Source organism: Typopeltis vanoorti, chromosome 2 (assembly GCF_054136105.1).
Source record: "Typopeltis vanoorti isolate ZY-2024b chromosome 2, IOZ_Tvanoo_1.0, whole genome shotgun sequence".
In the NCBI taxonomy this organism is placed as follows: domain Eukaryota; kingdom Metazoa; phylum Arthropoda; class Arachnida; order Uropygi; family Thelyphonidae; genus Typopeltis; species Typopeltis vanoorti.
The window spans coordinates 70,561,867-70,684,840 of record NC_143550.1 but is presented as its reverse complement, the minus strand read 5'-3'; the positions used below and the strand labels follow the sequence as shown (position 1 = coordinate 70,684,840).

Genomic DNA, 122,974 nt, shown 5'->3' with positions numbered 1-122,974 from the left:
TAGTGAAGACAACACAGCGGATAATGGGAATGATGCGGACGACAGTGACTTGTAGAAGTAAGGATGTTATGGTTCCTTTGTATAAGGCTTTGATCAGGCCACATATGGATTACTGTGCACAGATCTGGTTTTCAAAAAGATGAAATTGCGTTGGAAAAAGTTCAGAGGCGATTGACTAAGGTGGTATATGGAATGTAGAGTGTGAAGTCAGATTGACAAAATGCAATTTGCAGAAATTGGTGGATAGAAGGAGAAGGGGGGGGATATGATTGAGACATATAAGCTGTTAAGTGGTTATTACTAGATTAACGTCGGGGAGGTTTTGCACAGAATGGGTGAGGATAGCAGGAGAATAAGAGGTCATTCCTGGAAGCTGTATAAGGAGGGCGTGAGCAAGGAAGTGAGGAGCAGGTTTTTTGCATGGAGAGTGGTGAGTGATTGGAATGCTTTGCCCGAGAGTGTGGTGTGTGTGCAGAGACAGTGAATATATTTAAGACACAGTATGATGAACTGTGTGTATAACAGTGGACCTACCACGATGAGTCTTTGACTCCATGGAGGTTTTTATAATAATAATAATAATAATAATAATAATTAATTCTTATCAAAGTGTTATTTTTACTGTATCCATCATTATTAATTTTAAGCTGTCAATGTTTCGTTTTCAAAACGAAACATAAAAACTCACCCGATGAACTGAGCCATTAGTTTCAATTCGTTAAAAATACATTCAGCAATTCTTGGGATATTTCAAGATAAATATTTTAGTTTTGGAGTATTCGAGAAATGCTAATAGCGGTTTGGAAAGTAAAACTTGTATTTTTTTAAACCGTTCATTGTCTTTCGGCAAACATCCGGTCGGTATTCCTGCCTGTGCGTGTAGTGGTCAACGTTAACAAGCGCACAGATGTGTAAGCTATTATTTTAAATCCAACCGCTTGTAAAATAAATATGGCTATTTATTTCATAGCAGGTCACATGAGTTGGAAGGACGATAAAAACCAATAAGGAACAGTATAGAGTGTTGTGTTCTTCTGTGTGTAATATAACAAGATAACCTACTTATCGTGGATTTTAGTCCCCCCCTCCAAAAAAAAAGACAGTATTTCATAAAGATCTAGTTTATTAAAATACTTATTATCTCAAACGCACTCCCCCCCCCCCCCCAAAAAAAACTTCTTGCCTTTTTTTACCATAACTAAATTGCAACATACGAAACATCCTGAAGCAGCGAAATCAACAAGATTTTCCCGCTAAAGCAGCAATTCTACTTTCAGCCATAGAGTGGCGCTGCATTTGCAAATTGCTAAATTACTGCTTAATTCTCAGGTGTAGTGGCACTCACAAAAATATGCATGTTTCTAATACGAGTCTGTAGATCGCGGTAAACCTATATTGAAACAAATTTTGGAACGGATTTGCCATCTAAGAATTCTCCATTATCAAATATTTGGAAGGAACATTTACATTACATCAGTGAATATTGATATATTTCTCAGGACTTAGTGGAAGTTGAAATACCTGCTAGATATGTTTTGTTACTAGAGGTGTACATATGGAATCCTTGTAATCTTCAAGCTCGGGTGTGCGAATATAGTACTATACCTGGTAAACTATATTTGACTGTTTACTGTCCTGTCAAATGCTTATATGTGTAAAACTACTAAATTACACGCTGAACTAGAAACTTGTATTTAATACCGTGTTGGATCGCCTTTAGCCCGAATACAGCACGTATGCGGTTTGGAATAGATTCTACAAGATGTTGAAATTGCATCTATGTCTACACCATACCAAGTGTTCACCAGATAACCCTTTAATTAGCTCAGATTTGACGGAAGAGGACTTTGCTCCCTGATCTGATTTTCTAACATGTTTCAATAGTGTTCAGATCTATGCTTTTGGTGGCCAGGGAAGATGGCAGAAGTCTCTGTCATGCTCGCTGAATCATTGCTGAACAATTCTTGCGCGATGGACAGTAGCATTGTCGTCCATGAAATAACCTTCATCTGATTGATAGCAGGATCGACTTGATCGGCAACGATGTTCAGATATTCCTTGGAGGAGACCTTACCTTCCAGCAATATCAGGGGACCCGTTCCGTACCAACAGAACATGCCCAACATCATGACGCCACCTCCAGAACCTTGAATACACAATGCAAGGTGGATTCATTGCTTCATGGGGCTTTGCCTACCCTCGCTACCGTCGGTACAGAACAAGGTTTCCGTGACTCGTTGTACGAGTCACGACTTTTTTCCACGACTTTTTTTCCACGACTTTTTTCCTGTCTTCCAGTGTCCAGTCACGATGTTCCTGATATCATTGTATACAAACATTTTGATTCCTCATAGAAATCATTCGTTGCCATATAGGTAAGCGACTACTAGTACCGATCCTCTTCAATTCCCTGCGTATAGATCGGTGAGATATGTTTCGGGAACAGCCTTCATTACATGCTTCTGTCGATCGTTGAACACATGAAGTTCTGTTTGTCCACATAAGCCTTCTCAGACGACGGCAATCTCGTTCCTGACAGACTGTCTGAGGACCATAGTTATCTAGCAATGTGGATTATTTTTCCACTGATTAAACACCCGGGACATCTCACCTTCTGAGAAACCAGTCAGCTCTGCTGTTTTCAAAATCGTGGCTCCAGCCAGACGAACTCTAAAATATCATTTATTTCTTTCCCATTGTGATCAACACTATTAACGATTACTGACCAGCAGTATTCTTTAATAGTTGCCTAGAACACATGGTGAAGCATATCACCAATGACAAATTTTGGAACGGATTTGCCATCTAAGAATTCTCCATTATCAAAATATTTGGAAGGAACATTTACATTGGAATATACAGGAACATTTAAATATACAATATCAGTGAATATTGTATATTTCTCAGTGAGACACTTATGTAGATCTGCATAAATGTTCCTAATTCATTTGCCGGTATTAGTGGCTTTGTACATATGAGCATTTGAAATCGGCTAGATCGTTATAAAAACATTTTTGTTTAAAATACTGGTTATGTTGAGAAACCTGAGATAAACACTGTACTCGATTGAACCAAAAACACGTGCCCTGTATTTACAGTACGGATTGTATCGAGGAATGTCACTGGATTACTGAACATAGTTTATCTTAGTGACTAACCAAAACTTTGTTTAGTTCCGTGTCCGCTCACAATAATATTAGTATCAACACAGAGTGTCAGGGAATCCTACATTTTTTGTCTTTGTTTCATACATAATTAAATCACTTGAATTCCATTCAAATACAAAAATTAATTGACCAAAGTTAGAATTATTACATTGTTAAGTACACAGCACATTAGCCTACAATTTCATTAAGATACAGCATTTGAATAGACATTAGTTGTTAAGAATTAAAAAAAAATACGCATTTCAATATTTTCAGTTATTATAATCTTCAAATGGATTGGATTGTCCTGCAGACAGCACTTTGTGCACGCATGTCTTAAGTAATGCTAAATAAGAAGACAATCACCCGGACAAAAGATCATACCTCACTCTTAAATGAAACAATATCACATAACAAAAAACAAAAATTACATCCAATTTGAGTGCTTATTTATTTTATCTTGTTATTTTTGTTATTATAGCAGTTAAGGTTTTTGTCTTCACTGTTGATGTCACCATCTAGTGTCATGTGGTTTATTTTCAGTTGTCTAAGCCACGCTGTGGCTACTATTCTGTGTTTTACCAGTAACAGTCTCAGCACTGAAAGAAGGTTGAGGGTAACACCAGTCTGTCAATTACTAGTATGGATTTAAAAATAAAAATAAAATATAAACTGCTAAAGATAAACGACTTGCACAATCAGCAAAACATATGTGAAACATAAACCTACACAATAAATTTAGCATAGATCTTTTTTTTCATTCTTTCGCTTTTACTCACACTAGATATTCACAACACTTTTGAAGAAGGAACGAATAAAGTTTCGTGTTAGCACCCATATACATTCGCACTTCAGTCCCTGAAATAACTTCAAAAGTATAGATAAGCTTTATTGTTTTGTCTAATCTCTTGAACAAAACGGCATTTCATCCTTATCAGTATGTATAAACCAAATGAAGCTTATCTGGGAGAAGTTTCCTACGCCTCACAGCTGTGGGTGTTCACAATGTTTGTAGCAGCCCACTGTAGGCTGCTGTACAGTGCTCCTTGCAAGTAAAGTGTTCTTTATTGAGGATTTGTAAAACATGGGATGTTGCGGCTGCACGCTATACGTTTCAGTAATTACTGCAGTGTGCTTCACTATTGTGAGTATAATTTAATTTATGTCGTAGGTTATATCACATTTGTGGCAGTTGTTGCACTGACACATATGTTTTAAAATATACTTTGAAGCAACTATTTAAATAATGTGGGTTATGATGATCTCGAAGCAACTGCTTGTTCTTCGAACATAATATATTTTTTTTAATTAGAGTTTCACTCACTAGAGATTATAAATCTGTAGTGCGTTAGTAACAGTGGGTGGAGTATGAATTCTATAGAGACTATGGATTCTTCTGTAAAGGTAAATTTTAGAAAATTTTCAAACCTCCAATAAATATGGAGGCGGTTTCACAGAGAGATGAAATCACCTGCCATCTGAAGACGTCCATGCCTCTAGCAGGATTCGAATCCGTAGCTTATTGTTTGAAAGAGACACCATCTACTCTCCCAACCAGACCAACTTATGATTTAAGTGAAATGTTGTTTATATCCAAATGGCGTCTTGCTTCCAATGGATGCCGGTTTTGTATTCATCTAGAAACGCTTACTGATTACAGATGTTTGATGTCCACTCGAAATCGTTTGAACTCCCCAAAATAGTCACGAATGCTTCAATAGCTAAACAATTTTAGGCATGCACGTGTTTTTGTTGTACGAAAATAGTTCAAGCTAATAATAGTGACCAGTGGTGGCTCGTGGCTTGAAATCGTGGGGATGCCTGCAACTTTCGAAATATACATACACACTGTAAGTACAGTGTATACGTGTTTGGATAAAATATCAAAATTATGATAAAAATTAAAAAAAATTAAACATAAAATAATATTGCTTATTATCGATAAAATTATACAGTTTAGTATAATTCAAAATTACTTAAAAATAAAATCCTTTCTTCTTGTTTTGTTTTGAGCGAAAAGGTCAATAACTTTTTCTTTGATGTTTGTGTGACTGTTGAATCATTTTTTCTCCGTTGAAATCATCGCAAGTGCATTTATCCTATCCTGATTCATAGTGCTCCTCAAAAATGTTTTTATTCTCTTTAATGTTGAAAAACAGCGTTCAGGCTCTGATTTAGTCATAGCAATTGTCAAGAGAATTTTTATCAATACAGTAATTTCACTAAGAACACAATCTAAATTATTTTCTGTTATAAATTTAAACAAGTCAATTAATTTACAATAATCATGCACGTTGGGGTCTACTGTAGAATTACTCGAAGTTCAGTTTCAAGTTTTTCTTTGTTAATCATCGGATATGCTTCAGTGATCAATTTTATTTCTTCTGTAGGCAATTTATTCTTAAAATTAGCTAATTTATCCTTGTTAAATAAGTACCTAAAAAATAAATAAAATAAGTAAGACGGAGTAAACACGATAAGCACTACGAACACTACTACTGGCGCAAACTGCATATAAACAACAGTGGAACTGCGTAACGGACAGTGCCGCATTACGCTAATAGCTCGCATCTCATTATGATGTGCAAATGCTTGCGCGCGTAGCAATATGACACTGTAGTAAACACAGTGCTGCTAGCGTCCTTCGCCCTCCTAAAGTGCTACAAGATGGATTTTTATTATTTTTTATACAAAATAAGAGAATTTTATAGGATTGTTGATGATAAAATTAAATATTACAAGCAAATATAAATAAATTAAAAATATATTTATATATCGAGAAAAATTGGGGTGCTGCTGTTCCACAGTGCCGACATTGCGGAACAGTCGCCCCTGATAGTGACCCCATGACAATTATCCTACCAAATTAATGTTTGGGATTTTTAATATTTCTTTTTTTTTCATTAAAAATAACAAAGAAGGTTAAAAAATCCATTCTGCTTTAGTTTTCGTAAGCATTTTTTTTTCTTTTTAGAAAGACCAGTCATCCTTCAACTACAACGGAAATAAAAGTATTTCCAATTAGATTTAAGAAACTATCACCAAAATGCATAATAATATTCATTTATTTTTATGTGTGACAGTATCAGCATGCATCAAAAGAAATAACGACACATTATTTTATGATTAACTGAAATCTAAATGTTCAACATAAATTTGCAAAGTAGTAATAATCTTATTTCAAATTAATTTATGCAAACATTTCCCCCAAAATAATGCTAAAAGCACTTTTAAACAAAATAGTTCTAATCTAAACAGCATTTTAACCAATATTTATCCACTTTTAATAGTTGCAATTATGGATAACGTCCGTTATTATTCTATTACTGTTATTATCATTAATTAGTTTTATTACTGCTGTTATACGGGATATCAGATAAGCTTAATTTATCAAACCAACTTTCACGTTTACTACACCGACGTAAATAAAGGTTCACAGTTTTTATTTATTTATTCTTTTTAGGTCGTATAAAAGAATTGTTATGGTGTGGCATGAAATGGTTATTGCAAGTGGAAAAGTGTCTCGTGGAAATAACTGGTTGAAAATGCCTTTTAGACTGGAATATTCATTTTAATTGATGCCAAAAGAACGAATGTAAAAAAAGAAACACAAATGTTGAATAAATTAAATGAAATAAGTTTATTACTATATAGAATAAAAGACAAAAGGCTATTTTTCTGGCAACCTTAATAACAATAATAATAATATTATTATTATTAATTTTTAGTTCTTAGAGTTTCACGCACTGGCAGATAAACATCAAAGGATTTGTATCCCCTTCATTATAAGTTTATTACTATTTTGGAGTTATACATTAAACGAAAGGCCATTATTGAATACTAAGCTAATCAGGAAGGCATTGGTTCCAACACCTTTCTTGTATAAATCTTGAGTTGTAGAACGGTTCCATTTCTACAACTAGAAAGATCTCTATACGAGCATTTCAACTGAAGGTGAGTTAGCCAGTCATATAGCGAGGTGGTTGAATTCATTTTCTTCATCGAAACTTTGGTTTCTTTCATCTCGCAAACCAGGCAAACCGATCAGAGGACGAGAACAGACTGTTAGCAGAATAACATACTGTCCTCATAGCCTTAGATGCGCCGATACTAATTACAATCTAAAAAACCAATCATCCAATTTTTAATTATATTTCGCAATGCGTGTTAAAGCTTAATGAACAAAATTTCACACAGATCGATCGTGACAGAAGTTATGATGATAGAGATATAAAAAGGATCTACGTTCTGAATAGACGTTCACACAAACATTAATCTAATCTTAATTAAAATTTTGTGTCTACGATGTCTATATTTTACAACTCTGGCATAAAAAAATGATTCGATCTGAACAATAAACCATAGAATAGCGTCTCTCAATACGTCTTTCATAGTTAATAAAAATATCTTTTAACTTTCATAGCAAGACAAGCTACACTGAGTCAGGAAACTAGTGCAGAAAAGTGGATATCATTAAAGAGCGAGGTGCCAAATATATGAGTTCCTCAGAGGAATTATCTTGGGACTCATTCATGCATTACTACAGCCGGAAGTGCGATCCAACTTTTTTCCCCACTCTTCCAAAGTCCAATGGTATCCTTCGGATACGCAAAGTATAAGCGTAGTCGTCGACGATTCCTCTTGATTAAGAGCCTCCTTCCTAGGTCCATGCGGAAAAGAGTACGTTGTATTGTGGTCTGGGAAAGCACAGTCTTTCATCGCCTGGTTAAATTCCATTGTAATTTCGTAAGTCGCGTTTACGTACATCTGCATAAAGATTTCTAATTCAGTGGCCGGTGTGTACAACATATGGAATTACATATGATAGAACATGTAATGAATTTTATAAGTCCTGAAGTGATGAGATAAGAAATAAATATAAAATGCATTTTATAAAGAATTTAACAAAACTTGAGAGTAAATCAAAAGTAATGATCATTGTAGCTAGAGATTTAAATGTACGAATTGGGAACCAGATAATGCCAGGAATATGCCACGAATTTAACGAACTAGTGCAGAATAAAAACAAAAATATTTTATTATTGATTTGTACAGATAATAAATTCAGAAGAAATAACATTTTCTACCAGAATAAAGAAAACAATAAAATATCATGGAGAAATAACTTTGGAAAAGTATACACAACAGACTAATATAAACAGAGACAACAGAACTGAAGAAATAATTGATAAGGTCAGTACTGGTTTGTTAAGGGGAGTTCTTATTTCGATAATCTCGTTAACTTTATGATAAAGCAATAAGTGTGGTTAATGAGGGAAATGCACACACTGTAATTTCTTTTAGAGTTTGCAAAGGCATTTGATAGGGTACTACATGAGAAACTGATATTTAAGCTGCATCGTATGCGTTTGGATATTAGGTTGGTGGAATCGATTAGCAATTGTCTAATAGATATCAAAGGGTCGTGTATGGAGGGGCAATATCGGGGAAAAGGAGTTACCAATAGAGTTCCACAGGGCCCTGTGCTGTGACCACTACTTTTCAACGTTTATATCAATGATATATCACTGAAATTCAAGGAGATATTCAGTTGTTTGCCGATGACGTGAAACTGGGGAAGGTTATCGAGAGTAATGCTGATGTAGTGGCTCTTCAGGAGGATCTGAATAAGCTGGAAATGTGGGAAGATGCCTGGGGATATCAGTTTAATGTTACTAAATGTAAAGTTTTGAATTTTGGGATCTGCAGATGAGATACTATATACTCTATATGTGGAAGTAGGCTGGTGGAAGTTGAGGAAGCACGGGATCTTGAGGATATGGTAGATTGAAATTTGAAATTTAAGGGGCATGTTTACATAGGTAATTAAGACAATTCAAAGGATTGCCGTAACATTAAGACGAACATTAATTAGCAATGAAATGGTAGTAATTTCATTGTATAAGGTCCTGATCAGGCCACATCTGGACTACTGCACTCAAATCTGGTTACCGTGGTTCAGAGACAATGAAAATACTTTGGAGAAGGTGCAAAGACGGTTGACAAAAATGATTTCAAGACTGTGGAATGTAATAAGAATGCTATAACATTACGAGAACACCAGAGAGATGTTTCAGATAGTGGAAAATAAGGAAGTAAAAAGAACTAGAAGTCATCCTTGGAAACTGCGCAAGGAAGTGGTGAATGAAAGGGTGAGAGATATTTTTTTACCTGAAGATTGGCTGGTGAGTGGAATGCATTGCCCGAGTATGTTGTGAATGCTAAGAGTGTGAATGAGTTTAAGCTTCGGTTGGATAAATATGTTACAGGGAGGAGAGATTTTCCGTAAGTCTGTGGACTTTTGTAATACTCGTATACATATTTCACATTCTAATGTAATATAATGTATGCTTCTTATATAATGTATGTAATTTTAATGGTATAAACCAGTAGTTCTTAACCTTTTTTTTTTCCTGGTGCCCCTTTCACTTATTTGTATGGCCTGTCGCCCCCTGCTCAATTTTACACTCGGCTAATGATTCAATAAAATAATTATAATATATTATTAGCAAACCTATATTACTATAAACATATTTGAACCGATAGTTAGTTAAAAATTAATGACTTTGATACAAATTAATTTTTACTCAAAAAAGATGTAAACTTACTCTATTTAATAAGCCAATCATTAATGACTACCCTGAGCCTGATGTGATCCTGCTAATCTTTCAATATCAGGTTCGATGTTCGACAAACGAAGTCGCAAGTCTCTTCTTTCACTAATTTGCAATCTATTTCGCTGCTTAGCTAACAATTGCAATACGACGCTGAATCCTTTCTCGATCAAGTATGAAGAAGGAAAAGCAATGAGCAGTAATTTTATTTCTTGCCAAAGCCGAGTATACTTGCATTTCTTGTTTGGTCAGAATCTTTCATATCCACGCTGTTGAAATGGTACTTGAGCTTCAAAATCATTTTCAAGTCAATAAATTCTTCATACAAATCTGGATACACAGACGTGGCATCAGAAAGAAATGGATTTATGATTCGATTAGGTATTTTAAGCTCATCAAAGTCTTTGAATCTGATCATAAAGTCTTCGTTCAGTGTTAGAAGATGGGAACAGTAACAATCCAAATCTGTATCTAATATTAAATCATCATCCATTATTTGTAGATTTGGGAACCACAGAAAATCTCGTCTTGCAAAGCTCTGCTTGTAGAATGTCGTGAAAATCATTAAAGTGTCGCAAACAGTCAGTTTCTATTTGAGAGCCATCTAACTTCAGTGTGAAGCAAAAAATTTCTAAATTTTGTCTTTAATTCGCGAAAGTACTCCACATAATTTTTTGCCTTATTTGGATGCTTTGATTTTAAGTGCTCAGTCATTCTTGAAGGCTTCATTCCTTCCTTTGAGAACGTTTTTTCACGTATTAAGCACATTGGTAACCGTCATTATTTATAGCGGGAATAACTCCATATTTTAAATATGAATACTGACAACACTTTCTTTTTTCACTCATTTGTAATAGCCCAAATTAATGATTTTCAGTGTAGAAAATTCTGACCAAAAATGAGCCCAGTTAATTAACTTTCAAAAATTCTAAAAAATAAGTAGCGAATAAATTTGAACAGTATTGCCAGACATACAATATTCTGAACAGTGTTCTCAGACATACAATATTCTGAACAGTGTTCTCAAAGATACAATATAACCAACCAATAACTATACCAGTACAATAGAACCAACCATCATCCCTTACAGGGGTGCAGTTGGTTCCAATGGTTCCCATCTAGCGATGGTAAAAATTTCAAAAATGTAACATACAGATTAATAAGATGAACGGAAAAAAATGTAAGGTTAAACTATTACAAGAAGAAGAAAGCATTGAAGATTATATCAACAAAGAATAAAAGAACATATTAACAGAAATTTGATGAAAACAAGTAACTGAAGCAAACCTAGCAAACGTTTAAAAATAATTATATAAGCAAAGTGGATATTAGATCAATTGGAATTAGATCAACAGCAATTGGAAAATAGTTTAATAAAAATTAGAAATAGAAAAATGTAGACATATAGACAATTGTTCAAAATAGAAGGAAGAGGAATAATATTTCAGCTAACTAAACTATTAAAATATTTTTGAAAGAAACACCACATGAATGGAGAAAAAACATTACAATGGCATTTTATTTTTTAAAAAAAGGAGATAAAACAGATCCAAATAATTATAAATGGATTAGTCTGTTACTACCCACTTTAAAATTCTGTGCAAAAACTAACTTAAAATTATAAATGAATATCTGATATTAAATGACGAACGACAAGGCTGAAAGATCATGCACAGGTGCAATATTTGTAGTGAAAATAAATAAAAAGGCAAAAGAATATAACACTCCAGTTTTTTGTTTTAGAGATCTACATAAAGCATTCGACAGTATAAAATTACAAGATATTTTAAATACAACAGAGAAAAGAAAAATAAAAGTACAGCTTATTGTATAGATAATAAATGCATAATAAGTTCCTGCAATAATGAAGCAAAAGGATTAAATGAAGAATGGAATTAGACAGGCCGGTCTTAAGTCCATTAATGTTCACTAGTTCACTAGCATAACGTGAAAATTGAAAGAAGAAAAATAATATTTCAGTTAACTAAACTATTAAAATATTTTTTAAAGAAACATCAATGAAATAAAAACAGAATTAAATGATAAGAAGTTAAATGGAATAAAAATTGATAATTATATACTTATAATTATATTATTATATATATAATTATATGATAAATATGATCAGCTATGTAGATAACGTAGTATCGGAAGCAGACAGAAGATAATTTACAAGGGAAAACACTCATTTCCAACAAAGTTGCCAAAACTATGATATGCAAATATCAACAGAAAATTTAAAACAATTGTGAATTAGTAGGGAACCAATCAAGTGTGAAGTACAAAAAAAACAGAAAACTAATCGCACTAGTGATGGCTTTTAAATACTTAGGAATTCAGATAAAGTCAAGAGGATCAGCAAAGAAAAAAACACATTAAAATTGAAGGCAAAAAGGAATTTTGGATGTTCAAACAGAACAATATACGGAAAATAATAATTTAAATATTGTAAATAAGACAGGTGTATATATAAAAATATAATAAGGCCCGTTTTAACTTATGCGCCTGAAAGAAGAGTTGAAACTGTTAAGATCAGTTAAACACTACTGCAAAAATGAAAACAGATATAAAAAAAAAGAAGAAAGAAAAAGGAAAGAAAAATGCCAATTACAGTAACTCTAGATTGTATATGCCTTACAAAATGTATTTTTGTCTGCTGACTACGAGTGTGTTCTCTGGCTGTTTTGGGAGAAGAAGATTTCGCTTGTTTGGGAAGGAATATAAAAAAGAAAAAGGAAAAACTTGCTACCTCTCTCTACGAGATTGGTTAACCCAACTTTCAACCCAAAAAGCGGTAATTAAAGTTCTAGAAACCCACTTCTGTGGGCGCCTCCTAACACAAAGTATTAGGAGGTATACCAGAAATAGATTCTGTTATCTATACGATCCTTTCTGCATCAAATACAGTACATGTGTAGTTGGTGAAGCTATAAGCTTCGCCAACTACATTTGGTAAAAATCTTCATCCAAAAGGCTTACATCTGAGAGATGTCGATGGTTTAATGACGTCTCTCTGATTCAAACTGTAGAGTCATCAATGTACACTCTTCACTGTGTACATTGGATTATGTTCTGAGTTAAAAGCACTGCCATTCAACTCCTGGTTAATTGCCGCTCCACAATTTTTCATCTATGAGTTTGCCAGGAGAGACCTGCGTTTACGACGATCATCGCTGAAACGTGGGCTGTAGCCGTAGGTCCGACTGCTGTTGTTCCCACTGTAGTTTTCCAAGAACAACAGCAGTTGTTCTTGGAAAACTACAGCACTCAGGAACAGCACTGACAGTTTCAAGGATACTGCCACCCTTCAGCTGATATCCTACAGTGATGCCTTTTTCGAAGTCGGCAAGATCATTTCCCTTGCACATGTCGATCAGCAACTTCAAATGAACAGTACGTCACTTACCTCCAATATCATGAATAATGGCTTTCTTCGTAATATAAATAGCACCTTACCAGACACAATAGCTATTTTAATATTTTGACTGGAGCGTGTATATAAATACTCCAGTTATGAAAGCTATTCGCATGATTGAGAGCAGAGTCTCTCCATAGCCAATCAACAGACCATGGGTTTGAATTACCCTGTATCATGGATGTTTGTGAATGTCTCAGGTTACAGTATGAATTTCATTGCCTGTAGAAGACTAGCGCTGCTTATTTGAGTTGAAATAACTCATAAAAAGTTCCGTTTAGCGATCTCGTCAACAAGGAACTAAATTATCTAAACTTCATCGCAACCATGATATTAAATGTTCCTCATGGGGTGGGGATTCACATAAAAAAATGAAGTTCTTTGAGCTCTGATTAAGAATCAAATACTAATATTTTATTGTTATTTTTATATGTTACTCTTAAAGATTGTACGATGATAGCGAATTCTGTTTGTGATCTCAGCAAAGTCAATAAACTGCATATGTTAAATCGTTCGGAGTATTTACCTATCTAAGCATATTTCTACGAATCAAAGTATCTACATAGATTTGACATAAATGTCAAATTCTGTAGATACTACTGCGATCGGCGTTATGCTCACAGTCAACAGTATGTGAAATGCATATGTTCACAATAAGGGGAAGAAATTTTTGAATTTCCGCAATAGAGAAATTTTACTGTCTAAAACTGGAAAAAAGATCTAATAAAGTTCTTTCTGTAAAAATGAAACTTTTATTATATCTCTTTAAAAATACAGAGAATATTTTAATGTCCTGTATTAGAATTCTATATATCATCAAGATAAACTATTTAAATCGGTCTTATCATCTGAGCGATAAAAAAAAATGCATAGCTATGTTTCCTACTAATCAGGCTGCTACGAGCTATGAAATCGAGAGTCGTTTTGTATGTATTTTCTGAGGGTGACTAAGTAACATACTTCGATCTTTGTTAATATTTTTTTGAAATATGTTCCTCTTCGTTATATATCTAGATTAGCAATTTAATCTAAACAGAACAGCAAAAATGCCGTACGTGCCTTTGTTTATCTCTAACTGTCATTTGTAACACGGTGCCGAAAGTCGTGGGATTTCTAACAGCAGATAGTGTCACAATAAATATTCCTGGCAGTTTCTCGCATTTAGTCGTGTGCACAATAATATAAAATTTGAACTTTGTTCGCATTTTATCAGAAGACTTTGTCTCTCCCCCCTTTTTTGTTATTTTTTACCGTTCCAAATAACACAGCAAAAGCAACTCGAAAAAATGGAAAAAAAAAGTGGAAACGTATTAGTAAAGCTACCTTGATTTATTACTTTGAACGAAATCACAGTTTAAATCACAGTTTATTTATCTAGCTAGATTCCAGCCAGAGTAGGCAAAGGTGGGAGTTAAAAATTACATAAAAATTTTAAAATGCGGATTGAACTTATCTAATAAAATGACAGCATTCTGCGTATTTAGTGCGGAGAAGCGAAACAAAAATCGAACAAAGATCAATTGCAAGGAACTATATATTTTTCAAAGTAAGTTTAAAAAAGTAAAAAAAAAAAATAATCAACGAACACTTTGGCACAATCGGTTCTATATGTAAGAGTACACTATAGAAGCTATATTACTATATAAAAAGTGGATATGTATGTATTTATTTCAGGTGATTTATAAATTTGTTATAACACTTAAAACGTTTACATTTAATACTAATTAGTTACATTTAATATATAGTTTACTCTATGATTCTACGCATGATATATTATTCTATGATATTAATTATTTAAATATATATGAAATATGAATTAATATGAAAAATATGTTTCACATATTATATATCAACAAATCGATATTTGAGCTAGGATACTGAAACGGCATAGAGCTTGAGCCACCTTTGCTACTAGCTTCTCTGTAGCTACTGCTTCAGAGTGATGCATACAGTGAGATAAATCCTGATGGGGGAGAGTACAAGCTTTTGCTTTCCCTCGTTCGGTTTCAGAATGGATATATTTCGTAATGAGATAGGTTGGAATTATGGAAGAAGCAACTAAGACTAATGAAGATCATAAAACATCAACAACTCTCTTTTGCACACAATAAATGGACCTTCAGATTAAACAACATTAGAAACGAACGTTACAAAGTGCCTTCTTTCTACTGCTACCAATCACACCGGAAATACGATACTATCATCAAATTGTTGATGGGGGGGGTGTAGAGGATGATTATGATAGTAGTACACGAAAAAGTTACATCATTACAGTCCTCCGATCAACAATTTTCCTCCAAATTAATCTATTATCTATCAAGACTCCAATATATTATGAGATCTTATATTCAGGTCTTTTAAAGCACTTTTTACTTTATCAATTCAACTACATCTTGGTCTTCCTCTGGGTCTTTTTCCTTCGAACCTGGCAGAGAACACTTGTTCTGCTAATCTTTCCTCTCCCATTCTGTTTCATTGACAATACCACCTGAGATTAGCTCTGCTAACACATTCCTGAATGCTATCAATGGCGAGTTCTTTCCTAATATCCTCATTTTTGATGTGATACTGCCACTGATGCCATTCGTTCACGTCATAATCTTTCTTAGAGGTCTCATACCAGAGGTCTCCAGTCTTTAATCAAGTGTTTTATTTCTAACCCAGCTCTCAGATAAATAAGTTAAAATAGGTTTGAACACCAACTCTGAATACAGCTAATTTAGTATTTTGACTAATTTCTCTCTTATTCCATATAAATTTATTCAGTTGACTTACTACCATACCAGTTTTATTGATTCTGTTGTCTATTTCCATATTTAATTTACCATCTTCACTAAAAATCGTACCTAAGTAGCTGAAATGTTTTACTTGTTCCACAGGTTCACCATTCAGGATACAGTTGAGGTTTTGAATGTTTCTGCCTATTTTTATTCTTTTTGTCTTGTTATTGCTGATTTTCATACCAATTTTATTACAACAGGTATTCAATTTAGTCAGGGAATCTTACATACTTGTACTAGATTTATCCAGAAGTATAACATCATCTGCATTAAGTAAAGAGCTAAGATTAACAACCTCCAATTCTGATATCAGGTTTAACAGCACTTTGCTTCATAATGTGATCCATATAGATAATGAATAACAGCGGAGATAATGTGCACCCTTGTCAAATCTTATTTTATCTCAAACCATCTTCCTGTACCTCCTTCAAGTCTAACTGCTGTAAGTTAATAATATATACTCTCTTAAACAGAGAGTATATATTATTTGTTATAATGTTCCAAAAATTGGAACATTATAACAAGGTCCAGTTTTGATACTCTCGACACCCCTGGTGTCAGAAGCATCAAAACTGGACCTCTGCAGAGTGGACCAAAGTCGTGTGGTCTGATGAATCGCGTTATCATTTGTACCGAGCTGACGAGAAGGTGCGGAGATGTGGCGTCGGAGGCCATGGCCCAGTCGCGCCAGGTCGGCTCTATTCAAGGAGGCAGTGATTCTATGATCATTTGGGGAAGCCTGCTCATGTAACACAATACCCCTTTAGTGTGTCGGGGGCAGTATTTAAACGTAGCAAGCTAACAGAATGTGATGGCTAGTCACCTACACACTTTCATGGCCTTCGCACATCCTGGTCAATGGTCTGTTTCAGCAGGACAATGCGCCACCCCACTGCGCCGCAGCAGCCACCCAGGCATGGTTCGAGAAACACTCATCTGAGTTTGGGACCATCCAGTGGTCCTCAAGAGTCCCGGATTTAAATCCTATGGAATCTCTCTGGGATGCCATAGAGCGAGACATCCGATCCATGTATCCGGGACCAACGTCCAAGGCAGAGTTATGAACAACAATACAACAGGCATGGTTTGAATTACCTCCAGCAACTCTCAGGCATTTGGTGGAGTCAATGCCTCGGAAAGTACATGCTGTTAGTCGCGCTAGAGGATCGACATGCTATTAGATAAGTATCTCTAATGTTTTGTCCATTGACTCTATACAGGGAACACTGCGGAATAGTCATGTTGCATACGAACACATGCTTTCATCCTCCCTAATATCTCTAGTTTCTCTGATTTTACACTCCCACACTCTTACTAAGCAAAACTTCCTCCAAACATCTAACTCCAAAACTATTTCAATGTAGTCCTTTCGTCCATCAAATTCACTTCATACATCAATAAATTGCACACCATTCCTCCTACACATTTCATTGACTCATCGGCAATCATGGCCCTTCTTCTCAGTTCTGTTCTATCATACCAAGGCAGCAAACTCACAGTCTTTACTTTTTTTTTTGGTCTTCCTTTTCGCTTTCACTAACAATTCTTTCACATCTTCTCTCATTGCATATTTCTCACCTTCATATCATTTGTGCCAACCAATACAATCAACTCGTTTGCTTCATTCTTCTGTATACTTACAATGTCACTAATATCCTTTATCATTGCACTTGAGAATCATGCTTTCTCGATCTCTCGCACTTTCATGCTTTTCCCATTTTCCCACTCTTTGTTTCTTTCATTCTCCGTCGTTCTATATCACACGACAATCCTTTCTCCAGTCGCTCGAGCTCAAGCTTTGTCCTGTATAGGACAAAGCATGAGCTCTGTTCTGTATAGGAGTCCCCGCAAGCGTGCAATTTCTTTCCACACTAGCATCTTATCATCCATGCATATTGTTCACTGCTTTCACTACATTCTCCGCAACACTTTGACAATCCTGCCTTATATCCTTATTATCAGTCACTTCATTCTTTCGCGATTCGCATTTCTTATATTTGACACAAGTTGTTCATTCTTGCTCTCGTACCACAAACCATTCACTCTCAACGAATATATTAAACACACACTATATTGCCCTAAATCCCGTACATCAGTCAACATCGATGTCTTGGTCGCCATTTTTCTCGTATGCTTCGGTGCCATAACGAAAAACACGTTTCGTTCGAAAAACACGTTAATAATAGTTGACTAAACAACAAGGCCAAAAATAAACAAAATACCATCAAATATATATATATATATATATATATATATATATATATATATATATATATATATATATATATATATATATATATATATATAACATCGCTAATATCTAAGAAAAAAATTGTAAAAAAAACGGGACTTTCAAAATTCAGAGAGATAGACATCTGGTACATAACATGCCATTTATCACTATTAGGCGAACAACAACCTATTTGGTTTATTGATGTGACAATACCAGAGGATAGTAGGATAGAAGAAAAAAAATGCATGAAAAAAGTGACCAAATATACAGGTCTGGAGATTGACATTACGTTCTTGTTCCAAAGTCACGACTTTGCAACAAGAATGCAAGTTCTAGTTGTCATAGTAGCAATATCAAGAACATTTATGAAACATCTGAAAACGTTGAGCCCCGCAGATATAACATTATCTCAACTCCAGAAAACGGCACTTTTAGATACATCTAATCTCACATTTTATCACTATATCTTCTCGATTCTTAGGCTTTTGGATAAGGCTGAAATTAGACTCATTTGCCAATCAAAGATTTTATTATACTGTTTCATTTAAATTAAGGGGATATTAAATCCCACATAGTTTTAAAACCGAATAAGAAACTCAAAGATTGGAATCAGAGAGTTTCTTGTCGAATATAGTAAACTATAAAGTATCTAAAGTATCGGCTAACACTTAGCGTGAGCTAATGCAAGTGACCCTAGTATGTAGTACAATACCGGACGACTCGTTGCAAAGGTGGGGAAAGTTCAGATCGCTATTCTTAGGTATTTTCCATAATGTAAAAACACATTTCCTAGGAAATGTATGCTGTTATTACATTACATTATGGAGGGAGATCACTACCCAGACCGGTTTCAGCCTTTTTTGAGGCTTCATCAGTGAGTAGCTAGACCTAATACCAAAGAAAAGAACTTATATACTCTGCGATACGAGTTTCCAAACAGGTGCAACCATTAAGTTACTTAAGTATAAAGAGCTAATAAGCTTCATTTCGGCAATGAAAATTGTTTTCATTGCCGAAATGAAGCTTATTAGCTCTTTATACTTAAGTATACTGTTTCATGTTTCTTTTTACTCTTCAACTATGAATCTGTTAACTGAATATACAAATAATAATAATAATAATAATAATAATAATAATAATAATAACAATAATATAGAAGCATGTGACTTTGCTAGTACATGAATATGTTCCTTTGTTTTTTTCAGTGGGAAGCATTATACGGAATATCTTGGACCTCAGCAGTGATATCAATAATAGTAGTTGGTAGTAACAATACAATTGAGACCACTACAACTGTAACAAGTACAAGTGAGAGCAGTACAATTGTAACAAGTACAAGTGAGAGCAGTATAACTGAAACAAGTACACGTGGGGACAATGCAAATGAGAAGAGTTTTAATTTCTATGAAGCATACCAGGAAGAAAAAATAGAATCTTCTGGTAAGTAAATAATTCGATATTTTATAAATGTAATGCATTTCTGATTTTATGGCGTTACTATAATCGCAAGAGTGAAAACCTCTAATACACTGTTATGATCTGTGAACCAAAGGTTAGGTAAGCCAAGAATTCTCTCTCCTCATAATGTTCTGTGCTCTGTCCAAAGATTCTGCTCTCTCCTAATTATGCCACATCAAGCGTCTAATATTCTCGTAATATGAAAAGCCAAACAGCTATTTTTTTCTGGCGAGGTTGATAAGGCTATTTTTTTTATCTCCTTAACTAATTCTCGTAATATTTTCAGATGCTTATACGGAAGTAGTTTTATAAATATTTATGAGACGGCTTGATTTGGAGCCTTATACGAATAAAGATGGCCTAACGAATGCTTTATCCACTCGTTTGCCAGAGATAAATGCTGGCTTCACCCATATTATAAAATTACAGTAATGGTTTTTATGATTATCAGTTCGTGTTTGTGACCATATTTTCTATTAGAAATGACTGTTTATTCGGAGAATTTCCTTGAGGCGATCGTAACACTGATGCCTTTTGAGTTCGTTCCGTCTTTAGAAGACTGGCGAATTAATGTTGAGCCTAACACTTCAATCGAAAAGTAAAAAACTGCCTTCCTGGAAGATGATAATGTTTAGATATTGCATAGATTTGTCGTTATGATTTAAAACGAAAATAATAAATTAAATAAAGAAATATTTCATAAGAAAAAATTAATCTGAAATCATTGACCACATTTAGATAATCATATTATTTCAAATAGTTCGAGAGATGTAATTCGACAGTTCATTTTAAGACAGGACACGACTTGGACTACTCTCTTTGCCATAGCAAATGCTAATTGAATAGGAAATTGTGAAAAAAAAATTAGCCCAATCTAAATGCGTCAGTATCAGCAATAACAATTTACTTCTTTTGCATATGTATGTTATGTTTTCTCTTCACGTTAACTTTGGCATTTCATATTGGAACATGGCGCTACCAAAGGCTAATCCATGCACATAGTAGAAATCTTACGAGCACTTCCATAATTATTATTTTTGTTCCTTTTTTCCGAACTGATTTCCTATTATGCTACTACTCCGGTGCCCAACAAGTACCAACTTTTCATCTTTATTAGATATCCTCTAAAGCAGGGATTCTCAATCTATGGTACGCGTTCCACTGGTGGTACGTGAGCCACTACCTTACTGATGCATCTAATATCTTGAATTGAATATAGTGGTACGCCACTGGAAAAGGTTGAGAAGTGAAAAAGTACAAAAAATTCTCCTATTTCTTCTGTACCTGTGAAACCACAGGCGCAAATAAGTCTTATTTTTCAATTTCCTATTTTGAAATTTGTCCACACATTACTCTAATTGAAAATGGCTTCCATTAAAGAAATTTATTAGTTCGATGGTTATTGGGCGACAATCATCTACATGACAGGACAGATGGATGACAGCAACTGGTTTGCTAGGAGAAAACTCTTTTAGGTCAAAGTTTAAAAAGACTTTCTTACATGTAAGAAAGTCTTTAAATGAAAAACGTTAAATAACTGTAAAATGTCCAGGTTGGGTCCAAGTTTGAGAAGATTTTTTCGCACAGAAAATAAAATATTATATGATAAAAAGAAAATTAAGTAATTATAAAATGATCATCAAGACTTAAAAGTAGGTCAGAAGATGATATATGTAATTGGCTGTCGCCCAAATGTCCTATTATATAGTTGTTCGCGAACTAAACTGATATTCACATTTAATTGAACTCTACTCTTCTTCTAATAGTTCGACTTCATTTCCTTTGATACTTCATCCTTTCTGATCTTTTCCTTCTTGAGAGAAAACTGAAAACAGACAATTGCGCAAAATTGACTTCTTACTTTCTTCCCGTCAAAATAGTGAGGGACTTGTATAATCGTGCGTTTCTCAGGTGTCCTGATATCTAATTGAAGTGTACCATCTTAAGTCAATATAGAATACAACGTAAAGTCTCAAATAGCCAGTCCATACACGTTCACCCTTAAGGATAGTCTTCTGCCATTAACTTCGTTGGTAAAAAAAAAGCACGCTAAATTTAAAAAAGAAAATCCTCATATTTCAGGGCACATTATGATTTTTATGATGTTAGTAAATAATTCGATATTTTATAAATGTAATGTATTTCTAAAATGATGATCTAGAACTGCGTTCAAAGATCGTCATTTTTGATGATGCTCCTGGACAGTTGTCATCAATTATCTAGCGTGCCCGCACGCACGCACGCACACACGCACGCACACACACGCACACACACACACACACACACACACACACCATTTACCACTGCATTGCCTTAGTTTATATTTGACTATTTCCCTAAATCTCTCTCTCTCTCTCTCGTGTGTGTGTGTGTGTGTGTGTGTGTGTGTGTGTGTGTGTGTGTGTGTGTGTGTGTGTGTGTGTGTGTGTGTGTGTGTGTGTGTGTGTGTGTGTGCGTGCGTGCGTGCGTGCGTGCGTGCGTGCGTATAGAATAATTAGCCTTTTTCTCTGTGAGGCAAAGACTGGCTCCATCCCTAAATGTGAATCTTGTTCAATGAGTTTAAGGTAGTCTGATGAACCATTAACAGTAAATAGCACACAAAATAGCAGAGAAAAATTATAATTGAGGCCATTATAAATAGCATAAATAAATGCAGACGTTACATTTCTACCCTTTTTCATAAGTATTTTGCCCTTACAGTGATATTCTGGATAGCAGTGATACTTCTACTCATAAATGTCATCTGGATCTTTTCAGCCATTTGCCTCAGTAGAGGAAACAAGGTGAGTATTTTTTTTTTACGAAGTGCGAAATTAATTACTTTTGTCTTAAAGTACACAAAGAATGTTATTGTACATAAACGATTACAGATTAATGTGGTTCTTATATCCTTTTTGATTAGGGATCCCAGATACATTGGAAAAAAATACGGGACACTTATGACTGAGGGTGAAAGTTTAGTATGTGCTTTTGTACTTGTACTAGTTCGAGATGCAGATTTATGTCTTTTCGTAGCATTGTGCTGGGTAATGTTTGACTTTCCGCCATGCTCGACACTAAACAAGCCACCACAAACCGTACACTCCACTTTATCTGTCTCACCCAATTTAGTAGATTTTTTTTAATAAAAACGGAAATTGAGTTTTTAAAGCGGTCTGTATAATCACACTTCCTTTTCGGCATTTTAAACGTTCAACAGGGGCCAGAGGAGAATTGAAAAAAACATACATTTTAACAGCAGCCGTAGAGTAATTAATACTCTGCAGCACCAACCTGTTTCTCTCGTAGCAAGCTTCTAAAATGACGTCGGCGAAGTGAACCATTCCGTGCTATTTAAAGCTGAGCCAATATCACGGCACACGCCAAAATGTCAATGTACATGCGCACTGTTCTAACGAACTTATCATTGTTGCAGTGTTGCCATCACTCGCCTTGAGAAAATAACAACGCGTCTACGAGAGCGATGTTTGTAATAGATTTGAGATTGTAACTCATCGATTTTGTTTTTTCAGACTTGAACTGTAAAATACAGGACAAAATGCTGTCCCGAAGAGTTTTCTCGGGACAACGACACGCATTAGCCAAAAACGGGAAGATCCCGTATTTTGCGGGACGTCTGAGATCCCTATTTTTGATAGAGATCTATAGAACTAGACAAAAGATATCATAAAAAGCATTACGCTCCACAAATTTCTCATACTTTCATTGAAGATCTACTGAATCAGCAAAGCAATTGTTGAATCTTACTTATAAATAAATCCATACATTTATTTTAATCAAACCCCCAAAGACAGACAGCCGTCTATATCCAAGACATAAATGAATAAAACGCATTAATAAACATGTTATTAATGTATATAACTTTTTAATATATTGTGTCCAATCCAAATGTGATTAGCGGATACACAAAGTTTATCATCAACTGGTGAAAAACCAGCAACGTGCTTATCGGAGGCTCCTGAACAACCTGTCACTGTTGTTTGGTCACTAGATATGAGCCTTTGACTTCTATTTCTTTCTTTCTCTCTCTCTCTCTCTCTCTCTCTCTCTCTCTCTCTCTCTCTCTCTCTCTCTCTCTCTCTCTCTCTCTCTCATCTTACTACATGAAGTGCAATTCCTTCAGTTTAAAATATAGAACGTCTTCCAGTTGATGGTACAGCAGTAAAGCAATTAGCCGGCTGGTTGTCGCTGCATAGTTACAAAAAGCTCTTGATGATAATTCACCATGGTCGAGAATCCTGCTTCCATTTTTTTCTTCAGAGAGAGAGAGAGAGAGAGAGAAAGAGAGAGAAAGTCTGAGTAGGAATAATATTTAGAAAAGGTGTATTGTCGAGGCTATGTTATGCAAATGACTTGTTTTTGAGTCTATTTAACCACACTTGTGTGCCCCTTGTTGTAACTTTTCTCCTCTAACACCATGAAAGCAACATATAAATAAATATAGTAACTCTAGATCATGAAAAACTTCCCGCTGAAAAAAAAAACGTATTGTATGTTATTGCTATTTAATTATTATCGATCTCAATTGTCTCTTTCGCTCTCGCCTGCACCTGTAGGACTAATACGTGAAAAATATCATTGACATTTGAAAATTTTAAGTGTACATAGATTTCTACAATATTTAGATTCTGATGTTTTTATTGTTTACATTTACTGTTTTGGTAGAGCATTTGCGTACTTTTTTTTATCTATTAGATTATTAAAATGTTCACTGCTTTCGACTTACCAAACTCTAATGTAATACTACCAATGAGCGGATATCAATATTGAACCGGAAATTTGACCCATCATTTTTCCAGAAAGAAACGTAAAAGTGACCATATATTGTGCACCAGAATCGCACTAACATTTTCAGGAGGATCATTTAGGAAAGTACAATATTCTCGTATCTAAATACGCAGAATAATTGTATTAGCAGAAATTTCATGGACGAACTGTGGCCTACAAACCTATGACGACGAACGTCGATTTCACTGACTGTTAACCACCTTACCGGCCGTTATGGATCAAATACGCATCTGCATACGCTTCGTATCCATCATATATTTCATTGTTGTAACAATGGTATTATAATTTTAATAAGCACTTCGCATCCATGATAACGTGAACGTCTATAGACGTCTTGGCCGGTAGCGTGGAAAACAAATAGACTTTAGAGTAAGACCGTGCTCTCTGGAGAAACGATTCTTGCTGTTATTTTCTTCAAATAGAGGAGTATCTTAAGCTGGTTGAAGTGTTTTTCGAGAGAAAAACACTTCAACCAGCTTAAGAACTGCAATCCAAACACATCGAATTTTTGTTAATATGGGATACTTTTTATGGTGTGTAGCAGTGAACTGATGCTGTGACATATTGACTACCAGTGTGATGATGTAATTTAGCACCAAGGAACTATTCAGTTGAACAATGCTGTCCCAAAGCAGATGAAATGGTCAGTGAAAATCCCTGATCTTAATCAATTGTCTATTTATTGGATAAGGTGACGAGAATTGTGATAAATTGCTCATCAAGGTCATTTTTACTGGTTGCATTAAGGGAATGAAGTAATTTTCATTGAAATAGTCATGAACTTCTGGGAAATATGACACTCAGTCCATGTGTTGTATTACTGTCTGGGAAAATCTCCAACGAAAAATTGTGCTTACGCCTTATTAAAATATTTATCTATTCATTTGTTTGTAGTCATTTATATTTGTATTGCAATGCTGTAGACCATTTGGTGCAACACGAGCAGGAACTACAAAGTTTTTGTCCTTCGTTTTGTTGGCAATAATTTGCAACAGTAGCTCTAGTAAACATGATATTCAATGACTCATATTCTTGCCGGAATGATTGGTCGAGTGGTTAGCGTACCCGCTCTCCAACCAACAGGCTGCGAGTTCGAATTCTGCTGTGAACATTTATGATAGTGATTGGTTTTAGATGGGAGATGAAATTTATCGTCGGTGTGAGACGACCGCCCTGTTTGATGGAGAGGTGAATTGGCTTGAAAAAGTTCCATGTTTAGTCTCAGGGTTTTCGGACTTCTTAAGTAGAAATTGAAAAAATACAAAAAATAGATAAAACAGAAAAAATATCCTTAACCTATCCATAGTGCAAAATGTACTATAAATTTGCAAATAACCTTTCGTGAGTGGGAACAACACACACACACACACACGCGCACACACACACACACACACACACACACACACACACACACACACACACACACACACACACACACACACACACACACACACACACACACACACACACACACACACACACACACACACACACACACACACACACACGTATATATTTCCTTATGCAGTTTCTGCATTATTAGATTTTTCTACACTTCACATTGCACGGCTACCAACCGGAAATGGCAATTGAATTAAAGAACGAAACAGAAAAAGTTGTCAAAAATATAATAAAACTTTGTTATCCTTTATAAATTATTCATAAAATACAGATTCTGTGTAAAGCTGTTTTTATATAACTATATAATTTACTGCCACAGAGTATAAATTTTCATTCTCTTTTTTTAGTCGGCCACGTATCTCATGAGTCCATGGATTCTCATCACAATCATTCTTCTTTCGGCAGAAATCTCAGCGTTTATTTACTTCATGGTTAATGGACTTAAAGGAAAAACAAAGGTACAGTTATGTAATTTTGGTCTAGGCATTTTTAATATAGTGTGAAGGCATCATTTTATAAAGTAACATACATTCAATCGACACTTTATTAGAATCGTTTGTTCAATATCAAATAGTCATTCTTTATCTTTCAAAGCGTTTTCACAAAGTCATGAAAGAATTCGATGGAAATATTAGTCCATGATGCTAAGTTCGATCTCTTAATTGCTATGATAAACGTGCACAGTTCAGAGCGTCCTAAATGTTTAATGGACTTCGGATCAATGAATGAGCAGACTAATGATGCAGATCGAAGTGGCATTCGCGCTTCTGAAACAGCTCCTGTGTTAATATGAATCCATTATATATAGCTTAATAGATGACATACTATATCATTGGACTATGCGTGCCATATCGTCTTGTGCTGTAAAGTAAATGTTCCAGATGGTATGATGGCATTCCTTCTATTGTGCTCCAGAATTGACACCATCCTGTACTGTCAATATAAATTTTCATTTTCTACTGGCATTTACCCATCAGCATGGAAGCAGGTCTGTATCCAGCCTGTACCCAAAATGGGAGACAAAAGTTAGCCATCTATCATACCACTGCTCTCACCTTAGCACTTTCGGAAGTGATGGAGAAGGTTATAAAGAACAGATTTCTTCATTACCTGCAGACTCATCAGTTAATTAGCGATCCCCTATGGATTCTGTCATTCTTGTTCTGCAGCTGACCTTCTAGCTAATCTCATCCACCTTTGACTCAGGCCATGGAAAGATTTGGAGAAACTCATTTTATCGCTCTCGATATTTTTAAGGCATTTCATCGTGTATAGCACCGAGACTTCTTGAATAAACTGCCATCTTATGGCTTCCCCGTCTACACTGATTGGATTTCCATCTTCCTCACTAGTCGTTCATTGTGTGTCATAGTGGATGGCTTCGGCTCATTGATTTCCCCTCAATGCTGGAGTGCCTCAGGGTTCTGTGCTCTCATCCACACTCTTCCTTCTTTACATCAATGACCTCCTTTCTTTGACTTCAAATATTATTCACAGCTTCGCCGATGATATGACTCTTCATTCCTCTTCCTCATTCAATAAAGCTTTCCATGTTGCCTAGATTCCTTAAGATCTTCCATAACCAGTGACGTGAACACTGACCTCCTCAACATCCTGAAATGGGATAAAGACAACTTAGTAATTTCAATGCCAAAAAAAATCAACCCTGCCTTATTACCCGGAGGAAAAACTTACCTCTTCCCCCTCTCATTTTTAATAATCCTTCAGTTTCCTTTCAAGATCGATTTTCTTTTCATGGGTTGACTGTTACATCCAATTTATCTTGGCACAAACATATTACTTGCATAGCCTCCTTAGCCTCTAAAAAGTTTGGCTAGCTTTTCCGTTCTAAACGTTATTTCGTTTCCTCTCAACTCCTAACACTTTATAAGTCTCAAATCCCTCCAACTTTGGAGTACTGTTCCCACATTTCGGGTCAAGCACCCAAAGACCTCCCTAAGAATTCTTGATGATATCCAGAAGAGGGCAATCCGCTTAAAAGACGACCCTTCCCTCACAGACTCCCTTCAGTCACTTTATCTTAGGCTCTCTGTTTCATCGCTGTTCTTTTCTTTTGGTACTTTCATGGGCATTGCGCCTCTGAATTGGCTGCTACCATTCCTCCATTTTCTTCTAATAGAAGAACTAAAGACTCCCTGAACCAATACCCATACATGGCTCTATTCTTTTGAACAATCTTCCCATACTGTTTTTCCTACTGATTACAACCCATCCTTTTTAAGAAACATTAACATGCTACATTTACTCCTTAATCACTTGTCCACACATGGCACTGTAGTGTTATAGGTCTTGTGACCTTTAGTGTGGTGGGTTCAATATAATAAATAAATAAATATACAAGTCTGGGATGCCACCTTGCGTGTAGCCAATACATAATGGCTTCATCACAATATATTCACTCTTGTAATGTACCCATAATATGACCATAAACACTCAGTATGAAGGAAAGCACATGCTATGCAAATATTTATGTAAGATATTTATAGTCAGATTCTAGCTCACATCCATCAGAGGATTGATTGATTGCAAGTAAAATCTTCCCTATTCATTACATCAGTTGCACAAACGTGTGGTGTTGTCAATACGGGTCAACAGACTCTTTCCATCAGTGTAATATAACTACAATCTGAATTCACCAAGCCAGATAACCTTATAGTAATCTAGAATTCGTAAACAGAACTAATCTAACGTAAATAGAAATAATCAAAGGTTACTTGATCATCTGAACAGAATATGCATATTAGTTAAACAGCTGTTCGAAGCAAAACGATCATTAGGAAAAAGGGTAGATGAAGACTAGGCGATAGATGAACTGATGCAGGAAGCATTGCCTCTATCGGAAAGGGTTAAGAGTTAAAAGTGAGCAGGAAGTAATCAAGTTAGAAACCAAAATTGCAAAAGAAAAAAAAAGAGAATATATGGTATTTCCTCTAATATGTTATACATTAAAAATTATCAAAATTACAATACATTCACGACCACAAGGTTTTGTATCCAAAATGTAAATATACATACACGCACACAAACATTATTTTTTTAAAAATCAGTATTTAAAATGTATGGTAGACAGCAAAAAATGTGGTAATTAACTGTTATAAAACAATTTGGGATATTTTTATCGAGAGAATGATGTCACAAATAGAAAGAAGTTTAAAATCACTGACATAATTATGTATAACGTACATAAGTAGCAGTATGTGTCTGTAGCAGTATAAAACCGTATGCTGTAGTATAGTATAGTATAGTATAGTTATCCTATTTATTGAAAGTTTATTCCTATAGTTGTAAATTAATCATTTCATTTTAACACTTTTGCATAACAATCACAAATCTGAAATACGTGAATATTTCTTGATTTATCACTTTTTTTTTATTTCGGTATCCTCTTTTTCTTTATGATGATATCTGAAAATTCGGTACTAAAATAAGTTATTAAAATGATAAAGCATGTTCTTATTTTTCGACTTTTACTTTTTTACCCTCTCCTCTAGGATCAACATTTTTTAAAGGACAAATATTTTATATCGGCGATTTTTGTATCGAGAGGAGTTGGAGTTTTTTGGATTGTTAATGTAAGTATCTATTCTATGGATATTCATTAATTCTTAGTGTCAAGATATTTCATTATTGTCTGATGATATAAAATGTCAAAACTAACCAAATATGATACATGTTACTGTTAAATATTCAACTTTTAACTTCTTCAGTATACTATAAGCGGCTGGTTGATTAGAGACCTTCACGTAGTAGTGTATTGAACAACGGGCAAACTTCAGACTTTGCAACAACAGCTCATCAACTCTACGAGGTTTACAAAACGTTCCCTGGGAATCCATCCCCAGAAGTGAATAATGAATTCCAAAAGTATTATCGTACTTGCAAGTGTTCCTGCAAGTATGATGTTAGTGGGTTCCTGCCACAAACATCTTGTTAAGTCCCGCATGGATCCATGAGATGCTTAGATCGTTGTACGGTTTCTATATGGATATTCATTTGAATATTCATATAGAAACAATATCCATATAGAAACACACACGGTTTCTATATGGATATTGATATCGTAATGATACTCTGATAATATGAACGCCCCGAATATTCATAAACATTATAGCTGCTAGATTTTGTTGTGCTGACAGGAACCTGAACGTTGTCCACTGTTAACTGGAGTGCTCGATGCATGATGAGCTCTTTCTCTCTCTCTCTCTCTCTCTCTCTCTCTCTCTCTCTCTCTCTCTCACACACACACACACACACACACACACACAGAGAGAGAGAGAGAGAGAGAGAGAGAGAGAATCCCAATTATATATATATAAGATTGGGACTTACAAAAAACATAACACTACACTCCTGCTACGTAAATCGTACTGTATGTAGTGATCAGTACCAAGATATATTAGCATATACAATTAATCAGTACACGCGCCAACTGCTTACGCTCAATTTTGGCTATCTGAAATAGGGCAGTGGGCGACTTTCAAGATGGGACTCTCGAACCGCCAGTCTGTTGGAGTATGAATCGGGAAGGGACAAAAATAATATTTATTAAAATAAAAATCTCGAACGCCTTTTATTCCCTAAGGAGAATATCTATAATAATAATGATGATGATTTGTAAAGAGTTTATAATAATAATAATAATTATTATTATAATTATTATTATTATTCTATTCTATTATATTATTATTACATCAGAGGGTGCTGTGTACACATACGAACGGTGCATGGTTGTATCGCTGGTCCAGTTTTTTATACTTTAATGTGGTTCAAATTCCTGTTGTTAATTTAAAAGTGCACAAAGTAACTCTACTTGTCACGCTGAAGACAGTGATATATAATTCATCGAAATCGGCCAAATGGGACCTAAATTTTGAGTGTGCTGAAAATTGAGCAGAATTCACCGTGGTCACTAACGAGCATAGAACAAAGGACGTCGCCATCTTTACAGTTGTCCAAGGGAAGAAAGGTGAGTCATGAAGTGCAACAAGTGCCTGAAGGAATTATCATCCGACAGAAGTCATATAACCTGCAGGAAATGCCTTAGGAATCTTCACTTTACATGTTCCGGAATTTTAGAAACAACATGGCAACGCAAATCCAATGCCAAACGAGAGGAATGGAAATGCCTATACTGCAGAGAGAACAAAGAAACGCCGCCACCCATGACGCAACTGATTAGGCCAGAGGCAGAATCAGACAATGAAGTGAACAGACAAAAAAATACCGGTGAGGCTTTTTTGAGTTCTGTAAATTTATTACTAGAAAAAGGTTTAGAAAATATAAAACCCAGCTTAGTAGATCTTGTCCAAGAACTATTTGATAAACAGAATAAACATATAACAAAAAAATTAGCGAATATGAAGAGTTTGTTAAATTTAATAATTCAAAAGTCGAAGAAGTCTTACAAACGGTAAAAGACATTAAAACCAGCATTAACGCATTAACTGACAGGCAGCACAAACTCAATTGCTGGCTTTCACACCAAGAAATATGCTCAACCTAATGATAATTGGCGACATAAACATAAATATTTCAAACGAAAACCAGAACAACACTGTACAATACCTAGACACGCTATCCATGTATAATCTAATACCAACAATAACATCATGTACTAGAGAAGAAATATTCGGAAATACTATCACTGCCTCCTGTCTAGATCATATAAACGTCCGAGCACCACCAGACAGTTACACTGCATCAGTCATAAATTGCAAAGTAGCAGACCATTACTTCACCACTCTAAACCTGCACGCAAAGACAATAACCATGGAATGTCCTACAGAAGAAAAGCGACAGAAAACAATAATAGACGAAGAAATAGTCAACCACGAAATAAGAAAAAAGACTGGGAACACCTGACATCAGATTCACCAGATATCTTATACAACAACATTAAATTCACACTGAAGGAAATATACAAGAAATCTGCAAAGAAAGTCAGAATTCGTTCAAAAACAACACAAAATCCTTGGATAACACAAAACTTAATCCTAGAAATACATAGAAAGGACGCTTTATGGAAAGAATTAAAGCGATATCCAAATAACACAACTTTAAAAACTGAATATAAGATAACAAGGAATCGCCTTACAACACAAATCAGAAATGCAGAAAAGAAGCTACTACAGAGACAAACAAACCTGGCATCTGATAAATGAGATGCTAGATTGTGTTCCCAACACCACCGCCTCCGAAACCATAAAACACAGCTTCATGAAAGACGCAAAACTTATCCAGCAACTACCGAAAATACTACTAGCCACCAATACTTTGCAGAATCCATCCAAGAACTGCACAGAAATATTCCCCAATCACAAAACGTGACCCTCCACTTGGACCACAATCAAAACATACATTATGGTTCCCAACCACAAAAGAAGCAGAACTTCTCTCTGCAATACATCAAATCAAACCAAACAAAGGCCCAGGAATTGATGGTATAAGACTGAAGGATATTAAGCAACATGCAACTAGCTTAAGTCCTAGCCTACTAAAATTGAAAAATAAAATATTTAAAACAAGACAGATACCAAGTATGCTAAAGACCGCCATAATCACACCCATATACAAACATGGAAAAAGAAATATAATCAGCAATTACAGACCAATAGCAACATTACCAATTATCAACGAAATTATGGAGCGGATCATACTGAAGAAACTCACAGAATTCACAGAGACCTTTCATATTATCCCCAAAATACAATATGGTTTTCAGAAAAATAAGGGAACAACATCTCTCTTGGAAGACTTTACAGACGTAATTAATACCACCTCAGACAAAAACAAAATTGTCATGGTAGTCTTTATAGATCTAACTAAAGCATTCGATACACTCACACATCAAACCTTGTTAGAAAAGCTGAGGTATATGTTGGAATAGACGGGACTCTGCACAGGCGGATTAAAAACTACCTTCAAAATAGAAAGCATATGACACGTATCGAGTCAAACCGAAGCAGAGAGCTACCAGAAACCTGTGGAGTACCACAGGAAGCTGTACTCTCCCCAACTCTATTCAACATTTACACACACGATATTTAATCAGCTACCTCTCAAAGGTAACATATTCCAATACGCAGACGATACAGCAATAATATCCATCCATAATAACACAAGTATAGCCCAAACAAATATGCAACATGACATAAATCTGATCACAGACTGGCTCACGAAAAACTCCATGCACATAAACTCAGAAAAACAAAATTAATGATATTCAAAAATCCACTGACTCGACCAGTTGATAACAAATATATAACCATCCAACACCCACTTTCCAACATAAAAAACACACACAGAACAGCAAAACCGCTACAATCACTCAGGTTGAAACAATACGATACCTTGGAATTTACTTCGATGCAGATATGAACTGGAATACCCACATAAACCATCTACACAAAAAACTCCGAACAATAACTGGCAAACTCTACAGGTTAAAAGACATAGTTCCCACATGCCTAAAAACACTAATACACTAAGATACGCTATAACAACATATGCTTTCTGTGCACCCTACAAACTAAATAGATTAATATCGCTACAGTACATGAAATTGATCTTTTGGGAACAAAGAGAAAATAACGACTTTATATACACTGCAATGTCAGAACACAAAATACTGACAGCAAAACATTTATGTCACTATGCAGCTTTGCTAAAACATTATTTCGATGCCAACTACAGGACAGTCAGAAATACATACCGTATAACAAGACCTTAGACAACTAATTATATCACATATAAATACAATGGCCATGTGAAACTTCTACATCCCAGACATGATAAACAAATTACCTTTTGAATACAGAAATCTTACAAACTACAATAGCCTGAAAAGAGCTCTAAGGACATACTATGAACACGCACTCAAAATACCATACAAACTTAATGAAATACAATATATTCGTTCAGGCTTCCAGTTCAGCAATGCATCAAGACATTCCAAGTTGTCGTGTGTGGGTGTGTGGGTGTGTGTATGTGTGCATGTGAGAATTTCTCAATCAACAGCTGCAGTGGAAATCAAGCCAATTAAACACAGATTTGATTTCATAGCTTCCCAACACAGCAAATAAATCAATAAATAATAACTGGTGTCATCCTCAGATAAGCTTCGAGGATGAAAGCTGAGAAAAATACACCCATCTCATCCAAGATAAAAAAAAATAATAAAATAAATAAATAAAATAATAATAATAATAAATGTATCATACGTAATCAAATGCATGAAATGTACATATCACATGTAAACAAATGTACGTAATGTTGTATCATATGTAATGATAAGTATGTAATGTATGTATCATACATCATAAATTATTATAATTATTATTGCGAAAAACATTATTATTATTAATATCAGAATACATGAATGCATCAAATCTAAAGAAATGAATGTAATGTATCATACGTAAACAAATGTAAGTAATGTTGTTTCATATGTAAACAAATGTATGTAATGTTGTGCCCTACATAATCAAAACTATGTAAAGTATGTATCATATGTAATAAATTATTATTATTATTAAAAAAAATTAGAAAACAGTGTAGAAACTATAAAAGCTTGCTTAGTAGATCTTGTGCAAGAACTCTTTAATAAACAGAACGACAAATAACAAAAAAATCTAGTGAATATGAGGATTTGGTCAAAACATAATAATTTAGTAGTGAAAGAAGTTTTGCAAACGGTAAAAGACATTAAAATCTGCATTAACGCACTAACTGATAGGGCACACAATTTGATGAAAGAGACATCCGAACTCCGTCAAGAACTTGATTCCCTAGAACTATAATACGAACGTCTAAGTCAGCAACAATATAAAGAAGATCTTCTTATAAACTATCTTCCTGAAATTGCACCTACGAAAACCCCAGAGACGTAGTTTAAAATTAGGCCATGCAATCGACATCCCTCTACAGCATAACAACATTCAGACCGTAAATCAAATTCCCATGAAGCGAAAAAAACAAGGCTTGCCATGACCCGCACCAGTCATAGTTCGTCTTACAAGAGACAATCTCATAAAAGCCAGCAGACAGAGAAAAAAACAGTTGCCAAGGGCTTGAACGCACAGAAAGACTACACCGATTTTCCTATCGAAGTATTTAACACCATTCAACCAGAATCTGTTGTACCAACAAGAAAAGCAAAAACGGAAAAAAATTACCAATTTTTGTGGATCAGAGATGCCAAGATATTCTTGAAGAAGTCACAAACTTCAAAGCCGATACAAATTAAAAGCTCAGAAGACATAGAAAGACTGCCATGGTGAAAAAAAAGGTCTCCTAATTAGTTCAAAAAGAAGACCACAATAAAAATGAACGTGAACCATCAAGACAGATGCAATAACAGAATATATCGGCAATTTCCAGACCTTTCAGATCATTCATATGACCTCTCAAACATCATCAGCCTACATCCAACACAGCAATCAAATTAATAAAAGATATCTAACCATTGTCATCCTCAAATAAGCTTACTAAAAAGCTTCGAGGATGCAAGCTGAGTCATTACATCTCAACTGAGATCAACAGAAAAATAAATAAATTGAAGTATTTTGTATAGCTGAATAATAAAAAATGTGGTGTAATCACCGAAATATATCTTTTGAACCAATTAGCCACAGAAGTCTACGCCTACATAAATTGAAGTGTTACAGCACTTAAATACATTAAAAGCAAAAATTTCAAAATATATATAACTTATTGTTATACTATAAATACTGTTTAAAATGTATTCTTATTCAACTGCAACTATAAATTACCATCTATAATAACAATTATTATTAGCATGTGAAACAACGTTTTTTAAATCATAATATATAATCATAATTTTAATAATAAAAAATGATTGCATTAAAAATATTATTATTATTATTATCATTATTATTTTTTATTATCATTTTATTATCATCATTTATTATCATTATTATTATTTATCTAATAATTTTCTAATAATTTCCGACTGGTGAATGATATCTGCTATTGCAGCATTTTTGGTACCAGAAACTTTCTGGTACCAAATTCCATTCTACTTTCAACCATAAACTATTGTTAGCTATCGATTTTCTAATATGTGAAAATTTTGTCTTTTTTTTTTTTACTGAATGTGGTTGGTTACGAACCTCTATCGTTTCTTTGTTCAAAATACTGTTCAATTATTTTCTTAAATATTTTTTATTATATATGTTTTTTAAGTAATTTACTTTCATTTAGATAGCACTGATAGTATACGTTAAGAAAAGAATCGGAGAAATGGAACGTGGAAGAAAAAAGAAAGAAGATATTTTTGGAAAGGTAAAAAAAATAATTATCTCAGAAGTTAAGTACAGAGTGCTTTACAACAAAATAAAATGTTTATAAAAATATTTGAACTTTTATTATGTCGTTAAATTTTACAATAAGCATTAAATCTAACAAACTACTTTCGTAGGCAAATACCTAGTTTCTTCTTCGGTGCATGAAACAAAAATAAATAAGTAAATAAAATAACAGTTTAAGGTTCTGATTTCTCAGAATATCGATATAGGCATAAAATCAGAAGGATTTAAATTAGAACGTTGAAGTGATATATTCCAGTATTTAAATTTCCGTGTGAATATATAAATATATTGCCCACTGTATTGACGACATAATAAGAGTTCAGATTTCTTTTTTTCAGAATTATTTTTAAGCAATAGGTATGACAGAGAAAAATACTGTAGAGTATATGTACTGACATATCCAAAGGAGGGGGGAGAGAGTAATAGGAATAATTGTCCTTTCTCTAAACAATCAAAGTATAATGATAATACGAATTTTAAAAATTTGAAATAAATATCACTAAGTGAAAACATGCACTACTTGAAGCGACTACTGAGTTACTGAGTCAATAGTAAACAATACAGACGAGATTTCAACTCATGGAAAAATATGCGTACACTTGAACATTGCTGTGAGTTCCATATTTACAAGACAAGAAGAAGATCAGTACGAGATTGCGTTCACTGGATACGATTAATAATTCGATGAAGAGATTAAAATCGCCCTGTGCATAAGAATAACTCCAGAAGTAATAGCTACCTTTTTATTTGAAGAACTAAATGTATTTTGGTGTTACGTGTAAAGAGGTAATTGTTAATGAGCAATTAAAAAAATAAATAAAACTGCTTCATAATTTTTCCTCACAGTCTTGAATATTATCTCATTAGCTCAGTTGGTAACGATGATGTTCCTCAGTTGGAAAGACTTGAGTTTGAATCCATCTAAAAAGCAAAGGCCGTTTCAGCTGAAGGTGAGTTAGACGGTCCCACAAGGGGATAGAAGAAGAAAAGTCGGCATTTCATCAAACAAATACACACAATTAATAGACTTATTACACTGTCCTCACAGCCTTCACTGTTTTTCTTTCTTGGTAAATCCAAAATAACAACTTAATATTATCGAAATAGGGTGAACCATTGCTGAACTATACATGCGGACAGTGAATGGATCGAGAGAAATACAGAGCAAACAGGTGCTATCTCCTAAAACAGGAATCAGTAAAAATATCTAATAGTTTATTCGCATGACAATAGACAGAGTTCATTGGAACTGGTGAAAATTACTTCCTAAGTAACTAAAGATACGAGACCAATGTACTACGTATGGTAATTACGTGTGACCGGTTTGCCTGTTTCGTGGTTCAAAATCACCTATCATCTCCGGTCGAGAAGGATAGTTCACATTTAGTTGGGAAATTCTTATAAACACTCTTCGTGTCCTAAACGGAAATGAAACCTAGATGTTTCCAACCCAAGAACAAATGCCGTATCATCCTTGCAACTGTGTTACGAAAACGTTGTCATTGGAATCAAACGAAGATGACGCACAGAAGCGAAAATTCAAATTGAAACACCAAGTTTGAAGAAAAATCTTTCCTCCTCCTTATGGCTTACTCCAGAATTAATCCATATTTTTTGTTGTTTGTGTTTCATTCATTGGTTCTGTTTGAACTCGAATACTCTCCTGCACATGCAGCTGTTGAATGATAAATTATTATTATTATTTTTTTAAATGTGACTCTCACTCAAGGAAGGATTTAAACATATATTATATTAGTAATACAAGTGAGTCCGCGCTGTTAGCCTAGTGGCTTTGCGCTTCTCAACCATATGCCTGGGGAAGGAGTGTTCTAGATTCGATTCCCGTCGACGATATGAGGAGCTTAAGGATCTTCATCAGCCATAGCCAAGTTAGCCGGTCTTGGGCGTGGACAGCAGGTTTTTTCCCACCAATTCATCTGGGTTTTTCATCCCGCAAGCAGGCAAACTGGCCCCGTGAACACACACACGGATTGCAGTCATGAACATCGCACTTAGGGGATGCAGCAGAGGAGTGGCTAACCGGCTGCATTAATACGCCAGTAACCCCCTCATTAAGAGGGGGTTACTGGCGTATACTTCCCCTATCCTTCTTACATACTTCCCCTATCCTTCTCAACCGTCCTAGGACGGATGAGAAGGATAGGGGAAGTATGAGTGAGCTAAGGATTTCTTTTTTCTTTTTTTTCTATTTTTATGAAATTGTATAATTTCCTGTTATTTTTATTCATTTTTACCTAGTCCGAAAATCCTACTCTAAATAAAAAAATGAGACTTTTTTCAAGCCACTTCAGGCCTCCAATTAGCAGGGAGGTGGTTTCACGTGAGGCGATGAAATTCATCTGTCACCTAAAGATAATCACAAACATCCATACCTACTCTGCCAACCAAGCCTGCGAACTTTATTACATGCTATGTAAGTTTATGTCAGTCAGTTCATATTGATGCGCAGCGGTATGCTGGAGCCGGTTAGCGAGCGTTTTTTGATTGAACTCCATCTCTTGAAAGAGATTTTCAAATCGCAAGCAATTTGAAGGTATCATGTAACCTGCGTTATGCAGCAGGTCATTTTGACAATTTTGTAAGCACGTTAATAAATAAAACAAAATAAAGTTAAACGAATTCGTAGTGCATTCGAAGTGCATTCTTTGCACTTCTATTAATCCCTTTGGTTTCATAATATGGCCTCTTCCTTTTTCACTCCATTCTTTATCATTGTCTGTGATCAGAATTCGAACAATAGCTTTTGCTTTTTTTTTTAATCTTAATTATGTAATTTATCTGCATTTCGAACATCAACCAGATAAGCCAGGAGGGTATCATATGATTTCGCAATTATGGCGAACTCAGTTCCGCGTTCTCGGTGTGCTCTACATATCTTATCAACGTTCATCAGACCTTCCCAAATTACTATCATTAATGTGATTTCTAAGCTGTTCAGCATTTATTTTATTTTAATTTTTAATAATCAAAACTTTTGCTTCATGAACCGCTATTGGGTTTTGTTCTTTGTATTCTGAGATATTAACAGATGATGCACGGATTTCATTATAATTTCTTTCCAGTGATGTCTCTTAGTATCTTAGCGTGAGAACTTATGTTCGAGAGATATTTGACCCAGATCGTGAGGCTACAAAGAATGTGTAAAGTGATTGTTAACGGTCGAAAAAATTAACAAAAATGAAATAGTTCGCTGCAGACAAGTTCCTACTAAAGCAAGGCTGTATTTTCTTGAATCTGGCTTGAACTTCAAATATATCCGTTCATATCTGTAGCGTTATCATACGACAAGATTTGCAATTTGCTATATATCTTCTATGTTTTCCAAGAACAGATAATACCATGTGAAAAAGGCATTTTCATCTCAATGTTTGTTCCCATTCAACGTTTGAATGGGAACAAATATTGAGAAGTTAATGCTCGAGCCAGTCTCATACAGGGATTATTATTATTATTATTATTATTATTATTATTATTATTATTATTATTTATATGGGCACTCCATGGAGTCAAAAGACTCATCGCAGAGACCCACACTATCCATTAACACAATACCTGTCATACATCTCCTTAAACCTACTCACTGCTAGGATGCTCACAACCACCTGTGGCAATCATTCCACTCATTCACCCTCTCCAAGAAAAGAACATAATCTGCACATCCTTACTAACTACACGCGTAGGTAACTTCCAAATGTGATCTATTGTTTTTCCCCTATTCTCCATGTATTGAAAAATTTCTCCTGTATCAGTCTTATAGAATCCCTTTAGTAACTTATAAGTTTCTATCATATCCCCTCTCTTCCGCCTGTTAACTAAACTCTGCAACCACACATCCTCAATTTATTCTCATAGCGAACATTCCACAGACCTGTCACCAGCTTGGATACTCTCTTCCGCCTCCCGATCTTCAAGAAAAGTAAGTGACCAAATTAGTAGTCAATATGTGGCCGAATCAGTCTTATAAAGAGCGATAAAAATCTCCCTATCTTTAAATGTCAATATGTTATTCAGCATCCAAGTAATCATCTGAGCTATTTTGCCAACTCTTGCAATATGTCCTGTAAATTTCAAATCTCTATCCACCATTACCCCCAGATCCCTAGCCTCATCAATTTCCTATAAATTAATACCATCAATATAATACAACGTGTGTAATCTTTTCATCCAGAAGTAGAACTGGTGACAAAGATTGTCTTTTGTCCACACTTCCAATTTATTTAAGTCATTCTGTTAGATATCTACAATACCTTTATCAACTATTGCCCTCCCTAGTTTTGCATCATCGGCAAACAACTGAATATCCCCATTCAAATCTTCTGCTATATACAAAATTAAATAGTAGTGGTCCTAGTACAGAGCCCTTGAGCACTCCATTAGTCATCCTAATTTGCCTTGATTCTGCTCCACCATACACCATCCTCTAATTTCCGTCTATCAGTTCCCAACTCCCACTATCCCTGCCACCAGCCTCATATCCATTCCCATTTGCTCTAACTTATGCAATAATTTTCCATGCGGTATTCTGTCAAATGCCTTTGCAAAGTTCAGCAGAATCATGGTGTAGCCATTTCCTTTATCCAATTCTAATATCACCTTATTATAAAATGTGAATAAATTGCCGAGGCAGGACTACCTTTTACAAAGCCATTCTGCCTCCGCTCCTACAGAATATCATATTCTTATCCACCCATTCCTGAATTTTACTTTTAATCAATTTTTCCGATACATTAACCACCACTCTAGAGATACTAATTGGTCTCTAATTTGCTACTTCTGTCTTGGAGCTACATTTATGTAATGGAACTATATTATCCTCTTTCCACTCCCTTGGAATTCGGCCAAAGCTCGGACTTAGATTAAACAACTTCGTCACAGATACTTCCAGTTCACTTGCACATTCTCGTTGCACACAGGAAGACATACTATCAAGGCCCATTGCAGTATTCACATTGATATTTTTCAATATACTGAGTACTTCCAGTTCATCTACCTAAATGCTCACATCAGTCTCTGTCATCTCAGTAAGTGCAAAGTCACCACCCGAATGATATACCATTGTAAAGAGAGATCACACAACTTAGTAACTGAACTATTTCTGGATTATCTCTACCTCAGGCACGCATACAATAACTTCGCCATTAGTGAGCTGTACTATATTTCCAAGTGAATGCAGTAAAGAAGAAATGGCAATGTTCAGCTGTCAATTGAATCGTGAACTAGTTCAATATGTTTCACATAATTATTATTCGATTCAAAGGTCTACGTGTTGTTTGATTATTCACTCCCCCATCTCTTTTGAAGCAGCAGAACTCTGCTGAATTCGCCATTCCCTCTTTAAATTATTGTCATTTTTTATTTGACAATAGCTCTTTTCATTTTAAGTGTTTTTAAGTCATTTTTTTCTTTTTTGAATACTGGAAAACTTGATTTATAATACAAGCATATCAAGCGTAAGGAATTATATAGGATGATTCGAACCCAAAAAAACCCTCTTATAGACCAGAAATGGAGATACGGATTCGTCTTGAAGCGTTGTGAATTGCAGAGCCATTCAAGGTAAGATAAGGTAACATAAGTCTCCCGAAGATCTGATCAGTATCCATTCATCGTTTGCGATGTAGAACAAAAACTTTGGGTTCGGTTCTACATGAATCACCCTTATTAACACAACTTGAAATATTTAAACTCATAAATACTGGATTTGTCAATCTCTCCTTTAATATTTCCTTAATCCGTAGAATGCCACCAATATCAATAAACAGCTATAGTAACAATAGCTCTTGGTTGGCATTGATATTGATTTTAGCAGTTCATTGTAGCTCTTAGCTAAATTAACAGTGATATCGCAACCCACCTGTCATATTGCGCTGATCTTTCGGAAGGGAGGTGTATATATGCCTTTGTTAAGGAAGGAGAAAGGGCACCTCCAAATTTCATGTCATTGAAACGTTACTATCCACTTCAAGGAAGTTATGCCTTACGATTGCAACTATGTACCAACTTACTATACCACCTTTGACTTTTGCCAGTATCGATCTATACACTTCCACCAACTAGTTTTGAAGTTGCACATTATAAAGGAAACATAAGTTCACTAGCTACAGAACATGCAAATAGTTTAATATGCATAACTGGGGATGTAAAATGTAAATTTTTGAGGTGATCGATTTTTTTTTTTTTTTTCATTATGAAACATACATGCAAAACTGAGAAAAGGAAGCAAACATGCAGTATTAGCGTGTTGAAAGTTTTCCCACTTGGTTATTACTATAAATTATGCAGTATTAGAGCTGATTTATTTAAAACATTTCAAAGTGAATTTTGCTGTTTATGCAATAAAGCCATAACACAATTATTATAATGAAAGTTTACATTTTTTTTTATCTTGAAGCTAAAATTAAAAATTTTGTAAAATTAATTTTCGTTAATTGAACATAATTGTTATTTTAATTACTTTTTTTAAAAAAAATTTCCCCTCAGGACAATAGGCTTCACAATTACGAATTAAAGCCAGTCAAAGGGAATCGTATGCTACCATATGCTCAGAGTGAAAGGCAACGTATTCCTAATTCTAGAGAAATGGACTATCCTGCTCCAGACTATGATGATTATGATGATGATGATGAGCCGCATTCTTTTAGCAACCGTGAGGGGAAGCAAATCAGAAAAGGAGTTCAACAGTCCATGAATTATGAAGACGAACGCGCTTCTAATTATCGTGAAGATGAACGATTTGAAAATCAGATGAGATATGATAATACACGTCCATTCAACTACAGAGAAGGCAAAAAAATGGAGCCTCCTACACAGCAAGAGGATCGAGGTTCAAAGGATTTAAATATACCTAATGTGTCTGTAAATGTCTATTCGGATGGAAGAAAACCGTGGCCGCAAGTGTCCCTTGGAAATCCTGACCAGAAACATCCCATAAAATATGCAAAACAGTTACCATTACCTGATTACGAGAATGAGGAACCAATTAGATCAATATCCCGAAGCGGTTTTGGCTATGAAAACAATGCTTATGAAGAGGATGAAAGGCCAAGAGGTAAGCTAATAAGAAAAACAAACTGATATCTTCTGTATCAGAAATTTAAGCATTACATTTTTCCCAGAAATACTACTAGTAAGTGATGTGCGACTGTGGATTGCAAAATGTATTAATGTTTAATGGACGGTGAATGTGAATTATATAATATATAGAGCTATGGGGGGGGGGTCCATTAGCTGTCCTTGGACACGTGGCGTGATAATAATAGTAATTTGCAGCTTTGAAGCTTCCCCAAAATTCCGCAAAGTACTACTTGGAAATATGTATACGATGTAGGGCGGAAAAAATGAAGGATGTCTATTACAAAGGATATTTGTAATATTAACAGTAATATTCAAAATATTACTCATAGGTGTTAGTCCCTAATCGGACTCACTGTTCATTAACGCACAATTAAACACACAAATGGACTTTCCTCTATCGCAGGATTGATCCCGTAACTTTCTCATTATTGAAATTCTGTCTACTTTTGGTACTTAGAGTGATAACAAAAGTACATGTTTTCCGCCAGCTACACTTCCACTTTAACAAGCAGACATATATAGCCTCACAAAAGATTAATTTACCACACCCTGAAGAAATATCACATTTCACGGCACTACATTTAAAATGAGAAATACAACGAGATCACCCTAACTCAAGAAAAGGTAACGATGATAACTAAGAATAATCAAAGGGTAAAATAGGAAAAAAAAGGAAAAAATCAAAGGGAAAAAAAGGAAAAAATCAAAGGGAAAAAAACTGATATTAAATTGTCAATGGGGCTATCATCTTTTTATGCAAAGTGCGAGGAATTTACGAGAATAAAATATTTGTGTCCGAAATTATCAAACACATCTTCGGCAGCACGAGCACAAAGTATCATACAGTTTTCTGTGGTTGATATACATCGAGGAAGATTCCTAAATTTATTTCTCCCTGAGACTTATGCAAAAAATGGTAGATATTGACTAAAATCCTCCACTAGTAAGACCCTGAAAACAATACAATCAGTGAACGATTCAATTTTGACAGTTAACACTTCAAAGCTGGGAAGGTGGAAACTTTCTGAAACAGATAAACAGTATCACATGTTGTTTATCTGTATCTGAAAGTATTGTCAATTTTATGCAAGTGATGGAAATTTTGGAAGACCCCCCCCCACTCCATTCGTAGAGGACAAATTTTAATAATGTGTGGTCAAATTCTTTCGTAGATGTTTACTACGAAAGAGCACCATTGCAATCACGAGAAAACGGCTTGTAAAATTTCTGCACACATTAATATAAAACTAAATTATGATTACTCATGTACACCAATGTATGGTTGTATTAAGCTGTATGTCAATGTTGTTTAGTTTTGTATATGGCTGGGCAAACTAATGTGTTAAAGTTGGTCATAAAGAGAAAAAAGGTAATGAATCAGAGAGCTCGAAAGAGACATGATCATGGGGTGCCCCTTCATCTAATCTGACAACACATACCTAACAAACTTCTGCTGGTTGCTCATACAAACAAAATGTACACAAACCACTTTCCATTGTAAATATTGTCAAGAAGCATGGGGAAATGTTTGTGGCGAGAAAAAGGTGCAGTGCCTCATAAAAGCCATATCAGCAGGTGACTGTGTCACAATTTGCATCTCAGTTCAATACAGAATACACAGAACAGTGTCCTGAAGGCCAGTGTGTCAAAATCTCGCACAGCAGCTCCAGAGCACCTGTCATATTCACAGTCAAAAGTCAATAGGCTAGCAACACAGAACTGGATAAAAGTGTGTTTGTCCATCAAGTCATGGTTCTTGCTGCACCATGTAGATCGAGATTACACACATGGTAGTCACAACACAAGGCCATGATCCCTATGCATTTCCACCATCCAAGGGGAAGTAATATCATGATATGCAATGTTTTTCTGGTCGCAAATGGGGCATTGCCTAATGTATGATCCATCGACATGGCCTACTAACAATTTACAGCAGGCCGTATACATTTTATCGAATTTCACGTTTCCAGGAGGAATCATCCGGGAACAATTTCACCTTCTCCAAGGAAGAGCACCAGACATCTGTGTTCCTCAAACACAGCTTCCATACCTTGGGGTAATTTGCTCTGCTTACATCAGAATGTCTAGAGGAATTAATACTAGCAACGGTAAAAACTGTTCTGTGAAAGGCTCTCCAACACGATATCAGGCAGGTAGTCAGAATTCAATGTTATGTCAGTTTAGACCTATCAGGATTACAAAAGTTGTCTAATATTGTTTTCACAAATATTCTAACCATCAACATTTATAAGACCACAGACTATTGCTTGATACTGTTATGCTTCCTCTCACTGAAAGCAATTAAAAAAAAAAAAAACTTAAATTCATGTATGCAATTTTCAATGGTCCTATATCTCCAAGGAGGGAAAAACTATAAGTATCGCAATAAATGTTTGACATTTTTAATAGAAAAAAGTTTAAAAAAAATTTCTTAATACTTTATTAAATTTCCTTACTATACAAAAATATAAACCATTGTTGCATTGTAAGGAAATTTAATATAAACTATTTTGTATATTGTATTAAACTGTATTGTATTTCCTTACAATATAAAATATTTTTAATGTGAAACAACTAGTAAAAATGAAGAGTGCATTTTTAGTTATCATAACGTTAACTTCTTGCTGCTTGGAAAGAAGTTAACGGACACCATATGCGAGGAACAAATAGCCATGGCGTCCACCTTAATAAGATGTGGGACCTATGGGTATATAATCCTATGGGACATACTTTCCACAAGCTTATGATGGCGATCAATGGGAATTTTAGAATATTCTTCCCGTAGGCATGTAATGAGGTCATGGACTGTTGTAGTGGACGTCCCTTGACCTCACCAGACGCTCCAGTTCAGCCCATAGTTTGTATGCAATACTAACAGGGCTCTGTTAGTATTGCATACAAAATTTGCTAGTCAGCTAAAATGCTTCCATTACGATATAATCATACTCACATTCATTATCTTTGTATTAAAATAGCTGCCGATTTGACAATCAGTTTTCATAAATAAAATTTCTACAAATTGTACAAAAATGTGGAATTGGTTCTATAAGGTGAAACAATATTTATTCGCATCTATTGGATTGTTTCTGTATTAAATGATATTCCATAATATCAGCAAGTGGGGGACACTATCTCGAAAGAGGAAAGTCATTAGTGGTGCGTCGCACGGGCCATTTAATTTGTAGTATATTAATGATAGTAGGATAGGTTTAACTGGTGATATACAGCTATACAACTGTTGTGGCCTTACAGAAATACTTGAATAGATTGCATGAATGGGCAACAGTACAGAACTGTTAGTTCAATGTTGCCAAGTTCTAGAATTTGGCAGGCGACAAAGGGATGCAAAGTATACACTTGGCAGGGAAATTTTGGAGGAAGTTGAAGAGGTAAGACAACTTGGAGTGGTGGTGGACAAGGATCTAAAGTTGAGAGGTCATTGCCCAAGTTGTAAAGGCATCACATCGGATTATGGCAATAATGCAGATGATCTTGTAGAAATAAAAAAGTTCTGGTTCCATTGTATAAGGCCGTGATCAAGCCTCGTATGGATTATTATGCACAGATCTGGTTCCCCGGTTTTCATGATATGTTGGAAAGGGTCCAGAGAAAAGATGGACTAATATCATAACTAGCCTTTGCGATGTGGGAGATGAGGAGAGATTGAGGGAATGCTGTTTGCGAAACCTTTGATAGCAGGTAAAGAGGATAATATGACAGACATTTAAGTTAGTAAAGGGCTGTTACCAGATTAATGTGGAAATTTTTTTTCATAGAATGAGGGGAGGAAAAACAAGAGGCATACCTGGAAGTTGCATGGAGGGTGGTTGGTCAGTGGAATACTTTGCCTGAAGCACAGTTTGATGGACTTTGTGTGTATGTGTGTAACATTGTTCGTCAGCCGCGATGAGTCTTTTGACTCCATGAAGTTCTGGTGTTAATAATAATAATATATGAATAGTAATTGATGATTATTAACACATCCACGCTGGGTCGTTTCATGCTATACGAGTACCAAGTGCAATCACAATTATAAGGCAAGGCATACAGACATAACTTTGTGTGAAAGTGTTAACATATTTCATTTCATTAACTTGTTTATGAAATGCATACCGATTTTTTTTTTTCCTGTATTTTAGGAAATCGATTTAGAGGTGGACCTAATCAGAGAACTCAATACTGAAGAGAAGAAATTAAATCACTTTTTTCTTTCTCGGGTGAATAAAAAAAATAAAAAGTAGGTTCATGTTATACAGAAAAAAAATAACTGATGAAATGCAGATATTTTATACATGTCCTGAATTGAATTTAAAATAAGTTCATTTTATTTTTATGTTCATTTTTAATATCGACCATATAATTTAACTGAACATTTTAAAAGAACATGAAAATATCATGAATAAAATAAGTTAAAAGAATACAACATAATATTGAAATTAAACTATTTAAAAAAAAGTTCATAAGATTTCTCAAGCTTCTATCATATCCTTCCCTTCAATTTCTCTGTGTTCAAGTGAACTTTGTGATTCTTATTAATAAAATATTAATATAAATAAAACAGTATGGATCTCTGAACTTAAGAGATCCCGTTTTATTTAAATAATTTATTTTATTAATGGTTTTGATACGATGAACACATGAGAAGTCAGGGCTTGCAGGCCACTGGTAGAAATACATGGAAAGGATCGTTACTTTAAAAAAAATATGCCCTAAAAATGATAAAAAATTCCTGTTTTCATATATATTTTCCTAATTTCCTACTATGTATAATTTATGCACGAATATGCTATTCATATCTGATTCAAATTCATACGTCTGTTTAAAGAATCTTGCAAGGCTTTCCTATATGATCCCAACCTAAACAATCCAAGATTCTATTTAGGAAATGAAAAGTTGCCATCTGTAACAATATATGATTTTATTTATTATATTTTTAACATGTACTCTCTACAGCCATTTCTAACATTAACCCGAAAACATTTTTTAACTTTCTAACAGCTTCTATCAATGTATATCAGATCTGCTCTAATAGCACAAAATAAGCTGGCAATAAAAATTAAATTTCAAACTAATTTCCTCTGTTAAATAATTCAAGTCAGTTATCTCTTCCACAATTTAATGCTATCCTTTATTCCTCTGCTGCATAATATTTATCATATTAAGATAACCTTCTCAACATTTTGATTTTCATTTGAACTTTGAAAAAGATCCAAACACAAAATTGCTCAACTAATATTATTATATATACTGAATTAGGCTGGATTTTCTAACCAATGATAAACAAAAAAAAAAACAAAAAAATGTGACCTGACTTTTAGACACACCCCATAATTAGATAATATAATATAACCAAATATATAAATTTTGTTTCCTCAAAGATTCTACCTCAGCATTGCTTCTTTGATTATATATATATAAACAATTTCAATAAAGGAAACTGTATCAAAAACAGGAGCAGGCAATTTTCTGAGGCTTTATCTGAATAACTGCACATTTGAGGTAGCAGCAACATTCAGCAATGAAACTGAGGTATACTTAAGTGGAAATCACAGGAAAAACAATTCTGGTTGAAAGAAAAATGAATAACAGATATTAACATTAACAGGCTTAAACCCACTGACTCTATTAAGCGTGTTAGTTCAAACTTTCACCGATAGTGGGCGACCACAGGCAGAATGGCATTGAAAACTTACTGTATTTATCCATATGCAAGAAATCCGTTACATATCACTACAGTAATTGTTCAACGTGCCGCTGGCATAAACAATTGCATGCGGCAAGCGGGTGAGAATGCCATTTAAGCGTGGAGCATATCCTGGTGGATGCAAGCAACTTCACGGCTAATGGCGTCTTTTAAATCCTCTAAGGAATATGGGCTGCTCAGGTACACTTGGGACTTTAAATAGCCTCACAACCAAAAATCTACTGGTGTCAGGTCCGGGGAGACTTAGGGATCATGCGGAGTTGCAATTACAGCTGATTCGTTCTTGACCAAATATGCTGATGAGAAACTGTTTCATGGGAGATGCAATATGAGGTGGTGCCCTGTCCAACATGAACGTGACTGTGTGAAGAACATTTTTCTCACCGCAAGCATGGTACCACGTGTTCGCGTAGCAGTTGCATTTACTGAGCACTTCTTCCATCCTCTTATTGCACATGATTCTTCAAAGAAAAAAGATACCCACCATAGTGAAGCCGTACCAAACAGTGATTCGCAGTGAATGCAACAGCTCCTGTGTGTGTAGGCGCGTGGATTGTCCTGCATCTATATTCGACAATTATATGTGTATTAACTGCCCCATGCAATGAAAAATGCGCTTCGTCTGTCCAAAAATTGTCGTCCAGCTATTGTGGATCTTCTGCGACTTTTGTCAAGGCCAACATTGCGAATTTCCCCCTTTTAGTGGTATCACTTGGTAAAAGCTGGTGAAGAGCTTGCACCTTGTATGAATACAAGTTTAACATACCATGAAGGGTGCAGGATATGGACGTTTTTGCTATGGCCATGATTCTTGCAACTTCCCATACACTGCTCATTGATTCTGCCACTAGGGTGTTCATTTGCGATACCACGGCACTGGTATGGACTACAGATAACACTGATCTGCCAAACTCCCAGTTTCCTCAAAATGCCATATTAGAGACTGTAGTCTGGCATCAGTGATAGGACCACGACTCTTCACTGTTTTCTGCGTTCAAAACTTTCGTAAGATTTCCGCTGACGATTCTCCGCTTATGTAAAAACAACTTCATTAACAATGTCTTATTCACCAATGTCATCATCAAACTTTTCACAAAAACATTTCTGTTAGCACCAGTGACTAGGAATTTGCACTCATTCATTACAATCTGACAGCGGCACATCCTGCGTTTTGCAGGACTCTCATTTGCATGCATCTGAGAAATGAGGCATGTGGTGCAGAACCCTCTATTACTGAAATTTACACTCATCCCCTCTTTACTATTCACTTTCGTGTAAACCCAAGATAACATACCATTGTTTTCGATTTTTACGAATTATTGAAATATTTACAAATTTAAGGGACATCCTGCATATATATGCAATATAATATGGTTCAAAAAATCTCAACGTCCAGTAGAAATTGGAAACGGTTCCAATGCAGAATCTTTTTTCCGATTACTGAAATATTTCTTTGATTTGATGAAATAAAATTGCTGCTTATCCAAAATGATTATAATGAAAAACAAAATTGCTGCTAATCAAAAATGCTAGTCCCTGCTAGCAGGGACTAGCATTTAGTGATGATAAACAAATGAAAACCTGAATCAGGATGGATCGGCATGTAAAATCTAGCATGTACTGCTTCTTGTTCAAATCGGTTATTATTTGAGAAGCCTCTTCATAGAGGTTGCAAGGCTTTTCAACTGAAATAGGTAAGCCAAAATCATAAGGACATGACATGGTTTTACTTTCTGTACTGCATTTTTCATCCGAAAACAGATAAAATGGCCCAAGGAAGACACACAATTAGTACATATAATAGACTGACATCATAACCTTAGGTGTTTCAGCAATAAATCAAAAATAACATCACATCGCTCTGACGGCATATTTACAACCTGTGTTCAAAACCAGGTATAGACAATGACAGCAACATTGTCTCACAAGTGATGTATCTGCTAAAATGACATCATTATCAATCAGGCAATAAAAGTTTACGTTAGAGAATCACAAGTTTTAGTTCATATTTTATTAGCACAATCCCTAATCTGAAATTGACTTCTTTATGCACATGTAAATCATGAAAACAAAATGTCATCTATTCACGCTGAAATTTATTTTACTTTTATTTATTCCCTTTGACATGAATATTTTAATATTTTATAACAATCTAAATTTTACAAAAAGCCTTGGCGAAGTAGAGAAAGAATAGAAATTCAAAACTAATCCAATATAAAAGATATAAATACTTTGTGTGAATGTATTTAGAAAGAATCCCATATTATGATACGCCTCTATTACTCTATTCTTAATGCTGAACTTGAAGGCATATTATTTTATAAAGAACATGTAACTGAAATCATTGATTTTACAGGGCAACTTAGTAAAATTGGAAATTCATTAAATCAGTCTTTTGCTTTTAACGGAACAGCACAAATATTTTGTTTTTCTCTTATGGTGCAGCTTGGTTTTAACTAGTAATAACATAATGAAAGCAATAAGTCTTTGTTAGCATAAAAAAAAGATTAAAAATACAGTGGTCCCTTGATTATTCAAGGACAGAAAACTGGAACGAGATGTGATAATTGAATGTGTTGAATGTAAAATGTTACCAAGCTTCAGCTCTTGTTAATATGTAGGAAATATAAACTTTTATAAAGAAATACAAATACATACAGATTAGAAAAGAACCTCAAATAAGATTGAAACTTTATGTAACAACTAAAATAAATCAGTAAATGTAATTGTTATTATTACAGTTCTGTGCAGCAATCCGCTCGAATAAAATACTCAAGTTTTTGAAATAACAATAAAAAAAAAAGTCTTTGTGCTCCACAATATTTTTCCCCGATGAAATCTCCAAAGGAGTCGTAACTCACGTAATGATAGCATTATGTCTGAGAAGAGAACATGCTGTGCATTAATGGTTATAAGACAATGTTATGAAGTTAATTGCTCTCTCTCTCTCTCTCTCTCTCTATATATATATATATATATATATACAGGTAACAGTCTGAAGGTATTTCATACATACATTTTTGTTTATGCACTAGTAAAATAAGTATGAAAATACAATTTATTTTCCAATATAGCACCTGCATCTAAATAAAACAAAATATGGACATTATGAGATATTCATGGAAGGAAAAAAAGTGGATTCCATAGTTGCATTTTCGCTATTGTGAAATCCACTTTGATGTAATTATCACAGCAATTGAACCATTACTTGTTACTAGCACAGCTTCTTTTGACTTGTCTATTACAGATAGTATATTTTCCATTATTAACATATAATTTTATATTCACTCAAATCATTCACGGTCTGATTTAAACTAGACAGATGTATGAAATATTAATAGAGACTCTATTAAATTTCATAAATTTTCATCCAAGATGAGCAAGTAATAGGTAATATTTTATTGAAATAAGAGAGCCAAAAGGCTTCACTTCGGCGATGTACAATTATTCAAATTAAGTGGATATTGAACCCAAGATTATTTCAAAGCCGAATAGAGAAACTACAAGAGTTGCGTGCCGAATATAGAAACTATAAAAGTTTCGGCAGATCCAAGCGTAAGCAAACCTTTCATGACAGGGGAAACTCGTAGTAAAGGTGGAGCAAGTTCCGATCACTATTCTTAGTATTTCCTATAATGTAAAACACATCTTCCTAGCGGACATGGATGATGTTATACATTATGGGGGGTGGGGGGCACTACCCAGACCGGTTTCGACCTTTTTTGAGGTCTCGTCAGTGGGAGCCAGACCCAGATGTATGTAAATACTTGGGTTGTAGTGATGCAGAGCTTATACTTTACATATGAGTTGCCAAAAAAGGTGTCACATCACAAAAGGCACCAAAAATGACTGAAATAATTCTTGGTGCCTTTACTGCAATTACCACGAATTGCCCCAGTCCTGAAAGTACTTTATGCGCAAACTTTGTTTGCTTACACTGGGATAAAGGATAAAACCAATATATAATTAGTAGCATAGCACTTCCATAAACTTATCTCTAATCCAGAGAATTTTAATAATAGGGTGTGACACCCTTTGGCAACTCGTATAGGTAAATGACTTCTCCATTACTTCCACCTTAGTATCACCACCTCTTGGTCTGGGTCCCACTGACGAGACCCCTAAGGGTTGAAACCGGTTGGAAGCCTGGCTGATGGATAGCAATGCTGTAGCCAACGAAGTTCTACCTGAGGCTCAGCTGTTGCTGTTACCCAGGTAGAGGGGGGGGGGCAACAGATGGCAATGCTGTAGCCCATGAAGCTATCTGAGGCTCGGCTGTTGCCTCCTCCGATGAGATATGAGTGGTTCTGCTCGGTGGTAGGGTGAGCCTGCCACTGGGTAAAGCCAAACACTGAGAGTTTTTCTTAGTGACAGGGTGAGCCTGTTACTGAGGAAAACAACGCTGAGTTTTTGATCTTTCGGCTTGCTCATTGTTGGGTGATCTGGGGGGAAGGGGGGGGATCTCAAGTTTTGGGGGAGGTAACCCCACACTTAATACAGGGAAACTGGTCTAGGTAGTGGCCCTTTCCTTAATGAATAGCATTATACATGTCCACAAGGAGATGTGCTTTGCATTATGGGAGATACTAAGGCAAGTGATGAGAACTTATACCACCTTTACCATGAGTTGGCCCAGTCCTGAAAGTACTTCAGGAGAAAACTTGTTTGCTTACACTTGGATAAAGTGTAAAACCCAATATATAATTTGTAGCATAGCCAAGAGAAAAAACTTCCATGAAGTTATACTTCCTTTTTCATAAGGACTTTATCTGATCACATTTAAGCCTCTAGACCTGATGGTATTTCTCTAGTTATACTAAGAGCTTGTGTTCCACATCCTATAACATCTTTACAAGCTGTTCTACTCATCTGGCATCTATCACACAGAATAGAAGCTGTTATCCAGCCTGATCCAAAAGGAAGATAATTTCAGCGATTAAACTAACTGCCCATCACTCTCACCTCAATACTTCAACAGTGATGAGGAGGTTAACCATTTCTCTTCACTTACTTCATCAGTGATCAATATGGATTCTGCCATTTACATTCTGCAGCAGACTTAATCAACCTCATCCACTTTTTGACACACAGGACTGGAAAGATTTACAGAAACTCGCATCGTTTTCCTTGTTATTTCCAAGGCATTTGATTGAGTCTGACATTGCACCCTTTTTATCTGCCTTCTTACATGACTATTAAATTATACTGGAATATTAATTAAAAGAAACTTCAATAAATACCTCCTATATTTCAGCAATGTCACATTGCCATCTTCATGGCAACATACGTATGACACATGCACTACAAAAAGTAAATGAAGCAGAAGAGAGAAAACTATTGTTGTTCCTAGAGTCCTAAAGGTGCCCCCTAGCAGGCTATAATGGGTTGTCTTGGCTGTTGGACTGAAGTTCTCAAGATGCAAGCTTTCCAAATTTGGGGCAGTCTCATGCACCCTTCTCATTCATTGCCTTCTTACAGTCTTCCTTATACCAGAGAATGTATAAGTAGCTGGGAATCCACTACCTCTCTGGTTGTTCATTGTCATGGTGAATGGTTCCCTCTCATCTGATTTTCTCATCATCAATGCCAGAGTGCTCCAAGGCTGTGTTGCATTCATGTATACTCTTTCTCCTATATATGAATGATCTTTACTATAATGCAATCTATTAATAGCTTTCTAGATGACAGTACAGTACACTCCAATCCTTTTCATGTACAAAAACTTTGTAGTGCGCAGATGATTCAAACTTCAAAATATTCTATGGCTAATGCCTTAAATCAATCTTCATTCTCAAGTGAGATGAAGATGATTTAATGAATTTCAATACTACCCAAACAGATTCCTCTTATTTCCCAGAAGAAAGACCATGTTTCACTCTCCCTTATTTGTGATAACATTCTGCTCACCAACTAAGATCAATTTTCTCTTCTTGTGTTGACTTTCACATCTAGCCTGCTCAGCCACCAAAAAACCTTGGTATTCTTTTTTCATTCTAAAATACCTTTCTCAGCTCTTAACATTTCATAAATCTCAAATTTGCCCAATCTCAGATTATAGTTCTCGCATTTCAGGTAGCACACCAAAAAAACTCTCTCAGAATGCTAAACCACATTCAGAAGAGCTGTTCACTTCTAAGGAGAAATCTACTGGATTTATTTGGCTGTAATAATATGAAAAAATGATAAGTGACTAATTTTACCACAGATTCTTGGGACTTCATCTGAGTTAGGATAAAAAAAAAAATACAACAAAAAGGCTAACATGAACTAAAACATTACTAAAATACAAAACATGCAGGAACTGTTACAATATAAGTTAAAAAAAAACCACGTGGAGCATGGGAACTGGCACGATGGCTATCATTCAGTGACGTTTGCAAGATAGTTGGCTGAAATGTTAGTCTGATATGTAGAAAGATGGAATGAGTGATTTTCAAACATCATACAGGATCATTCCTTGGTTCTTATTGAATGTGCACATATGCATTGTGGATGAATGACCATAGTAGATTCTTTTATGTTGTGAGGTGTAGTTACCTTCTATGTAAGGCATGAAGCTTTTATCCCATTCAATGTTATGACGACTATGGGAGAAATGAAAAACTATTGGCATCTCTAATATGCTCTTGCTGTCTAATTTCCAAACTTCTAGATATCTGCCCTCTGTAAGAAAGGCAACAAGAACATGGAATATTATAAACTCTAGAATGTTTGCAGAAAGGGTTATGGTCTTGAGGCAAACATAATAAACTTCAGTCAAAATAGGCTTGAAAGTCACTTTTATGTCATGAGATTTGAGGGTGGTGATCATCAGAGAAAATCCACCAATATGTCTGTGTCAGAATATGGTTGTGAAGCATGAGTAGAGAATATTTTTCATACCATTTTCTCACAATACCCATTACTCACAAATAGTTGGAGTAGAGACTGGAATTCTTCTTTCAGTTTTTATTAATCTCTTGTGATTTTTTTTTTTTTTTGAGCATATATGTGCAGATAATCTGTATGAGTAGGCTTACAGTATATGCTAAGAGAAATCTCCTTTGGCTTGGCTTTTTTTTTTTGGAAATTAACACATTAGAAAAGATAGACTTCCTTCATGTTCCAAACTGAATTTAATTTTTTAGTGGAAGGAGTTGATAGACAAAAGAAAATTGTTTAACTCAACAACACGATATTTCCAGATAAAGACATGTTTTTTTCAAATGGTTGGAGCATGATAGATGATGTTAACTATTCACTTAACTGATGACCCCTCTTCACTGGATTTCCCCCAGCTGCTTCTTTTTCTATCGGTATTTCCATGGCTACTGTTCCACAAAACTGGCCATTATTCCCCTCTCACACACCCCTTTCTCATGGAAAAGAAAGCATATTGAAAGCTTCTAAAAGCAATCAAACTTCAAAAAGGAACAGGAATGAAAACTTCTAAAAGGAATCAAAAGCAAGCCACTTTCAGAACTTCAATTTTATTTTCAGTACAATACTTATTTCCATTCTGCACAAAACAAAATGATCACTCCCTATTTTAAATCCTCTGTATACTTTTTGTTTCCTGCAGATAACACATCAACAATAATAATCAATGAGACCTAGAAGAAATAAATAATATTTCTTGCAATGACTAATTTGGATCTCAAACAGAAATCCATCAGGCATTTACCATTATTATTAGCTTTGCTCTTTTCTCCAAATTTTCTCAAAATACTTTTATACATCTGGCATTCATGACTTCACTAATGTTGAGGTCTCCAATGAAAACCAGCTAGGATGCTTTAGGATCAAAACTGAATAAATGGGAGAGAACTCCACATAGCCTTTTAAGGAATACAGAAAATTGACTAGTGCTGCTATGACATGAATTGACAATGTCCAATCCTCATTTTCTCATAGTATCATGTTAGTAGGTATCTACTTGAATATTGAGCAAACAAGGATGGGCTGGCAATTTAGCTGACCAAATTGTATTGTAGTGGCTTAAACCAAAATAATATGATGGTACAACATGCTAAAATTTCATGCTGGCTAGGACATCATCCAGTTAAAGAACCATTGCAGTGTTCATGGGGAACCAGGATGAATAGCAAACAGTCAGTCACTGGAACAATTCACAACTGGACACTAACTGGGCTCAAGATTGGCATTATCAACATAAGCATCAACAGAAAAGAAATGGAACTAGCAAAAGAATTGGTTAAGTACCAGATTGACATCATCATCATCAAATTCCTGCCATGTACCCTCAAGGGGTGTACAGGATATGACAGTACTACATGAAAAATTTACATCATTACTAACTTCCTATCTACAATTTTCCTCCAAATCAGTCTGTCACTTGTCAAGACTCCAACATTATCAGATCTTATATTTCTATCGTCTAAGGCACTTTGTACCGTATCAATCCACCTATATCTTGGTCTTCATCTGGGTCGTTTTCCTGCCAACCTGGCAGAGAACACTTGTTTTGCTAATCTTTCCTCTCCCATTCTATTTAAGTGACCATACCACCTGAGATTAGCTCTGCTAATGCATTCCTGGATGCTGACAATGTCAAGTTCTTTCCTAATATCCTCATTTTTAATATGATATTGCCATTGATGCCATCTGTTCACGCCTCTAATCTTTCTCAGGACTCTCATATCTGCTGTCTCTAGTCTTTGGTCAAGTGTTTTACTTCTGACCCAGCTCTCAGATCCATAAGTTAAAACTGGTTTGAACACTGTCTTGTATACAGCTAATTTAGTGTTCTAATTTCTCTCTTATTCCATATGAATTTATTCAATTGACTTCCCACCATACCAGCTTTGCTGATTCTGTTGTCTATTTCTATATTTAATTTACCATCTTCAGTAAAAATCGTGCCTAAGTAACTGAAATGTTTTACTTGTTCCACAGGTTCTCCATTCACAACACAGTTGATGTTTTCAATGATTCTGCCTATTTTCATTGTCTTTGTCTTTTTATTGCTGACCTTCATACCATATCTATCACAACAGCTATTCAATTTAGTCAGAGAATCTTGCAGACTTGTAGCGGATTTATTTAGAAGTATAACATCATCTGCATAAAGCAAAGAGCTGACAATAACATCTCCAATTTTGATATCAGGTTTAATACCACTTTCCTTCATAATGTGATCCATATAGATAATGAATAACAGAGGGGATAATGTACACCTTGTCTCACACCAGATTTAACATTAAACCATCTTCCTGTACTTCCTTCAATTCTAACTGCTGACTTACAAATCAAATAAAGACTAAGTATTGCTTGATATAATGCCCCATTGACACCATATAACTGCAGCGTATTGAATAGCTTCTCTCTTGCCACCTTGTCATATGCCTTTTCCAAATCGACAAAACTTAAATACAGATCTTTGTTATATTCCCATGCTTTCTCAACTATTTGTCGTAAAGTGAAGATCTGATCCTGACAGCCTCTATTTGGCCTGAATCCAGCTTGTTCTTCCACAATTCTTCTCAACCGTTTCTCAAGTATACTTGCATAGATCTTGCCAGGAACACTCAGTAGGGAAATACCTCTGTAATTCTCACATTCAGTTTTATTTCCCTTTTTATATATGGGTACTATGAGAGCTCTACTCCAATCATCAGGAATTCGTCCCTCAGTCCAGGCTTTCTGAACTATGCAGTGCATCCACTGTAAGACTTTTATACCACCATACTTCAGCATTTCTGGTCGAATATCATCTACTCCTGCTGCCTCCACATTTCAAGCCTTTGATGGCTTTTTCTACTTCAAGTATGGATATGTATTCCTGACTGCATGCCTGGTCAGTGTTTTTTTTATCACTGTGCTGTCATCATTGCTTGTTTCATTTAGCAGTTTTTCAAAGTAATTACTCCATACTTCAAGGATATCTTTTTCTCCTGTTTTCATGTCACCTTTATCATCTCTAACTCCTTTTACAGCACTCTTTCCTCCATTCCTAAGCTTCTTCAACAACCTCCAGAATATTTTGCCACCTTCTTGATATTTATTTTCTATATTCTTGCCAAAGTCCTCCCATGACTTTTGTTTAGCTGGTTTTACACACTGTTTAGCTTTCTTACATTTGTCTCTGTATTCTGTAAGAGTAAAAGCTGACTTATTTGCCAGTAACTTTTGATATGCTTTCTTCTTTTCCTTCACTGCCTCTTTAACTTCCTGTGTCCAAGGAGTTCTGATTTTTTTATCCTTGCACACAACCTCACCACATGCCTCTCTGGCAGAATCAATCAATGTTTTCTTCAGAGTTTGCCACTGAATCTCCAAGGTTTGATTCCTGTTCTCAAACTCTTTCATTTTCTTTTCAATAATCTTTCTGTATTTTAGTCTACAGTTCACATCTGAGAGCTGCTCAACTTTTATTCGCTTTAAAACTTTCTTGCATGTTATTCTTTACAATATGAAATTCAATTTTATCCTGCTCAAGACTAAATAGTGATTGCTTCCAATTTCAAATCCTCTGTACACTCTGGTGTCCTGCACCAGGGAGAAAACATCACTATCAATAATAACATAGTCAATGAGACTCTTCTTATTCCTAGCCTCTTCTCTCCATGTGAATTTGTGCACATTTTTATGTTGGAACATGGTGTTAGTAATAACCAGTCCATGTCCTGAGCAGAAATCCAACAGATATTTGCCATTATTATTAGCTTTGCTCTTTTCTCCAAATTTTCCCAAAATATTTTTGTGTCTCACAATCATTTCCTACTCTGCTATTTAGATCCCCAACAAGGACTAACTTTTCCTTTTTCATTGTGTCAGTTGCTTTTTCTAAAGCGTCAAAAAATTCCTCCACTTCTACCTTAGTAGAACCTTCTGTGGGACAATAGGCACAAATAAGTCTCATTGTCCAGTTCCCCATTCTCATATTTGCCCACATTACTCTACTTGAGACTGACTGCCATTTAAGAAGATTAGCATCGTATTTTGTGTTGAATACTATGGCTACTCCTTCTTTTCCTTGATTGTCATTGCCTGAATATAACATTTTGTATTTATTGCTCAGAAAGATCTTGCCAGTTTTGGTCTTTTTTGTTTCAGTCACCCCTATTATGTCGATCTGGTATTTATCTAATTCCTCGGCTAGCTCCATTTCTTTGCCATTCAGGCTTCTTACGTTGATAGTACCGATCTTCAACTCTGGTGATGTTGAGTTGGGGTTTGTTTTCAGATTTGTTCCAGTAGCTGACTTTTCGCTGTTCGCCCTGGTTCCCTGGCGAAAACAACGGGGGCCTTGTTTAACCGGGCGACGCCCCAGCCGGCATGAAATTTTGTCATGTTGTACCATCATTTTTTATTTTGGTTTAACCAATAAGAATACAATTTGGTCGGCTAAATCTTAAATTGCCAGCCCATCCTCGTTCGTTCAGTATCAAAGTAGATACCCAACAGGGTGCACCACGAGAAGGTGAGGATTGGACATTAGGTCAGAAGCCCTGGTCGGTTCTCCGCATTCCTTTAAAGGCTATGTGGAGGTCTCCTCTCAGTTATACAGCTTTGACCCTTAAGCACCCCGTACCAGATTGACATAATACCTAAATAAAGAAGAGAAAAATAGGTGAGACTTTTCTAAGCAAAAAATACAAGATGTTATATCCAAGCATAAGGATTACAGGAAAGGAGATGTTATATTCAATGCTAAATATAAGGATAATCTTAAATGGAAGGCAATACTAAGTATACAGCGATGTGGGCAAATATCAGAATGGGGAACCGCACAAAGAGAAATTTGTGTCCATAGTTCACAGAGGGTTCTACTAGGGATTTTTCAAGGCAATAAAGAAGGTAATTGACACAAAGAAAAAAAAAAATGTTAGTCCTTGTTGGATATCTAAAGAGCAGAGCAGGAAATGATTACCAATTTTATAAGAAATGTTTTGGGAAAATTTGGAGAAAAGAACAAATCTAAGTACTTGCTGGATTTAGTATTAGTAATAACTGGTCCGTGTCCTAACAAAGATGTGCACAAATTCACATGGAGAGAAGATGCAAGAAATAAGAGGTCTCCCTAACTGTTATTATGGACAGCAATATCTTCATGCTAATTCAAGAGGATTTGAAAGCAGAAGTGATTATTTAGTTTTGAGCAGGATAAAATTCATACATCATACTGAAAAGAAAGTGTGTAAGAAAGTTTTAAAACAAATCTAGTATAAGAAGCTTTCAGAAGTGAACTGTAAACTCAAATACACAAATATTTGAGAAAAAAATGGATGAATTTTTAAACAAGAACTAAAGCAATCTTCACATTTGGTGTTAAATACTATAACTCCTCCTTCCTTTCAGTGATTGTAAGAAGAATGTCACACTTGTTTTAGTATTCATCACAGTAACACCTATTTTGTCAGTATAGAATTTTTGCAGTTCTTTTTCTAGTTCCTCCTATTGTCTAGTGATGCTTTGTATGATGAACCTACCAATTCCATTGAGTTTCAGCACTAATAAATTATCTAATACTGCTGAACATGTCAGCATTGCTATTATTTCAGAGCATGACAAATATGCTCATCCACTTGTCCTTGGTGAGTAGATTTTGCCAGCTGGCAAGTAACTGCAGACTGGATAAAATAAAATATTTAATAAAAAAACTTTCCGAAATTTTTTAAACTTTAAGTAAACACAGAACACATATACATATGTAATATAAATGGCCATTCTATTAACAAATATTAATGTAGCAAATTATATTTTCCAAAAAAATATTGTTTTTACTGTTCTTCTTATTGACTTCTTGGAATGATTCGCACACAATGGAGATTGGAATGTTCTCTAAACAATGATACAGCATCAATCACTTTATCGAACTTCTACTGAAGTATTGGGACTTATTAAAAAAAAAATGTAGGGGGGGGCTTGTGTAAGTACACTTTCCTTTTGCAGTGAGTAGGATTTCACATAATTTGTTGAGCCTTTTTATGTAAAAATATGTAAATTAAAAAATATATAAAACAAAGTGTAAAAAAATATAGGAAAGGAGAAGATAAGTGTAAATATATAGTAAAACCAATATATAAATGGGCCACTAAATCTCCTTAAACACATCAGTTTGGCAACATCATTTACACATCAGTATATAGTTCATCTGTTTGAGTGTCAGTCTTATAATGTGACTAACATTGGTTTCTTCTGGATACTTCAGTTTTCTCCTAAGATTCATAACTAACCAACCTTCAACACCAGCAATGTTACAAGTAAAATAAATTTAGTTCTGTGCACAGTGCAGGCCTAATTTTTTTTTTTTATATTGCAAGATATTTAATTATTCTAATTAATAAATTTAATTGTAGAATTAATTATGGCTTTCAAGGTGTTTCTACCTGAAATAAGTGATATAATGAATTAAATATTTATGATGGAACAAAGCATTTATAAAGAAATAAAATTTTCTTTATTTTCTATAAAAAATTACAAACTGTATAAAAATATTGTATATAATAATAAAACTAGTTTCTGCTTACAAACTTCAAAGTTGGTTTACATTTCTTTGAAACATTCATCTATAAAAACAATCAAAAAATGGTAAAGCTGTCATACTGGAACTATATTTGCTTAATTTTTTTTTAAATGTTTATTTTTGCACATACAGTCTACTTTCACTACAGCAAACTCACGGAAATTTTTATTTAAACAGCACTATGCCTATAAGGCTTTCACAGGGAGACTTTCTGTAGTTTGTTATTAATGGTGTTTGCATGCTGTCAATTCTCAGTATAGCCATCACAAAAATGAAAGATTTCTTTCATTAACAAAAAAGTATTTTTTATAATTCAAATTTCTAGCAATCTTTAAGCAGAAATCCTTCTAAAATGTTGAATGTGTGATGGGCATTACCTTTCTGTGTTAACTGCAGTGGTGAGCTATAAGGAGCTCGCGCGAGCCTTTTGTTAAATTTTTCTCAAATTTGCGAGCCCCTTGTTCACTTTATTTTTTTCAAAAAATAAATTTTTTTTCCAAACATATTAAGCGACAAACTAATACAATAACCTAACAAAAATTAGTCTATTCGGCCATGTATAGATTATTTGGAATTATTGTTTCAACTCCTCTATAATGAATGCATCCAAGTTTGAAAATAAAATAAGTGCATGCACTCTCTTTACTCTTCTCCCTTCTGGTAGCCAACAGTATGGTAAACCATTAGCCAATCAAATGTTTTATAAAAGATTATAAAAGATTTCATTCTTATTATATTTTGATAGTTAACATGTTCATTGCCAAGCTGAAAATTGGAATTTCGTGTGGTGGCCAAATTTTTTTTATTTAGTTTTTATTGTGCTCAAAATAAGTTAATATATTATTTATATGCTTTTATTATTATGTACATAGGATTTATGTACTCTAAATATCTATTACGCGATATCGCGTAATAGATATATTATGTACGAAGTATGTATAAAAATTTTCATATACCAACGTAAAGTCTTCCTTTCGCATGGGTAGTAACTGAGCATTTTATCTTGTAGATCAACGCCGGACAAGTTTTTGTTGTAATTTATGATGGCTGCAGGTTTCATTTCCACAGTGCCGTGTCTGGTGGTCACTTCTTGCATTTCGTCAGAAAATTCAGGAGATATGTAATTTATCTCTCTTCTGTCCTTCCATTTCCCTATATGGACACCGTTACGACACTGTGACACATTTTCGCCTTTTTTTAGTTTTTTTGTAATTATACTGTTTGGGTTATCTTTACGTTTCTTGTTCAATGTGCCGGTGCAATATGTATTTTGCTCCAATAGTTTGGCAGCTAAACCGTAGCTGTTATAAAAATTGTCCATGAACACTGCATGGCCAGCATTCAATTTTCCCTCTAATAACTTTTCCACTATTTTTTCTGTGTGGCCTTTCCCAGCAGTTACATCTAACGTACTAGCAAAAACATGCACTTTTAGGATGATACCATTTGGTTCTGCAAGTACCAACTTGATTCCATATTTATGTCTTTTTCCCTTGATGTACTGGCAGAAAATAAGTCGACCATGCCATAAAATCATCGATTCATCTAAAGACAAATTTTTACCAGGGTAATAAATACACTCCATAACATTATTGAAATTATCTATTACTAATTTGCATTTATCCATGCGATCGGCATTATTTTATTCATCAACAAAATGAAGGCATCTTAGAATTTTGAAATCTATTTCTCGACATATATTGATGGAAAACTGATTTATATAAACGGTGAATTTTCCAGTAATCAACAACGCGATTCTTTTTGCTGTACTAGTGTGTAATAGTAACCCAATAGATTTTCAGTTCTTCTAGAGTGAGCGACTTCCATTGTGTAATTTGAGACTGAACCTGATTAGATGAATTTTTCAAGTTTTCTGCGTATCTATTTGAGCAATCGACTATTTTTTGTAAATAATCTTCACTGACAAATAAATCAAAATAATCCCTCAGATTATTCGGCGCTGGCACTAGTAGTGCATTTGTCCGAGTAAAGGGAATTTCCCCCATAGAACTGAAGTGGTACTCCAACATGTCTTGGAAACTGCACGTGATGGCTGGTCAGGCAGACATTGTGGTGGTGACGCAGTTATTGCAAATGGCGTCGCAGAACTAGAAGGAAAAACGGGATGAACTGAGATTTGATTGAAGGATATTTGTTCTTCATTTACAACCTCATTATTTTGTTTCACCTGCAACTGCGAAGCTTCGTCTTCTTCGGATTCCAAGTCACTTTCACTATCAATAAATTCATAGTTTATATCATCGATATCACTCCCTGCATAAAAGTCGTCGTCCGAATCCTGTAATAACTCTTCCACCTCTATACTTTTTAGACGTTTTTTTGCATGATCCAGCATTGCAGAGTCTTTTCGAGGGTCCTGGTTGGTCACTCATATTAAAAAAAACAAAAACAATACTCAAAATAAATAAAAACCAAACTTCAAGCACACTAAATCAACGAATAACTAAACAAAATCATCACGTCGTCGCCTTGTCCGAATGCTGCCACTGTGCGCACTGGCTAACATAAACAATAGACAATGGCTGGCAGCCATCCCCACTCCACAAAAGTCTATCCCTTCCCTAGTGGCGAATATAAATATTACACGCCGTTTCACTGTGGCCGCTATACTATTCCGCTTAAAAACTTGATAGCGACATCCACGTGATAACGCGTGATCGGCCGTTTGGTGAGAACTCGCATCACGTGATATCGCATGATTGGCAATTAATGTGTTAAAAAATGTTTTTCTTATGCAAGATAAATTAAAACAGTTGATTGTGTGCAAATATTTCATGTTTAGATCATGAAATATTTGTTTAAAAATGATAGCCTTTACAGGTTGATTGTCCTCATACTTTTTGATAGGAATTTGTACACAAGCTGTATTAATAAATGTTTTTGTGTGAAATACGTCTTTTTTTTTTTTTTTGCTCGACAATGCAAGCCCTTTGTTAAAATTTCCATAGCTCACCACTGGTTAACTGTTACACTGATTATTACCTTATGACCATTATCAATTGATAAATGAGTGATTTCACCACTGTTCGATAATTATTTATTTTAAATACAATTTGCAATACTAAAAATTGCAATTTACAATGCCGTCTTTCATTGTTATTTTCATTTCATGGATGTTAGCTTTATTTTGTGAACTGTGAAAAAAATGTCAAGTAATTATGCAAAGGAGAATTTAAATAATTTTCATTGCTTTTAATGATCACTAGCAATGAAAACCGATCTGAAGCAGAGAAATATCTACACAATGATATGCATTATTCATAGAAACAGAAAGGAAACAAACTTCTTAAACTGAAAGAGAAATTATAAAGTATAAAGCCCATAGCTGGGCTCTGTTTGTTTACTTTATGCCAGAAGGCATCATTGCAATGTCATTCATGAAATTGAATAAGGCCATAAAGGTCTACCATGGAATTTATGATCAGAACCAGTCTCTACAATGAGTATAATACAAAGTTAGTAAGTAAGTAGAACAAAAGGTAGGAATTTATAGTCATCAATAAAATTATTCTATGGCTTAAAAAACAGTTACTGGAGGGTATGTTCATTAACTGATGTATAAGAAGCACAGTAAAGACCCCATCTTACAATGATCTACTCATACTGATTTCCAATTATGATCAATACCCATTCATACAATGCTGTAATTGCTCAAATGATGGTTTAAGCAACTTGATGCTACTGTGAATCAACTAATGCACAAGTTTCATGGACTCTGTTTACATGACACTAGTATATTATGGTTGAGTTGTGTGTTCTTTCAGCTTCACAGGATAAACCCTGTCATCACAGAAAGACCCTGTCAACTCACCTTCAGCCAAAAACTCCACATAAAGGGCTCCTTTGTGTCCTATATAAGACCCGAATATAGTAAATGTACAGTGTTTTTTTCTAATGACAAGCAAATGCCATATCACCCTTGGAACTGTTCCCTCTGTACCAAGTTATCTGGTCTCAGGCTGTATTTGTGAGATTTGTTTTTCTTTCTGGGTACTCTAGTTTCTCCTATCATGAACACAAAACATTTCTTGAACATCTGATTATTTGTAGTTAGCTGGGCAGAAAGAAGAAATCAGTCTGAAGTGGACTTATGTCTAGTGAAGGCCATCAATAATAATTACATTTCACAACCAATTTTATTAACATATTACCTAACATATTTTAAACAATATATATATATATATATATATATATATAAAATATTTAATCAACATCTTAATTCAGAGGAAAAGAAGTCATAGTGCTGTAGGCTAGATCTGACCTGATGTTTAGGCACCACTGCTTTTGAATAATTCAAAAAAAAAAGCATTTTCAGAAGAATATGCTACTACTGCTGCAAATGCATTATTACACTAAAATGCATTTAACTTCTATTTTAGGGAGTTTTGTGAAAGATTTTTAAAATAACTGCTATTGATGTAGACTAGATAACTGTGTACTGGGTAACTTAAATACATGATAAATCTTATCATATAGATGTGAAGAACAAATGGACTTGTTTGTCATCTAACTGGATCCCTCACAGGACTGCAATAGTCAGTAATTACAAGTGGCATCATCTCAGTAAAATGTTAAGCTGCCAATGAGCAGAGAAGCTCAATTACTATGTTATGTGTCAAGCATTTCACAGATCAAAATTCCACCAATGACTAAGTGATCTCCCCTTTATTTTTAAAACAGTGATGGAACTTTATCAATTTCAAAGTGAATATGGTTACCAGAAAGTAGTTCCAGGAAATAATCAAGTTGGAAACTTGACTTTTTCCTGACAGAAGTAAGGTTCCCTGTTTAAAGAATCTACTCCTATGGGCAAAATTGAACAATCTGGTCTTTAGACCATGTGCAATCCACTGTTACTGGCAAGATCAGATATATTATGATTGTCAAATACATGTTTCAGCCCAACTCACATGCCTACAGGAAGAAAATCTGGAGTTCCAGAGAAAAACAGTTAATCATCAATGGCTGAAAATGGAGTAGTGAAAGTATTACCTTTATGACAAGATGCATTCATGGTCCTGAGTTGCTTCTGATAATCTAAACAAACCAACTCCCCAGGTGAATATGTAAATGGTATCAATAAATTTCATTCTGAACACCATGCCCATTACATAATCCTATAAAACAGCAATAACTGCACATTTGTATAACTGGTATATAAAACACAAATTTATAATAATAAATTTGTCTTATTGGAAGAACAATTATATAATCATGTCTTAAAAAAAAAATAAATGTGTAAACTTTAAATCTTCGTCATGTCCTTTTCAATTACTATTTAATTTTTCTATTTTTAAAACTTGAGTCAAGCCACAGCCACTTGAATAAAAGGAAAACTGGTCTGAGTATACAATATTGGTTATCATAACATTCAGACATTAACTTGTGAAAGCAAGTTAAATGATATTACATAAAATAAAGGAAGGGGATAACTATAAAAAAAAAAAAAAATAATAATAATATAACAGAATTCATATGTAACAATTGTGTCCTTGAATATCACATTATTCACTCTGCATTATTATTTTAAGTTTCAAATTATTTGTGGCTATCATGCATATGCAATACAATTTACTTCCAATACAATTCAGTTATATTTGGGGCATTTGGCTCAGCCCTAAAGCAATTCACATTTTGCCACTAAAAGATCCAGATGTGTTATTACCATCCACATTGGTTTTTAATTAAACAGATGCAGTGCAAGATCCCTGTGGTGTTGTAGAGAAAGAGTGCTTGATGTCCACAGAATAATGTGAGAGGCTACGGGATGTTGTGCTTAAACTGCTCATAGTTCCCATCTAAAAACAAAGATTGAAAAAATCCAGTACATTATTGTTATTATACTTCTATATAGGTCAAATTTTTAATGTTAGACATATAAAATATAAACCTGATAATGTGTTTAAGTGTCTGCACTGCAGAATTATTAAGCTTTATAACTTTGCTTATTTGTATCATTTAAGCAGAATCATTCATCTCTTGTGCAGAAGTGGCAATGCAATGTATATGTAGATATCCCTGCATCTGTAGATTTCTGGTAGTATATCATACAGTCTTACTTTCTTTGGATTTTGATACAAGGACATCAGAGCCCAATTTTTATTTACTAAATTACATTTTTCCTAAAACATTTCTAACCTACAAGATTTCACCAGGAACAGTTAATTTAATAGTTTGAATAACTTAAATATTAATTAGTACCATCTACTAAACATCATGTACAACATATCCTAGACTGTGATAACAAAGATATTCTGTTTGTTATCAGGCTGCATTTTCTTCTCTCCCATAGTTCTAAATGGACCGTTGGGTCATTCATGGCTGGTAGGTGATATTCTTTATTAGCCTACTCCAATCATCTCAGTCTCTTGTTCTTGATGTCAGTTGAGAAAGAGAGAAATTTGTCCATTTTTTGATGTTATCAGTCCATTTTAATCGAGGTCGGACCCTAACCCTTGATCCCGGAACGATTCCTTCTAGTGTTTGTTTTGGAATGGTATTAGCCCTCTCCACATGTCCGAACCATTTCATCTGTCATACCGCTCACAAAACCAATGAAAATGTCCGAAATCTGTCATTTTCATTGGTTTCGTGAGCGGTATAGGGAATTCTCAAAAGGCTTCGGTAAGTTTTCATTTCAAAAGACAGGAGTCTCCTCTCATCTTCCCTCAATAAAGTCCAGGCCTCACAACCATATAAGAGGATAGAATTCACCAAGATGTCAATTAGTCTTCGTCTGGTTGTGATTGCTATTCTGTTATCTCCCCACAATGGTTTTAACTTCTGTAAGGCTACGGTTGCCTTAGCAATTCAGTATTTAATGTCAATTTTTGAATGACTATCGTGCTCAACGTGCTTCCTAGATGAGTGAACTTGTTTACATTCTCAATTTGTTTATTGCCAATTTGTATCTTTAAGAATTCAATGTCTGATTTTGAGGTTATTGTTGTTTTTGTTTTTTGTAGGTTTATGTATAATCCATATTTTTTTAATGTTCCGAAAACGCGGCTAGTTATCTCTTGCAATTCTTCTTCACTTTCTGCCAGAAGATCGATATCGTCTGTGAAACATAAGTTATTTATTCTTAGTCCACCAACTACTATTCCAGTATCATATTCATGAAAAGCTTCTTTTTTAAATAACGAAACCTGTGGTGCGTTCATAATTAGAAGAAACACACGTATAAACAACAGTGAAAATTATTTAATTGTAAATATTTCATCCTAAGTATCTTAGGACATCATCAGTACAGTATTTAAACAAAATTAGGAATAACATACAGTTAGGGTGCATGATTACAATAGAATCTCATGAAAACGTGCATAACGTGCTAAAGTAGTAAAAAAAAAAAAAACCGTTAATTATTTAACACAATTTTGTATGATAATTTCCCGTACTTTAGGAATAGTAAGAATGTTGTTGCAGTTTAGGTTTGGTCTGTGTAGTAGGGCTTCAGAACTTTCTTTGTATAAATGTTCATGTTTAAATAAAGATCTATGTAAAAGTTTAGCCTTTTCCCAATGGATCCTATGGTTTGGATTTTCAATTCCGCGTTGAGAGAGGCCACATTTCTGCAGTTTAAGAAGACGAATGTGGTCTTGATGTTCCAAGATGCGTTTCTGAACAGACCTACCTGTCTGTCCAAAGTAAGATAATTTGCATGAGCATGGAATCTCATAAACACCAGGTAACATCAAGGGTGAGAATTTGTCCTTAGGAGAAGGTAATAAGTTGTAAATTTGGTTGATAGATTTGTAAGTAGTGGCAAAATTGTATTTCTTCATAATTTTAGAAAGACGTTCTGAGATGCCTTTAACGTAAGGTATGGGAATCCTATGCACTTCTTCCTGTCTGGTTTGATGTATGCAGAAGTGACTGATGATTTTTTGAGTTGTTTTGGGATTATATCCATTTAGGATATAATTTTTTTTTTTTTTTTTTTTGTACTACTTTAGCACGTTATGCACGTTTTCATGAGATTCTATTGTAATCATGCACCCTAACTGTATGTTATTCCTAATTTTGTTTAAATACTGTACTGATGATGTCCTAAGATACTTAGGATGAAATATTTACAATTAAATAATTTTCACTGTGGTTTATACGTGTGTTTCTTCTAATTATGAAGAGCTTCATCTATGACATATTCCAGAAAACAATTAAAAAGAAGAGGGGACAGGATGCATCCCTGTCTTACCCCCCCCCCCCCTTCTGCCCGGAACAGTTCACTGCTGTAATTTTTAATTTCAATTCTCATATGCTAGCTTCAAATGTTTGGCAGAACTTTTGGTATCTGCCAAACATTTGAGGTATATTCATTATTCTGGTACAAATCACATCAAAAATGATATGCAATGTTGTTAGAAAGTTTACTAAAATGATTAAACTGAATGCAATGGTAGGCCTCATTTTAAAGGAAGCAGATCCCTTCTTTAGGGTTCTAATATCCTAGGATCTTTTGGTGTTTTTTTTTTTTTGAATGTAGGATTGGAGAGGATGCTCTGCCACATAGTACTTTATATACATTGGGCAAAATGTTTATATACATTTATATACATTATAAAAAAAAATTTTTTTTCCCTTCTTGAAATAAGAACATTAATTAATATACAAAGAATAACCTTGGTTCATTTCTAGTTGCCAGGTAAAGGAACTTTTTCTAAGCCTTTCTTCATCACGTTCCCAGGTTAGTCAATCTCTGGCAAGGGCAAGCGGGTTTTTTCTCCAAGAAACTAGTTTTTCATCCTAATAAACAAGAAAAATCGACCATAGAACTCACACTAATTCAAACAATAATGTATTGTGGTAGAGCTAGGAACCAAGAGATGGCAATATTTGTCAGTTGTCTCTTCATTGGTTGCCGCTTATAATTAGTGATACTTTTGGGCCAGCTATCTCTGATTAGCTACTGATGGAGACTGAAATTTAGCCCTATCCAAAAGATGGATAGGGCTAAAATGGCTTCAAGTACTCCCCATAAGGGAATAAAAGATGTTAGCTAATTAATATACAATGGCACTGAGTCTCTTGATAGTGAATGATGCATGAGTAGCCAATTATAAACATTGTAAAGTCATAAAAGGTGCTAAACTCTGAAGGCTGTAACCTTAAATGAAATAAAATAACTGAATCAAATAACAAAAGATAATTACAGTACATGCATACTTCAGAGATATGAACCATAACTCCCACCCATAAAAAGCTGAAGTTACAGTGGGTGAGCTATTTTTTTAATTCTTATTTTTTACATAATCTGGAAGTCCTCTAGAGACCAAACATGGAACTTTTTCATGTCACTTCAGGCCTTTAATAAGTAGAGTGGTGGCCTTATAATAGGTGCTGTAATTCATTTCCCATCTAAATATATTCACAAAAACATCCATGCCCATGGCAGAATTCAAACCCACAGTCTGTTGGTTACAAAGTATGTATGTTAACACATTTGGCTATCAAATATAAGTGAACATAACAAATTCAAAAGTAACCACTATAATTTGTATTTGGATATTAGAAATGCAACATGTAAGAGGAAGAACATACTCTGATTATAAATTTTCTATTTTATACATAAAATACTTAATATCAAAAGCATAACAAAAGTGTACTCTTTTTCAAGCCCCATGCATGCTTGACATCTGCAATGCTAGGAAGTAAATTTTTAGTATACATGCTAAATATGATCATACCATAGGAAAATTAGGCATTTACAAGCAAACAGCTAACTACTGTCTATAGATATGTAGTTATCTATATGTCAGAAGAATTTTTGAAGCTTATCCTTCTATAATTTTACCCCAAGAAAAAAGCTTTTGATCCTTCAATCTTTTTATTTTTTGAAAATCACTTGGGTGAAATGGTGCAAAAATATATCTTGAAACTTTATGCAAAATCTGTATTTTCAAACCTGTTGATATGCCAGTGATGGCATATTACAGGATTCAGAATTTTCTTTGGTAAATGAAAGTATGTGATAATTTTATAAAAGAAGCAATGACTACAGAAGAGAAAATAATGGAAATTCTATCAGTAATCATTTACCATCTGTATATAAAATTAATGCAAGTTCAATGAAATGAGTTATAATAACAACACACAAATACAAATTTTCCTTTCCAAAGAGTTTGTATTCCAACTCTGCTCCTGCTCCCCTCCCCCACCTTCTGAAACCAACATTTAAAAAATAAACCTCAGTTATAAAAACGTAAATGGATATAGTGTTTTATAATTATATGCAGTGGTGTGCTACTACGATTTTCTGGAGTTGGAGGGGATGCAAGAAATACTGATTTGTTAACATCAAAGTGCCTTCTAATGAAGGATCAAATCACCTCTAATCAGGAATAGGATTCACATGAACATTTTAAAGAAATCCAGATCAGAACACAACTATATAGGCTGCTAGTCCTGATGATAACCCTGCTGAAAATTTCAAAGGAAGAGTAGACCCAAAGCCTCACTCTCTATGATTTGGAATATAGATGATATACTTGCTGCTTTTATAAGATGTTCTGATTGCAGCCAATTCAAGAAAAAGTGACAGATTAGAGACTGGAAATTATTCAGGAATCTTTCTCTACAATCTGAGATCTTTATTTACTCTTACTCAGTCAGCATTCTGAAAGACTCTTCCATAATTTTAGTGCACTTTCCATCCATCCCATGGATCAATGAACTTTCGTGACAGTAATCAGAACAGAAATATTATGAACTCACTTTTAATAACTTTTAGTGATCTAAAAGAGCCTAGAGAAACTTTTACTAAGCCTTGTTTCAACTGGTTCCCAAGTTAGTCGATTTCAGACACAGGCAAGTAGGTTTTTTCCTCCCAGAAACTGTTTTTTTGTCACGTTGATTTAAGAAAATAGACTGTAAAACCAACACTATTTTCAGACAATAAACATAGTGTTAGGATTAGGGACAATGAGATGGCAGCACTTCTCAGCTACCTCTCTTCACTGGCAGAGATTGAACTTCCCCCTCAGTCTCTAAAAGTTAGATAGGGCTAAAACAGCCTCGCTTACTACCTATATGGGAATAAAAAGCTTTAGCTGATATTTTTATGAGCTGACTGAACAGCCTTTAATTCAATGTAAAGTGGGAAACTGCAAATTTCTATTAAAACAAAATTCATATTAAAGATTCCATCTAAGACACATGACATGTTAGCAAGTGTAATCAGTAACAACAATTCAGGAGATTCATTCACAGTCAAACAGATAGGAAGGCTGTATTTCAGTACTGCTGATCTGTACCATTTTCACTGTAACTACTCTTCGCCTTATTGATGAAAAACTTCCACCAAGAATAGCAATAGCCTACTGGATGGAGGGGAATGTTTTAACCTTAAAGACTCAACTTAAAACAAAAACCTAAAACATCGCTTAAACTGTAGAGTACTGACTGCAATGTCTTCTCTTGTCCTGAAACTTCAAATCATTGTTGGAATTTTTAAAGAAATCTGCAAAAGAGATGATGGCCTTCACATAAATGTAATGATTTTTAAAAAGTGCTTCACCAAACTGCACCAACAGGTCAGTGCAATGACCTGTCATTCAGGCAGATGGAAAATGTCCACATCTCTCCTATCATGGCAAATCTCCCAGCGAACGCTGACAGTGATGAGAACGCTCAGTATCATTTTAAATTCACCTTGATATTTAAGAAAACATCTTTTTGATGACTAAATAACTTTGTTACAAACACTGATTTGTGGGACTCTTTGCTGTACCTGTAGTCCACATTTGTGGACAAGCATAGCAAAGAGACCTACAAAATATGTGATGCTGATGAATTATTTATAAAAAGTGATTCAAAGAAAATTCAGTCCTTTTCTACTTCCATAAACACTACACTATACTTAGACATGAATATCAGTATTTGATTATAAGCAGTTATAGTATGAAGAGTATGAATGCTAAATTTCACATTCTACTTACCAAATGTTATTGGAACAAGAAAAACTTGATGACTTAAGGCTAAAGTTGTAAAAACAACTAAGCCTAGAAAAAAATCTAGAGATGGAATATGATATGCAGACAGTCAATGAGCATATATACAGGCTTCCCATTTGCATTTAAGCTAAAATGCTTAAATGCAGAAAATTTAAGTAGTTAAATTTCATTATTTAAATTAATTTCAAAAATTATCATGCAGCTTCATTCAAGACTTCATTCGGGGGGGGATTGGACAACATAGGCGCCAGGGGGAGGAGGAAACCCCCCCCCCTTTTTGAGTCATCAGAATTCAAGGAGAACCGGTCTGCCAGTCCGGAACTCGGGGGGGGGGGGGGGGGCATAGGTGTCAGAGCCCCCTAGTACACACACAGGTCTATTTTTATGCGGTGCATATTTCATGCAAATTCGGGATTTCCCCATTGTACATAATGAACAGCGTATTGCAGCACATTCTGGCATAACATGAATAATGTGTAAGCAGCGAGTGTCCATGATGTTTAATTTTGCATGTGAGTAAGTGTTTGTCTTTTCATTATCGTAAGTCTAAATTTTGCTAATTTTTATTTTAAAGATTTAATATGGCCCAATGGAGAAATAAAAACACCAAAGAAATTGCTTTTCTTTGAAAATGAAAATTGCAATTTTAGATCGCTTAGCAAGAGGGATCTATGATGATTGGTAAACATTTTAATTTAGGCAAATCTACTATAAGAGCAATTAAAAAGAATGAAGTCGCAATAAGAAAATCTGTCATTTCTGGCACAAAACTAAGTGCCAAATAATCATCGTACTCAAGAGATCCTTTATTAAAAAAAACGTAACGAATGCTCGTAATTTGGATTGAAGAATCAACTCAAAGAAGAATTCCTATAAGTGGTTATTTAATTAAACAAAAAGCTTTTCGGTTTTATGAACAGATGAAGCAATTTGAGCCATCTACTTCTGTTTCCCAGGCTGATAAAGTATTTTCAGCTAGCAAAGGATGGCTAACTGGGTTTTTAAAAAGGAATGCACTTCATAACGTGAAGATGCAGGCAAGGTTGCAGTAGGATGAAGCAGCAGCCAAAAATTTTCAAGAGAAATTAGCCTAAATTATTGAAGATGGTAGATATAGTCCCGATCAAGTGTTTAACGCTAACGAAACAGGATTATTTTGGAAGAAAATGCCTAGCTGAACTTACGTTGCAAAGTCTGAGAAAAAAATAAGTGGATTTAAAGCAAGCAAAGATCGAGTACTGTTGTTACTTTGTAGCAATGCATCAGGGGATCGGATGTTGAAATCCCTCCTAGAAAATCAATCTCTAAGACCACGTGGCACTAAAAGGCAAAGATCTAAAACAGCTGCCGGTATATTGGATGTCTAATACAAAGGCCTGTATTTACTGAAGTAACAATGGCTGTATTTACTGAATGCTTCAATAATTGCTTTGTACTAGAAGTGGAAACATATATATGAAGCAAAAAGCTCTTGATTTTAAAGTTTTATTAATTGTTGAAATGCACCAAGTCATCCGCATTTAGAACATCCAAACGTGCAGGTTAGTGTTTTTTCCACCCAATACAACAAGCATTATTCAGCCATTAGATCAAGACATAATTGCTACTTTTAAAAAATATTACGTTAAGCACACTTTTCAATTTATATTGGATAAACTAGAAAATGAATCATTAACAGTAACTGATGTTTGGAAAAAATTTTCTATTTTGGACTGTTTAAATCATGTTGCATCTTGCTATTGAAGAAATAAGACCACAAACTTTAAATGACTGCTGGAAAGCAGTCATTTAAAGTGTGGTCTTATTTGTGGTCTTGTGTTGCAAACAGTGCGACCATTCAAACAGCTACATTATCAGCTGAAATTTGGCACATGAAATTGGTGAAGTTTTGATACATTTAGCCAGAATTATGTAGATGAATTGCTTGTGCACAATGCCTTAAGTGATGATGATATTATTGGATATCACTTAACTTTAGATATTGTGGAAGATCCAGAAAACAATAGTGAAGTGGAAGAAAAAAACCCTCACTGCTAATATAACTCAAGGTCTTGAACTGTGCAATAAATTGGGAAATCATTTTAATGACACAAATTCTGAACAAGCCTTTAAATTCCAATGTGAGCTGAAGAACTGTATGTCTAGATATCGCGAGCTGTATAAAAAATTAGTAAAATCATCATCGCAAAGTTTAATCACTGATTACATCATCAGAAGAAAAAAATTGGCACAGAATTAGGGTGAAGCTAATTCTGTTTATGAAGAACCATTGCCTTTATCATACGGATCTGATGCGCTGACTATCTCTTCTGGTGATGAAAGTGATTTTTGCACCAGTTCGCAAATGTTAACAGCGACGATAATTCTGATGAAAAAATGTAAAAAAAAATTGTCACTTTCCAATAAAATTAAATGAATAAAGCTTTAAAACAAACTTTAGCATTCTTATTTTCCTGAATTTTCATAAACTTTTTTATATGATTTTAGGTTTATTTTAATTCATTACTTCGGTTTTATGCAGTTTTAGAAAATTCTGGAATGTATCCCTAATTTTTCAACATAAGTTAAGTCTTTTTTACATGAGTTTTTATATGCAGTTTTCTGTGGAACGTATCTACTGCATAAAATGAGACCCGACTGTGTATATACACACACACACACACACAAGCTACATCTGAGAATTCTATACAAATAATTAAGTCTTTATTGCTAGCGTATGTATCAAAAAAATTTCTTTAAATACCGTTCTAGCATTAGTTCATATTCATGTCTTTTGTAATGTAAAACAGTTTTAGATGTATCAATCTACCTATATTTTAGTCTTTCTCAGACTGTTCTGTTTTTCTTCAAACACCTTTCATGTTAATATCTTCAATATTATACCATCAATTATGAATATGTTAATTTTTAATATGGTTCTATGAGCTTTACCATCAGCTAATTTATATGATTTTCTTTAATTTACACCAGTGTTTTTCATTCTATGAACATCATTCATCCCTGATGAAAGATTAAATTTCTAACCAAATTTGGTCTCTACATTAAAAATGGATAAAATACATATTAATAAAAAATACTTTAGATAATTTTTATTTCCTCACCTTCAACTTTGCCATGTCTTCAAGGCGAGTAATGTCTCGCAGTTCCTGATAATTTGAGTATACTACTATTCCAAAGAACACCTTTAAACAAAAATGAAGTAGAAAAATTATTTTATAGGAATATTTGGAGCCAAATTCAAAATCAGTTTCTATTTTTTAACTGCTGAAATAAATATTTTTTGGATATATTGAACTTAGTAATGATGTAATTTTTTTCATGTAGTACTGTCATATCCTGTACACCCCTTGAGGGTACATGGCAGGAATTTGATGATGATGATGATGATTGAACTAAGAATTGTGGTGTGTGCGAGAGAGAAAAACAGTGGGGGGGGGGGTTAAGCCAATAAAATAATCAACAAAATTTTATTAAGAAAATCAAAACTTACATTGACAGCAATAAAGATGACCCATAAGATAAGCATGGCTTGATGATATTCAAAATAGAGATCCTAAAAAATAAGGAAACATTTAATAGGTTATACATCAGTAAAGGGGAAATATATATATTTGTAAATGTTTTAGCATACATCACATATCAATAAACAGTGATAAAAACTTATTTCTAAGCAATCCCCACAGACAGCAACTGAACAACCCCCCCCCCCACAACAAATTGGCAGGGAAAGTAAATTTAGTGTATAAGAAAAGTTCATTTCCAAAATGACATTTTGTTTATAGTTTGAACAGCAACATTGAATACAACTTCTTTTTTAATTTTCAGATATCCTCAATATGGTTTAAAATATCTGCAATAATAAATCACTCCCATGATCAACATAACTCTCGCGCTTTTTTAAAATGTCCGTGCGGTTAGCCGAGTAGCTATGCGCTTCGCAACCATATGCCTGGGAAAGGAGTGTCCTGGGTTCGATTCCTGTAGCCGATGTGAGGAGCTTAAGGATCTTTCTCAGACATAGCCAAGTTAGCCAGTCTTGGGTGTGGACTGCAGGGATTTTCTCCCCAGTTTATCTGGGGTTTTTCCTCCCGCAAGCAGACAAACTGGTGCCGTGAATACACACATCTACAGACATAGAACACACTGGGAGGCATAGGGCTAGCCACTTTATCCTCGGGATGGGTACGGCTTTGAAACGCTAATGATAGCCCCGTAACAGGTCACTAGGCCTAACATCTGAAGGGGAAGAAGCAGCTATTTAAAAAAAAAAAATCCACTAATGCCTTCTTTTCTATAGAGAGTAAGTGAGGACATTTTAGCCTTATCTAACTTTTGGAATCTGAGAGGCAGTTAAACTAAAGCATTACCTAATCAGAGACAGCTGGCCCAAGATCATCATTAATTATAAATGGCATCCAGTGAAGAGAGGCAAACAAATGCTGCCATCTCATAGTTGTGAACAATTTGATACCTAACTGCATTAAGCTTACAAGGAAGTTTACTTGTAAGTGCTCTGTATTTATGCCTGTATGGAAAAAGCTATGTTGAGAGAACAAATCTATGAAGCTTGCAGAAACCTAGCAATTATCCAAAACAACGTTCTACAACTAAAATTAGAGCTATCGAGTTATATAAATCCCAATATTTGGGATATTCTGGAGGATCACAGACAATTCTGCACAGCATATGTTATGTAAAAAAGAAACTCTAATAGCAAAGTTCCAAAGAGTGAAACAACAAGAAAGCAACAGACAATCTGGATGCCATACCCAGAGAAACCTACACATACAGGCAATACATACATAAAAATTCATACCACCATCCAACACAAAAACTAAGGGTCATCAGCACCCTCAAACATACTGTACTTACAATTCACTCCAATGAGAAGACAGTGAACAAAGAATATGAAATTATTAGCCAAAAAATTGGATACAATAAAAAAAAATTCACAATCCTCCACAAAAATACCATACATTAGGGGGCAGATCAGAAAAAATAGATAGAACTACATAAATACGAGGGACGTCCAGAAAGAAAGTTCCGTTTTTAAATATTTTCAATGCAGTACTGCGATTGCAATGGTGTGTATGCGTGCTTTGCATCACAGGTGTTCACCTTCTACGACGAAGGTATACAACTCTTGGTGCCCTGTTGTGACAAGTGCCTGAACAAATGGCAGAAATTATGTAGAAAAGTAGTGAAATATGTCTACTTTAATTTCCAATAAAGTTTTTTTTGTAAATATATTTTTTGTTTCTCTGACAGCCGATCGGAACTTGCTTTCTGGACGTCCCTCGTACCATATTAAGGCAACCTTCAAACCTCTTGCAAAATTAAGAAATTTACACAGCTCATCCAATGATTCTCTTTCATACCTTGCCCACCCAGGTGTTTACAAAATTCAGTGCACCTGCAACCTACTCTATATAGATGAAACAGGGCATGCCATCCCTATAAGAAAAGACAAACAGCACATTAAATTCCTTCACTATGATAAAACATGTCACAGAATCAAGTGGAAAGGCACCAAGTCCCTACACTTCACCAAAACTTGGTTTGAAAGAAAACCTACACAAGAATGACAATTTAATAATTCTAAGCATCTGGAGGACCCATCTTCAATCCAAAACAACACCAAACCGAAGAAAACCTTAATATGAGAGGACTATAGAAATGGTTTAATGTAGTTTTACTATAAAACTTTTTTATCATCTGTATATTACTGAGAAAGCACTTTGCAAGAGTATATCATACAGGTGGTGATATTACAGGAATGAAGGAACCAATAGCTTATACTGGAATTGAGGTGAATAGTACATTATAAAACCTTAATGTGAATACATCTGTGGGATTGGATGGTATACCAGCTCGGGTCTTACATGAAGCGGCTAAAGAATTGTCAGTGCCCATGACCATTTTGTTTAATTTGAGTCTAGAGTCTGGGTTAGTCCCGAGGAGGTGGAAAGAGGGGAAAATAGTTCCACTGCATAAAGGGGGTTCCAAGACTGCTGTTGCAAATTACCGACCGATCAGCATATCAGGAGTCGTTGTCAAGGTTTTGGAGAAAGTAATCAAGAGAAAAATACAGGAATGGATAGATGAAATTGGATACTGTATGGGGGACAGCATGGTTTTGTGAAGGGTAAATCATGCCTCAGTAACTTGTCATGTTTTATAACACAGTGATGGCTGAACGAGCCTGCGTAGCTCAATGGATGTGGCGTTTGCACACCACGACGCTTGGCCGTACGAAGGAAGACTTGGTTTCGAGTCTAGTCGCTGACTAGAGGAAATTTTTCTAAGCCTTTTTTTCGACCGGTTCCCGAGTTAGCCGATCTCTGGCACGGGCAAGTGGGTTTTTCCTCCCGGAAACTCAGGTTTTTTGTCCCGTAAATTCAAGAAAATCGACTGTAGAACCCACATTACTTCAGACATTAAATATGTTGTGTTAGGGTTAGGGACCATGAGATGGCGGCACATTTGAGCCGTCTCTCTTCACTGTGTACTGCTTAATTAGTGATAGCTTTGGGCCATCTATCTCTGATTGGTACCAGTGGAGATTGAACTGCCCACTCAGTCTCCAAAAGTTAGATAGGGCTAAATGGCCTCGCCTACTCCCTGTATACGGGAATAAAAAGGCGTTAGCTGATTTTTTTTTTTTTTTTTTTTTTGATGGCTGAACCGGATAAGGGTAATGAGTTTACAGTGATACTGCTGGACCTTGCTAAGGCCTTTGACATGATACCACATGGAATTCTAATCAGTAAACTGCAGCATATGGGGTTGGATATAAGGTTGGTGAGATGGATAGGAGGTGGTTGATGGAGAGATATCCTCGCCTACTCCCTGTATACGGGAATAAAAAGGCGTTAGCGGATTTTTTTTTTTTTTTTTTTTTTTGATGGCTGAACCGGATAAGGGTAATGAGTTTACAGTGATACTGCTGGACCTTGCTAAGGCCTTTGACATGATACCACATGGAATTCTAATCAGTAAACTGCAGCATATGGGGTTGGATATAAGGTTGGTGAGATGGATAGGAGGTGGTTGATGGAGAGATATCAGAGAGTAGTTTATTCAGGAGTAGAGTCCAAAAGATGGTCTGTGACTAGTGGTGCCACAGGGTTCTGTTCTTGGACCACTAATATTTAATTTGTTCATTAACGATGTAAGAAAGGATCTGAGAGGAACTGTTCATTTGTTTGCTGATGATGCAAAGTTGGGTAGAGCAATAGTGAATGCACATGATGTGGATAGATTGGAAGACTGGGCTAAGGAGAATAGATGTCAATTTAATGTTGCAAAGTGTAAGGTTATGCATTTTGGGGTGAAAAGATTAGCAGCAGTATACTGTTAAATTGTGAATGAAGATATTCTATATATTATAATACTTCATTCATATTTAACATAATCCACCACGTCATAAGCAAGTAAATATTATTTGTTGTTAGTCTCTTGCTTGTAATATGTTATTCATATAAATGTTTTGAGTTTTGTTTGTTATTAATTAATTACATAATCTTAGGATATGTAATAGTAATAAAAAGACTATATAAAAATGTCATTCATTTTAATTACTTTATTCTGTAAAATTTACTATAAGAAACTGTGTGTATAAATTTAAATGTACTTTATATGAACTGCGATATATTTAAAAAATTTTTTTTTTATTATCTCTGTAAGTGAAAGTAAATTTATGGAATTCTACTGATGGGATTTGATTGGCTAGTAATGAGAAATGGAGTTTATTTTTAGTTAGCTCGTGCGGAGAGCGTGACCTACTGTGTATGATGAGAAAAGTCAGGATATAAGCTGAACTGGTTAGAACCGGATTTTGGCAGGAAAAAGAGAACATAGTTGATTGGAAAACAAAAGTAAAAAGTAAGGAGAAGTCCTGGAGACAACATAGAGATAGGTAGTGAGTGGCAGAAGGGGAGTTGATATATGCCAAAAATCAATGAGGAAAGGACAAGAAATTAATAGGCATTCTGAATTACTTCTATGGGAGTTCTGATACTACGATAAATTCTAAATGATTAGAGGAATAATATTACAGAACTGAAGTTAATACATAGAAGAAAATATGGAATTAGTAGATAACTTAAACCAAGTACATCAAGACTTCTGTATTTCTGTGTCTATAATTCAATTATTATAGTGGAAGATTTCTTTTGAATTGTGTTGCCATAAATTAAAAGTCAACAAGAATTTCAAATGTGCCTATGCAAATTCGATGTGTAGAAGTGGTAACCCGGTAAGAGTTGTCCTTTCTATAACTTGTGAAGCAATATCAGTTAAATCCATTGGATATATTTTGACCTTAGCTGTGGTGTTATGTCAATCAATGTTCGGATGTTAGATGTACTGAAGTACTTTCCCCTCGAGACAATAAAAGTGTTATGTTGTTCTATTAAGTGTTAGCTGACTGAGAAAGAATATAGTGTAGCCTGTCATAAGATTAATTATTGTAACATTTGGAAGGATAAACTTTTGAGAATTGCTCTCAACTTGATTAACTGAGCATTAAGAACTGAAAAATGAATGTTTGACAGTTAATGGATTGTAATTATTCTGAATACCTTAAACTGAGCTAATATATTTAAGCTATGATTCATCCAATTGGATAGAGAGAGAGAGAAACTAAGTGAAAGAAATACTGATGCTTTAAGAATTAAGAAATGTTAACATTAGTCATGATCCTCAAACCTAACCGAGAAGTTATTAACATATGAATGTGAATTTTGGTAATTTTTTAATTGGATAACCTTTTACAGATAGTTATAATTGAATGTATATGTTGTGCTATTCCACATTAAATGATTTCTTTTGTTGAATTAAACTTAGTGTTTGCCTGATTTTCTTTCATTGCACCACTCATAAAATTAATCGGACCTTTGCGGAAGCCTTAAATGCTATTAATAACCTCGGCCTGTAGATAAAGCGATAATATAAGTATAGTTGATGATTGACTCCTTTATATCATATAGACTAATCTGAATATAGGGTGGTGCAGTATAATACATTCTTTATATTCTGATGAGCATCAATCAACAACTAACGAAGTAAAACAAAATTTAAAGAGGTAAAGATAAGATTAACAAACCAACAAAAAATGAGTCAGTTAGGTAGGACATTCCAACAATACCACGTTGGTGGAACTGTACTCCAGGAGATTAATGAGGCCAGGGATTTGGGAGTGTCGGTGGATAAGGAGTTGAAGTTTAGGGAGCACATTGCAAAAGTGGCTAAATCAACTCATCAAATCACTTGGTTACTGAAGAATACTTTGACGAGCAGAGACAAGCAAGTTATTGTTCCTCTGTATCGAGCCTTGATAAGACCCCATCTTCACTACTATGCCCAGATCTGGGTACCAGGGTTTTTTCTTGATGGGAAAGGAGGTGGAAAGGATACAGAGGCGAGTGACCAAGATGATAGCAAGTCTATGGAATGAACCTTATGAGAACAAGTAGGAAAAGGGATGATATGATTAAGACATTCAAATTACTGAAGAGTTTCTATAAGATTAATTCAGAGGATATTTTTCAGAACAGGACTGGCGGTGGGAGGACTAGGGGCCATCCATGGAAACTGGGCAAGAGTGTGGTTAGCAAGAGTGTTAGAGCTAGGTTTTTTTACTTGGAGAGTGGTGAATGAATGCAATAAGCTGCCAGAGTCTGTTGTGGGTGCCATGACTGTGAATGAGTTCAAGGCAAAGTATGATAGATGCTGAATAGTTGTTCTTTACATGATGTTTAGGGTCTCCCTTGATGAGTCTAATGTCTTCTTGGAGTTGTCCATAATAATAATAATAATATATTATTACACTGATATGCATAAAAAGTTTACTTTCGCTTGTGAATTAATTTTCATTTTTGTACACATTTTATCTAATAATATTTTCATTTCATTTTATTTATTTATTATCAGAGGTCAGGCTAGGGTAAACAATTAACAAAGCATTTAGATTTATCTTACTTTTGTGTAATGTCATGTAGCTTGTGTCCTATATATATGTTTTCCTGATGATGACCTTAATGCAAAGGTCGAAATGTAGAGTGTTATTTTCTTAATTATAAATAAAGTAATTACTCCAGTATGTGTGTTTTAGTCTCCATAAATTCTTCACTATGAATGCTGACCACTGTGTAGCGTTTTGAATAGCTTCTCTCTTGGCACCTTGTCATATGCCTTTTCCAGATCTACAAAACTTAAAACTTAAAAATAAAGCACTTTACAATACATGTAATACAGCTCTAGCAACATCTAACATTCCATTACAATGGAGAGTAGCCCTAATAATATAATAACTATATAATATAATAATATAACTTTTTTCTTTGTCCCATCAACTTTAAGATTTTTTCATTTATTCAAGGTTTATTATTTTTCCTTTTTAATTGTGGAAATGTATTTTTGGCTGATACATTGATGGTTTTTTTTTTTTTAATGTTTGCTAGTTCATGTTAATTTCATCAATTGGTTTTCTATTATAAGTTTCTCTTATGAATGGTTGGTTTGGTATCTGAAGTTTTATTTTGATTTTTACAATCACCTGGTTGTGGTCAGATCCTATGTCTGCTCCAGGATATGTTTTTGTTTGTGTTATTGCATTTCGGAATCTTTTGCTTATTATTATATAGTCAATTTGGTTTCTATAGATATCCCCATGGCTTTTCCACATATACAGTCTTCTGGGACAATGTTTAGATAATGTGTTTGTAATTATTAAGTCACTGGTTTCACAGAACTGGATCTTTCACCTGTTTAATTTCTAATTCCAAGCCCTTGATTACCCATGCAGAATGAGATTATTTCTGAATCCACTTTTGCATTTAGGTCGTCCATTATTATAATATCATCTGACTTAGCACTAGAGATTACAGTTTATATGTCCTCATAAAACTGTTCCAACACTTCGCCTTCTAGTTTTAAGAGAAACTTGTACCATAGTTGTATACAATATATACAGAAAGATACAAAGTAAAGGTATTATTTATTTAATACACTGCCATACATTTCAATCTGAAATTAAAAAACTATCATCAGTCGCTTTGTGAAGGCATTCTGCCAAACATATCAAGGCTCCACTGTCCTATATGTTATGTGGTGGACATCTCTAACAAAGTAGTCACCTTGTGCAGTATAGGGTACTAATGTTCTAAGCAGCTGAACAGATAACATTATTTACTAACATGTCTCTCTCCTCATAATAAATTTAGTTTAATCCTTTATCCAAGTGTGAGCAAACAAAGTTTGTGCCTGAAAGTATCTTCAGGACTGGGGTAAGGTGGTACAACACCAGGCAACTCGTTTACAAAGGTGGAGCAAGCTAACATCACTCCTATCTCAGTATCTCCCATAATGCAAAACACATCTCCTTGTGGATATGTATAATGTTATGCATTAAGGGAGGGGCCACTACCCAGACTAGTTTCGACCTTTATTGAGGTCTCTTCAGTGGGAGCCAGGCCCAAGTGGAGATACCAGGCAGAAGCATTAGCAAGGTCATCTCTACTTATAGGAATGGCCTATAGGAAGAGATGACTTTGCTATCTATCGCTACCTATAGGAGTTGCCTATAGGTAGAGATGACCTTGCTAATGCTTCAGCCTGGTATCTCCACTTGGGCCTGGCTCCCACTGAAGAGACCTCAATAAAGGTCGAAACTAGTCTGGGTAGTGGCCCTTCCCTTAATGCATAACATTATACATATCCCCAAGGAGATGTGTTTTGCATTATGGGAGATACTGAGATAAGAGTGATGTTAGCTTGCTCCACCTTTGCAACGAGTTGCACCACCTTACCCCAGTCCTGAAGATACTTTCAGGTGCAAACTTTGTTTGCTCACACTTGGATAAAGGATTAAACGAAATTTATTATAGTCTAACCAAGTGAAAAATAAACTTTCAACATCTCTCTCCTCAAATCCCACTATGGCATGGATGTCTGTGAAAGTCTTTAGATCAAAGGAAAACTGCAGAGCAGAGTGCCCAGGGCTGCAGTATTCCTTATACTGCAAGTTTTTTTTTTTTTTTTTTTTTTTTAAAGATCGAATCCTTGGCTTCAGAGACTAAAAACTTTTTTTTTGTCAGCAAATTCAGGTATCTAATAAGGTAATGATCTCTAATGGTGGTCTCACACTGGACAATGAAAACATCACTTTTGTTTTAAACATAAAATACATAAGTAGAAATATAAACAAAACAAGATTTCTGATATAGAAGTTTTTTTTTTTTTTTTGGTTTAGTCATTATTTTTAACTATGGAATTAAATGGACTTTAGCGTATGCACTTTTACAGAATGAACTTCAAATTAATTGAAAATAAAAACATAAATCACACAACTACTGATCATACAGACAGCAAAAAATCAATACCTACATTTGCAATAGATCGGAAAAGAACAGCAATAAAATTCCAAACAGTTGAAACTGCGATAGCTTGTAACCAGTGGTGAAATCTTTGTTCATGTTCCTGCAAATAACAATAAAATATTCACTTTATTTGAATTCTAGAAACAAGCAGTCAAACTCAGAATTAAGAATGATTTTTTTTTAATATCAAAAATCAAAGAAATAAGTATAAATCTCATCACTTCAGTTACACTGGAAGACTGAGTTGAAAAAATGCAAGTTCGTCAAGAGACAATATTCTGATGCACATGCCAGATTTTATGTTCAGCACTGGCTCCGAGGACCATCAAAAAGTGCAGTAGCAAATTCAAAAAATAACCTTTGAGGATGCCCCTATATTACTTGATTAATGAAGATAGTAATAATTAAAAATGAACCATGAATTTCTTCATAAGTTTTTCTTTTCCTTAAAATTAGTCATCACATGTATAACCTATGCTACGTACTGCATATATGACAATCTGCGTAACTCAAGCAGAAACTGATAATAATTAATAAAAAAAAAATGTTTAATTAGATGTATAGCAAACTACAGTGTTCCCTTCAGACATAGAAACTTATAATTATTCCTTATATATATATATACACATTAAAATTAAATACACATGGCTTTAATAAGTTATTCAATTAACTAATTAGGTTTCTTCATTTATGAAATACTAGACATTTTACACAGGGAAAATATTCTACAGTCATCAGAAGAAGACAGATGAAATGGTTCGGAATGTGGAGAGGACTAATGGCATTCCAAAGCAAGCACTAGAAGGAATCATTCCGGGATCAAGGGTTAGGGGCCAACCTCGATTAAAATGGACTAATAACATCAACAAATTCCTCCCTTTCTCATCTGACATCAAGAACAAGAGGCCAAGACGACTGGAGGAGGAGGCTAGCAAAGAGTATCACCTACCAGCCATGAATGACTCAACAGTTCATTTAGGACTACAGGAGAAGAAAAGACAGTTTACACTTCATGTGCACGACAAAAACCAGAGAGACATGGATTTCTTGAACAGGTATAAAAGACATGAGTTTATTAAAGAAAACCTATTTTATATTATTCTACTTTTAAATAGTTGTATATATAATTTATTGCTAAACAACTATCCATGCTATAACTCGAAATAGATTTTATTCTTAAATGGAAAATTTTAAATGTATATAAAGACTGTTGTAATATTACTAAAACATCCAAAACTAAGAATTCTTTTTAAAAAAATGTTAATTTTCTTGACCATAACAGTTATAAAAAGACTTTTAATGGGACTATATTGATCAAGTGCATATAATAAACAACTATGCTTTACCAACTAGTTTCACCAACTAAGGCTGTTGGCATCTTCAGGGTACATGTGTTGAGCGTACATGATCTCACTTGTTATTTAGGAACGTTCTATGGTTGGCACTGTAATTCTCTTAACTCGCCAGAACTGAATTACAGTGCCAACCATAGAAGTTCCTAAATAACAAGTGAGATCATGCATGCTCAATGCATGTTTTGTACATGCAGTTTCGTTTGTCTAATATAATTTGAATCGGTTGATTATAGTTTGTAACAGTTTTTTACTTTTTAGCGCCTTACATCAGTTATGTATACCCTGAAGATGCTGACAACCTTAGTTGGTGAAACTAGTTGGTAAAGCATAGTTGTTTATTATATGTACTTGATCAATATAGTCCATTAGAAGTCTTTTTATAAGTATTCTTTTATTGTTTGGAATAGACATTAGTGAAGGGAAAAAATATAGAATTTTCAGTGAATTTATAAGAAATTTAACTCCAATAAAAACACATGGTTAATAATGATACTGGCAAACACTAATAATGAATCACCTACATGTGACTGCTAATTCATGATGCCCTACAAGTAAACAATTGTAACAAAAGGTAGCAATTGTTGATTGGTGAAAGGTAGAATGATTGAAGTTTTCCACAGAAATAAACATGAGACTCCAATGTGATCAGTTAGTTTCAACTCTGTCCTCTGGTAGTTAAAAAGACCTGGAATCAAATCGAGTCTAAGGTACACAAAGAAAACTTTTATTAAGGCTTCTCAACTTAAGGTGTAGTTGGTCTTGTATAGAGGTGGCGGGGTTTTTCCTCTCTGAAACCTAGGTGTTTTTTACTTCCCACAAAATGGGAAAACTAGCCAGAAGAACACATGCAATTTCAGTCATAATGCACTGTGCAGATAGGATTAACCACCCCTATCACAGAATTAGTTTCAAAGAAGCCAAGTTATTGGCATGACATGTCATGCCAATGAGCCTAATCTATAAAGGGAAAATGGGATAAAATAAAAGCAACTGACATGTAGCTATTTAAAAAGCAATTCTCACAGGCTCTCCTATTTAACTAAAGAAATAAAAGCTGACTAAACTGAGAAATGTTAATAGCAATACTACTCAATATAATATCAAAATGTCACAATATAAACAAAATGATATGCAGAAAAGAGCAAGAGCAATTTACTTTATCCTATATATATGAGTAAAACATATAACCTCAGATTCAAACATCTGCGTGGAAGAAACTCTTCAATTCACAAACAATGGGAATTAAAACCAGTGGTTTAAGATTAGTTTAAAAATGGTATAGGATCAATCGCTGTTTTCTGGTGATTGCTCCTATAGTGATCACCACAGAACAGTAGGAGAACTATAAGAAATGTAGAACCTTCAGCAACAAAATACAGTGCTGGGGGGGGGGGTAAATGAAATAAAAATAACATAACTCTGGGAGGGTGGTGAATGTGTTGCCAGAGGTGGTTGTGAGTGTTTCATCTGTGAATGAGAAGTATGATAGGTATTGTGTGAATAATGGTTAGAGTGTCAAATGTAAGGGTCTCCCATGATGAGTCATCTGACTCCATGGAGACACAGTTATAATAATAATACAACCCAATTTTTCAATATGATGGGACACTTCAGAGAATATAAACCATAAATGGAGATTTAATTATCCTAGAAAAAGAAACTGCTGACAAAGTTGGTGTTCTGAAAGAAACATATCCCACCACCTGAATCTTATATACCTGAGGTACAATGTTTAGAAGGCAATGTTGATGAACTTATTACTGAGGAACTATCTCTGACTGAAGTCAAGAATGCAATTAAAACTAAACATTAACAAAAGCAACAGGTGAAAAAAATTGCAGGGGAATGTTTAAAAATTGGAAAAACAAAAATTTATGAAACTCAAGCTAATAAGGCAAAAAGAGGAAATTCCAGTGGACTGGAATGTCCTATGTTTAAAAAAGGGGACCCCATGGTTACTAGTAGCTACAGGGATATCTCCCTCTTTGACACTTGCTATAAAATACTATCTATGCTGATCTGGAACATAATTAAAGTGTACGCTTCAAATGTCATCGTAGAATCAATGTGGCTTCCACAAAGGAAAATTGAGAACTGATCTCAATGTCACATTTCAACAACTGTTAGAAAAGCATTAGGAATTCGATAAAGAAATGCATGTGTTATTTCTAAATTACAAACAAGCATATACATACAGATATATGTCACAGCACTCTGTGGGATGAATGAGAATTTTTTTTAGAATACCCCAAAAGTTTACAGATATGGTACAACTACATTTTCTGCAAGAATATTCAGAAAACTTTAAAATAAAATCTAGATTTCATCTAGGAAATTCCCTCTTTTGATCCCATTCAACCTAGCATGGGAAAGTCATTAGACATAAAGGAATAAAGGAGGATAGAGAGGGGAGAACATTCTAGTGGCTTATGATGATGGCATCATTATCCTTTGAGACTCATCCAGATATCACAAACTACATCTAACTTATGAATATCAGATTTCAGTGGTTATACTGATAATCTTCCTGTGCAGAGTACGAGATGAAAACTTTCTTAATAAAATGAGAGAATTGTATAACAGATTACAAGAATAAAACATAATGGATGAAAATTAAAGACAATGAATGTGGAAACATACTAGCTAGAACTGTCATGTTTCGACATGTATGATAGCTCCGTTCTGACGAGGTTTTTGATGAATAATGACCAGACTTAGTGAAAGAATGCTACGTACACCTATTCACTGCAGAAAAAAAACAATGTATCATCCTTGGTTCCTATGGTCAACATACAGCTTTTCTTCCCAAGTACAAGATGGTCTTCACTGGTTATGTGATATGCCAAATTGGATTTATATTTTTTTTTCTTTTCCACATCTTTAAAATGTCTCAACATTGGATATCTCCAGAATATTCCATTTGAGAAAAAGCACATAAGTAATAACATGAAAAGATCATTCACAAACTCTTTTGAGAAGAGACACGTAGGTTATAATCAGAATGTGGCTGCTGTATGTAGACAATATATTCATTATATGAATTAGAATTTAAAGAATTAAAAATAATTAGAATTATTTCAACAGCCTACACCTTCAGAGAGTTCACTGTGGAACTTGAAAACAATAAGATAGTACCATGCTAACAGATTATCCTAGATATACTCAGACATCTCTGAAAAACAACTTGTTCAGTATACAGGAAGTCTATCAACACTGGCAGATACCTCCATTCAATCTTTTACCATCATCCACTGCAGAAACTGGGAACATTCAAAACATTCAAAACACTCAAATAAAGACTAAGTATTGCTTGATATAATTCCCCATTGACACCATATAACTGCAGCGTATTGAATAGCTTCTCTCTTGGCACCTTGTCATATGCCTTTTCCAAATCGACAAAACTTAAATACAGATCTTTGTTGTATTCCCATGCTTTCTCAACTATTTGTTGCAAAGTGAAGTTCTGATCCTGACAGCCTCTATTTGGCCTGAATCCAGCTTGTTCTTCACCAAGCTTTTCTTCCACAATTCTTCTCAACCGTTTCTCAAGTATACTTGCATAGATCTTGCCAGGAACACTCAGTAGGGAAATATCTGTAATTCTCACATTCAGTTTTATTTCCCTTTTTATATATGGGTACTATGAGAGCTCTACTCCAATCATCGGGAATTCGTCCCTCTGTCCAGGCTTTCTGAACTATGCAGTGCAGCCACTGTAAGACTTTTATACCACCATACTTCAGCATTTTTGGTCGAATATCATCTACTCCTGCTGCCTTTCCACATTTCAAGCCTTTGATGGCTTTTTCTACTTCAAGTATGGATATGTATTCCTGACTGCATGCCTGGTCAGTGTTTTTTTATCACTGTGCTGTCATCACTGCTTGTTTCATTTAGCAGTTTTTCAAAGTAATTACTCCATACTTCAAGGATATCTTTTTCTCCTGTTTTCATGTCACCTTTATCATCTCTAACTCCTTTTACAGCACTCTTTCCTCCATTCCTAAGCCTCTTCAACAACCTCCAGAATATTTTGACACCTTCTTTATATTTATTTTCTATCTTCTTGCCAAAGTCCTCCCATGACTTTACACACTGTTTAGCTTTCTTACATTTGTCTCTGTATTCTGTAAGAGTAAAAGCTGACTTATTTGCCAGGAACTTTTGATATGCTTTCTTCTTTTCCTTTACTGCCTCTTTAACTTCCTGTGTCCACCAGGGAGTTCTGATTTTTTTATCCTTGCACACAACCTCACCACATGCCTCTCTGGCAGAATCAATCAATGTTTTCTTCAGAATTTGCCACTGAATCTCCAAGGTTTGATTCCTGTTCTCAAAGTCTTTCATTTTCTTTTCAATAATCTTTCTGTATTTTAGTCTACAGTTCACATCTGAGAGCTGCTCAACTTTTATTCGCTTTAAAACTTTCTTACATGTTATTAAAAAAAAAAAAAATTTCTTCTACATAAAACTTCTTATTAACATAAGTTCTCTAATGAACCGCAATTTATCAATTTGAAAATATATTTGTAGCCGAATAAATTTTAATACATAAAGTAACAATACAATAAACTGATAGTTCATATTATGTTGAAATGTCATGCATGCTTCCATTTGTTGACCTGTGATGTGAAACATTAATTACAAGAGCCATTCAAAATTACTTTAGAATAAGATCTTGATTTTTGGCATTGAACAATATCATTTCAGAGGCTTCTTTAAACTTACAATATAGTTATTACATTCAATATATCTTTGTAGTGTAATAGGCTGGAATTGTGAGATTTTTTCCCTCAATGTCCTTAATATGTTCTTTCATACAAATTTATTCTGAATGTCCTATCTGTCTAATGCAACATATGCCATTTTATTTATATCATGCTTCTTGAGAGGCAAATGAGGGGGATTTGGGTGACCCATTCATTTGATGGTTTTCACAGGATGTTAATAATAGTTATCATATTGTAGCAATTCCTTATAAGACCATTTCCAAGATAATCCACTTCTTATTCCTTTTTGTTACTGTCACCATGAATGCATAACTCTGTCTTTAAGGGCTTTTATGAACATTTTGCTTCTGAGCAGGATAATGGTGAGAAGCCTAATGTAAATATCTAGCAGTGCTGAACTTTTTCCTGTATACCAAGAAAGTTAATTATTTTGTTCAGTGACAAACACAGAAGAACACAGCAAGGAAAGCAAGTGTTCTGTTTTCTTCAATTTATACTGTAAAATGAAAACAATATAACCTCAAAGTTGCCTTCACACTTCTGAAAAAAAAATCTATTATGCTGAAGTTATTCCAAAAAGCCCCCCCTCTGCCTCTTAGGAAGCCTGGTGTACATAAAGTATTCTACACGACCTGTTGCAATGGACAAATAGGATCTTTGAGAGAAATTTGCACAAAAGAATATATGAAAGACATGTGGGGGAAAAAGATCGAAATTACCCTATGCTTTTTCTCGGCAGTATAATATGATAGAATTTATCATATTCCTTCTTTTCTGCCTATTAATCAAATTTATACTCACAAACTTTCTCTTCATTCTCACAGGAAGATAACAGACCTATCATCATTTTGTTAACTTGCCTTTCTACCACCTCATATACTAAAGCCTTATAAGGATATTCCAGCAAAATATAAGCTATAAAATAGTAATGAATCTTTCCCTTGCAGTTTCTTATGCCACTGGCAATGCTCCAAGTTGCTAACGGCACAAAAAACTGCAAGAGAATGTAGGTATGTCATAATCACTGGCTCTGTAGCTCCACATAAACTTCTTTTTATTGAAAATTCTACATTTCAAAACTCCAGGTCAGGCGAGAACCTTTGCTGCCTAAAGAATATGGCCATCATGCTCCAAAATTGGGAGCAAAATTCTGTCTTGATCACAGATAAATGCTCTAATATTATAAACAGAGCAAGCACTCTCAAACTTCACTTCTCCATCACATGGTATTTTAATTAATTACCACCTAAATGAATAAATTCCATTTCCTTCCTGTCATATATCTTTTTCTCCTCCAAATCTGTCTTTATGGTTCAAGTCCTTCATAATACTCACCCCAATATTCAATGATTTCATCTAATCTACCAACAACCAACACATGCCATCTATGTTTTCCTTTGAATCACATGGCTTGAAACAGCAAATGACTATATTTTGTTTTATTGGCTTCCACCCAGACAGCTCAAATGCACTGCCACCAAACCTGCCAATCTGCCTGCACATCCACTCTGTTTTGGATGCAAGTTTTCTGCTACCATCTAAAATATCCTTCTGCTGTCCTGTTCTTTTTATCCTTCCTGAAAATAAAATACCTCATTTGTTGTACCTCTACATCATTCCCCAGTCTCACTAATAAAGTTCTGACTAAGTTGAACTTGGTCCCCATGCAGCATCTAAAATATCCTTCTACTGTCCTGTTCTTTTTATCCTTCCTGAAAATAAATACCTCATTTGTTGTACCTCTACATCATTCCCCAGTCTTACTAATAAAGTTCTGACTAAGTTGAACTTCGTCCCCATGCAGGTTCAACACTTAAGAAACTACATTTCAGCATTTTCACACCAAGACTAATTTCTCTGATTATGTATTTCCAGTCTCCACCACAAAACATTTTCCTCCACATACACATAACTACAAGTAGTTCAAGTACAATGCACCTAATATATGCTTTTATCCAGATCATCATCATCATACGTATCAAGGATTTAGGCCTAGTATGGTCTGTTCCGGCCTTAGAAGTCATCGTTGAATCGTTTAAGAGGACGTCCTGGTTTTCTTTTTCCTAATGGCTTGTACTTTAAGGCTTGTTTTAGTAATCTTTCTGTTTTCATTCTTTGAACGTGTTCCATCCATCTATGTTTATATTTTTTAATTTTTTCAATTACTGGTTCTTGGTTTAATTCTTTCATAATATCTTCGTTTCTTTTGTGATCAAATAGGGTATACTTTGCAATTTTTCTCATAAACTTCATTTCTGCTGTTGTTAATCTTTGTTTGTCTTTTTGTTTTATTGTCCAGATTTCGCTTCCATACATTAAGACTGGTAGGGCTAATGTATTGTATACTTTTAGCCTGGTTTGTTTTTGAACTAGGTTCAGTTTAAATATAGAGTTAATTACTCCTGTTATTTTTAAATATTTTGCAATTTTTATGTTTATATCTTTTTCATTTTCATAAGTGATCATACATCCTAGGTAGTTAAATGAATTCACCTGTTCTAAGATCTTGTTATCTAATACTATTTTAGTTCTTGCTGGATCTTGTCCTTTAAAGGCAATAGTTTTTGATTTTTCCGTTGATATTATCATACCATAATCTTTGGATATCTCATTTAGATTGAAAATAGCTTTCTGTAAGTTATCTTCAGAATTTGTAATTATTATTTGATCGTCTGCAAAGAGGAGAGTGTTTAAGTTAACTGTAGGTGAAAGTTTAATTCCTTGATGTAAATTTTTACTCCATTTTATTATTATTTCATTTAAGTAGATATTAAAAAGAGTTGCTGAGAGGGGACATCCCTGTCGGACCCCTTGGTTTATCTCTCTTGTATATGATAGCTCGTGATTTAATCTTATTTGTATTTGATTATTTTCATATATACTTGTGACAGCTTTTAGGATATTATTTGGTATTTGTCTTTCTTTTAATATGTTAAATAATATGTTTCTTTTAACTTTGTCAAATGCTTTTTCAAAGTCAATAAATGCAATATGTGTTTCTAAATTATATTCTCTTCTTTTCTCTATTATTAATTTTAGGCAGAAGGCTGGGTCTATACATGATCGTCCTTTTCTAAATCCATTTTGTACCTCTAGAATAAAGTTTTCGGAATATTTCATTAGTTTGTTATTTAAGATTCTGCTGTATATTTTGTAACATGAATTTAGTATACTGATACCTCTATAGTTTTTAGGGTCATCTCTATTACCTTTCTTAAAGATAGGAATCACAATTGCTTTTTTTCCATTCTATTGGGGGGATACCAGTTGAGTAAATTTTATTTAAAAATAATAAGAGTCTTCCTTTGAATCTTGTTCCTGCATATTTATATAGTTCTGAACCTAGCTTATCTTCTCCAGGTGATTTTCCGTTTCTTGTTTCTTTCAGGCTGATTTCTAATTCTTCTTCAGTTATTTCCTTTTCATTTTCATTAATTGTTTGCCAGTTGTCTTTTTTAAAATATTTGTCTGTCCACAGTTCTGTGTAGTAATTTAGAAATTCCTCTAATTTCAATTCAGTGTTTAATTTTATGTTTTCTTTGGTATCTGCATTTAGGTGTTTCAAAGTCTTATATACATTGGGTCTTATTTTATATAAATCATGTTCTAAATTAGAAACAAATTTATTCCATGATTCTCTGTCTTTTTCTGACTTCTCTTTTAGCTATGGCTCTTATTCTTTTATATTCTATTTCATCTTCTAATCTTTTACTGCTTAACCATTTGTGATAGGCTTCTTTTTTCTTTTTGATTGTATCATCCTATATCTTCAGATTTTTTCTTTTATTGAATTTTTTGGTCTTTCCTAAGCTTTCATTTGCTGCTGCATTTAGTATCGTTTTTATATTAAGCCATTCTATTTCTATTTCTTCATTTTGTTTTATTTTATCTAGATACTGGTTAATTCTTTGTTCATATAGCCATTGTACATTTGTGTCATTCAATAGTCTAGTTTTATAAACAAATGTTTCAATTTTTCTTTCTGTTCTTGTTACTTGTAGCCATTTAGGTGGTAATCTTAATTTTATTTTAACAAGGAAGTGGTCATTGCTTATTTCATATCCTCTGTGAACTCTAACATCTAGTGAAAATTCTGATGTCTTTTCATTTAATATGAAGTAATCTAATATTGATTTCCATCCTCTTGCTGCCCAAGTATATTTATGTATGTCTTTATGTTTATAGAAGGAATTCATTATTTTTAGGTTATTATAAACTACAAAGTTAATCAATTTTTTACCATTTCTGTTTAGAGTGTGTTCTCCATGTATTCCTATATTATTATTAATTTTCGTGTTTCCAATTCTTGCATTTAAGTCTCCTGCTAAAATTATGTAATCATTTTTATTTATTTTATTATATGTGTTTTGTAGCTGATTATAAAAATTAATATTATCCTGTTCTCTTCCTTCTTCTGGGGCATATAAACCAATTATTGTTAAATAGCCTCTATCTATTTTTATTCTAGCTTCTATTATTCTTTCATTCCATAATTTATAATGTTTTAACTGTTTTGAAAGGGAGTTATGAATCCAAATCATGACTCCTGCTTGTGCTCTTTGGTCTCTGTCGACGCCACTGTATATCACATTAAAATTTTCAGTTCTCATAGTTCCTTTTAATTTCTTTTTTGTTTCAGTGAATACTGCTATTTTAAAATTTCTTTCATTTAATAACTGGTCTAATTCTATTTCTTTATATGCTATTCCTCTTACATTCCAGTTTGCTATGTGTATTATATTTTGTCGTTTCCATTTTCGTTTTCCCTTTTCCATTCCAGGGTCGTTGCCCATAGATTCAATCCAATTATCTTTTTCTGTCAGCTTACAAATATGGTTATGTTCTCCATGTCAGGGGACTAGCCTGACGATGGAATAGTTCAATGGTAGGGCTGCTACCTTAAGGCTTCTGAACTCTCCTTCTTCCGAATTTAAACCCATAGGAGGAATAGGGTATATTGAAGGGGGAAAGGGTAGATTATAGAAGAAATATAGTAAGGTTTATAGAGAGGACATAGTTGTAAGGCCAGAAATGAAAAGACCCCATGGCCCTCGAGTACTCTAATAGCACAAGGGGTCATAAAGTAAGAAGAGTTGGCTGATAAGGCCTTATAAGAAAGATTAAAGTAAGTGGGTCTTACTCAAAGTAGAAGAAGGAGAGGATAGATCCAGCTAGGGATCCATGGGAGTGCCGCTTCCCTTACAATCAAGATGATTGCCCCTTATGGCCCTGTTGTTCCATGAGTCCTTATTCGGTATATTTGGACCATCCCACCATACACACACACACACACACACACACACACACGGTGGGCTCCCCTATCCGCCACCCAGGGGACGCGCTCTCTCTAGGGGTTACAGGGTCCCCTGAGAGTATGTCTTCCTACACAACCTATGCACTGAATCACTTACAATCATAGCCTTTCCTTTCAATTCACTCCTATCATATCTTGGCAACAGATTCAGAATCTTCTCACCTCAATGAGATGTTCTAGGCTTTGATTACGCTTATAGACTGAACAACTCCAGCAAATATATCACAATTTGATACATTTGCTATTCTTATTATTCTGAATAAGAGTTAGTAAATGATAGAACACTTACCTCAGCATGAAAAATCAAGATTGAACTATCTAAATAAACTATGTTTATTGGGAAGTTTAAAAAATATATTCTGATTTCAATATATTCACTTACTTTTCTTAATGCTCTCATCAGAATTATAGATGCCAAAAGAAGGTACAGTGCAATAATAAAGGACAGGACTGAGCAGGTTATCAGTAGATTTCTTACTGAAATAAAAAGTAGCTTAATATTATATAACTGCACATATAAACCAAATTCATGTTATCTGAAGAAAGAAAAATGTAAATAATACTACATGCATAAACTATAATCCAACTTTTTGGTGGTATTTCTCACTGATGAAAGACTGAAAAATTATAAATATCGAGTATTCATGGGTGTATGTATAGGAAAGATAAAAGTGAGTTAAGATTAAAAATACTTGCCATGTTTGTTCCCACTGTAGACAAACAGGAAATTTATACCAAAATAGCGGTAATGTATACTACCTGGCTGAGCTTCAAGTAACACATATACATCAAACACAGAAAGAGAAATAGTAAGTAGACTCTGAACCTGAAATGAAATACAAATATGCATCGGAAATTTAAAAATAAAAAAAAAAAGCAATTTAAAACTATTTTTAAATTCATTCTTGAAACAATTCTTATATACAGATATTAATCACCCAGATATCAAAAAGGGCTTTCATCAGAAACCTAGCAAAATAGCATTTTGCTAGGTTTCTGATGAAAGCCCATCAGAAACCTAGCAAATATATCCAGATTTATTTGACAGCTTTTTATATAATCACACTTGAGCCACTGAGTTTTTCAATGATATCTGTTAACAGTTAGAAATGCATTCAATATGTGCCTGCAGATTAAATGCATACTGAAAGTTTTAAAAATTATGTTCTTTCAACAAATATTAGAAATACGAAGACTTCACTTTAGGGTCAGGATTACACCTATCTTCTAAAAATGATGTTCTACATTATTTGTAGAAGTCCTTCAGGTATCCAATCAAAGTTGAAAAAGTAATATGCTGGCTAAGTGTACAGTTAACCAAATGTATGGTTACATAATGCTGTTTCAGGAATTGTATATGTTAACCCATTCAAGGGATGGTTGACAGGTCAGATAACTGAGGGATCAATGATATCTGCTAGAGATGCATTCAATACGCCCTGTAGATGTACACTGATCCATCAGATATCTAAGGGATCAGAGTATATTCATTTCTCAGTGGTAAGATAGAAAAATCACACTGTAGATAATGCTTAATGAACAAATTTTTATGTGGTTCCCATCCATAAAAGGTTATTATAACTCTACAGTATTTTTGTCATTTTTTATTATTATTATTACGACACCTCCAGGAAGTCCAAGGACTCATCGTGGGAGGGCACACAACTGCTACTAATAACTCCGTTAAGTAAGTTTGAGCGCGGTTAGTAGTTGGAAGGGGGCCAATCGTTCGATGCTGTCGGCACACTCTCCCTCGATGAGTCTGTGGACTCCCTGGAGGTGTCAAAATAATAATAATAATAATAATAATAATAATAATAATAAATACATCTCATCCTCTCCACCAACTACAACACCACTACCATTAATGCCATCTATTGCCCATCACCACCAATAACAGTATTTTTTTGTCTGTAAATTGCGTGTGTTCTGAAGGCCAATTTAACTGTCAGTGGGATGAATATCTGAGTTTCCGGGAGGAAAAAACCCTGCTACCAATATATCAGATCAGCTAACTCACCTTCAACTGAAAAAGTCCACATAAGGATTCTTCTCGTCACAATGAGAATCAAGCCCAGGTCTTTTCCAATCAAAGGGCGCAATGTTCTGCTATTCTTCCAATTGTGCTGCAGGGGCTATTTTTACATAGTCTGGAAACATTACTCTAGAGACCAAACATGGAACTTTTTCAAGCCACTGCTCTAATAAGCAGGACAGTGGTCTTACACCAGGCAATTAAATCCATCTCCCACTTAACCATAATCACAAACATCCATGCCCACAGCAGGATTTGAACCTGTGACCTGTTGGTAGGAGAGTGAATAAGCTAACCACTTGACCAACCAGGCTGGCTGTAATAAGTAAATAAGTAGTTAGTAAGTAACAAGTAAATATTACTATGGGCCATCCATGATAGGATTTCTGTATAATATATATTAATGATATATATCATGATATAGCAGATTTAAGGAGGGGAGGTATTTAGTTTTTGCTGATGACGCAAAACTGGTAAGGGCAATAGTTGATAAAGGTGATATAGATATCCTGCAGGATGATTTTAATAATTTTTCAATGTGGACAAAGGATGATAGTTGTCAATTTAATTGTTGCAAAATTTAAAGTAATGAACTTTGGAAGGAAAACATTATATATTTTGTATCATAGTGATGATATTGGTATACAGGAAATTGATGAGGATTAGGATCTGGGGTTGAATAGATGTTTGAAGTTCAGAGAACATGTTACAAAAGTTGGCAATATAGCTCAAAGGATTACTTGGATGTTGAAGACATATAAAGCTATGATTCAGTCACAGGTTGACTACTGTATGAAGATTTGACCACCTGTTTTTTCTTGGAGATCAGGAAGTGGAGAGGATTCAGAGACAAGTGACCAAGCTAGTGACATGTTTGTGGAATGCTCCCTATGAGGAGAGACTGAAGGTATATGAGTTGCAGAGTTAAGCTGACAGGTGGAGGTTAAATTACTAAAAGGAATTCTAAGATTGCTAAAAGAAATTTTTCAATACACGAGGAGTAGGGGAGAACAAGAACAAAGAACAAACAAAGAACCTAGTCAACACAACTTCTAAGGGGTCACCCTTAGAAGTTGTGTTGACTAGGTTCTTTGTTTGGAGAGTGGTGACAAGTAGAATGAATTGTCAGAAGTAGTTGTAAGTGCTTCAATGGTGAATAAGCTTAAAGAGAGGTATGATAAGTATAATGTGAATAGTGGGTCATGATGAGTCTTTTGGTTCCATGGAGATAGCTGTATAATAATATGTTCAAGAAAATATTATATATACTTTATTACACAGGACACAGTCACTTGAAACTTCTAAACATTGGTTTAGACGAATCTATCTTACAATGCTCAGTAAAAGTTTCAGTAAAAATACACTGTATGCATATTTCAGTCTTTCTCAGTAGCAATAAATAATAAGTGAATTGTTATTTTCAAGTTCATGGACTAGCAACTTGAACCTAAGCTAACCAAATTGTTTTATGTTGGTTTAAACCAGAAACCTGATGGTACAACATGAACAAACATCATGCCAATGACGCCATCATCTGGTTATAGAAGGCTGCATGGTGATTTCATCAAGAAACCAGGCAAACAAACAATACAATGCCAGCAATCAGAACACCATCAACCTTAACAGAACTGAAGATATGTTAGAACATTAATAGAAACGAAAAGGATAGCCAAGAAATTAGAAAAAGCATCAAGGCAACATAACTGGTGTTACAAAGATAGAAACACTGTGAGATATTTCTAAATATTAACCTATAAGGTATTAAGTTTGGGAAATGGTGATCAGAGAAAGTAGCTATAGAATTGAACTAAACAAAAAGATAAACTTACTGAATAACAGCAATTTCAAGAACAGTGATATGGACAAATTTCCAAGTGTAAAATTGTATCTGATGCCTTATTTGTGCTTGTAGTCCTATGGAAGAACTTTCTATAGAGGAATTTTTTTTTGTTATTAGAGGGCAGCTGGCATAAAGCAAGATGAAACTGTCATTGTTTTTAAAGATATACAGCAGAAAAAGGAAATTAACATTAAACATACATAAGTGTTCTGAGAATTTTGCAAAAAAGAGCAAACCTAATAATAAACACTTTGTTTTTTCTGAAAATTTCATGAAGCTGTCTCTGTAAACCAACCTAGGTTAAAACTTAATTTTAACTGTTGTGTCCGACAAGTACCATGTACGACTTTAAGAAACAATTACTTTAATTACTAGTTTCATATATTTTTATGTACTTCAGATTAAAAAACAAGTAGAAAGAAAGTTATTCACAGATAGATTTCCAAATAACTATTCTTATTCAATTAAATTTGAAAACATGATGTTGAATACTGCAGTGAAAAGTCATACATGCAATTTGTTGCAATGTATTATGCAATTCTTCTCATAACCTAATTCATTCATATGTAGGTCTTTTAATATATCCTGTCAATAGCTGAATTTAAGATGAGACCTGGGTTTTTGTTGCATTGGGTAGGACATTATCATTTCACTTGCTTCTTTAAATTGATATACACAATTGTTAAATTCTATGTATGACATTTACTGGTGCTTTTCTTTCGGCATGTGAAATGCTAATTTTGATTATATCCCCCCCCCCTTCATTCTTGACAAGTTTTTTCTTACAGATTTGTTTTGGTGATCTTAGCATCATGGACATTTTTTGTAATAGTTTACAGGCAACTTTTTAAGTTTTATTGTTTAAAAATTTGGTTTTATCTGACATTATTAATATAAGGTAAAGTAACAGCACCTTTGTAGTCAATCTTGCTATACATGATCTGCAATATCTGATGACTTATTTAAGATGCTACTGATAGTTCTGAGAGTGTGTCCATTTTTTAATGAGATGAGAACATAAGGAAGAAAGAGGATCTATTTTTTATTTTATTTTTTTTTTTTTACTTTTAATGTAAATTAGATTCTCTGATTTAATCTATTGAGGAATTTCTGTAGAACTGTGGACAGTTTTTTCAGAGCCTGGCCAATCATGAAGATGACAGTGACCTTTTGAGAGAACAATCTTCATGATTTTGCCAGGCTGTGAAAAACAGTTGTCATTAGAAGTGGAAAAAGATAGATCCCCCCTTCCTTCCTTGTTGTTCTCATCTCCAGAGATGAAAACAAGAGAAGAAGTAATAATTTAGCTTAAACAGATCATTCTTCTAAAAAGTAGACAATCTCGGAACTATCAACAGCATCTTAAATAAGTCATCACATATTACACAGCATGCATAAGATGACTAGAAAGATGTTATGACTTTACCTTATATTAAAACATTACAGATAAAATAGTAAAAATTTTAAAACAATGCAACTTAAAAGTCACCTTTAAAACACTATGAAAAATGTCCATGATGCTAAAATCACTGCAAAAAACCTTACTCGCTTTAAAAATGACTAGGAGTGTATAAAATCTGTTTGTGCAATTTGTTACATTGGACAGACAGGCTAATCTGGAGAAATCCATCAGAAAAAGCATGTCAAGGATGTAGAGAAAAATTGGGTGGATAAGTCAGGAGTGGCATTTCATATAATCAAAGAAAAGCACCAAGTAAACTGGCAATTCGCAAAATTGCCATAATAGAATTTAAATACTGAACAGAAGTTAACGTCTGTCAATTTAAAGAAGCAAGTGAAATGAAACGATGTCCACCAAAATGCAATAAAAACCAAGGTATCATCATAAATCAGCTATGGGCAACATATATAAAAGATCTGCACACAAATGAATTAGGCTACTATGAGAAGAATTATATAGCACATTATAACAAATAGCATACCTATGACATCACACTACAACATTCAACATCTTGTTCAAGTTTAATTGAATAATGACAATTTGGAAATCGGTGAATACCTTTCTTTCTAGTCGTTTTTTTTATTAATCTGAAGAAGTAAATGAAAATGTATGAAAACAAGTAATTCTTTTTTAAAAAGATTGTATGTGGAGCTCATCAGAAAAAACACATATGAATATATATAAAGCCATAGAAAAATTTTAACTAAATGAAATTTCTTCACCCTAATTCAGTCCACTTGAATGCAGGTATTCCCCAATTTTTTCCATTCCATTCTATTTTCAGCATTTCTCATCCACTGCATTCCAGTAATCCTAACAATTTCATCTGGCCATCTCTTCCTTGGTTTTCCAAATGAGTTTTGCCATATTAAAAAGGATTATTAATTTGGCATACTTGTGTATTTTTTTAAGGCAAGGATGACACAGTACTTGATACACGACTTTATTGTATCCAGATAGTGTACAATTTGGGAAAAAAAAAAATTTTTAAGATGAAGAACCAATAAGCACGCATAGAAATATTTATCAAATTGCCAAAAGAAAGCATGAATAACACAAATAGCGAAAAAAAGAAAAGAAGAATCAACTATGATATTAAACTAGAGGATATTATGAATCCATCTGTTTATTTTTTCAACATTTACTGCCTGCTCAGCTGTTCCAGTTAGTTAAAAAAATTCTGTCACTATATTTCTTTTAGAATATAGAAAATTATTGACTAGAGACCAAATACAAAATATACACATTTAATGAAACTAAAACATTATATAAGTTTAAATAAAATTACATAAATAACTACAAAATTAATTGGATCCAAGGCCTTTTAAAATAAGTCTACAGTTTAGATATCTCATCTTAAAAGAATATAATCATTCACTCTCCGACTCTTTCTATAATTGGTTTCTTTAATATATACTTAATGTCTACCAGACTTAACACTTTGTTTACACTAAGTAGAGCTCTTCATGTTAAGCTGCTTTACAGTTTCAGATTTTTACTAATTCCGTTTATTTTTCCAGTAGAATAACAAATTGATCCAGCATCCTTAAGACAGAAGACCAAATTTTTCATTCAGCATTTCCTCAATTTCAAATGCTTTGCATTTCATTTTTACAAATCAATAACAGGAACTGCAAGTGCTAATCATACATGTTATGAAAGCACAACTAATAATATACTAATGTAGAGGAACAATTGTAAAAAGATTCATAATTTTAAATTATGCTTATTTTTACACATCCATATTTTATAGCCAAATAAAAAGAAAAACTTAAGTTTCAAAATGTACCAAAGCTTATGAGAATGATAACCTTTGGCATCAGAGTTGCCTTGATATGCCCTACTTAAAAGACAAGCTCTGGGCAGGAGCCCACATGTTTATCTATTAGTGCTTAAATTAGATTTTGCTGGCCTGACAGCTGTTCTGAACTGTTGGTTCTGAGAGACCAGGCAGGAATCTAAAGCGCAAAAGCTCTGCTCAACTATGAATTAACAGCTTTATGAATCAACTATGAAGTTAAATGGTTAAAAATTAAAAATTTAAGAAATGAATTAAAGTTTTAAGAAATATTACATTTGAAGGGGCTTGAGTGGTGATATATAGCTGTTTCTAGATGATGCAAAGCTGGGAAGAACAATGAGAAAAGATTTAGCCTTACAAGGGGACAAATTGTAAGAACGAGAAAATCAGTGAGTAACCAAGTGTAATGTTTTAAAATTCAAGAAGCAAAAATGGGATGTAGGGTACAAGATTATGATTGGTGATGATATCTTGGAGGAGGTGAAGAAGATGAGGGATCTGGGGATGGCAGATAGAAGCCTAAAATTCCAGAAACATTTTGTTTAAACTGTCAGAGCAGCACACAGTGAATTATGGCAATTAGCATATTATGATAGTACTACATGAAAAGTTACATCACTTCTAGCTTATGATAAATTTTCCTCCAAATTAATGTGTTATCTGTGAAGACTCCAATATTATCATATCTTATATTCCTGTTCTCTAAGGCCTTCTTACTCTATCAATTCACCTATCTTTTGGTCTTCCTCTGGATCTTTTTCTGCCACAATGGCAAAGAACACTTTGCCATTGTGGCAGAAAATTAAATTTTTCCTTCTCCCATTCAGTTCATACCAGTTGAGGTTAGCTCTGCTAACACATTACTAAATGCTAACAACATAAAGTTCTTTCCTAATATCCTTTTTAATATGATATTACCACTGATGCTATCTGTTCAGTTCTGTTGTCTTTCTCAGACCTATCATATCTATAGACTCCAAGTCTTTGATCAAATGTTTTATTTCTAACCCAGCTCTCAGAGACCCAAGTTAAAATTGGCTTGAATGCTGTCTTATATACAACTAGTTTAGTGTTTTCAATAATTTCCCTTATTCCACATAAATTTGTTCTACCACACCAGCATTGCTAATTCTGTTCTTTGCTAATTTTGGGATGCTTAAGAGTCAAAGCTGAATAACTGGGAAGACATATCCAAGTAGCATTTTAAGGAATGCAGAGAGCCGACCATCGCTTCTGGCTAACTTTCAATCCCGACCTTCTCATGGTGCACTTGGTTAGGTATCTTTCTGAATAGTGAACAAATGAGGATGGACTAGCAATTTCAGTTTTAGTCAACCAAACTTTATTCTTATTGGCTGAGAATGACATTTTTTTTTTTTTTTTTTTAACTGCTACAAGGATTGAAAAATTAGAACTTCCTGAGGGACTTGTGAAGTTACAGAGACAGTCCTGGAGAGAGAGAAAAAAAATAACAATGCTTATAGCAAGTAAGTCAGGTGTCCTAAGAGAATATGGAGAAATATGTAAGATTTTAGTCTTGTATTATTATTACAAGGAGTTGTAATAAAAATAAATATTTGATTATCATTATAAGGTTTAGTAATGATCTGCACTCTTTGCATGTTGGATTTTAGGCAAGAATGTTTTTATTTTAATGGTAAAGCACAGTGACTATATTTTAGGAACATTACATAGACATCTAAATGCTACAATATGGTTATGAAGGTTTTTTCCACTAGCCATTGGACAATTTATCAATGTTTCTGTTTGTTTTTTTTTCTTGGTGAGAAGCAGTAAGTATTTCTGTTTAACAACAAATGCTGTTTTGGCTTCGCTAGATGAGTGGAAACCAACAGGCTGCAATTTCTTTGAATTCTTCCATGGATGTCTGAATATCTTTGGGTGGGTCAATTTTATCACTTAGTGTGATATCACTGGATTGTTTGCTAGAGACTTCAAAAAGTTCTATGTCTGGTCTTTGGAATAAGGCTATGTACAAAATAAATAAATAAACAAAAATACTAAAAATCCTAACCCCACACAATGCCATTGTACTATAAATTGACAATTTCTCATGTATGGAGTCACATACAAAAATTAATAATTTGCTGTCTCTACTAATTAGAATACTCTGATTTGTTCCTTAGATACAACAGTGCTTTCTGATCATTATTAAGGGGGAAAGTTAAGTATTTAGTGATGTATTTATAAAATACATCATCACTACAATTCACAACTATATACAGCATTTTGATGGTGTAGCATTGTGTGGTGCAGCGGTTTCCTATGAGTCCTGGATCTTGTGGGGTGGATGTAAGAAATATGTATACTTGTATTCTGTATAAAAGTTCAAATTGTTGGTCATTTCTTAATGACCATCATTTTGATTTGTGGGATCTCTTAATCAGATACTATGGTTGCAAATACAAAACTTATCCGGAAATGATAAATTTGCTGGAACCATTGTTTAATGCTTGAATATCTTTCGAGGGTTCATTCATACTCGAGGTTCAGCAATATAATCAGCATTACCCCCTCAAGCAGAAAACCTAATATGTTGTTGTAATGGTGTTTCGCGTCCCAATCTGCAAGTTTAACCAAAATTGAAATAAGAGGGATAATCGACGTCTACCAATTGAATGATAGGACTCACCACTGTGTAAATTGCTGCTATATAACTTCCATTCTGTAAATCTGTGAATATAGCAGATTTCAGTATGGGACGCCGAGTCATCCATTTACTACTACCAATAAGATCAGCAGTTGAAGACATCTTCGTTTCTAATATTTAGCAATTTAGTTCACATGCTTAGCATGACGCATACTTCTAAGCAACAAACAATAAAATAAACTATACAGTATAAAAACAATCACATATAAAACATGCCAGCAGCACCGTTTAATATCCCAACGGAAACCTAAGCAGAGACCTCTATTTTCACCACGATGTTTATATTTAAAATTATATTAATAAAAACCCGTTGATTTTGATTATTTAAAAATAAGATTCCGCACTCTACCACTTATAATCTCTTTTTCAAATTAAACTTCAAAATGTATTATGTTTTCTTCTGGAAGTAATAAATGGAGAAAAATGTCCTTCATTACGTTTTCAATTAAAGTGAAAATAAAGCTTCGTTCCCTTTCTCTTGATTATTTTTAAATGCCCAGTATTTAATCGATATTATGTTTCAAATGCTCTTATTACAAGGGCCTGTGTATCCATCCATTCATATGTTCATTGGACATCAACAGATGCCGAATGGTCACTGGGATGTTTGGTGATGTGCTGCACCAGGCCTCGTCATGTGGTTCTATTGTATGCTTTCTGAAGGCTTCAATTCTCTGAAGATCACTCATTATAGACACATCATCCATCCATTTCATTGATATCTATCCCATCCTCCTTTTCGAGGTACATTATCTTCTGTTACTATTTTGAGAAGTCCTCCTTCCATCCTTTGTCCAAAGTATTTCAAATTTCTTCTGTCAGTATCCTTAAGGAGCGATAAAGTCTACTGATTTTATGGCGTCCATCCATTTGTTCGCCTTTCAGTATATGATATCTTCAGCAGGCTTCTGTAACATCACATTTCAAAATAAGCTGTCCGTTTTCTCCTTAGGTTCCAAACATCACATCCATAAGTCGTTGTTGGAAAAATAGCTGCATCCAAAATCCTCATCTTTGTCCCATGGAGATAGATCAATCCTTTCAGATTTTCGCAGTGCCGGCTCGAGGGTATATGGCGTCCCTAGGCTAGTTTTATCAACTCACTGTAAGACAAGACAAGCGTAATAAAATTCTTTATTGTTAAAAACAGTGGACGGTTATTGCAAAAGTGTGTACAGAGCATTTTGGGGACATTGCTCATACCACCAATGCTTTGACTCTCTGGTCCACTTTAATACTATTACTTTTATTTTACGATGTTGGCGCCCAAAGACCATTGCACCACCTAGGCTGGTGTCTTTAGAGCCTGAGCCTAAGCCTAGAGCCGGCACGCTGGATTTTAGACAAGTCTCTGACTATTGTTTTAGTCATTCCTAATCATCTTCTAATGCCAGCAAAGATTGGTCGATCTGCTACTAACGGCTTGCAAAAAGTTAAACAAGTTTGATCACAGTTAGTGTTGGAAGGGGTTCAATCGCTCGATACTGTTGGCACACTCTCCCTCGATGAGTCTTTAAACTCCCTGAAGGTGTCACATAATAATAATAATAATAATAATAATAATAATAATAATAATAATAATAATAATAATAATAATAATAATAATAATAATGTCTTCTGAACAAAAATTCTTCGCATTAATAATGGAGCCCAGGTAATCGAACTTACCTATTTCGTCAATTCTTTCTCCATTAAGATCCACTTATTATTATTATTATTATTATTATTATTATTTATATATATATATATATTATTGATATATATATATATATATATATATAATAATATATATAATATATATCAGTTAACGCCTATGTTGTTCCCGTATAGGGAGTAGGTGGGGCCGTTTACCCTATCTAACTTTTGGAGACTGAGTGGGTAGTTCAATCTTTACTGGTAGCCAATCAGAGAGATAGCTGGCCCAAGATTGAACTGAGTGGGCAGTTCAATCTCCATTGGTAGCCAATCAGAGAGATAGCTGGCCCCAGGCTATCACTGATTCATCAGTACGCAGTGAAGAAGGCGGGAAGCTAGTGCCGCTATCTCGTGGTCTCTAACCCTGACACAATATTTTTAATGTCTGAAAATAGTGTAGGTTCTACGGTGGATTTTCTTGAGTTTACGGGACGAAAAACCCGAGTTTCCGGGAGAAAAACCCTCTAGTCCGTGTCAGAGATCGACTAACTCGGGAACTGGCCGAAAAAGTTCCTCTAGTCGGCGACTAGATTTGAACCACCCAATCCTTTCTTCGTGCAGTCAAGCGCTGTAGAGTGCGAACGCTACTTCTACTGAGCTACACACCCTACCATTAACTCCCCAACAAGAGAAGAAATACTCAGTAACTCACTAACACAATCATGCATTGATCATATCAACATACGGGATCCCATCCATACATACACATCATCAGTAATTAACGTAAAAATTGCCGATCACTACTTTGTCTCAACTTCGCTTTATTACGTTTCCTACCCCCCCCCCGCCTCCCACCACCACAAAAGTCGACAAAACTCGATCATACTAAAGAGCATTGTCGATAACCAAGTAAAAAATACAGACTGGAATTCCCCACTTAAAATAAACGATCCTGTAACATTATACGAAAATTTTCAAATAAAGTTCACAGAAATATACAAAAATGCAACAAAACCTATAGAAACGAGGCGACAAACAGACAACAATCCATGGATAAATGACGACATACTAAATACTATTACTGTAAAAGAAAATCTATGGAAAAAACTTAAAAGTCACCCAGTAACACACATTTACAAACCTTATACAAAAACACAAGAAATAAACTAATAACAAAAATTTGTATGGCAAAAAGACGCCTACTACTTCCAAAAATTCATGGACTATAACTCAATCCTACAACTAAAACCAAAGACCACTCCAGGAATAGACAAAATAAGAATCACAGACCTTATAACACACTTTTGAAAAAATAAATCCAATACTTTTGAAACTCGTGAACATAATATTCCACATAGGCATTATTCCACAACAACTAAAAACTGCAGTAATTACGCTAATATACAAACACGGCAAAAGAAACGATACTCAGAACTACAGACCAATAGCTACACTACCAGTCATCTAAAAAATTCTAGAAAAAATAACACACACAAGACTACAGAACTATTTACAGAAGTACCACATCATTTCACAAAACCAATACGGCTTTCAGAAAACAAAATGCACCATTACTTTATTAGACGACATCGCCGACACAATAAACAAAGCTCTCGACAAATACAAGTACGCCATCCTTATACTGCTGGACCTAACCAAAGCATTTGACACACTTCAACATGACATACTACTCACCAAACCATACTCAATAGGTATAAGAGGAACATACATGGTTCAAGAACTACCTCTCAAACAGAACCCAAGTAACAAAAATAGATACATGTCACAGTCGGAGTATACAAGTAAAACACGGTGTACCTCAAGGTGCCATATTATCACCCACTCTATTCAACATATACATTAACGATGTTCATAACATATCGATAAGAAGTCAAATATTTCAATACGCAGATGACACTGCACTACTAGCAATCCACACAGACATTAACACAGCTCTCTGCAAAGCACAACAAGACCTAAACGAAATCACAACATACTTCCACCAAAACACAATTCTAATCAACGGCACCAAAACATACATGTTATTTATTATTATTATTATTATTATTATTATTTGACACCTCCAGGGAGTCCAAAGACTCATCGAGGGAGAGTGTGCCAACAGCATCGAACGATTGGTCCCCTTCCAACTACTAACCGCGCTCAAACTTACTTAACTGAGCCATTAGTAGCAGAGGCTCTACCAATCGACCAACCTTTGCCGGCGTTGATAATACACAACCCAAGAATCATACGCCCCGCATCACTATCGATACATTGTCACATATACCGCTGCATTAACAACAAAAATACCCGCCAATGTTCCGAAATCAAACCTGTACCACATGCAAAATACCTCGGTCTCTATATAGATTCCCACCTTAAATGGACAAAACATATAGAATACCTACACACCAAACTCTGCATCATCACAGCAAAACTCTTCCAAGTTAAAGACATTATTCCACCCAACATAAAAAACTCCTATATCACGGTATCTGCGAATCCCTACTCAGATACGGAATAACAGTCTATGCAAATACATCAAACAGCCACCTAACAAAATTAGAAACACTACACAGGAAAATCGTGTCAACAGTGATTTGGACACCTTACACGCAACAACCAATATCCGACAGGCACATGACGATACACAGAATTCTGAGCATTAAAAACCTGAAACACTACATGACATTAACAAGGAATTACTTCAACATCACCTATTGAAACAACAGAGACACATATCATATAACACGACCTACAACAACTCTCTATATCCCCACACCCTTCAATAACTCATACGGTTCTTTTGTGAGATCACATCAGATACCCATGCAACTCAACAACCTACCAAGAAAGTTAAAACACGTAGATAACTACAGAATATTAAAAAACAAACTTTGGAAAATATACCAACAAAGTTAAGAAACCATTAACATTGATATACACATCACAAATCACTAGCATCCAATGCCTTCATCCCATACATAAACATAGCAACAACACAAATAGTGAAGGTTAAATCTCACTCTCTTCATAAAAGCTAACCGAAGCTTTGAAGTAGATGGAATTAACTTGCCTCACTCATCTACAAGTAATCCTTATAAGCAAATGCAGAAATTTGTATGTTTAATCACTTTTCTCAAACTTTAAAAAAAAAGAAAAAGAAAATAAAAAATAACAAATTATACAAAAAATTCTGTATTATCTTCAATGTTAATATTAGAAGACCATGTGTTGTAAATACATTATATAAAGGCAAAAAAGTATTATTATTATTATTATTATTATTATTCCTGATACCTCCAAGGAGTCCGAAGACTCATCGCGGGAGGACATCTTCAACTGTCTCTACACCTTACCTCTACTACGAATCAACGCCATCTACCGCCCACCTACAACACCACCACAACTAGTAATTTTTGTCTGTAAATTGCGTGTGTTCTGAAGGGCCGATTTGTATGTATGCGGGATGAAAAACCCGAGTTTCCGGGAGAAAAAACCCTGCTACCTCCGTATGAGATCGGCTAACTAACTTTTATAATACAAGGGTATTATAAAAAATTTTAATTAAAATCCAATGTAGAAATTGCAGCATTTAGTGCTGAACTTCTGTAAAATTATAAGGTGCAATGTCACACAAGATGTTTAATGTATGTATAAATATTTTAGCAATCAATAAAACATTATTATTATTATTATTATTATTATTATTATTATATGTAATTTTTAGAATTTTTAAATTTTGTAATTTCTATAATTTTATAATGTAATTATTATATGTATGGAAGACATAATAACGTGTTAAAAATATTATTATTATTATTATTATTATTATTATTAGTAGTAGTAGTAGTAGTAGTAGTAGTAGTAGTAGTAGTAGTAGTAGTAGTATTGACACATCTCCAGGGAATCCAAAGGCGCCTGGGGGGGGAGTATCAAAATCATTGTTCTTATGCATTTCTTATGCATATTTGATTAGTCCTGAGTTGCCTCATATTGGATGAAGGATCTTGAACAGTTCACTCACCTTATATTCCAGTTACTAAGTTAGGTCGAGATCTTGGTGACTGAACAGAGTGAATTATGTTATTAATGTGGTGGTACTAAATACAAATAAGTCGTGCTCTTCATATTGCAACGCTTATGTTAGAGGGAATAATGTATGCTAGAAAGCACTTTTGGTATATTAAGCCAGCAACTGGCATCACTGCTTCCCGGGTGCAACGTTCTGTGCTTGATTGAATTTCAACTTGCAGGTAGAAAATCAACTGCTGTCAATTTTAACTGTTTACAGTACTTTTATGCATTGGTTTGATATGGCATTTCATATTAGAATGCCAGATTTAGTATTTAGAGGGACACGCATGATTTTCCGCATACGCTAGATAAGGTACAGCTTACACGGGCCTCCGAAAACTATAAAAATCTAAAATTTATTTACTCGAGGGGGATCTTTTAAAAGCTATAGATAGAGTGGACACAGTTCTGACAAGGACTATGGAGAACATCGTTTTCAGTCCTCAATGCATAAAAAGCGAAATAATTCGCAGCAGATTTATTCATTTAGTATGCATTATAAATAGCAGTCCCTTGAGCCCTCTTTATTCCACTAAGATAATAAGCAGCACTCATTAACTTTTCAAACTTGTTAGGCAGCAGACTTCACTAAATCGTCATGGTTGCAATTAAAGGTTTTAGCGACAAATTCTAAAAATAATATGTAAGGAAATAGCTGATCCTGAGGACGAGATTCGCTCTGCCATGGAGACCAATGCTTTGAAAATTCCAAGTTTCTGGACAAAATGGTGCTGTGAAGTGGCATGTAGGTATATACTTTTGTGTGGAAGCTTAAGGGATTTGTTCGGTCTCTCATATGTTCTGTTTACCAACTTTCATATGTTCAATTTACCATAAGTAACACAAATATGCAGATACTTACACGCCACCTCATACCATGATTTTGCCCAGAAACTTGGAATTTTCAAAACTTTGCCTTCCAGGGCAGAGTGAATTTTGTCCTCAGGACCAGCACTACTCCTGGAACAACAGAGTCTACTCAGATTATTCCAACAAAATGAATACAGCAAAAAATTCTTAAAAACAACGACAAATCTTCACCTCTATACCAGGCTATACATAAACTATACCTTACATCAAAGGCACAACAGATAAACTGGACTCCCTCCTGAAACAACACAGTAAAACTGTATCAATCCTCAAAATAAGATTTTTACTTGCCTAAGGCAATTCAAGGATCGCCTAGCCTCTCTCTCACTCCTTCTCAGGTGTTTACAGCGTCCTCTACCAGTGTAGAGCTCAATATTTCAGACACGACCTACTTTGGTCATGGAAACCAACATGAAAAATATATTTGGAATGGAGAACTAAAAATCGCACTGTGATAATCTATCTAAGAGAAGGACAACTTCGTAAGATCGAAGAAAGCCAGGCTAATTTACAAATCGGAGAAGACTGTTCCTGGAAGTGGCACAAGTTCTACAGAACCGGTGGTGCAATTTTATATAGATCTTGGTGGGCTGCCCTATGTACTCATCAGCATTAACAACAGGAATCACCACGAAGAGTGCCACTGGTCCACTTCTTGCATGTGACGTCACTGAGTCTTCAATAAGTGTGTAGTGTTAAATTTCCTCTGATAATGTTAGCTTACAGAAATTAGTACAGAAATGAAAGCTAGAATATATGCTTCCAATAGAGCTTATCTCATTCACTACATCATTTATTATCTTCCAAAATTCCATCAAGCAGAGTTTAAACAGAAATATACACGACAATTATTGGAGCTATTGTTTCGTATGGAGCAGAAACCTGGAAAATAACAGACCAAGATGCCAAAGCATTGCGAATCTTTGAAAATAAAATCCTCAGAAACATCGATGGACTTGTAAGAGATAACATAACAGGTAAATGGAGAAGAAGACATACCCAAGAACTATATTAACTCTAAAGAGCTCCATTTCTAGTTGTTGAGATGGCTTGGGCATGTGGAAAGAATGTGTTGTATTCTTCCAATGCGGATGTGTTGGGAGAATAATATCCAAAAAAAGAGACTTGGATGATATAGGAATTCACAACTGGAACGAAAAAGCTCAAGACAGAAAGGAATAGCAGAAGCTGGTACATGCAGCTAAGAACCTTAGGGGTTCAAGTAGTTAAAGAAGAAGATGAAGAAGAAGGTAATGTTAGCTTAAGCTAGTAAATTATTTATTTACATTCTAGTGTCAACATAGTTTTCTGTTCCAGAAACTTCTACATGAATAATATCAACTACGGAAATTTAAATATGGAAATGGTAACTTTAATATTTACAACTCCATTAGCCTACTCTCTCTCTCTTCCAGTTGTACTTCAAGAAATGTTTAAGCATTTTCCTGGTAGGAATGATTTTTCAGAAATTGTCCATTTATCTAGCAAAATACTGATAACACACTATTCTTCCCCTGCTTTTTTGAAGTAGTTCACCTCCATTCCATAATAAATATATTAATTAATGACTAGATAACTCAGAACATAACTTTGTTCCAGTTGGTTTCAGACAGAACAGTCTTTCTTCTATTCTCTGCATCGTGTCCTTTGGCACTATAGTTATTACACAAAGTAGAATGAACTGCTTAATTTCTACTGTTCGTTTTCATGATTACAGTATTCCAATGATCAGTCCACTTAAATAATTCTGCCTTGAATTTGGGCCTTTAGCCATTTTTCATTCGAAATTTCCACCCATTATCAAAGATTTAGCTTTACACAAATGCCCTTGTAAATAGCTAAATCTTAAAAAAATCTAGAAAAAAATCTTTGCAAAAATCGTAACAAAAGCATCCAACATTTTTTAAAGAACATGCAAAAAATCTTCACTTGACTCTCACAACTATTAAGAAACCCAAATCAAGGAAGAGATTCTTGACTTCTAGCCTCCAGTCAAAGCTATTAAAATCCTACTTTTTTAGCGTCTATATTTTTGAATTGTCCATATCCTGTTATATAATGCTTCTGCTTTGTTCATATTTTATCTTAGAAAGCATTGTACCCTCTAGTCCTTTGGCAGAAAGATACTAGAATTATAAATAATGTATATTGAAAGAAAGTTTTGTGGTACTGATGCTATCATATAACTCTGCTCTAAACTTGCTTTTCGAATGATCCTTCCTAATTTACAGATGGTATAGAAGCAATAACATGCTTGTCTATTGAAAAAAATACACTCTTTAAAGTAATGGAGGAATGTCTTGATCATTCAACACTTTTTAATTATGTATACGGAAGCTCATCACCCATATGGTTGTACTCTCAGGACTACGGATTTTTCTTTCCCTCACCTCATTCTTTTCTACAATAATTGAGAATATCATTCATATCCTGCTATTAAACTATCGTACTGTTACCATCATTCCAGTCAATTCTCTTTAAAATAATGATAATATGCAACTAGGTAATTAACAATTGTCATCAATGAGTTTGATCCTCTCAAATTACGAGTCATTCTTATCTCAATTTTTTGTAACACCAGAGAGTATTATTAACAGAGTATAATTAACATTAAATTTCATTACTACCTGGAAATTCAACAGTGATTCAGCAATCACTAGCATACAGATACTGACATTCATGATTCATAACATAACTCCTGCTTAAATCACTTTCCTTTGAACTTATTTGCTGTCAATGTTATACTCTGTTCTCTATGCCAGCTCTTCCCAAACTGTGGGCTGCGGCCCCCTTGGGGGCCGTAGGTTTTGTTCAGGGGGGCCGTGAAATAATGAAAACAAATTTAAAATGTTTTAAGACTAAGTAGATTTTTTTATTTTAAAAGAAACGTATTTAACTTTTATTATTTCTTTTTTGTTATTTTTTATATTTTAATGGAAAAATTCGCACATTGGTGTTGGTTCACAAACTTTGCTTCCTGCGTATTTGGGCAATTAATGAATATTAGTAAATATTATTTATTCATATGTTTAATTTCAAAGCAGTGGTTAATTGTATTTACTTCGAATGCTCTCCAGGGAAGCTTCAAATCTCCCTGTCCCTTTCATCACGCGTTCGTAATCAGGGACTGTTGATATTGACTTTATATACATATCAAAACTCGTTTTATATTATCACTGTCATCCGAGCTAGTTTTCTGTTACCAATAAAAGTTTCGCATATACTTCACACATGAAAAAAAGCTTAAACAAGTTCATGTGGGGAGACAGTAACTCACTTCCAGTGGTAAACAACACCCCTCCCTAACAACCACTATACTGCAGAGGCAATAAAAACAAGTACTCTTATTATGCCAGTGAATAAGGTATGAGGAGTCTGTGTAATGTATTTCTCAACAAATAGTGCAATTACAGACAACTGGGATAAAAACACACTAATTAATGAATCACATTTTCCCTCTTACAGAAACTATGCTGTATAGACTGAAACAAAACCATATGTTGCATGGGCAAACACAGTATCTAACTAAAAACTATTGTTATTAATTAGATGTGTGTGAGTTCGATTTCCCAAGGCAACAATAAAATTCAACCGAACGTGTTAAAATTCGTAAAAGTGTTAAAACTAAGTAATATATATATATATATATATATATATATATATATATAATGAATGTTATGGCAGTTTCACATATGGAATTCGGTTGAAGAGAGTTAGCATTTCAACTCAATTGTCAGCTATGCTTTTATCTTTCGGTTGCGTGATCTTTTGTTAATACCGCACCAATCATATGCACGTTTTAATAACCTTCCTTTGCTGTCTGTTTGTTTCGCGTTAGGCTTAATTACCGTAAAGGGAGAAAAGTCACAAAAGAGAAAAATGATCCTGTTCCGGGAATTCCCTTATTCAGGTAACATTCACTAATTTCCTCTTATCAGTCTGTGGTGTGCCAGTATCGGTAAGTGGTGATATTATTTGACCTATTCTACGTTAAAAAATTTAACCCTAATACGGAGAAGTGGTTGATAAAAATAAAAAAAAAATTCCCGTGAATAATCAGAAGAAGCAGAAATAGACTCAAAAAAAAAAAAAAAAAAAAAGGACAGTATTTCATATTTTACCAGAACACCCCGCATCGTCTTCAGAACCAAACGGTAAGAGGCAAAAAATAATACATGCATTTGATTTTTGCAATATTCGCTGTGTATGTTTTGTATTGAATATAAATACAATAAATATTATAATAATATATCTCTCTATTACGATTTTTTTTTCGAGGGGGGCCGTGAAATATTTTAATTTTTGTAAAGGGGGCCCTGACATCCAGAAGTTTGGGAAGCACTGCTCTATGCTCTACATTTGATAAATCTCATAAAATCGAATAATTCTCAATATATCAATCTGCAAACTTCCATCATTTATTTAAAAGATTATTGCGTTTTCTTCTCCAGCTGAACCAAAACATTCACTTTTCTCATATATATTTCCCATATTCATTCAATATTTCTCCATTCATTAATTTTTGAACTAATTTTTTTATTGTCAAAATATCTTCCCAATGATCTGGTTATGGTACCCGCTAAGTTTTAGGGTATTTCGTCTACTCTCTCTCTCTCTCTCTCTCTCTCTCTCTCTCTCTCTCTCTCTCTCTCTGAGATTGCTCTGAATATGAGTAGTGTAATTTGAAACATCCTGTATATAATGGTGTAAATCAGACCGACAGATAAGGAGTGTTTTTTTATTTAATTGGTCTCAATAATCAAGTATAAAAAAGAGGCAAGTATGAAGTATTAATATTACGGAAGAGCTTAAAATTCTGACTGGCTTATAAAACAGACTACTGTCTATAAAACAGTATATACCAGGTGATCCAAAAGTAACAGAAAAAGTAAAAATTCAATAATTCGAAAAGTATAGACAGTAGAACGATGCGGTTTTCACAGAAATGCACAGAAAGACATGTTTTTTTTTTAATAACGAAAAATTTTATTACCAGAATAGTTACATTTGCCACCGACAGGTGGCACTTCAGTCAGTAGTTTATGCAGTGGGGCCACAGTTCGCAACGCAGCTAGGATTATAAATATTCAATGTGACGGCCGTCATTCATGCGAATGGGCGTCAGACGTGGCACGACACTCTGCACAGCATCGAAGAGGGTTTCAGCTGTAATTCCTTAACATGATGGCGATTAGCTTCTTTCAACATGGCCAATGACGTCGGCCGACCTCTGTACACCTGTGACTTCAAATAGTCCCATAACCAGAAGTCACAAGGTGTAAGGTATGGACATCTTTGTGGCCATTCGTGCCGGAAAGAGCGACTGAGGACACGGTCATCGCCAAATGTCGATCGCAGCAAGTGCTGGACAGGACCTGTGATGTGTGGAGGTGCTCCATCCTGCATGAATGTTACACTACGGAGCGCTTACCTCTCTTGCACATTCGGAGTTCTGATAATACAGCTTAACTAAAAGTGTTTTTATCTCGTAACGATAACATGCCTCACCTTGGCAGAACGTTTAACTTCAGTAATAAACGTTAAATGCTGAAAGTTTAACTTCCGTATTCACTACATCTGAAATTTACTTACCTCACGGTTTAAATACTGACAGGTAACAGCTCCGGGACCGCTACAGCGCCACCTGTTCGTAACAGATGTAACTATTCTGGCAATAAAAGTTTTCGTTATTAAAAGAAATCCCATGTCTTTCTGTGCATTTCTGTGAAAATCGCATCGCGCCCATGCTTTTCGAATTATTGAATTTTTATTTTTTCTATGACTTTTGGATCACAGAAAAAAAAATAATATATATATATATATATATATATATATATATATATATATATATATATATATATATATATATATATATATATATATATATATATATATATATATATATATAAGCTTTTATATAATTTTAATATATATAATTTTAGGCTTTTCCTTAATATTCATACTTCATACTGAGCAATGAAGTTCATTTCCTATCTAAAAACAATTAGAGTCATCTATGCACAGGTATAGACATTCAGACCTGCAGCCGAGGAGAATGGAGAACGAATACACGATCCATAACGTATTCGTTTTCCATTCTCCTCGGCTGCAGGTTTGAATGTACCCGTGTATGGATGACTGTGATTGTCTTTAGGTAGAAAATGAACTTAATTGCTCAGTGTGAAACCAATTTCCCTCTTTTTAGAGATCTGAAGTAGCTTAAAAAAACTTTTATATTTTATCTCTGCAGGGTTTCCGGATCATGTAAAAAGTAAATAAATAAAAATCCTAAGCACGCCCAGGTTTACATAAAAAAAGTAAACAATGAAATTTAAGAAGTGATCGAAGTGGTTTCTTACGATAACCAACCTCTTGAAATATCTGTCAGGCTAGAGAAACGTTTAGTCAAAAGTACTAATGAAATGTGAATATGTTTGCATCTGGGAAGAAATTGCTTCCTTTTTAATAGAGCGTTACAAAATAATTCTGATGCTGAAGAATAAGTTCTCACAAACTCTTGGTCACGGGATACAACTTTTGAAACCTTTCGAGTTTCAAAGTTAGACATTATTTAGCCACTAGGCGGTAAAGAGTAATAGGACAATTATGGTCATTTTTTTAAAGGATAATAATAGAGGTACGAATCCTTCTGCCACTACACATTGTGAACAGAAATCATTATATAAATAGACAACAAATGAATGATCAATGAAAAGGTAGGGCAAGTTCGTTTAGCTTTCAGAAGCATATAAAATAAAATAATGTCATTAAAATTAATATTATAATTCTACCAATTAATTTTTATTTAATTTTATTTTTAGTGTGCTTATGTGTGTGTATATTCTTCTTCTTATTGTGCTATCTTCTATCGAAGGGCAGCGACCATCTTGGCGAACAAACTGCGCTCTTGTGCTAATCTGAGCAGTTGTGCACTGCTCTTTCCTGTCCACATCTTGATGTTGTCAAACCATGATATTCTTTTTCTTCCTCTAGTTCCTTTGCCATCAATTCTTCCTGCCAAAATAGTTTGTAGAAGTTGGTATTTGCTGTTTCTCATGATGTGTCCAAGATATGATGTTTTTCGTTTCTTGATTATTTGTACAAGATGTTTAGCTTTGCCAATGGATTTTAAGACATCTTCATTGGTAATTTTTTCTGTCCATGATATCTTTAGCATTCTTCTGTATAGCCACATCTCAAAGGCTTCGATTTTCTTGATGGTTGTCGCCTTCAATGTCCATGTTTCAACTCCATAGAGCAGAATAGACCACACGTAGCATTTCAGCATTCGGCATCTGACTTCCATGTTTAGGTCTTTATTGCAGAATAGTGTTCTCATTTTCATGAAGGACTGCCGTGCAACTTCAATCCTTGTCTTTATATCTATTTCTGGATCCCACCGTTCATTAAGCCAGCAACCAAGATATTTGTATCTTGACACTTGATCAATATTTTTCCCATTGAGTGTCAGTTTCATTGATGAGGCTGGATGTTTGCTGATGATCATGTATTTTGTCTTGTTGATGTTTATATTTATTCCCATTCTTTGGCTTTCTATGTATACTCTGTCAATGAGTTTTTGGAGATCCATAATATTATCTGCAATTAGCATGGTGTCATCTGCATATCGAAGGTTGTTAACAACCTTTCCATTTATTGTGATTCCCTCTGAACATTCTTCCAATGCTTTTTTTAAAGATTACCTCTGCATATATGTTGAACAGGAGTGGTGAGAGCACACATCCTTGTCTCACTCCTCTTTTGATGTTAATATCACTGGTGGTAATGTTGTCTAATTGAACGGTAGCTGACTGATTCCAATACAGATTTGTTATTAGTCTTATGTCTTGTTCGTCTAGCCTTATTTGTTGAAGGACTTCTATTAAGTTAGTGTGTCTGACTTTGTCGAATGCTTTTTCAAAATCTATGAAACACATAAAGACAGATTTCTGTTTTTCTATGCATTTTTGTATCAATATTTGGGTACAGAAAAGGGCCTCTCTAGTACCAAAACCATTCCGAAAGCCGAATTGTGTTTCACTTAGAGTTTCTTCACTTTTTCTATAAATGCGATTCTGAATTACTTTCAAAAATATTTTTAATGTTTGGCTCATTAGACTAATAAGTCTGAAGTCACTACAGGAATTCGCTTTGGGTTTCTTTGGGACAGTGATAAATGTAGATTTGAGCCAATCTGATGGAAATTCATCACTTTCATATATTTTATTAAATAATTTTTCAAGAAGTTTGATGTTATCTGGTTCTATTAATTTTAAAAATTCTGTTTGCACACCATCTGGTCCACTGGCTTTTCCTGTTTTACTTGTTCGTATAGCATTCTCTATTTCGCATTTCATGATTGCTGGTCTTGAATG

General features: G+C 34.5%; 2 protein-coding genes and 1 long non-coding RNA gene across 3 annotated transcripts; 1 reads left to right on the top strand and 2 right to left on the bottom strand.

The window, feature by feature from the left end:
• Nucleotides 1-4,128: 4,128 nt before the first annotated feature.
• LOC150109153 (uncharacterized) lies at nucleotides 4,129-51,787 on the top strand. The gene is made up of 8 exons (XM_090411772.1): nucleotides 4,129-4,290; nucleotides 19,394-19,628; nucleotides 22,347-22,429; nucleotides 26,183-26,293; nucleotides 29,348-29,428; nucleotides 36,078-36,158; nucleotides 42,686-43,253; nucleotides 47,419-51,787. Exons 1-8 carry the CDS (start codon nucleotides 4,231-4,233, stop codon nucleotides 47,460-47,462), a joined length of 1,263 nt encoding a protein of 420 aa, XP_090267898.1. The 5' UTR covers nucleotides 4,129-4,230; the 3' UTR covers nucleotides 47,463-51,787.
• A 10,595-nt stretch (nucleotides 51,788-62,382) lies between these two features.
• On the bottom strand, nucleotides 62,383-98,677 carry LOC150109152 (uncharacterized). Its single transcript, XM_090411763.1, has 5 exons — nucleotides 98,588-98,677; nucleotides 86,811-86,903; nucleotides 77,914-77,976; nucleotides 77,525-77,605; nucleotides 62,383-68,270 (listed from the first exon to the last, which is right to left on the bottom strand). The coding sequence occupies exons 1-5, from the start codon at nucleotides 98,603-98,605 to the stop codon at nucleotides 68,157-68,159; spliced, it is 369 nt and encodes a 122-aa protein (XP_090267889.1). The 5' UTR covers nucleotides 98,606-98,677; the 3' UTR covers nucleotides 62,383-68,156.
• Nucleotides 98,678-98,887: 210 nt separating this feature from the next.
• Nucleotides 98,888-108,232, bottom strand: LOC150109151 (uncharacterized). Its single transcript, XR_016549171.1, has 2 exons — nucleotides 107,997-108,232; nucleotides 98,888-99,031 (listed from the first exon to the last, which is right to left on the bottom strand). It is a non-coding gene; the product is annotated as an uncharacterized LOC150109151 (long non-coding RNA).
• Nucleotides 108,233-122,974: the final 14,742 nt, after the last annotated feature.

Excerpts from the sequence above, each read along its gene's own strand:
- LOC150109152 (XM_090411763.1), bottom strand. Across the intron at positions 77,606-77,913 it reads TCATCTTTATTGCTGTCAAT|GTGTTCTTTGGAATAGTAGT; the intron begins GTAAGTTTTGAT and ends TTTTGTTTAAAG. Across the intron at positions 68,271-77,524 it reads AAGACATGGCAAAGTTGAAG|ATGGGAACTATGAGCAGTTT; the intron begins GTGAGGAAATAA and ends CTTTGTTTTTAG.
- LOC150109153 (XM_090411772.1), top strand. The coding sequence starts at position 4,231 with ATGGGATGTTGCGGCTGCACGCTATACGTTTCAGTAATTACTGCAGTG. Across the intron at positions 22,430-26,182 it reads GCCTCAGTAGAGGAAACAAG|TCGGCCACGTATCTCATGAG; the intron begins GTGAGTATTTTT and ends CTCTTTTTTTAG. Across the intron at positions 26,294-29,347 it reads GACTTAAAGGAAAAACAAAG|GATCAACATTTTTTAAAGGA; the intron begins GTACAGTTATGT and ends CCTCTCCTCTAG.